The 130632-nt window shown below is 57.3% G+C and overlaps 44 protein-coding genes across 44 annotated transcripts in view; 25 read left to right on the top strand and 19 right to left on the bottom strand.

Annotated features, from left to right (window-relative positions):
- BKCO1_21000125 (uncharacterized protein) overlaps positions 1–166 on the bottom strand; it is a gene marked incomplete at both ends in the record, with an annotated part of 879 nt that extends 713 nt beyond the window's left edge. The window contains one exon of the mRNA XM_020272636.1: positions 1–166. This exon is cut by the window's left edge and continues 147 nt beyond it. Within this exon, the coding sequence (XP_020130968.1) occupies positions 1–166 (166 nt within the window).
- A 3182-nt stretch (positions 167–3348) lies between these two features.
- Positions 3349–4798, top strand: BKCO1_21000124 (f-box domain cyclin-like protein; the record flags this gene model as incomplete). The annotated part of the gene is made up of 3 exons (XM_020272635.1): positions 3349–3610; positions 3669–3915; positions 3994–4798. 3 exons carry the CDS (start codon positions 3349–3351, stop codon positions 4796–4798), a joined length of 1314 nt encoding a protein of 437 aa, XP_020130967.1.
- Positions 4799–7691: 2893 nt separating this feature from the next.
- On the bottom strand, positions 7692–10254 carry BKCO1_21000123 (chitin synthase activator; the record flags this gene model as incomplete). The annotated part of the gene is made up of 4 exons (XM_020272634.1): positions 7692–7703; positions 7758–9227; positions 9277–9396; positions 9451–10254. 4 exons carry the CDS (start codon positions 10252–10254, stop codon positions 7692–7694), a joined length of 2406 nt encoding a protein of 801 aa, XP_020131033.1.
- Positions 10255–12948: 2694 nt separating this feature from the next.
- On the top strand, positions 12949–13922 carry BKCO1_21000122 (histone chaperone asf1; the record flags this gene model as incomplete). The annotated part of the gene is made up of 4 exons (XM_020272633.1): positions 12949–13057; positions 13111–13150; positions 13207–13515; positions 13574–13922. The coding sequence occupies 4 exons, from the start codon at positions 12949–12951 to the stop codon at positions 13920–13922; spliced, it is 807 nt and encodes a 268-aa protein (XP_020131032.1).
- Positions 13923–14406: 484 nt separating this feature from the next.
- On the top strand, positions 14407–17618 carry BKCO1_21000121 (snare-dependent exocytosis protein; the record flags this gene model as incomplete). Its single annotated transcript, XM_020272632.1, has 4 exons — positions 14407–14493; positions 14549–14888; positions 14940–16519; positions 16566–17618. The coding sequence occupies 4 exons, from the start codon at positions 14407–14409 to the stop codon at positions 17616–17618; spliced, it is 3060 nt and encodes a 1019-aa protein (XP_020131031.1).
- Positions 17619–22047: 4429 nt separating this feature from the next.
- Positions 22048–23438, top strand: BKCO1_21000120 (nucleoside-diphosphate-sugar epimerase; the record flags this gene model as incomplete). Its single annotated transcript, XM_020272631.1, has 2 exons — positions 22048–22312; positions 22558–23438. The coding sequence occupies 2 exons, from the start codon at positions 22048–22050 to the stop codon at positions 23436–23438; spliced, it is 1146 nt and encodes a 381-aa protein (XP_020131030.1).
- A 248-nt stretch (positions 23439–23686) lies between these two features.
- Positions 23687–25453, bottom strand: BKCO1_21000119 (endosome-associated ubiquitin isopeptidase; the record flags this gene model as incomplete). Its single annotated transcript, XM_020272629.1, has 3 exons — positions 23687–23867; positions 23927–25275; positions 25325–25453. 3 exons carry the CDS (start codon positions 25451–25453, stop codon positions 23687–23689), a joined length of 1659 nt encoding a protein of 552 aa, XP_020130950.1.
- A 356-nt stretch (positions 25454–25809) lies between these two features.
- Positions 25810–27645, top strand: BKCO1_21000118 (s-adenosyl-l-methionine-dependent methyltransferase; the record flags this gene model as incomplete). The annotated part of the gene is made up of 2 exons (XM_020272628.1): positions 25810–25993; positions 26045–27645. The coding sequence occupies 2 exons, from the start codon at positions 25810–25812 to the stop codon at positions 27643–27645; spliced, it is 1785 nt and encodes a 594-aa protein (XP_020130951.1).
- Positions 27646–27991: 346 nt separating this feature from the next.
- Positions 27992–28580, bottom strand: BKCO1_21000117 (mitochondrial 54s ribosomal protein 36; the record flags this gene model as incomplete). Its single annotated transcript, XM_020272627.1, has 2 exons — positions 27992–28141; positions 28230–28580. 2 exons carry the CDS (start codon positions 28578–28580, stop codon positions 27992–27994), a joined length of 501 nt encoding a protein of 166 aa, XP_020130946.1.
- A 220-nt stretch (positions 28581–28800) lies between these two features.
- BKCO1_21000116 (putative oxidoreductase) lies at positions 28801–30035 on the top strand (the record flags this gene model as incomplete). Its single annotated transcript, XM_020272626.1, has 2 exons — positions 28801–28855; positions 28912–30035. 2 exons carry the CDS (start codon positions 28801–28803, stop codon positions 30033–30035), a joined length of 1179 nt encoding a protein of 392 aa, XP_020130947.1.
- Positions 30036–30646: 611 nt separating this feature from the next.
- BKCO1_21000115 (casein kinase substrate phosphoprotein pp28) lies at positions 30647–31290 on the bottom strand (the record flags this gene model as incomplete). The annotated part of the gene is made up of 2 exons (XM_020272625.1): positions 30647–31126; positions 31222–31290. The coding sequence occupies 2 exons, from the start codon at positions 31288–31290 to the stop codon at positions 30647–30649; spliced, it is 549 nt and encodes a 182-aa protein (XP_020130944.1).
- Positions 31291–31798: 508 nt separating this feature from the next.
- Positions 31799–34719, top strand: BKCO1_21000114 (transcription initiation factor tfiid subunit; the record flags this gene model as incomplete). The annotated part of the gene is made up of 3 exons (XM_020272624.1): positions 31799–31978; positions 32656–33653; positions 33702–34719. 3 exons carry the CDS (start codon positions 31799–31801, stop codon positions 34717–34719), a joined length of 2196 nt encoding a protein of 731 aa, XP_020130945.1.
- A 1571-nt stretch (positions 34720–36290) lies between these two features.
- Positions 36291–38301, top strand: BKCO1_21000113 (oligopeptide transporter; the record flags this gene model as incomplete). Its single annotated transcript, XM_020272623.1, has 4 exons — positions 36291–36549; positions 36609–36722; positions 36773–37165; positions 37223–38301. 4 exons carry the CDS (start codon positions 36291–36293, stop codon positions 38299–38301), a joined length of 1845 nt encoding a protein of 614 aa, XP_020130948.1.
- Positions 38302–38757: 456 nt separating this feature from the next.
- BKCO1_21000112 (initiation factor 2) lies at positions 38758–42319 on the top strand (the record flags this gene model as incomplete). Its single annotated transcript, XM_020272622.1, has 3 exons — positions 38758–38778; positions 38849–42080; positions 42168–42319. The coding sequence occupies 3 exons, from the start codon at positions 38758–38760 to the stop codon at positions 42317–42319; spliced, it is 3405 nt and encodes a 1134-aa protein (XP_020130949.1).
- An 854-nt stretch (positions 42320–43173) lies between these two features.
- On the bottom strand, positions 43174–44393 carry BKCO1_21000111 (uncharacterized protein; the record flags this gene model as incomplete). Its single annotated transcript, XM_020272621.1, has 4 exons — positions 43174–43322; positions 43377–43542; positions 43604–43906; positions 44028–44393. 4 exons carry the CDS (start codon positions 44391–44393, stop codon positions 43174–43176), a joined length of 984 nt encoding a protein of 327 aa, XP_020130920.1.
- Positions 44394–44685: 292 nt separating this feature from the next.
- On the top strand, positions 44686–47882 carry BKCO1_21000110 (mrna 3-end-processing protein rna14; the record flags this gene model as incomplete). Its single annotated transcript, XM_020272620.1, has 3 exons — positions 44686–45498; positions 45554–45985; positions 46041–47882. The coding sequence occupies 3 exons, from the start codon at positions 44686–44688 to the stop codon at positions 47880–47882; spliced, it is 3087 nt and encodes a 1028-aa protein (XP_020130921.1).
- Positions 47883–49472: 1590 nt separating this feature from the next.
- On the top strand, positions 49473–53561 carry BKCO1_21000109 (piwi domain-containing protein; the record flags this gene model as incomplete). Its single annotated transcript, XM_020272618.1, has 6 exons — positions 49473–49601; positions 49951–50226; positions 50722–50847; positions 50921–51225; positions 51282–51930; positions 51987–53561. 6 exons carry the CDS (start codon positions 49473–49475, stop codon positions 53559–53561), a joined length of 3060 nt encoding a protein of 1019 aa, XP_020131025.1.
- A 3552-nt stretch (positions 53562–57113) lies between these two features.
- On the bottom strand, positions 57114–62032 carry BKCO1_21000108 (sec7 domain protein; the record flags this gene model as incomplete). Its single annotated transcript, XM_020272617.1, has 3 exons — positions 57114–57413; positions 57464–59187; positions 59239–62032. The coding sequence occupies 3 exons, from the start codon at positions 62030–62032 to the stop codon at positions 57114–57116; spliced, it is 4818 nt and encodes a 1605-aa protein (XP_020131024.1).
- Positions 62033–65505: 3473 nt separating this feature from the next.
- On the bottom strand, positions 65506–66363 carry BKCO1_21000107 (mfs monocarboxylate transporter protein; the record flags this gene model as incomplete). Its single annotated transcript, XM_020272616.1, has 3 exons — positions 65506–66126; positions 66189–66256; positions 66315–66363. 3 exons carry the CDS (start codon positions 66361–66363, stop codon positions 65506–65508), a joined length of 738 nt encoding a protein of 245 aa, XP_020130943.1.
- Positions 66364–67066: 703 nt separating this feature from the next.
- BKCO1_21000106 (haloacid type ii) lies at positions 67067–67849 on the bottom strand (the record flags this gene model as incomplete). The annotated part of the gene is made up of 2 exons (XM_020272615.1): positions 67067–67629; positions 67684–67849. 2 exons carry the CDS (start codon positions 67847–67849, stop codon positions 67067–67069), a joined length of 729 nt encoding a protein of 242 aa, XP_020130942.1.
- A 297-nt stretch (positions 67850–68146) lies between these two features.
- On the top strand, positions 68147–68994 carry BKCO1_21000105 (uncharacterized protein; the record flags this gene model as incomplete). The annotated part of the gene is made up of 2 exons (XM_020272614.1): positions 68147–68359; positions 68431–68994. The coding sequence occupies 2 exons, from the start codon at positions 68147–68149 to the stop codon at positions 68992–68994; spliced, it is 777 nt and encodes a 258-aa protein (XP_020131019.1).
- A 1076-nt stretch (positions 68995–70070) lies between these two features.
- BKCO1_21000104 (pectin lyase) lies at positions 70071–71461 on the top strand (the record flags this gene model as incomplete). Its single annotated transcript, XM_020272613.1, has 5 exons — positions 70071–70273; positions 70326–70433; positions 70486–70720; positions 70801–71034; positions 71129–71461. 5 exons carry the CDS (start codon positions 70071–70073, stop codon positions 71459–71461), a joined length of 1113 nt encoding a protein of 370 aa, XP_020131018.1.
- Positions 71462–72869: 1408 nt separating this feature from the next.
- BKCO1_21000103 (beta gamma crystallin protein) lies at positions 72870–73343 on the top strand (the record flags this gene model as incomplete). The annotated part of the gene is made up of 1 exon (XM_020272612.1): positions 72870–73343. One exon carries the CDS (start codon positions 72870–72872, stop codon positions 73341–73343), a length of 474 nt encoding a protein of 157 aa, XP_020131021.1.
- A 243-nt stretch (positions 73344–73586) lies between these two features.
- On the bottom strand, positions 73587–73974 carry BKCO1_21000102 (structural toxin protein; the record flags this gene model as incomplete). The annotated part of the gene is made up of 2 exons (XM_020272611.1): positions 73587–73641; positions 73691–73974. The coding sequence occupies 2 exons, from the start codon at positions 73972–73974 to the stop codon at positions 73587–73589; spliced, it is 339 nt and encodes a 112-aa protein (XP_020131020.1).
- A 1096-nt stretch (positions 73975–75070) lies between these two features.
- On the top strand, positions 75071–75448 carry BKCO1_21000101 (chaperone heat shock protein; the record flags this gene model as incomplete). The annotated part of the gene is made up of 3 exons (XM_020272610.1): positions 75071–75104; positions 75158–75248; positions 75304–75448. The coding sequence occupies 3 exons, from the start codon at positions 75071–75073 to the stop codon at positions 75446–75448; spliced, it is 270 nt and encodes an 89-aa protein (XP_020131023.1).
- Positions 75449–76832: 1384 nt separating this feature from the next.
- On the top strand, positions 76833–77946 carry BKCO1_21000100 (membrane fusion mating protein fig1; the record flags this gene model as incomplete). The annotated part of the gene is made up of 4 exons (XM_020272609.1): positions 76833–76866; positions 76916–77116; positions 77175–77502; positions 77568–77946. 4 exons carry the CDS (start codon positions 76833–76835, stop codon positions 77944–77946), a joined length of 942 nt encoding a protein of 313 aa, XP_020131022.1.
- A 1050-nt stretch (positions 77947–78996) lies between these two features.
- Positions 78997–81845, bottom strand: BKCO1_2100099 (golgi complex component cog3; the record flags this gene model as incomplete). Its single annotated transcript, XM_020272759.1, has 4 exons — positions 78997–79899; positions 79996–81334; positions 81394–81674; positions 81735–81845. The coding sequence occupies 4 exons, from the start codon at positions 81843–81845 to the stop codon at positions 78997–78999; spliced, it is 2634 nt and encodes an 877-aa protein (XP_020130890.1).
- Positions 81846–82187: 342 nt separating this feature from the next.
- BKCO1_2100098 (rrna processing protein) lies at positions 82188–83978 on the top strand (the record flags this gene model as incomplete). The annotated part of the gene is made up of 1 exon (XM_020272758.1): positions 82188–83978. The coding sequence occupies one exon, from the start codon at positions 82188–82190 to the stop codon at positions 83976–83978; it is 1791 nt and encodes a 596-aa protein (XP_020130891.1).
- A 3318-nt stretch (positions 83979–87296) lies between these two features.
- Positions 87297–89034, bottom strand: BKCO1_2100097 (uncharacterized protein; the record flags this gene model as incomplete). The annotated part of the gene is made up of 4 exons (XM_020272757.1): positions 87297–87507; positions 87566–88148; positions 88204–88941; positions 89004–89034. 4 exons carry the CDS (start codon positions 89032–89034, stop codon positions 87297–87299), a joined length of 1563 nt encoding a protein of 520 aa, XP_020130894.1.
- A 720-nt stretch (positions 89035–89754) lies between these two features.
- On the top strand, positions 89755–90504 carry BKCO1_2100096 (mediator subunit med9; the record flags this gene model as incomplete). Its single annotated transcript, XM_020272756.1, has 1 exon — positions 89755–90504. The coding sequence occupies one exon, from the start codon at positions 89755–89757 to the stop codon at positions 90502–90504; it is 750 nt and encodes a 249-aa protein (XP_020130895.1).
- A 998-nt stretch (positions 90505–91502) lies between these two features.
- BKCO1_2100095 (pyruvate decarboxylase) lies at positions 91503–93373 on the bottom strand (the record flags this gene model as incomplete). The annotated part of the gene is made up of 3 exons (XM_020272755.1): positions 91503–93028; positions 93096–93231; positions 93284–93373. 3 exons carry the CDS (start codon positions 93371–93373, stop codon positions 91503–91505), a joined length of 1752 nt encoding a protein of 583 aa, XP_020130892.1.
- A 773-nt stretch (positions 93374–94146) lies between these two features.
- On the top strand, positions 94147–94611 carry BKCO1_2100094 (uncharacterized protein; the record flags this gene model as incomplete). The annotated part of the gene is made up of 1 exon (XM_020272754.1): positions 94147–94611. One exon carries the CDS (start codon positions 94147–94149, stop codon positions 94609–94611), a length of 465 nt encoding a protein of 154 aa, XP_020130893.1.
- A 1268-nt stretch (positions 94612–95879) lies between these two features.
- On the bottom strand, positions 95880–96879 carry BKCO1_2100093 (alpha-ketoglutarate-dependent-dichlorophenoxyacetate dioxygenase; the record flags this gene model as incomplete). Its single annotated transcript, XM_020272753.1, has 2 exons — positions 95880–96695; positions 96751–96879. 2 exons carry the CDS (start codon positions 96877–96879, stop codon positions 95880–95882), a joined length of 945 nt encoding a protein of 314 aa, XP_020130898.1.
- Positions 96880–97441: 562 nt separating this feature from the next.
- On the top strand, positions 97442–98866 carry BKCO1_2100092 (wlm domain-containing protein; the record flags this gene model as incomplete). Its single annotated transcript, XM_020272752.1, has 1 exon — positions 97442–98866. The coding sequence occupies one exon, from the start codon at positions 97442–97444 to the stop codon at positions 98864–98866; it is 1425 nt and encodes a 474-aa protein (XP_020130899.1).
- A 1704-nt stretch (positions 98867–100570) lies between these two features.
- Positions 100571–101285, bottom strand: BKCO1_2100091 (uncharacterized protein; the record flags this gene model as incomplete). Its single annotated transcript, XM_020272751.1, has 3 exons — positions 100571–100651; positions 100876–100981; positions 101134–101285. The coding sequence occupies 3 exons, from the start codon at positions 101283–101285 to the stop codon at positions 100571–100573; spliced, it is 339 nt and encodes a 112-aa protein (XP_020130896.1).
- Positions 101286–101971: 686 nt separating this feature from the next.
- BKCO1_2100090 (peroxisomal carrier protein) lies at positions 101972–103143 on the bottom strand (the record flags this gene model as incomplete). Its single annotated transcript, XM_020272750.1, has 3 exons — positions 101972–102366; positions 102422–102975; positions 103040–103143. The coding sequence occupies 3 exons, from the start codon at positions 103141–103143 to the stop codon at positions 101972–101974; spliced, it is 1053 nt and encodes a 350-aa protein (XP_020130897.1).
- A 723-nt stretch (positions 103144–103866) lies between these two features.
- Positions 103867–106662, top strand: BKCO1_2100089 (calpain-like protease ory; the record flags this gene model as incomplete). Its single annotated transcript, XM_020272748.1, has 1 exon — positions 103867–106662. The coding sequence occupies one exon, from the start codon at positions 103867–103869 to the stop codon at positions 106660–106662; it is 2796 nt and encodes a 931-aa protein (XP_020130978.1).
- A 951-nt stretch (positions 106663–107613) lies between these two features.
- On the top strand, positions 107614–109616 carry BKCO1_2100088 (oxysterol-binding protein; the record flags this gene model as incomplete). Its single annotated transcript, XM_020272747.1, has 8 exons — positions 107614–107762; positions 107978–108054; positions 108205–108244; positions 108299–108368; positions 108423–108482; positions 108541–108886; positions 108939–109204; positions 109266–109616. The coding sequence occupies 8 exons, from the start codon at positions 107614–107616 to the stop codon at positions 109614–109616; spliced, it is 1359 nt and encodes a 452-aa protein (XP_020130977.1).
- A 2007-nt stretch (positions 109617–111623) lies between these two features.
- Positions 111624–114318, bottom strand: BKCO1_2100087 (rna-binding protein; the record flags this gene model as incomplete). Its single annotated transcript, XM_020272746.1, has 4 exons — positions 111624–112300; positions 112355–113020; positions 113070–113249; positions 113301–114318. 4 exons carry the CDS (start codon positions 114316–114318, stop codon positions 111624–111626), a joined length of 2541 nt encoding a protein of 846 aa, XP_020130974.1.
- A 447-nt stretch (positions 114319–114765) lies between these two features.
- Positions 114766–115511, top strand: BKCO1_2100086 (peptidyl-trna hydrolase domain protein; the record flags this gene model as incomplete). The annotated part of the gene is made up of 3 exons (XM_020272745.1): positions 114766–115058; positions 115109–115369; positions 115421–115511. 3 exons carry the CDS (start codon positions 114766–114768, stop codon positions 115509–115511), a joined length of 645 nt encoding a protein of 214 aa, XP_020130973.1.
- A 78-nt stretch (positions 115512–115589) lies between these two features.
- Positions 115590–116974, bottom strand: BKCO1_2100085 (rrna processing protein utp6; the record flags this gene model as incomplete). The annotated part of the gene is made up of 2 exons (XM_020272744.1): positions 115590–116834; positions 116888–116974. 2 exons carry the CDS (start codon positions 116972–116974, stop codon positions 115590–115592), a joined length of 1332 nt encoding a protein of 443 aa, XP_020130976.1.
- A 399-nt stretch (positions 116975–117373) lies between these two features.
- Positions 117374–120809, top strand: BKCO1_2100084 (calcofluor white hypersensitive protein; the record flags this gene model as incomplete). The annotated part of the gene is made up of 11 exons (XM_020272743.1): positions 117374–117409; positions 117469–117514; positions 117572–117602; positions 117661–117797; positions 117851–118183; positions 118237–118363; positions 118453–118485; positions 118538–118622; positions 118675–118720; positions 118771–120730; positions 120797–120809. 11 exons carry the CDS (start codon positions 117374–117376, stop codon positions 120807–120809), a joined length of 2847 nt encoding a protein of 948 aa, XP_020130975.1.
- A 2535-nt stretch (positions 120810–123344) lies between these two features.
- Positions 123345–124439, bottom strand: BKCO1_2100083 (fha domain-containing protein snip1; the record flags this gene model as incomplete). The annotated part of the gene is made up of 1 exon (XM_020272742.1): positions 123345–124439. One exon carries the CDS (start codon positions 124437–124439, stop codon positions 123345–123347), a length of 1095 nt encoding a protein of 364 aa, XP_020130970.1.
- Positions 124440–125078: 639 nt separating this feature from the next.
- On the top strand, positions 125079–128965 carry BKCO1_2100082 (viral a-type inclusion protein; the record flags this gene model as incomplete). The annotated part of the gene is made up of 4 exons (XM_020272741.1): positions 125079–125234; positions 125446–126090; positions 126182–126398; positions 126450–128965. The coding sequence occupies 4 exons, from the start codon at positions 125079–125081 to the stop codon at positions 128963–128965; spliced, it is 3534 nt and encodes a 1177-aa protein (XP_020130969.1).
- Between the last annotated feature and the right edge of the window lie 1667 nt (positions 128966–130632).

Raw genomic sequence — 130632 nt, 5'->3', positions numbered from 1 at the left:
CCAGAGACTTGTGGCTTCCCGACGGTGGGTAGTTGGAGCTGGGGCTGGTCACAACCCAGGATCCCCATTGTGCTGTGACATTGGCCTGTCTAGTGTAAAGGTATGGGTGGGCGGAAGCAGCAGATGCGTATGCCGCAGTAGCAGCAACGAAAGTGGTGGTGCGCATGCTGGAAGCTTGGATGAAGACAACAAATTGATAGCGAAGAGAGTCGGCTGTGGATCGTGGGGGTTTATAGAGACTCTCAGGCGCGCTCAGCCGCTCTGGGGCCCTTTCCGACGCTCGCCACACCTTTTCTCCGATGCTGAAGATGCGGAGACCATCCCTGTTGCCAATAGTTCGGCGGAGAGCTGCAATTCCGCCACTATGTTAATTTGAGCATGACAAGCGAGCCGCCTTTCCCAGTCGGATCTGTAGAGACGACAAGATGGGGACAGCGTGGCGCTATAAGCACCCGTCTTCTACGTACCTGCATGCTCAATGGATTGAATCATGATTCCAGGCCTCTGGAGACGGCACGGCTGTGGCTGCCGATCCACCCCGTGTTTCTATTTCGAGCCTGCTTGATGATTCATATAGCAACGAGGGATATGAAACAGATGTAACAACCGTTCCAGACAGGTCATATTTGCAATGGAGCAGTTCTTTGCCCGATCTTTGACTGAGCTCGTGCGAAGCCAGTGCTTAGCTGTGATGAGAGGAAACCGGTCCGTCATGAGTACAATGGTGTTCGTGTTGCTGTATAGATTTGTTGGGGTGCTCTCGGGAGCGACGGAGAGCATCACGACTGTGGCTTGATGGCGTCTCGCGAGCGACGACTTAGCGTCGGAACCGGTAACGGGTCCCCTCGCCCGCCCTTGGTTACTGGTGCACCGTTTCAGCCGCGTCTAGACTTGTTGGGAGCTAACCAAATGATCCGACTTGACCTCCATTATTCCATTGCTTGCCTGTAGCCCGTGCTGCTTATATAGTCACTGCAGCAACCCTTCTTTTTTTTTTTTTGAACAGGCGACGGTTCGATCTGTCTAAATTTTTGTTATACCGTCACCCCTCCACCATTTCTTGGGGGTAGGCGGTCACTTGATACCGCATCGCAGTCTGCACTGCGCCCTAGCGCAGCTCGCCATCAATTTGTCACTGTACAGTTTTGCCACACCATACTGCTGACGAACATCATAATAGGGTCAAGTTCCTCATACATTCTCGAGTCCGTTTTGGAAAATGGAATTAGACACAAGGATGGTCTCTTAATTTACGCCTGCAGTCCTTTGGAGCCTTGCGGATCAATGCTTTTCATCGTCTATCATCTCCGTCCGTCTGTCCCTTTAGTATGCGTGGTCCACGTAAGTAGCTGTTGCAATAGATGATTTGAATCGATGGTATTGACTGTATGGATGGCATGGAGAATAGTGGTAGGCGAGCCGGTGAGGAGTTTGTACCCTGCTCGTATGACCAAGCCATCTACTGGACCTTGGACCATATGTCAACAGGAATACCTCAGGTTTCGCTGGCGGTGCCTCTGCTCGGGAAGCGAGGTGGTGGCGTGGGAGCGGACGCCAATCGGGGCGCCAATCGGGGCGTCCAGCTGTGCTGAGATGTGGCTGGCGCAGGGGTCTCCCATGGCAGGGGATGCATCCACGGCAGGCATTGGGGGCTGGGCTTTTGTCGCGATCAGTTTGCCTAATGCGACACGCTTATTGATTCGTCCAACTCTATGCAGACGGCGAGAATCTGGCGAAGCCTTTCGAGGATTGGCAATGAAACCCCTCCCCAGCGGGGCAGCGATAAGCTTGACAGTCGAAACCGTAGCTGATGGTATAAGTTGTAGCTCTTCAAGTTCCTGGTTTACTCTGAGGAGTGGGCGGGGATTGCGCGGCTGAGTTCTGGCTCTTGCCCTGCTCAGGTAGGCAACAGCTGAGGTTGAGATGAGAATTGATGCGAGGGCTAGACTACTGCACGTCACATGTAAGATGGCATGTCAGGCTAGTGTTTGCGGGGTAGTACCACTGCCACTGAATTCGGCTGCAGCGGGGTACCTTCTGATGTTTTGAGCGTAGCAGCCAACGTGCACACAGCCCGACTCGCCGTTTCAATCGTCATGTTCGCCGGTGCTGCGTGTAGACTCTCCCAGACGAGAGCAGATGCTACTCAATTATCCAGGCAGCCGACGGTTCGAGCACGGGAGATGGGCTGTTGCGAATTCGGCGGCAGCAGGACCGTTGCGAGGACGTGCTTGATGACGAGGAACGAGGGGCTGGTGGGGTGCGATGAGGCTGAAGAGGAGGGTCGAGGGGAGCGAGTCGGTCAGGTATCGGAGCTAGCGAAGCGGGCGGGCCGTGGCCCTAGCGCTGGGGGCTGCCGAGTTCCCGGGACTTGTACCTGGCACGCTATTTGCTATTTTCGATCCACCGCCCACTGATCCGCCTGCCATCGCAACGTCATGCAGGTACCGGTCTGTGCTATCGCATGATATCATCCCCAGCCCGTGGCCCGCCGCCGCCCGTCGCCTGCCCGCCGGCGCGTCGCAGCGGTGCCGAGCGGCGGCGAGCATCGCAGTGCCTATCGGGGGCTGGCCTGCCGCTGCTGTGCCGCCGGGCGCATGACCCTGGCCGGTGGCTTGAACCCTGCTTTCTTAAGCTCAACGTCGACCACTTCCCGCTCCAGCCCGTCGGCATGTGGCATCGCCGCAATGGGCACGCACTTCTGACAGGATCCGGGCGCGGCGCATCCAGTTTTCCGCCCAGTGGCCCAGTGGCCCAGCGTGCCAGAGGAGCGCCAGAGTGCGCAGCGCCGAGCCCGTCACGTGCGGCGCCTCTGCTCCACGGTCCACCGCGCAAGAGTGGAGCTGCCTTCAGCTCCGTCGACGGCCAAGCCACGGCGGCCAGCCCAGCGTCGCAGCGGCCGGCGGTCTGGGCAAGACCGGCGGCGGCGACACGGCGATCAGCGCGCGCGAAATTTGGCGGCTTGGCGGCAGGCCGGAACGTCAGGTCGCGAGGATTTGCAGCAACAACTTGATGCGGAGGCGGTGCGGAGAGAGCGGCGGCCTGTGGCCTGGCTGGCCCGCTCCCCACCCGACCACGGTGAGCAATAATCGCGCATTCTTGGGGCACGGATTGCGCCAGCCGAGGCGCAGCCTGGTACGCAATTCGCTTACTCCCAGAGATGCATAATCCGGAGCAGCCCGTGGAGCACGCGACACGATGGATCGCTCTCTGTGCTCTCTCGCACCGCCACTTCGACCACCACCAAGGGGGGCTCTCCTCGAGCCAGCCACGCCAGGACAAGCCCGCCAGGACAAGCCCGCCAGGACAAGCCCGCCACCCTAACACCACTCCTCCCCTCCATGCCACATGGGTCGGCCCGGTCCCGTCGCATGGCCGAGCGCGCGCTGGACGGCCGCGAAGCTGTGTCTCGCGCGCCTCCCGGACGAGGTGCTGATTCTCATCATCGAAAACTGCGACATCGACGCCCTGCTGCAGCTGCGCCTGACCAGCCGCGCCTTCCGCAGCCTGATCGCCACCTACGAGAGCACCATCGTGCAGGAGGTCGCCCGCACCACCTTCCCCGGCTGCAAGCTCATCCTGCGCCCGCCCGAGGACCATGATCTGCTGAGTGAGTATACCCCACCCTCGTCGCCACACCGCGCTTCGCCCTGACGCCCCCTCCCCAGAGTCGCCCTACACCCTGCACTGGCTCACCGGCCTGATCCCGCGACACCTGGCCGCCATCGTCGTCGACCGTCACCGCTACTGTGGCACCCCGCTGCCCGCTCTGGACGGCGTCCCGGCCGAGGACGAGATTGGCGACGAAATCCGCGCCCACATCGCCCACGGCTTCAGCATCCTCGAGACGCTGTCGCTGATCGCCCAGGATGTCGAAGACACGCCCGACTCCAAGATCGAGTCCAAACTGCCTCCGTAAGTTGCGACCCCACCCATTTTCGCGCTTTCCCTGTTCCTGGCCCCGCGACGTGTCGTGCTGACGAGCCCGCCCAGTGAACTCGTGGCCCGCGGCCCGCCAGCCCCACGCTGGCGAAAATACACGCCCAACCGCGTCTATCGCCAGACGAAGCGCGCCCTGTGGTCGTGGCGCCGCCCGCAGGAGAGCGCCGAGAAGAAGCGGCGCGCCGCGCTGCAGCGCCGCCAGGACCTGATCACCGCCCTGCAGTGCAACTTCATCCACAAGCGGATGACGCCCGACGAAGCAGCCGACTTCGACGCCATGTGGACCGTCCTGCGCATGGCCTTTCAGCACCACCGCTACTTCAACATCGGCGTGCCGCTGTTCGACTGGGGCAAGCCCGACCGCCGCGATGTCTTCTGGGGCAACTCGTGGGTCAATTGGTACGTCCTGCGCGCCGGCGCCTCCTTCTGGTGGCGCAACTACTGGCTCAAGAGCATCCGCGTCGCCGCCGCTGGCGGCTCCACCTCCACCGGCCATCTGCTGCTCGAAGACTTCACCAAGCCCAGCACCGGTAGCAAGAGGAAGCGATCCAAGGGCGGCGGCGGCGGCGGCGGCGGCGGCGAGCAACAGAAGGATACGCGCCCCACCGGCTGGGCCGAGATCAACCTGGCCTGGCACATCCGGACCCGCGAGCAGATCGAGATCGAGCGCGCCGGCGCCGAGGAGGTTTTCGCCACCATCCGCCAGCGCATGAAGGGAGCGCACGTCGTGCGCCTACCCACGTTCGACGAGTACCGCGCCATGGTGCGCAGCTTGAGGGGCGAGGGCAGCACCACCGCCAGCCAGGACAAGGACGACCCTCTCAAACGCTACTGCGCCACCATGACCGTGCTCTGAAATTTCTTGTCAATTGTTTCGTTGCTTCCAATCAACCTACCGGGAACACTTAATTTGCTAATCATAGTGAAAGGCCGCTCTCCAATTATCTTGTCATTGTTGTTGATAATACAGGGGTCTGAGGATCATATCTGTCAGCTGTAAATAAGCTCCCTGTTTTTTTCGCATCGTTTTTGGTTCTTCTGTTTTCCTTATTCTCATTGACGGCCGCCCGGAAAAGGTATGACCATAGACGATAGACATGCTTTCTACCGAAATTTGACAGGTTCGGAATATTTGTTCGACGTTTTTGCTTTCGACCGACCAGCAAGGCTCCACTGAGGGAGAGAAGATCAAACCGCTCTCGGGTGGCTTGAGGATTGGAAAAGTATTTTTGAGAGGTAATGACGGCTGAATCGAGACGTCGCAGGAGCAAGATTGGGAAATATGATCGACAGATTGGAAGCCCGATCGAGACGGATGGGGGAGCAGGGGCAGGGGTGCGCGAAATTGAGGCTGGGGAAACGGAAGCGAGGAGGCACATTTGGAACAGAACCGTGGGGAAAGGTGCTCTGGTCACAGAATGGCAGTTCGACGAGGCTCGTCCCGCTCTCAAAAGTGAGACAGCGTTGATTATCTACCAATTTCTTCGGCGAATCTACACTTCAAATACCTTTACGTTTGGGCATCAACGCCCATGCGATCCGCCCGAATAATCATGCGATGAATGGGCCGACTCTACACAGCTAGTATCGTCGGAAGATCAACTGTACGCGCGCAGGTCATGCGATTCATCATAACACCCTTGCGTTATAGCATCGGCGCCAGATCCTCAGAAAGAGAGGGGGCAAAAAGTGGATTCCACCTCTCGACGAGCCGCGCCGCTACAATGCGATCTCGTCTATCTGGCTATAAGCCCATCACGAACCCACATTGCCATTTACAATATCACACCCCGGCTACGTACTCCACCCACATCTCCACCAACGACGCGTGCTGCGCCACGCCATGCTGCGTCGTACATCTCCGGTGTCGGTAGCGCATGTCTCCACTCGCAATCACTTTTTTTTGGGTAATAGGAGGGAGGGTGGGTAGGCACTGGAAACACGCGAGAAAAAAAAAACATGCGCGCAATGGATGATTAAGCAAGGGCGACCGAAAGCGGCAATTGAAAGAAGACGGAGAAAGGTTGGTGCGACGACAATGGGAGTTGCAAAGGGATCAAAGCAAAGGCAAAAAATTATACGCTCTTCGACTCCTTCAAACTTGGTGAGGTAGCTGGAATTAGTGGGGCTCTTTTTTTCTATCTCTATCTCTCTGTCCCTCTTTGCGACTTGAAAACTATGTGGACTTGCTTCTGGAGGATGAAAGTGCATTGAGTTGCTAGGGTCCAATGTATCAGTGGATTGAAAGCTGCAGGTGGCTTGTAAGCGGTTTCCGAAAAAAAAAAAAAGTTTGCTCGATGAAGTGAGACGCTCAACTCTGGTGGGGGTTCGTATTAGTGAAGATTACTAAACACACACGAAGGTGCCACAGACATGTATGTAAAAGCTCGACACCGGCATACAAGTGATCATTTACGGGTTTACATTGCATGAATCGCAAAATAAAGTCCACCCCAACACACATAAATAGTGTGGTTCATTGCTCAATCACCCTCGCGTCGGTTTGGGGTGTACCACCGGGCCATGCCCTCTCTCACCCAACACCTTCTTTCTCAGAACAGGGCCGTGTGAGCCTTGGGGATATCTGTGATCTGTCGCCGCATCCTCGGAGGCGGCCGAGACGGCCTGCTGCGCTTCGTTCTGGCGCCCGTCTTGTCTAGACGTTGGGCTGGACTCTTCTGATCCGGTCATGTCTTGAGCTTCGTCCTTTGCCGACATCACGCCTTCGAAGGTCTATGTCTGCGTCAACCTCGGTACTTCACTATTGACAGGGCTTCGGAACAACGCACCTCTTCGTCTTTCGAAATGGCGTCGGTTGGAGCTTTACAAACCCCGGGGGAACACTTCGGAAGTCAATTACTGAGAGCCCGCGTTTCTCTGGAGGGGAGTCGTAGAAGTGGGTTACGGAGTGTGACGCGGCCTTTGCAAGTACTCAGATGGTGGATGACGTCATGCCAGGAGATGTCCACTGCATCTGTTCATGTTGCGTCCCTCGATCAGAAAATAGAACATGATTGAATCATAAAACCTGAGAACCATCGGGTCAGGTAGTGCGCCGGATAGCCAACATGGCCAATCGCCAACCTCGCCACCATATTCAAACCCAATAGAAACCGTAACCTGCTTTACACGGAACCGTCACGTTCACGACACACTAAGTTTCCCCCGTTTCTATCCGCATCAATCCACAAGTATACTTTCACCATCAAGTCAAGGGAGTCGGGGCACTTTTACCCCCTTTAAAATGGCATTGCCCTCGCTCAGTCTTACGAGGATGCGGTCCAACATATCCAATCAGCTCTATGCCAAGAAAGGTTCGCCTTCAAGCAGTCATTCGTGTCTTCATTAACTTTGGATGTATGGAAGCTCCGCTCTGAAGTCAGGTACAATTCATATCCATTCAAGGATAAAAGTCTTTTACAACCGTGCTGGTAAGGAAACGGTACCAAAAACCGGAAACATCAGGCCCCTCTCTTCCCCGTGAGAAAAAGTTGTACAAAGAACAAATCATATTGGTGCCCCAGGTGTAGGACAACAAAAACCCCTTCCTCTGCAGTACATTCGCGGCGCTATGCAAACAGTTCGAGAACGAGACGGATGAAACCAAAGCGCAACAAGAAGAAAAACAGCAAATCATCCCAAGAATCGAACAAGCCATCAAGAAGTAGTGCCCCCCTTCTCCATATATCCCTCCGGTAGTGTGTGGTATCAATGCAGCAATATATAACGGTTTTGGTGGTTTTTGTTATCTACATGACAATCTGCGGCGTCATTAGCATGTCAAACCCAACAAGGGGCCGGAAAGTGGAGCTTACGCAGTCCTGGTCGTTCTTGACCTTCGGCACACCCATCTCATCGAATGTCTTTGGTCCCTTGCCGGGTGGCGGCGCCGTTGCTGCAGGCTTGGGTGCAGCTTCCTTGGGAGGCTGGGGCTGCTGACTTTGCCTGGGCGGTGCAGAGTCGCTCTTCTGCGGAGCTGGTCTACCCGCGCTGCCTGGTCTACCGCCGCCACCGGAAGGCCGGGGAGCTGGGATCATCGGGGGGCCTGCAGCAGGCACTGTGGATGCAGTAGAAGCACGTTCATAACCAGCAGGCAACTGCATAGGCTTCTTCTGTTCGATAGGCGCCTGGAATCCGATATCCTGCACCGTGGGCTGCTTCTGCAGCTTGTGAGGCCCTTGCAACGAAGGCGGACGGCCAGCCGACGGGGGTGGAGGTGTGTAATGCTGCTCGGGATGATCGACACTTGGGCCTCCAGGCTGGCGGTAGCCGCCTGGTCCAGGAGGACCGGAAGAGACACGTGCACCTGGCCCACCGATGGGCTTCCGTCCTGGGTGAGGTCCAGTAGGGCTCATCGAGTCGACACTAGTGTGAGGACGAGGAGGTCCGTAGTTGTAACCTTGAGGCGGCAGTCTCCCCGCAGGGGCACCAGGAGCACCAGGGCCAGGTGGTATCATGTTGAAGGCGGAAGTCGGACGTGGTGCGCCAGGCATTGCTCCAAGGGTTGGCGGACCGTTGTCCATCGGGTAAGGCGCAGCAGAGGATGGTCGGTCGTAAGGAGCAATTGTCGGCGGCCTGTCTTCGAGAGGGTAAGGAGCAGTGGACGAGGCACGGACAGGCGGGCGTCCGTTAGTGGGCGACTGGATAGGCGACTGAGGCACCGAATCTGAGATGGTGGGCATAGGAGCAGCCTGCGAGTTCCTGAATCTGTCTGGTCTTTGGCCTTTCTTGGAACCGTATTGGGACCTGATCTTGTTGATGGCAACCTTCTCATGGTCCTTCTTCGAGAGCGTCCTGTTGACTTGGATGTTCTCCAGACGAGAAATGGCATCCTTGTTGCCGGACTTGGCGGCTCTCTCGTACCATTCCATGGCCTTCTCAAGGTTGACAGGCGTATGGACGCCGATCTCAAAGAAATACCCGAGAGCGAATTCAGCGGTCGCGAGGCCGGCCTCAGCCGCACGTTCGGCATACGTGTATGCCAACTCCTCGTTCTTCTGGAAAACACCTTCATAGCCGCAGAGGAACCACTTGCTGATGGCCATGTCTGCCTCCGGCTCACCTTGCCTCGCTGCTAACGCATTGTAGTGTAGAGAAAGTGCGGGGTTGAAGTCACAACCCAAGGTGCACAGCTCGTAAGCGGATCCCATCTTCAGCTGCGCCTTCGCGAAGCCGAGGAAAGCCGCCTTCTCGATGTTGATCTTGGCCGACTTTTCGTCATATGGAAGATAGATCTCCGGGACTGTGATCTGCGGAAGTTCGCGTGCCTGGAGCATCCCGAGAACCTACCGAGGATTAGCTTGCAGCTCTCAACCCCACGTCTGTGACACCTACGTAAGCACCCTGTGGTGCGTTTTCATCGGCGGTGCTGGCCGCATGCTTGATGAGCTGCAGACCCTTTGCGTAGTCCTGCGGCTGCCCGTTCTGCCCAAGCAACGTCATCATACCCAGTCTCTACACGGACGTCAGCGATACGAGAAGCCACCCCACCAGCGCAGAGGGACATACGTAGTTCGAGGCCGAATCCCCCGCATCGGCACCCCGCTTGTAGTGTACAAGCGCCTTGACCGGGTCGTTGGACTGTTCGAAGAGCATGCCTATGCGGTACTCTGCACGATAATATCCTTTGTCGGCAGCGCGCGAGTAGCTGCGAAAAGCCTCTTTCTTGTCAATGCGCATGCCAAACTTGCCGAACTCGAGCCACATGCCGCGCATGAACTCAGCACGCGGGTGGTGCTGGTCGGCGAGGAATTGGACAATGTTCATGGCGTCCACGCGCAGCTGGTGCTCGACGGCTGGTGTGGGCGGGCGGGCCTGGTCGACGTAGATGCGCTCAGCCTGCACCATGGAGGCATCGACCCAGGTAAGGGAGTCCTGCGCCCACGCCAGCTGCATCTCCGGGTCGTTGGAGTTGAGCACGCCCATGCGCGCCTGCTCCAGAATTTGTTCCTTCTCATCGTCGTTCGGCGGGATGTTCGGCGGCGGGTTTACGAGCTTGGGGAAATGCGAGAAGTTGGGGATGTCGGCGGTCGCCATGCCGTACTGCGAGTAGTCGCCGTGTCGGTACTGCGAGCCGTTGGAGCCGTTGGACAGCACGCTGCTGCCGCGGGGCGGGAAGGCGTTGCCGTTCGCTTCGAGTTCCATGTGGGCGACCTGGTTCTGGATCTGGTCGACGTCTTCTTGCATGACCCGCTGCGGGGCAGGCGAGACAAGTTCGGGCTCCGGGGGAAGGTAGTAGTCGTCGGTGCCGCCGGGAACGAAGGTGGCAGCAAGGCCAAAGTTATTGGCGTGGGGATGCGGCTGGTAGCTCATGCTTGGTTTAGGCGCGGGCGGGAAGCTGGGGGGCGCAATACTCCGGAAGTGGAGGGAAGCGGCGGCGCTTGAGGTGCTTGGTGCTCAGCCCGGCGGGAATTCTGGATCGGGTCGCAGTCAGCCTCCTCGGTCGTGGGAATGTGGCGGTATGCCCGTGCAGTCCGGCCTTGCGCGTGTGAAGGGCTGCAGTGAAGAGGAAGGCATGGAGGAGCGGAGTGGGAAGAGGGTGAGAAAAGCGCGGGCGTGCTGTCGACTGCGCTGGATGGCAACGCCGACGCTCTAGCGCGGCCAGTCCGGCGCAGCAGCCCCTCCAGAGAACTTACCACGAGCAAAACAGCAGGCAACGGCGGGAGCGCTGCGGCTGCGGCTGCGCGACGAAAATGGCACGCGGTGCAGGACAAGTCAATAATATGGACCGCGCTGACTGTCTCTGCCTGCGTGCACGGCCGCCGTCGCGGGCGGCGGCGATATATTAGCAAACGTCAGCTGGTAGGGAGCTGATCTTTCCGCGCGCGGCTGAGCAGCACAAAGCGCTCCATTCGCCGCAGTCAAGCTCTTGTTTCACGCTTACTTCCCGGCTCAGGTAAGCCTGCGCATGCTCGCAGCCCTGTTTCCTGCTTCTCCCGCAGCGGGCTGCGAAACAATTGGGCCGCCAGAGCAGGCCACGCCCAAACACCGCGGGCGAGTCCACAAGACACACACACACAAGGCTAGACGTCCTCACTGGCCCGCGCGGCTGCGACAGTGCCGATCCGGATCCAGCGCGCTCGCCTCTCCGTCAGTGCAGAGCTTCGAGAAGGCGGGCACCGGGCTGGCGAGCACCGCTGCCCGGTCGTTTCCCTGCCTGCTGCGACGCCCGGGCATGAGGCTGTGTACCCTCGACCCGAGCCCAACACGAACGCGACAATCTGCCTCGAGGCTGGGTGAGCTGTCCACTGACTCCGCGTGTTATTGGAGTCCAATAATGTCCTGGGCCGGCAAAATTTGCATTGGGCAAATTATTGCAATATTGGGAGGCGTTAAACCGGCTGCGTTAAAGGGGCTCCATCACCAACACCACAACGGCGCAGAGCCTGTGCTGCCGAACATCCGCGCGAGCGCCACGCAACAGGAAGGCAGCTTAGGCACCCTGCGCCTTAGGCTGTCCAAAGCACTCTTGCTTGCACATGCGCCTCCCGATCTACACCCGTCCCGCGCCTGATAGCCGTATCAACAAAACTGGACCCTGTTGCACTGCCGCACTCTCCACCGGCAGTGACGCTGCCCCGGCCTTCGGCGATGCCGTCACATCGTCGACCTAATATGATCTTGCGCCACATGCTACCTCGGGCTTCGGGCATACATTTACACCTCTACTTACCCACTAGACTGCCGCAGTATCACCCACTCTAATCGTCTTTGCCATGGGTGTTACTGCCTCGGAGCTCGGAGTATTGTTGTGGTTCGGGTTCCACTTTCGGATGTCGTTTTGCCTGCTTAACAGTTGTGAAAATGCCGATAGTATAAGATTTGAGACAAGGTGGAGAGAGCTGTGGAAGCATGACAATATCTCCTCCAGCGCGAAGTCAAGTTCACGGGGAGCACGTCAAGTTCGGCGCCGTCGGAAACGAAAGAGGAAGGTGGTCAGTGCTCTAAGAACGCAAGAGTCCAGACATATTCTAGTCTCGCGACTTCGAGACGTATCCGCCGGCTAACTATCTACGCAAAGGCTGCCGGTCGTAGACAGGATATGCTGTGCATCTGCAGTCATACTGTCGTGTTGCGACCAAAACAGGCCTTGGGTTAGCTAAACACCATTGACTGGGGACTCATACCGGACTAGCTCCCGTCGAATGGTGTGATGTTTGTTTGTCGTTGCCCGACATCGTGCAAGATGTGCGACGAAAGAGACAATCCGTGCCTATTCTTGGATCCCTGAATAGATGGGACACGCACATTCAGAGCAAGACAAGTAGTGATTCGGGACAGTGACTGCATCCCAAACACGGACCTTCAACTGATCCGTGCTACGACGATTTTGGGAGTCAGTAGGTTTTACATGTCCAGAGGTCAGCCATATACTACTGTTTGGCCGCTGCTTGAGCCTGATTTCGGCCCGACCTGTATCGTACCTTTTAAGGTACGGCCTATTAAACAGTCAATTGAGAGGGTTGAATCAATTCTTGAGACCAGTGGCAACTTTGCATGTAGACTCCCAAACATTCGTGGCTGAGCCTGTGAGCGCTTGCGAGAGAATGGGGTGGTCCGACCGCAACGCATGGACTAGAATCCGCTTTGACCACGAAGTCACGTGGAAATATTTTGCGGGGACGAGAGGATGTGATATTGAGCCTCAAATGGCCCTTTATCTGGAGGGCTTATTTTCTTTCGCTTCGTGGCTGCAGTTGGTTGTTTGCTGCCAGCCTATGGGAGATTGCGGACGGGCGCACTTAATTGCTGTGGCGCGTGATTACACGACTGGACGCGACCAGCTCAGAGACGCGTCGCGCCGCCCAGGATCGCTCCGTCCACCACCAGCCTGTGCCGCCGCCAGCTCTTCGGCCATAAACATTCGTGCGCTTCGTCCTTCACATCTTCTTCCTCACCCGACAACACTGCATTCCACTGCATCCACAATCACAACAGATTCAAAACCAGCAGCTTCTACAGTCCTCAGACCCATTTCTTTCAGCTCGTAGTTTCGCATCCATCAAGATGTCCGTCGTGTCTTTGCTGAACGTCGACGTCCGCAACAACCCCGCGCCCTTCACCGCGCCTTACGAGTTCGAGATCACCTTCGAGTGCGTCGAGCAGCTGAAGTCCGGTATGCACCTACCTGGAGCCCTTCAACGTGCGCCCTCGCTCACATTCTGACAGATTTGGAGTGGAAGCTCACCTACGTTGGCTCCGCGACTTCGTACGATGCCCGCCTCCACTGCTTCACGATGCGACCGCTAACATTACGGCTCGCAGTTCCGAGCATGACCAAGAGCTCGACTCCCTCCTCGTCGGCCCCATTCCTGTCGGCGTGAACAAGTTCGTCTTCGAGGCCGAGCCGCCGAACCTCTCGCGCATCCCGAACAACGAGATCCTCGGCGTCACTGTCATCCTCCTCACCTGCAGCTACGACGGTAGGGAGTTTGTGCGTGTGGGATACTATGTCAACAACGAGTACACGGACGAGGCTCTGATCGCCGAGCCGCCTGCAAAGCCCGTCATCGAGAAGGTCCGCCGCAACATCCTGGCCGAGAAGCCTAGGGTCACGCGCTTTGCTATCAAGTGGTGCGTCATGCTTATTTGCTGCTGCCTGGCCGCTTTCGTGTTGCTGATCTTCCACCAGGGACTCGGAGGAGAGTGCGCCCGCCGAATTCCCGCCCGACCAGCCCGACGCCGACCTGGCCAACGACGACGAGGAAGCCTACGCCGCGGACGAGGATCTCGAGGAGGAAGAGGAGCCCAAGGCCGATGGCGAGGACGAGGAGATGGGTGGAGCTGACGACACCACTGGCCCGGCCAAGGTCGACGACGACGACTCTGACGCCGGCTCTGAGGACATCGAGGGCGAGAGCAGCGAGGATGAAGAGGACGATGAAATGGAGGGTGGCGGCGATGACGACATGGAGATGGACGACGATTCGAAGAACAAGCAACAACATATGGCTGCACAAAACGATGTCATGGTCCACTAGACGAGCATTTGAGCTGCACGATCTGGAATATCCAAAGGCTTGGCTAGCCGCGGTACGACTTGGGTTTAGAAGTAAAAAGGGCGGTGGGGTTGGCGTGCGCAGTTTCTGCATGGCGCAGTGAGGTTTGACTTTTGGCATGAAATACCTCGCCATGGAACACGAGTTAGCACTGATAGATTATGACGTTCAAGACACAGACCATGGGCTGCGGCGTGGGTGATTCAACGAGCTCCAGTGGTGAAAGAGCTTTACAGCCAATTGTGCACTGCCAGTCGCACAAAGAAAATACACAATGTTTTTGGCCGTGTTTGCCGGCATGCCGATCAACCGCCTGGGCGACGCGAGGGCATGACGTTTCAGGGACCCCGCGTGCCCTGCGCCCCGCCAAGTGCACCTTGCACGCCATGGGCTCCAGCTCTGTTGGTCTCCAACTCGCCGGCCTTCGCAACCCAACCTTCCTGCGCACCTCGATGCACCGTCCACCATGGCTCACCTCCTGCGCGGCAAGCAGGCGGGCATCCAGAACGACCTCTCTGCAGGCCTCACCGCCGACCACTTTCAGATAGACGACGTATGCCGTCTCTTCCTGGCCCCGTACCTGCATGCCTGACTGACGCGTTGCGCAGATCCGTCGCTACGGCATTAACTCACAAGTCGCAAAAATCGCCTTCGACCCCGTCCAGTCGCTCCTCGCCGTCGGCACAAAAGACACGCAGTTCGGCCGCGGTCAGATCTACATTTTCGGTGAAGGCCGCGTGAGCGTCGTCTTCCAGCTGCCCACCAAAGCCTCGGTCGAGGAACTCCAGTTCTGCGCCGACAAGCTTGTCTGCTTGGATTCCAAACATGACCTCTCCATATTCTCGCTGGAGACCAAGAAGCTGGTGCGGTCCTACTCGCCGCCTGGCACTGTGACCGCCTTGCACACGGATCCATCCATCGATTATGCGATGCTGGGCATGCAAAACGGTTGGTTGCTTGCGGCAGCGTGATGTTGGCGGAATGCTGATGGTTATTTAGGCGACGTCCTCGTCTACGACCTCGACCGCGAATACCTGGCTCCTTTCAGGATACCATACTTCTGGAAAGAATACGACACCCGTGCTCGCATCTCCCCCGTTGTCACGCTTTCGTTCCACCCCCGCGACATTGGAAAACTGTTGATCGGGTACAGCAATGGCGCGGTCGTATACTCGTTCAAGCAGAATGCGCCTCAGAAGTTCTTCCATTACCATCTTCCACAGGGTGCACCTGGAGGAGACTCGGACCCAAACTGCGTTAGCATGGCGAGGAGCCCCAGGTTAACCCAGGCTTTATGGCATCCCACTGGAACCTTCATCTTGACCGGCCATGAGGATGGCAGCCTTGTCATATGGGACCCCCGGGATGGCAAAGACCCCAAAAACAGCCGCATCATCATGGCCAGGACTCTTCAAGACACGAACGTCAACTTACCTGGTGCTGGCGCCACCACTACTGGCCTCACTCCTGAGACCTTTGCCGTCAAGGTGCCAATCTTCCGTATTGCTTGGTGTGCGAACCAGGACCCGGATGACACGGGCATCTTGGTTGCAGGCGGTGCTCCTACAAATCTGCCCACGAAGGGCCTGAACTTCTTCGAGCTGGGCAGGACCCCCGTTTATCAGACGTCATCTTGGCAGATCCTTGCCGAACACTTCGAGAACCCCAAGCGACAGCGCATCCTCCCAACACCTCCCAATGCTGAAGTTGTTGATTTTTGTTTGATACCCCGCAGCTCGCCTCACTTTGCAGGCGCCCAAGACCCGATTGCCGTTCTTGCCCTGCTCTCCTCCGGAGAGATTATAACGTTGAGCTTCCCTAGTGGTCTACCTATCACGCCTACGAACCAGCTTCACCCCTCTTTGACTTTCATCCATCCGTTCATCAACCACTTTGCTCTTGCCCCCATCGAGCGGACGAGATGGCTCGGCATGACCGAGAGTCGGACCCATGGTCCGGCAATAATGCAAGGTGGCGTTGCGGCCAAGCACCCTCTCAAGCGTTTCGAGAATCGCAACGTCGTTCAAACCGCTCATGCAGATGGTACGATCCGGCTGTGGGACGCCGGCCACGGTGACGAAATCGAGAATGAAGCTGCTCTTCAAGCAGATTGCGCTCGTGCCGTGGGAAGACAAGAAGGCATCGAGGTTACGAAGTTGTCCTTAGCTGGTGCTACGGGTGAACTCGCTGTCGGCCTCCGCAGTGGCGAAGTCGTCGTGTTCCGCTGGGGAACGAATCCAAAGGTTGGCACAGAGCCGACTCCGCCAGATCCTAACACGCCAAAGGCGCTCACCAACATCGTTTCGCGACGTGATCCTGCTCTAAAGGAGGGTCTCCTTCCATTCACTCTCCTGGACGAGCAGAATGGACCTGTCACTACGCTGAAACTGGCTGACATCGGCTTTGTTGCTGCTGGTTTCGAGGGCGGAAGCCTGGCCGTGATAGATCTGAGAGGGCCTGCTCTCATCTACCAAGCCAGCATGCAGGAGTTCATCAAAGCAGACAAAAGGAAGAGCTTGCGGAGAAGCAGTGCGACAGCCACACCGAAGCTGGAGTACCCAACATCCATCGAGTTCAGTGTAAGTCGTAATCATCCCAAGATTAGATGTCTGCTAATGGCCGCAGGTCATGACGCTGGATGGTGAAGAGTTCTCTAGCGCGCTACTTCACGTCGGTACAAATTTAGGTCACCTCGCAACGTTTAGGATGCTTCCCGGGGCCGACGGCCGCTACAGATGCGAGTTCATAGGTGCAGTGATGCTCGATGACAAGGTTATTCGCATCGCTCCCATTTCAGCAGACTCCGGGGCCCCTGCTTTCGCCACGCAGCGAGCTTTTGCCGGACTGCGTGAAGGTATCAAGGTCAATGGTGTCCTTGTCGCCGTCACTCAATCTGGTGCTCGCGTGTTCAAGCCAGCAACAAACAAGGGCGCACATAAGTCCTGGGATGAGTTCCTCTGCGACAATGCCGCCATTACCCGCTATGAGGACCAGGGCTACGCGCTTGTCGGCCTCTTCGGAGATGGTTGCGCCAAGGCTTACAGTATCCCAGCCCTTAAGGAGATCGGTTCGACCAACATCTCGCACGTCATGGATGTCCGCCGCTTCGCAGACGCAACCATCACGGCTTCTGGTGATATTCTTGGCTGGGTTGGTCCCGCAGAGATGGCCCTCATCAACGTTTGGGGAATCGGCCAGTACCTCGTTCAAAAGAATGATGATGCGCTCTACAACCCCAACATGGTGATCCCGCCCCGCCCGACCATCAGCAACATGCAATGGATCAGCGGCTCGCAGCATGTCACACCCGAGGACATCGATCTGCTCATCGGCGGGCCGGACCGGCCCCCATCCAAGCGCGAGATCGCGGCCGCACGTGACGACCAGCGCCAACGCCTGGAGGAAGAGCGTGCCGCCAAGAGGAATGCGGCCGAGTCGTCTGCGGCAGCGGCGGCGGGTGGCGCCGGCGCGGCAGATGGGAGCGATGGTCAGGAAGGTTACTGGGCGTATCTATCGCGGCAGATGAACGAACGCACGGAGAAACTGAACATTATGGGCGACAATATGGAAAGGCTGCAGGACAACTCGGCAGGCTTCGCTTCGGATGTGCAGAAATTCGTGGCGAAGCAAAAGAGGGGGATGGTGATGGGGGCGGTGAAGAGTAAATTCGGTTTCTAAACGGGGGGGGCATTCTTGTCTTCGATGGGATCATCAAACCCCAGACTTCGGTGTTCTTGCTTTTCTTCATTTGCTTTTTCTGGGTTATACCTACGGGCCTCTGTTCGCTGGTCGTGTCAGTAGAGGCGCAAACGAAATTGATATGTGATCTTGACCATTATTACGTGTCTTCCTTTCAATTTTGTGATGAGTGAGGGCGGTCAGAATTGATACATTCATCTAATTTTTTTTTTTGGCGAAGAACTGCGCAACTTTTCATGTTCATAGAACTAAACTACAATGTAACCGCTGGTTTGTATATGTAGTTATATGCCTACGGACGAGGCTGTACTCATCATCGAGCTGAGGAGCAGGTTAAACGAGTAAATCGTATTTCTCAATAATATTGTGGGTTGATGATGATGGTTATTCCTTGTGCCGCGTGCCGCAGAGGCCATGCTCTTGATGAGGCCATTACATAGTACACCTGACGCACAAGTATCAGATAAGCTTTAGTTTTTCAATAATGGTTGAAGACGTTTCGCGAGTTCTGCAGAACAGAGGGCAAGAGCTTGCCCAGTCGCTTGAAAGGAAAGCTTGACCGCTATCTGATGGACGTTGAACGGAGAATGGTATGATCTGATAGAGTTTTGATTTGTTGTAGGCCCTCGCAAATATGGCAACTTTCGGAGCTGAGGTCATAAGGCTGATCAAGCGAATCCCAAGCTTTAGGGAACGACTTATAGGAGCACGAATGTGGCCTAGAGCGGTTGAAGCGGCGCATGACAGGAGAGGGATACCGTGATCCACCACATACAATATGTATGGTGGAATCGCCGGATTCGTGAAGGGTCTGAAGTCAGCGGCCATGCATGTTGTAGCGCCTCTGGTGGACCACTAAGAAACGACAAATGGTCAGCGCTTGGTACGTGGCGGGGCTGCGCCCCCAAGAGCGTACAGCCCCCAACGGGACAACGAATGACGTATGTACGTTTGTTGTGTAACCATCAACTCCGACCATGTCCCATATTTGCTATAGATAAACCAGACCCCCTTTACCTTTCATATCTTCAGCTACGGGGGTTGAGGCGCCGTATACGCTGTTCCATCTGTGCCGAGTCGTTCTCCATCATTATACAATTAACCCCCTCATCTTTGAATCCCTTGGAAGGTCTGTCTCTGATATACCCCTCGCAACTATTTGGCTCGACACCAAGCGTCGAGTGTTGTTCAGGATATCACAAATGGCGGAAAATGGTGAGCAAAGTCAACATGCGGGCCTCTGATTTCGGGGCTCATGCCTGCAGGTACCTCTCAAAGCGGCGACTCTCGATGGACCGTGGAGGCAATCACGAGCATCATTGCCATTGTTCTCATGATTTTGATCCCGCTTATTGCATTCATACATCGACGCCATCTCACAGGCTTGTTTACCCAATGGGTCAATCGTTTCACCGCTTGGGCCAACCTTCGCGGAGGTATCCATCTCCCTTCTCTTGCGCGGTCTACCGCGGGAGATGCAGCGTCTAATTTTTGTCCCTTAGCATTTCGTCCCCAGGATACCCTTCCGCTTTGGGTACCGCCTCCTCCTTTCTCAGATGATACTCCGTTTGTCTTGGGTCACCTGGAGAGGTATGAGTGGGGTGACGCTCTCCGGTTTCGACAACCTTTCAATAGAGAACCGCAAGCCACCATCAATTACCACGGCACAGGTTAGACCGGTACATCTGAGTTGTCGTTTGGATTGATCGTCTATTGGTTTGATTTCTCGACGTCGATACTTGGGTCGAAGGTTTATGGGGAAAAAAGGGAACTTCTGTGATGGCGGCATTGTAGGATCTTGTTATCAGCAAGCTGCATCGAGCATGATCTCCCAAGGTGGGAGGCAATGCATCAAGTCTGCCGGTCATCCATTTGTCGATGAATCCATGCATGAAGCATACATTGTCAGTATTTATGACTCTTGCTCCTTTTTTCGATGTGTCTCTTCCGCAACGCATGGGCAAACTCGCACGCTCGGATGCATTTCAAGCTCTACGCCCAAGAGTTCAGCCTCATACAACAACTTCTCCGCACTGCGGCTGCAAAAGAATTGAGACCACGCAAAGATTGCACCCTACTTACGCGGGGAGGCTCAAATTGTTGAAATATTCTGTACTCATACTCCAATCTCGAGCGAGGAAGGCCAGCCAGGTTAGTCCGGATGTCGCGGCATAGGCGTGAACTACCAGGAGAATCCGCCATGCGCCCGGCATTGCGCTCAGCTCCCGGATGACCTTGAGCATGGGAATTGTGCGGTTATTGCGTCATTGCAAAGTCTCTGCTTGGTGCGCAGGTCTGCATGTTAGGAACAGCCTGAGGCTGCCTTTGATCGAGGCTAATGGGCGGTCCCGACCTCCCCGGACGGCGAGCGTGGGGCAGCTACGTAAAATTCTGTGAGTCGCAAGGCGTTTTCGCATTCCGCTGAAGCAAGCGCGGCGGGGGTGGACGCAGACAGGGCAGGCCTCCAGGGCGTTCGCGATCCGCTGCGGCAGGAGTGAACGTCAGCAAGGCAGGCACCCAGGGTGTTTGGGGAACCCGTAGCGGGGCTGAGCGCGGACAGGGCAGGCACCAGCGTTGCAAAGCGGCCACTTCTTTTCCCGCGCTAGTCGACTAGCGCCGCAGTCCTCGACTACTTAAACCTCCCTTCCCCCTCCCTCTCCGAAAATTTCTTCTCCAGCTCTCTTTGCCTTTTGGCTTAGATCAAGTGTAGTATCTGTTCTTTTCAGTTTAATCTCTGAAACGTTCCTACGGGAACATCAAGATTAATCTTGTTTTTGGATTTGGGGTGGTGGCCTCTGAGCTTGCTCATGTCATTGCCCACTGTGTCGCCTGTATTTGCACTGTCTCGGGCTGATGCGAACTTGATCTTTTCGTTGAGTTTCCTGCCTTGCGCAGGATCTTGAGGAAGAGAAGCAGCTGGGTTTCGAATGAGTGATTGCACCCGCGTGAGCCCTGCTGGCTTGAGGTTTTAGTGCTTGCTGCGGTGTTGGGTCTCAGCCGGGTGCAAAGTTGAGTTGAGCAGTTCCCATCGCCTACCAGCCCATGTTCACCGCTGACCGCCGACCAGTGCGTGAAGTCTGACAGTCTGAATAAGTCGACGCTGGACTCCGCCTGCCCTGCAAGACTCGTCGCTCTATAATAGAGGACCGTTGGCGTTGGCGCTGGTGCTGGCGCTGGCGCGTGCTGGTGGCGAAAATTCCAGCACAACCAGACTGCGAGAATCCCGCGATGCGGACGCAGCACAAACGCTTCAAGCCGTCCTATAATTCCGAGATTTAGAGCTGCCTCATTTGCATGGCATCGCATCTTCTCAGTTCTGCAGCTACTGGCTGAGGGGGAAGGGTGAGGTTGATTGAGCCCGGGCGACTGGCTGTGCGAACCCAATGGAGAGGCTGATCTGACGGCCGACATGCTGTCGCTCTCAGCTCGAGTGCAGCTTTTAGCACCTTTGGCGAACGCATGCGATCATGTCAACCGGGACTTGATGGCCTGGAGCGTTAAGCTTTGGGTGTGTGTGTGTGTGCGCCACATCGCTGCTGCCTGGGCCTCCCATCCGGCCAACTTTCCTCGCCGCAAACGTCAGCGGCAGCCTTCGCTTCGAAAGATAACATGCCTCACAGACCCATTCCAAGCCTTTTCTCATCAAGTAGCCGTCGGACACTGAATGGCGAGGCTACGCCACCGCAACACGCGGCTTGGGGCTGGAAGCGAAGGCCTGGAGACTACGAACCGCGAGACAGACCTGCATTACACCATCAGCCCGGATAACGAGAACAGCCTTCATTTCCCTTCGAATATCCGCTCCACTTCCTCATCTTACTAGCAAAATTCGACGGATGAATCTTTGGCTTCCACCTCTTCGAGCGTGCCCCTCTAACGAGCTCAATGAGTGCCCTTCCCGAACGCCGGCTCGTCTCTGAGGACTCATGGTTCAGCATATAAATTCTACAGTGAGGGTACAACTGGGTGAGATAGTGGGTGGTTGAGGGATGATTTCGAGTCCTCTCGCAGTGCACAGTTTTGGGTTTTGTTGATAGAACGACCACACTGCATGCCCCTCAATTTGATAGCGGAGCCCAGATGATCGTGTTGGTTTCTGGTGCGTCAGATGCGGTGTGTAACGTCAGAAGGCAGTTCGCGAAATAAAATAAGTGGAGTTCCCGGTGGCGATGTGTGCCACGGTGCTGCCTTCCAAACCTGCCGCCAGGCTATATTTTAGGTGCGGGGTCGCAGCGGTCTATGACTACCTACAAAATGTACGTCTCCATGCACCACTCAGCGCAGACCTCAAATACCCCCATACCGACAATTCAAGACGCGACTTGATACTTCACCGGCTACCATGACGAAGATCTTCGCGTAAGTTCTTCACACTGCGGATCCGCCCCTCAGCTTAAGTTCCTGGAGCATGACATCATACCTCCTCCGCCCGATTGGTGTCCATGGCCAAACTGATCAGAACAACAGTCTCGGTGTAACGGGCTACATCGGTGGTGACGCCCTGCACGCCATCTCCAAAGCCCATCCGGAATTCGAATGGACATGCTTGGTCCGCAACTCCGACAAGGGGGCCTTGGTGGCGGCGCAGTACCCGAAGGTCAGACTCGTCTACGGAGACCTCGACAGCTCTGATCTCATCGCCGAAGAGGCCGCGAAGGCGGATATCGTGTGCAGTACGTCTTCTCTTTAGCTTTGGTCTACGAACGACTTCGATATTCTCCTTGCCATAATTCCCACATTCCACGAAGCACGGTACAGACGTGCGAACAACTCCTATCATTCCCCACCCAAACAGGACACAGTTTCATTCCTCCCCCCCTGACCGACACCCACGAGAAATCACAAAACCAAACTCTCAAAGCAAAAGAAAAAAGAAAAAAAAAGAGCCTCCAACTAACCCACACACGCACACCCGCAGACTGGGCCAACTGCGACCACGGCGGCGCCGCCAACGCCATCCTCGCCGGCCTCTCGCAGCGCAGCGCCGCCGACCAGCCCAGCCACTACATCCACACGTCGGGCACGGCCATCCTCCTGATCCAGGACCAGCAGCTGCGCGTCCACGGCGAGCCCAGCTCCAAGGTCTACGACGACGTCGCCTCGGTCGGCGAGCTGACGACGGCGCGCATGCCCGACGCGGCGTGGCACCGCGACGTGGACAAGATCGTGCTCGCGGCCGCCAACGCGCCGCAGCGCCCGCTCAAGACGGCCATCGTGTGCCCGCCGTGCATCTACGGCCTCGGCCGCGGGCCGGGCAACGCGCGCAGCGCCCAGCTGCCCGAGCTGACGCGCCGCACGCTGCAGCGCGGCAGGGGGTTCGTCGTCGGCGCGGGCAAGGCCCGCTGGTGCGGCGTGCACGTGCAGGACCTGTCGGCCGTCTTCCTCGCGCTCGTGGCCGACGCGGCCGCCGCCACCACCGCGAGCGAGGCGGCGGCGCTGACGACGACGACAAAGGCCACGTGGGGGCCCCAGGCGTACTACTTTGCCGAGAACGGCGAGTTCGAGTGGGGCGCCGTCGCGGGCTTGGTCGCCGACGAGTGCAAGCGGCGCGGGTTGATCGAGAGCGCCGAGCTGGATTGCCTCTCGCTGGACGACGTCGAGGCCATGGTGGGGAACCCCGTCATGGGCCCGCTTTGGGGCCAGAACAGCAGGTGCAAGGCGAGCAGGGCCAGGCGGGACCTCGGCTGGCGGCCGGTGATGCTGTCGCTGGAGGAGGACATTGCTCGGAATGTGGCTGTGGAGGCGGAGGCGTTGGGGCTGAAGAAAGGTCATGCGGAGGTGGCTGCCGGTAATGCTTGAGCGGTTGGGAGGTTTGGCAGGGCGAAATTTCATGATTAAGCTTGCGAGAAGGGGGGGCGGAGGAGGGAAGGAAAAAAAAAAAAGCAAAGCTAGACGCAATCTTTCGTGGGTATCTTCTGAATGGAACTACTTACACCAAGCTTGTTTGCGAGCTTGCATGAAGAAGGAAGGGCAACGTTCTCGCTGTTAACAACGTTGAATCGTCGACGAAAGGCTAAGCGCTTTGGCTGATTGCTTCGAACAAATGCTCAATGCCCCGGCCTCAAGTCCACCACCTGGAAGTCCAGCCCTGGCGCTTCAAACACATGGCCAGGCCGTTTGGCGTCGGTGTAAATGTTCGTTACCGCATGAGGATGGAAGATGCCCGGTGCATTGCAACTCAGGATTGCCTTCAAGCCCGGCGGGTCCGTAAGGCGGAATACGCCCCATCTGCCACAAACAGTCAGTAACGCGGCGCCTTGGGAATCGAGCAAAAGGTGGCGACATACGACGGATCTTTACTAGGCGCACAGACGATAGCTATGCTTTCGGGTAGCATGACCTGGTAGCCGCAATGGGTGTGCAGGTCTCTGCTGCTCATGAAACAAGTCTGAGAAGGATGCGTGTGTATCCAACCGAGGACCATGAGGTCCTCCGAGTCGCAGTAGTCGAATATGGCCGATTCGTTGATCGTCTCGCACGTATCTGATGTGCTTTCCTGGTCTGGGATGAGAAGCCTCGAAATGAAGAGTGCATTTGAGATGAGGGTGCCGCAAAGAATGCCGCATGTTTCCAGGTTCTGCCTGGTGTTCGATGACGCCCTGTGTAAAAACTCGGTGCGGAGCGTTGGAGGGATGAAGACTGTCCGCAGAGGTGTGCCGTTCTCAAGAAAGGCCGTCGGCTTGAAAGTGTAGTCTCCTGAGTCCAGTTCTTGATGCGGGGGTGGAGTCGCCGAGGCAGAACGAGATGGCGCGTTGGACACGTCGGAGTCCAGATGCTTCCCTGGCAATGGCGGAGGCGCAATGCCTTCCCGATCTATCGCAATCTTGCGTGGAATGCTTGGAGGCGACACGGGAGAGCGCAGAGGGTATTTATCAGGCAGTGGTGGAGCGCGCTCAGACGTCGGCGTCAACGGCCTCATACCTGATTCGGCGTAGGGCTCGTAGTTGCTCTTCTGTGGCACATGAGGATACTGGTATGCAGCGGCACGCGACGACGGGAGCTCCGGGTCAACAGAGCCTCTTCGCCGTGCGACTGCCTCTTGTCCACGGCGACCAACTTGGGTGATCAATTGACTGAGATCGTCGGGCTCTTCCTTTGCCCCATCGCTGGCCAGATCGTCCTCCCAGTTGTTCCACATGCCGCCTGTCCGGCGCTCTGCCTCCTCCTCGTCAGACACGCCGGCCTGGCGGACCTTCCTTTTGGCCAAGTCTCTCCGGCGAATTTCCTTCTGCGCGATTTTGACAGCGAGGTCGCGGTTCTCGCCCGCATCGAGCGCCTGCTTCCCCCCAAACAAAGAAGGGTCTGATGATTTTCTCGAGTGCAGGACGAGGTTGTCGAAGTCGCGGGCCAGCTGCGTAGGGCTAGCTACTGTTTGTCTCTGGACGGCGCCCCTCTTCTTCTCGGCATCTCTCTTGATCTCCTGGAACCTCTGGTGCCGTTTCTTTATCCTCGGCCTCAGCTCCTCCAGCTTGGGCAGATTCCGCTCGACGATCTTCCTGGCCTCCTGCAAAGCTTGCTTGTTGGCGGGGTCTTTGGCTTCCGGATGTTTCTGGAGCTTCTCCAGGATGAGCATGGCATGCCGGAAGAGGAGGAGGTAGGCTTGTTGGTCGTTGCCTTCGCGTTCATAGATTCGGGCCTATCGAGAAGCGTGAGCAGTGCGAAGCATGGAGAGGCGGGCGACGGACCTCTTTCTGGATGGTGTCGGCGCTGCGCAACCAGTAGCGGAGCGGGACCATTTGGTTGTAGTCAAAGTTGCCAGCCTGCTGAACAATGTCCTCGACACTCAGCGGCTCGGAGATCCTGAGGGAGGCCATGTTGGCGGTGGGCTGTGAGTGCAGAGCCGTGGGATGACTTGCTCGGCGCGCCCGGCGTGGTGGGATGGCGAAGCAAAAGCGGGCGCGGACGACTAGCGGGAAACGGGGCGCGTGGATTGCAGGTGCAGTCGGGGCTGAGACTCAGCAGACCTCATGGTACCTAACAAAGTGCCCAGCGCATTCTTCGGTGCCTGATGGCCCGGGCGACGTGCGTCACTGACGGTGCAGCCGGTAGTACCTAGCGTCAGAAGCCGCGGGCGGTGTGGCGGGCGGTGGGCATCTGGGCGTGGCCCCGGCGTCGATCTGCCTGCACGACCATGCCTTTACGCCGCCCGATACATCGTCTTTGAGGAGCCATGAGACCTTCGCTTGTCCTGCGCGGCACGAACTACAATCCGACCAAGGTTAACCTCAGACTGCGCAAGGCTTACCGGGGCTCGCGGACGCCCGTCCTGCCCCTCGCTCGCCGGCTGGCCGATGGCGACTCTCGCAAAGGCGCAGCTGCAGCGCGTACGGACATTGTGAACCCAGCTCTCTGCGGTATGTTGTGGTGCGCGCCTGCATTTGTCGACTAGCTGACACGCTTGCCAGATGACATCTTGTCCTACATAGGTCCGTCGCTCAGCCAGTACAAGAACTGTGACATCGTCGACGTATGTCCAGGCGCCGGCCTGTGGTCCTCCAAACTCCACGACTTCCTCAAACCGAGACGCCATGTGCTCCTCGAGCCCGATAAGTTCTACACGCCCTTTCTCAAGCCTCTACTTGAGGCGCCTGGATCCACGTACATCGACGGCCCCGCTGGCGACGAAGCCTTGTCGTCGATTGCCAACACTTTCCATCAAGGTCTACTGCCTGACCAGCACCCCTTTCCCAAGGGGGATCCTCGTCTGAACGAAACGAATACCTCGCTGCTCTTGCTCCTGAATCTCAGTGGCGTAAAAGCTTCTAGCATTAAAAAAACCTACTTTGCCACCCGTGAAGTGCTCAACGTCCTCACAGGTACCGCTTCGACAGGTAGCGGCCTAGGTCGATATGGACATGTGCGGATGCTGGTATGGGTTGGCGACTACTACAAGGAACGCATGTTGCCGAACGATTTGAATCTGCTAGACGCCCATAACCTCTCGATTTACCATCACACCCGAATACACTTAATAGCCGATCGCCCTGGTCCAAGGGCTGCGCGGGAAGACACGACCGTGGAACTCGCCAGTGCCGTTCGCGCCGCTGACAAAATGCGATTGGCTGGCATCGAAGTTCCGCCCCATCGCCAGAACCGTTACCACCAGATGGCCTTGTCCCTATTGAAAGATAGGGACGCTGAGGACGTTCAGGCGGAGTTGAGAGCGAAGATCATTCCGGACAAGTCTCCTCTCGAAGAATTGCACGAGCTGCAGGAGCTGTTCAAATCCAAGTCTCACTCATGGACAAATATTGGCCCTTGGCGGGAGCGGCTGGACCACCTGCAAAATGTCCTGGAAAAGTCTTTGATGGATAGACGACGGAACCATCTCAAGTTCATAGAAAAATGGGCTGTCGCCGACGAGGTCAGCCGTCTTGAGGTCATTATCGGAGATGAAAATCGGCCTGCGCAGGAGCGTTTAGAGGCGAAAACGCACTGGGAAAAGCTCAAGGCTGAACTGGACAAAAAAGACTTTCGGGGCAGAGTGCTGGAACAACTCCTGCCTCTCGTCATTGACCATCGCAGAGCTTTCTACCAAAATCCCTCACTCCTGGAGTGGGACAACCGACCTTTCGAGCCTCTTGCTACCAAGCAGAACGAGTTTTATCCCCAGCAGAGCTTGTGTCTTGCTGATTTCGATCCAAAGCCTCGGGTGCGCGAACAGGCTCTCAAGGATTTGGCCTATTGGCAGCGTCTCACCTCCAGCCTGTTCCAACGCTATGCTCACCCACTTGGGACTTCTCTGGACAAATTGCGTCTCGGCTCATCTGAAGCCATTCTTCCTGAGTTACGAGCAGTCCGCGATCCAATGCGAGGGGGCTCGTTGGATGTGAATGACGTAAGAGTCCGCAGTCTCACTCTGGAAATGCTTGACGAAGTTGTAGACGCTTGGAAAAATTGGACCTTTCGACCAGCAGACTTGGAGAAACAGTTCACTAAATCGAGACCCGATTTTAGCGACTATCTTGACGAGGGCACCCCTGAAGTGAGGAGCTTTTATCTATGAAGCTTTGGGGAACGTTCGTAATAGCTGGAACTCAGTTACGTATTTCTGCCGTGGGCGGAGCACACGCAGCTTGGTGCTCCACGAGGTCAATTGCTTCATGGAGTTCATACTTGTAAAACAATCCAATGTAGAAAAATAGCAATAGATGCTCGGAAGCTTAGGCAACGGAGCCCACATTCCCCCTTTGGCGCCCCGAATGCCCGAAATGTTTTGTGCAAAGCCCTTGTCTTTTCATACATGATTACACTAGCCCGTCGTATGTTGCGTCGTATGAACCTTGTGGATGCGAATCTAAACAGATTTGCATGTCCATCTTATCATCCGTATTCAGGTTGATGGCCCACGCTTACTTGGAGCCCTTCACATTCTTCCCGCTTACTGGTTTTCCTCGCTCGCCTGCGGCGTTTGTTTCCCGCGCCTTGCTGTATCCGCTGATCAAATCTAGCATATTATCTTCCGATCCTTGATGTGGTAGTTCTTCATCGCCTTGGCGAGGCTATGTTGAGAAGGTCTCGTCAGCTTTCACCATGAACACCCCTACGAGTATCTCGCCACCTCCAAAGGACCGGATAGTGAGTGCATACCTGCTCAGGATCCTCGGTTACCTCCGAATCCCAACCGCGCCCAAACTTGGCTCTGAAGGAGCGCAGCCGGCCGGCCTCATCCTCCTCGATGTTCAGCAGCTTCTGGCTACTCGGATTCCACAGCGGGTGGTTGCGGATGTCTTTGGTGCTGCGGTAGACGGGGGCAGGCGAGGTCGTGCGGTGCAGGTAGGTGCTGCCGTCGGAGAGGGTGATCAGCTGGGTGAAGGTGTACGGCCGCTTCGGTCGCCGCAAGAGCGTCGCGTGCCGGCATTGGGTCTTCGGGAGGAGGGCGGAAGCATTGCTGCTCAGGCGCAGTGCCGTGAGGGCCGGGGACGTGAGCGTGGGCGGCATCGCGTGCGTGGTGTATGGAGTTGGCGCGGTCAGCGGTGGTGGAGCTGCGGTAACTTTTGATCGCCGACGACCAGACGATTTTCCCCGTCGGAGCTCCGCGCATTTCTCCAACCTCCACGCCCTTCCCTGCGCTGCCTCCTACAACATTTCTCCAAACAGCCGCGCTTCCAGTGCCATGGACGTACCAGCTCTTTTTTCTGAAGAAAACTGAACCGACATCATGTTTGCCTCACGTATCGAACGGCGCTTCTACCAGATCTTCTTCCGCTTGAACCGTAGGCAGCCGTGGCGTTCCTCTGCATAGCGATTGACCTACTGACCCGTTGAATAGATGTGACAACCTTCTCGAACCACGCCGCGCGCAACCCCCGCCGCCTATTGTCTTCGTCTGCAGCGAGAAGAAGTCACCGTGATGACATTGCCACATTGTCTGACGAACCACGTATATCCTCTGAAGAAGTCGTCGATATTCCTGCCATCGGCGACAGTCAGGAGAAGCTATCTGAAGCCGAAGGACAGCTGTGGGAACCAGCGCGCCTGCGCTCCACCATCCGCAACATGTTCCGCAGCGTCGCACATCCAGTGGCAATAGTCACGGCGCTGGACGAGAGCAACGATGGAGGCAACAGCACCGACGTGTCGTACGGCGACTTGAGCAACGACCGGGAGCAGGAGATCAAAAAGCTGCGGGCAATGACCGTATCGTCACTCAACACCGTCTCTCTCGACCCGACGCCCGTCATCAGCTTCAACGTGCGCACCCCGTCATCGACCTGGGACGCGATCCGCACGCAGGGTCGCTTCCGCGTCACCCTGCTGAAGGCGACGGAGCGCGCTACTCAACTAGCCACGATGTTTGCCAAGGGCGATTCGAGCGAGGGCTATCGCGCCTTGCTGTCGCAAGGCGTCGAGGTCTACCTAAGCCGGCCCGGCGGCCGACTGCGACTGCTTGCTGAGACTGTGGAATGGGAGTCCAATGTGAACAATGTCGATCCGAACCCTGCGCCATATATTAGGAGCAACTCTGTGGCGGGCTGTATCCTCGCCGACGTGCTCCCGGAGAAGTGCGTGCAGGTAAACGATCACGTCATTGTTGTCGCAGAAGTCAACGAAGTACGTGGCGTTACGGGAGAGATGACACAAGCAGATGATATTGCACGGTCTCCCACACTTAGCTACTTCAATCATCATTATGTGAGGGTAGACCGGCCGTTGATGGCAGAAACGGCCTGGGAAAAGAGGAGCTTGGCGGTTCTGACTGCTCCAAGAGGCCCCCACGGATACAGAAAGTCACTCGACGAAGAACGGAAAGAGCTTGACGCTCAAGGTCGATTCCGGAAGGTCCTTACCGATGGCCACACGGGCGGCCTGGGAACTGTTCGCAAGGAAAGCACGGATAACCATGGTGAGGGCAAACATGATGGGGATGTCTGGTGGAGAAACGAGTTCTCTTGAAGGTTTGCGACGTATCAGAAGGGTCCGAGTAGCTTAAAAAGGTACATTGCCTATCTAATTGTGTATATAGTACGAATGCCTTTCTTGCTCAGGAGCACTGCATGCTTTTAAGACCATGAATAGAGCATTTTGTGAAGGCAATCATCGAGAATGATGTCCAGTATTGCTGCCAAGCCTAAGTTGCACGTTGGCATGCTAGAAACTGTCAAAGAGAAAGGAAAGAGAAAGAATACATGGTAAATTAGCAAAGATGCAAGCAAGCCTCGCTAATCCCTTTATGTAACATTAGATAAGAGTACTGGCGGCATAAAAGTCAGTTCTGCAGAGACGTTACTTGCTTCGTTAGAACATACCCCATCTTTCGCCTTATTCACTGTGACTAGGCATACTTACAACAGGCGCTGTGAATCTACATCAACGGGCGCGGTGCATTGTCGATATCTTGCAGCCCCAATTATATATATCCTGGGTATTCACAGTGCTCATATCGTCCACACGACCGGCGCATCGTGAGTGACCAAAAAGCCAACTCCGTCCAATGCCAACATATCCCAAATCGCCCCAATCATGCCGCCGGGGACGCGCCGTCCTCCTCGGTTTGCCCACGCGCCCTATTCCATACTCACGTCGGCGTCCTGCGCCCCGCTCTTCCTCCTCTCCTCCAGCCGCCTCCTCGCCTCGGCCACCAGCTCCCCCGCCTTGCCCACGCCCACGTCCCTCGTTCGAGCGTTCAGCCAGCCGACGTCCAACTCGCCCAAGCCGCCGTTCTTGACCTCGGCACCCGCGCCGCCGCCGCCGCCGTCGCGCTGCCGTCGCTGCTGTTGCTTCTGTGCCTGCTCGACTCTCTCGGCCTTCGCCGGTATCACGCCGGCGTCCTCGAGCGCGCCGATCTCGCGCGAGAGGTTGTTGGAGATCTCGCGGACGAGCGTGAAGTACGTCCGTGTGTGGGTTTGGTAGGCTTCTTTGCGGGCGGCGAGGGGGTCAGAGGTGGAGTTGGAGGAGGGATCGGGAGAAGGGTCGTCGGAGGCGAGTGGACGGTTGGTTAGCGCGTTGATGGCGTGGCTGGCAGCGGTGAGGAGCTTGGGGACGTCCTGTTGGAAAGCGCGGGGGAGGGCCGCAAGGTCAGTGATTTGGCACAAATCTCGCCGGATTCATTCTAAGTCAGGGGTCTGATAGGTGGTCGCACTTCTTTGATTTTGCTGAGCTCTTGGATGTGCTCGGCGGCGACGTCGTTGCTGTAGGCGTCTGCGGACATGTTTTGGACCGGAGTGGGGAGGTTAAAAGGGCGGCGTTGGAATGCTCGCGGTTTACTTGAGCTTGGCAAGGCGTGTGGGAAGCGGGGCTTGGGAAGGCGAGCTCCTGGCGGAGGATGGAGAAGTTGAGGCGCCGATCGGTGCGGTGGACTTGGTTTGAGGAAGGTGGAGGATCAACAGCCGGGATGGCTTGCATTAGCGAACGGCGGCGACCAGAGGGCAGGCCGCGCGCTAAATCTTATTCGGACTCCCAGCCTCCCAAGCCTGCCTGCGCGTTGCGACGTGTGCGACCTGCAAGAGAGCGTCTCCCTCACCAATCCCGCCCTCGTCCATCTCCACCGCATCACACTCCTTCACTCCAAGTGGACCCGTAATTCATGTCGGAGTAGCTCTGCCCTCTCGGTCTACTGGTTGCGAAGGGAGACGCAGCGCCGCGAAACGCGTGACGCCTGAGAAAAAAAGTCCCGACTGGTCGCCGGAAACCTCGAGTCGATCGGCCGCGACGACGACATGTCCGGCCCTCAGCCTGGCGGTGGGTCCGCACACTCACGCGGTGTGAGTGTGGGCAACGGCCCACCCACTGCGGGCATGGCAGGCCCCTCGCAGCCCATGGCGCCTCAGGGTGGCGTGCCTCCCGTTGGAGCCGCACCCGGCGGCACTGCGCAGTCGTCCCAGAACCTAAACCATATCGTAGGTGCCTCCCTCTTTTCTCTTTTTCTCTTGCTCTATTTCGAGTCAGCTGCCGCGGCCGGGAACTTTGGGGCCCGCTAGGACCTTGGTACTTCCCTAGAGCCATTCCGTTGCCGCTGCTTGGGAGCCCATGCATCAGACTGTGCCGCACATCATCTTGGCTCACCCACGGTGCTCGTGTACGGTGTTGAAAATACCAACGCCAGGATGATAAAGGTGCAGCGGCAGATTTCATCCACTGTCGCCGGCACACGAATTTCCGTTACTGGCTTCGCATGGACCCTGGTTGGGCGAGCTTGCATGCACAACCCCTTCGGGCTGGGCAGTCTCGACAGGTCGCGGCTTCCTCAATCTTCTCTTATCACCCCCAAAATCGCGTTTCAACTCGTGTGCCACCCTCACCTTTTCGCGACCGGACTTCTGGAAGTCACTGGTCGCTTCGCTTGATCCCGACCTCACTCGGACCAAGCAGCGTGTTGGGCCGCCCCGTTTCCCTACATCTTTGCCACCGCGTTTCCACCCTGCAGTCCATTCTCGGTGTTTCCTTGTTCCCGATGATGATGTCGACCCGGCAATCTCCAGACGCGAAAGCTGTCGCAAACGAGCTAATAGATAAAGTTCTACTTGCCAGCACATGTTGGACGAGCAACGCGCTAATCTCTCGTTTTTTCTCCTAGGTCTTAGAATACCTTAACAAGAAGGGCTACAACCGAACAGAGGCTATGCTTCGCAAGGAGTCTGCCAATCAGGATGCCGATGGCCGCCCCATTGTGACTCGCGCCGAAGACCGGGGTGGTGGTCAGTATGAAAAAGCTTTCGAATTGCTTCGCGCCTGGATCGAGGACAACCTTGAACTTTACAAGGTCGAGCTTCGGCGACTTCTCTGGCCCATCTTCGTCTATTCCTACCTCGAGATGCACAGAGAGTTCTACCAAAAGGACGCTAGTAGCTTCTTCACCAGATACAAGGACTCTTTCATCCAGGAACACGACCAAGATGTTCGTCAGTTGTCGACGATAAGCCTTCCGGAGCACGTTGCGGATAGCCACATCGCAAACATCTACAGAGGCAACAAATATCGCTTGACGTTGAGCAACATGGCATTCAACAGCCTCATCCAATACCTGGAGTCCAAGGAGAGGGAAGGAGGCTCTGTCATCATCAGTCTCATGAACAAGTTCATGAACATCATCACGCAGGATCGCACTGCGACCGGCAACGAGAGGAGCCTGGCTGCTATGATTGCTCGCGGTAGCGTGGAAGAAGACTTACCTGCCGAAGATGAGGGTATTCCTGGTCACAACCCTGGTTCAGCCAACACAGACCGAAATGCACCTCCGGTTCTCGCGAAGCTGCAACTAGGGGCTCTTCCCATGGAGCCAGATTTGATGGAGGATGTGCGAGCCGAGCTTCAGGAAGAAGACAGCAAGAACCCTCCACGGCCTGGCCAGAACTCCCTTATTGATGAGTTTGAACAACGCATCAAGCGGGAATCGTCCGAGGAGGCACCGACTCGTGAAACAGTGCCTTTGCCTCCTTCTCTAGCCCGTGACGTCCTGATGGAGGTCCAGAAGGTGAAGGAGAACCGTGACAGGTTTAAGATTGAAGGTCGCACCGGAGGCGTTGGCCCTGGCGTTAGTGTCTGCATGTTCACCTTCCACAACACATTTGACAGGTATGTCATCGATGCACCATGGTTTAACATGTGCTGATCTGGGTGTAGCATTAACTGCCTTGACTTCTCTGGCGACAACGAGTTCGTCGCCGCGGGTATGCAAGAGTCGTACGTCCGCGTATGGTCCTTGAACGGCAACGCACTCCCATCTGTGAACCCGAACGATAAGCCATCCGCTTCCAAGCGGCTGATCGGTCACTCGGGTCCAATCTACGCCGTTTCGTTTTCGCCATCCACTGCCAACCCTGCCTCCGGAGGGCCTTCGACTCGTTCCAAGTATCTCCTTTCCAGCTCGGCGGACAAGACCATCCGTCTGTGGTCCTTGGAGACTTGGACGTGCGTGACAGCGTACAAGTCACACAGCGGGCCTATCTGGGACGTCAAGTGGGGACCTTTCGGACACTATTTCCTTAGCGGATCTCTCGACCGCACGGCGCGTCTTTGGACGACAGACCACATTGCACCGCACCGACTGTACGTTGGTCACGACAACGACGTGGATTGTGTGGAATGGCACCCGAACGGTGCCTATGTGTTCACGGCCTCGAGCGACAAGACAGTGCGCATGTGGCACATCAACGGCAATCCGCTGCGGATGTTCACCGGCCACACGAGCAACATCACCGCACTTGCTTGCTCTCCGAGCGGCAAGAAGCTTGCCAGCGCCGATGACTCTGGAAACATCATCATCTGGGACATCGCGGCGGGGTTGCGCATCAAGCGTATGCGCGGCCATAGCAAGGGAGGGGTATGGTCGCTTTCCTGGAGCGTCGAATCTTCAGTCATCATATCGGGCGGTGCCGACGGCACTGTGCGCGTCTGGGATGTGCTCCAAGAGACACCGGAAACTCAGAGCGCCAATGGCAAAGTGATTGCGGAGGGCGGCTCGGGCACCAAGATCGATGGCGGTGGTTCCGGATCTGGCGGTGCGAACAAGAAGAAGGCGAAGGATGTGGTCATCACGGCAGATCAGATAAGCGCGTTTCCAACCAAAAAGAGCCCGGTGTACAAGGTGGAGTTTACGAGGATGAACCTCGTTTTGGCGGGCGGTGCGTACATGCCCTGAGGGAAGAGCTCCCTCCCTTGTTCGCACATCTTCACACATGGACGGCGCATATGGTGGCAAGGCTTTCTGAGACACTTGATTCGTGGGTTCAGGCTAGGTTGCAAGATATCCTGGGGGTGGAACGCAAAAACGGACACTGCAGGCCCGGGAGAACGGACGGCTTGCATCGGATCGTGGGGATTGCTTTAGCTGCAGAAATTCTAGCCGCACAAGTACAAGCCTCATGATGACTGGGCGTGCACTCAGTTCTGTGTTGGGTGCTAACTGCATGCAGAGCGCGGTGCGACATGGAGCTGGCCGACGGCAGCTCGAGGGACGCATGAGATGCGGGTTTAGCGGCAACCCAATACTAAATTGCCACGCTAACACGACGCGAGTCAACGTCGAAAGCGTGTTGTCACGAAACGTCGGAAGGTTCATTTCGGCGGCACGAGGCCAGCCACGAGAGCAGGTTCGGGTGACACTCTGATAGCGACCGCCGCGCCTCGATCCTCAGGCGATATTGTGACCGACGCGGCGCAGAGTCACGGCGGCGGAATCCCTCAGCGCTCTGGCGATATTCCTTCGGGGCGCTGGTGGTTGCGGCGGGCAGCAGGCGACAGGCGACAGGCGACAGGCGACAGGCGATAGCGGCAAATACGAGCGGGCGGTGGCCAATGGGCACGACGACATGGCGAGCTGCACGCAATGCTCACCCGGGGCGACGACGCGACGTCTGCCAGGTTGGAGCAGTGGCCCGACGACGTCGCTCCGCCCAGGCTTGGCCGCCAAGGACAACCGCGGCGCCCATTGGCCGGGGGCCCTTTATCACGCCAAACCGTCGCAGCCCGCGCCGCCACCTCCCACCCTCCTTGCTGCTCCCGGCAGGTCCAAGACCTTCTGGAAGACGACGTGCACAGGAAGGATGCCGGCCGCATGCCCCGTCCTGCCAGCCAAGCGCTGCGATATCTGACAGCGCGCCACCGGGGCTGCACCAGGAGCGGCGCGCGCAATACGGCCATCTCCGACCGCCTCGACCGCCTCGACGAGCACGCAATCGCGCGGTGAAAACCCTTCGCAAAAAGCGTCTCCGAGCGCTGGCACGTCTTCGCAGGTGCCGGCGAGGAAAGCTTGGCGCGCGGCCGCGGACTCGTACGCGGTCTTAGCTCTTGCTCGACCGGGATAAGCGGCGGCGCCCAGCCTCGTCTTCTCCGCCGCCCGCGGGAGCTTGGAGATACCGGCCTTGCTTATCGCGCGCCTCGCGTGTCGCTCCAGCGGGCGCGTGGCCTTGGCAGCCGTCTGGCCTCCATCTCGAATACGATGGCGCAAGGGTGCCGCTCCAAGATGCTGGGCGCCGGTGATTCGCAGCCACCTTCCCAGTTGGGCCATTGCCGTGTGCTGCGTCGCCAGAAGTTATAATACCTCGTCCATGGCCCGCGCACCCTTTGTTCGCCTCTGCGCGCAGCCTGTCTACTACTCCATCCCAAGCCCACTTGCTTCGAGGTTGCTCACGGCGCCGCCCGCCTCAGTCGCCCAGCCGCCCGCGCTTCGAGATCTTCTTCTCTCCACCACCCACCCGGGCAGCCGCAACCATGAGCAGGATCATCGAGGACGCCGAAATCGCGAAGAGCCATGAGCCTGCCGCCCCGACGCCGCTCGGCGAAAAGGAGATGGAGCTGATCGAGGCCCCGATTGACGGCGCCGAGTCCACCGCCGCCGACGACGAGAAGCCCACCGAAGAGGACCTCCGCACCCTCTTCCGCGTCTCAGGCAAGATCCCGTGGACCACGTACACCATCGCCTTCGTGGAGCTGTGCGAGCGTTTCTCGTACTATGGCACCACTATTGTCTGTATGTCATATCCCACCGGCCCCGATATTGTGCCGGAGTGGTAGCACTGACGGACCAAGACGTCAATTACATCCAGCAGCCCCTCCCGGCTGGCTCAAACACGGGTGCCGGCTTCGACGGCCAATCTGGTGCTTTGAACCGTGGCCAGCAGACTTCCACCGGCCTGACCACCTGTAAGTCCCACAGGCACGCTAGCATGTCCAAGGTTGCTCACTCGCCCTAGTCAACTCTTTCTGGTCCTACACTTGCCCACTGATCGGTGCCTACGTTGCCGATGAGTACCTCGGTCGTTTCAAGACCATCCAGTGGTCCATCTTCATCTCGCTCATTGGTCACTTGTTCCTCATCGTTTCCGCATCGCCTGCTGTCATCACCAAGCCGGACACCGCCATTGGCATCTTCGCCGTTGGTCTCGTCATCATGGGCTGCGGTACCGGCGGCTTCAAGTCCAACATCTCGCCACTGATTGCCGAACAAATCACCGACATCAAGCCAAAGGTCATCAGAGACAAGAAGACCGGCGAGCGCGTGCTCTCTGACCCGGCCATTACTGTTGCCCGCGTCTTCCTCTACTTCTACATGATGATCAACATTGGTTCTCTGGTCGGCCAAGTCTGTACGTGTCTCAATTCTTCACCCGTTTGCCATACAGAGTACTGATTTGCATGGATAGGCATGGTCTTCGCTGAGAAGTATGTCGGGTTCTGGCTGTCCTTCACCCTCCCCACCATCATGTTCTGTTTCTGCCCGATGGTCCTCTTCTGGTGCAAGAGCAAGTACAGGACCACTCCGCCCAACGGTTCGGTGGTCGCCAAGGCCTTCAGGCTTATTGGACTGGGTGCCAAGGGCCGCTTTTCTCTGAACCCCGTCCGCACTGTTACAAACTTCAAGAACGGCAACTTCTGGGAGAGTGTCAAGCCCAGCTCGCTCGGAGATTCCAAGCCCGCGTGGATGACCTTCGACGACGCATGGGTTGACGAGGTCCGTCGTGGCTTCAAGGCCTGCAAGGTGTTCCTTTTCTACCCTCTGTACTGGCTGGCGTACAACCAGATGACGAACAACCTGACCTCGCAAGCTGCTACCATGACGCTGAACGGCGCACCCAACGACATCATCAACAACCTGAACCCGCTCTCTCTCATCATCTTCATTCCGCTCGTCGACAACTTCCTGTACCCGGCTCTGCGCAGGATGGGCATCAACTTCACGCCTCTCAAGCGTGTCGCGGTCGGCTTCCTGATGGCCACGCTCGCCATGATTGCGGCAACAGTTACGCAGTACTACATTTACAAGCTGGGCGAATGCGGTGACCAGATGAACTCGTGCAAGGACGAGGAGGGCAACCAGATCGAGGCGCCGATCAACGTATGGGTGCAATCGCTGGCATACATTCTGATCGGTTTCTCGGAGATCTTCGCGTCCATCACGGGCCTGGAGTACGCCTTCACCAAGGCGCCGCACAACATGCGATCGCTCGTCACGTCCGTCTTCCTCTTCCAATCGGCAATTGGCTCCGCGCTCAACCAGGCTCTCGTGCCGCTGGCTCTGGACCCGCTCCTCGTCTGGAACTACGCCGTCTCGGCCATTCTGGCTGCCCTCGGCGGCATCTTCTTCTGGATCTGCTTCCGCAAGCTCGACAAGGAGGAGGACCACCTGAACATGTTGCCCGACAGTGTGTACAACGCCAACGACAGGCGTCATTCCATCATCGAGGCGGAAAAGGGCGAGGCGAAGCTTCAGGGATCCGAATAAGTCGAACATTACAGATATTGGGTTTTGGGGAAGGACGACGCAACATTGTGGGATGCAATGGCGTGGTTCACGTTTGATTGGTTGACTACTTTTGATACCTTGGGAGATACCAATTGCATTATTTGATTGGTTTTGTGACAAAAAAAAATTTAATCCTGCTTCTACAAACGATGTGACCTGGTACTAATCGCGTCGTGTCTCGACTGGACCGATGCGGGATTACCCAGTACAGCTGTTCTACGTGCCACGCCCATGCTGCTCAAGTATGTCGTGGCCGCAGCATAAATGGTCAAAGTTGCGTCGGACGAATCGTGTTCGCTGCATAACTCCGCCACATGACTCGGGACAAATGTGTCCGCGCCTGCGCCGCATCCACCGTCAGGTCTTGCTTGCCCTCCAACCGGAAAAGTATCTCATCCCATTGCCACTTCTCCCTTCTGCAAAACCGCGCCAATGATGCGGAGACAAGCCCTCAGAGTGAGTCAGCTCTTCACACCTCCACTTCCCCAAAATTCCATCACGTCTAATTGATTTGCGAAACCAAAAGGCGTCATCGTCGACGCACAACGTCTGCGTCTTCTGCGCAACGCGCCTCAACAACGCCAACTTCCTCGACGCCGCTCTCCACCCGCTGCCGCTCCCGGCCTCGTCCTCTTCCTCCCCCTTCGCCCCCGCCGCGGCTCGAAACCTCCTCCATCAACGCCGCGCCATCTCCTCGTCACGACCCTCGCAGAACTTCGGCTCCGGCGCCGCGGCGCAGCAACAGCAACAGCAACGCAACGATGTAGACCCCGAGCCTGATGCCGCACGAAACAGATTTAATGCTGCTCCTACGGTACCGCCTATGAAACAGCAGATGCTATTACGGCAGCAGCAGCAGCAGCAGAAACGCGACGATGTCGGCGCCGGACCTGATGCTGTGCGGAAGCAATTTAATGCTGCTCCTGCAATACCTCCTATGAAGCAGCAGATGCTATTGCGGCGGCAGCAGCAGCAGCAGCAGCCACAACAACCTCAATCAGCGGCGATCCATCCCGAAGCGGCGGCTCTGAACGCGTTGTTCTCACAAGAAGCCCCGGCGCCATCTCCCCAGCAGCAGCAGCAGCAACGAAGCGGAGGAGTTGTCAAGAGGATGAGCATTCCGAAATACCAGGCTCAGGTCGAGAAAGCGCGGCAGTTGAGGGAGCGCGAGAGGGAAGAGGACGTGAGAGGATTCGACATGTCCAAGGCGTCGGGGTGGACGCACATGCAGTCGAAGAGCAGGGATAATGGGCTGGATCAAAGGCGGCAAGAGACTCAGCAGCAGTACCCACAGCGGGTGAATATAGTGAGGAGAACATCAGGGAGACCGGATGGAGACAAGCGCTTTGTGCCGCTGAACCAGGGGCAGGACCAGGAGAAGCTTCTGGGCAGGTTCAACCGCTTTGGCGGCAGCGGCGGCGGTGGTGGTGCGGCACAAGAACAGCAGGCGGGACCACAGGGTTTCACGAGGTCGGCGCAGGCGCAGCCTGTCCGTCCTCCATCCACCAGAGGCTCTGAGAAGGACTTGATAAATACAATGTTCGCACCCGCCGCACCCGAACCGAAATCATTCTCGTTCCAGGACAGGTCTCAACCTCGTGCGAACCCACGATCTAGTTTTGAGCGCGACTATCGGATGGCTCAGCTTCCGAGATCGCCGGCGCAACCACCGCCGAGTGTTGAGCGCGATCCTTCAATGGCCCAGGTCGCGAGATCGCCAGCGGAAAGGCCGCCGGCTCCGTCTGAAGAATTCGAGGCAAAGCCGCCTCAAAAAACTGAGATGCAACCCCAAGAATCGGAACAGACGTATACCGCTTTACAGCAGGTTCGGGAACGCGAGCGTGCTGCGAGGTTCTCGAGGTTTGCCGCTGCCGAGGAAGAGGAAGCTCCGCGCAAACGGAAGGCTAAGGGTGGTCGCAATTTCTCAGTTCACGAAGAGGACGAGGTCGATATCAGCCGCCTCGAACGCAAGTCGAAGAAGAAGGAAAAGAAAAGGCAGCTTGCTACAGAAATGGCTCCTCCGACACCAATCTACCTTCCAGAGTATCTTAGCGTCGCCAATTTGGCGAACTTACTCAAGGTTCGCACGGAAAGCCTGGTCAACAAGATGATGGAGCTTGGATTTGAGGACATCATGAATGACGACATCTTGAACGCTGAGAACGCTGGATTGATCGCTATGGAATACAACTTCGAGCCCGTCGCCGCCGATCCCTCGGACGACCTCGACCTTTACCCCGCTCCAGAGCCAGAAGACAAGGCGATTTTGCCCCCTCGTCCGCCCGTTGTCACTATCATGGGGCACGTCGATCACGGAAAGACCACCCTTCTCGACTATTTACGGAAGTCCTCGGTCGCGGCAACCGAGTTCGGTGGCATCACTCAACACATTGGTGCATTCAGCGTTCCCCTCTCAAATGACAAAACCATCACTTTCCTCGACACCCCTGGTCACGCTGCTTTCCTCAGCATGCGTCAGCGTGGTGCGAACGTGACGGATATCGTCATTCTTGTCGTTGCCGCCGACGACAGTGTCAAGCCGCAAACTATCGAAGCCATCAAACACGCCAAGTCCGCTCGTGTTCCCATCATCGTTGCCATCAACAAGATTGATAAGGAAGGCGCCAACCCCGAGCAGGTCAAGCAGGACCTGGCTCGCCATGGTGTTGACGTCGAAGACTTCGGTGGAGACATCCAAGCCATTCCCGTCAGCGGCAAGACCGGCCAGGGCATGCAGGACCTCGAAGAAGCTGCCATCACGCTATCCGAAATTCTGGACCATCGCGCCGACCCCGAAGGCCCGGTCGAGGGCTGGGTCTTGGAAGTCTCGACCAAGAAGTCAGGCAAGGCCGCCACGGTGCTCGTCCGCCGCGGCACGCTCAAAGTCGGCTCTATCATCGTGGCTGGCCAGACGTTCGCTCGCGTCCGCTCGATCAGGAACGAGGCGGGCGTCGAAATCCCCACGGTTGGCCCCGGCATGCCTGCCGAGATCGACGGCTGGCGCGGTCAGCCTTCAGCCGGCGACGAGGTCCTCGAGGCACCCAACGAGCGGCGTGCCGCCGAGGTCGTCGAATACCGTGAGACCAACGCGGAGCGCATCCAGATGGCCAAAGACATGGAAGCAATCAACGAGGCGCGTCGTCTGGAGCACGAAAAACGCGAGCGCGAGCGCGAGCGCGAGCAGGCGATCGCCGCCGCAGCAGAAGCGGGCGCGGAGGACCCAGAAGCGGCCGTCGCCGCGGCAGAGCAACAAGAGCTCGAGTCGGCGAAGCTCGGCGGCGGGCCAAAGGTGATACCGTTCGTCGTCAAGGCGGACGTGTCCGGGTCGGTGGAGGCGGTGGTGGACTACGTCATGACGGTGGGCAACGGCGAGGTGCAGCCGCGGGTGCTCCGCACGGGCGTGGGCGCCGTCAGCGAGTCGGACGTGGACCTGGCGGCGACGGCGGGCGGGCACGTGGTCGTGTTCAACACGGCCGTGGACCAGCGGATGGCGTCCATGGCGGAGGCGAAGGGCGTGCGCCTGCTCGAGCAGAACGTCATCTACCGCCTCGTCGACGACGTCAAGGCGCTGCTGAGCGAGCACCTCGCACCGGCCGTCACGCACCGCGTCACGGGCGAGGCGAACGTCCTCGAAGTCTTCGAGATCAAGGTCGCCCGCAAGAAGACGTCGAACATTGCCGGCTGCAGGGTTACAAACGGCGTCGTCAATGCCAGGAGCAAGGTGCGCGTGTTCAGGAAGGACGAGAAGATTTATGATGGTATGTTGTCTTTTCCCCCCCTCCCGCTCTTGCGTTTGACAAAAGCCATGAGACTGACTGACGGTTTTTTTTTCTTCTTCATTACAGGCAAAATTTCCAGCCTCAAGCAGGTCAAGAAGGACATCACGGAGATGCAGAAGGGCAACGAGTGCGGTATGGCGTTTGAGAACTGGGGAGAGTTCAAGGCTGGCGATACGATTCAGTGCTACGAAGAGAAGTTCGAGAAGAGATTTTTGTAGACGACACTGAGGGGGGGATGTACGTGGGATATTCTCGGCTCAACATATATACCACTTGCGAAGTGGTTGTTTGTATGAGGAAGGCGTTGTACGATATGGTTGGTAGCATGTGCACATTTCACTAGAGGACATAACGACATGGGGTGAGAGGTGTTGTGTGAATAGATTTATTCTTTGCGCGGTGAAGCGATTAGAAATAGATACAGATATAAATGAAGTTTCGTCTGGCTTCTTGATTTACCGCTCGTCGCTATTGTTTATACAATGGCACACAGCACGCTCGACACTCAGCTGTCTCTTGTTGGGGGTACGGAGATTGTCAAAGACGTAGGGGAAAGGGCTAAGCTATTTGGTTGGCCTACATGCAGACCTCCCTTGGCTTGAGTTGATCGCGATGCAAAAGTCGGTTTCCATTTGATGCCCATCATGAAAGATCATGAATGTAGGATGTCATTGAAACAGTAAAATGTAGAGGCAATGGTGTCGAGTAAAAGCGGCCTGGTTACTGACTGAACACTCAACCCGAAGGAGCGAGTGAGGGATCGCCGTAGATTCGACAGAGATCACTACCAATAGTATACATAGTATCTTCCACGCAAATGCAGGACCAAGCTGCTGACTTTGTCTTTTAGACGATGGTTCACTTGGTTGTAAGAGGAGAGAGCAAGTGAAACCCCCACCGTTTTAGGCCTTGACGCCAGATACTATACAGGAAGCTTTCGCGACGAGTCAACTATAAATGTAAAACACGCAGAACCCAGAACGCCAACCCATGCCGAGCTTATATCGCTAGAATTACAACACGCAGACCGCATCCTTTCTTTTTGAGATCCCAATGAGTGTAAACAGGTAAATCATACGGACTTGCGCAACTTGGCCCCAGCCCATAAAACGGGTGCCAAATGCTTGGGCAGGTTGGCGCCGAACAAGCTGATGAACCAGAGTACGGTGAAAACAGCCACCGGGGTGAGGAGAAGCTCAGTGTGGTGAAGGAAAGGGAGGGCTGAACTATAATTAGCAAGGAAGACTTTGCGATTCTGCTCAAGTGGAGAAATACCGTTATAACCCAGGAAGGTGATGATGGTATAGTACCCAAAAGCAAGCAGGTACAACGAGTTACCAACAAGCGACGAAACCCAAAAGTCGCGGGCAATGAGAGGCATCAGGAGGAACTGAATGACGTAAAGAAAGAACCACACAGGGAAGAATGCGCGGATCGAGACCTGCGCAGCTGTGCGTTAGTCTGTGAGGGCATCTCCGACCGAGTCGTGTGGCCGGACTCACATCGAAGCAGTATCCAAACTCGAGCTGCTCTCCGTCGCCTGGCTGCACAAAGAGCCCTTGTCTCCGCCGCCCGGGCAAGCCGGGCACACCCGGACCCAACAGTCGTCCAACCAAGAAGTAGGCAGAGGTCGCGACAGCCAGAGACAAGCCAATGAAGTGCACGAAGACAAACACCAGCATTATGCGCAGCGTTTTGCCAAAGCCTTCGGCGTAGGCCAGACCCCAGGCGAGCGAGGTCAGGATCAGGAAGAAGGACAGCAGGTAGGTGAAGGCGGGATCAGGGCGGTGCCAGGTGTTCTTCGTCTCTAGTGCGCGCGTCAGCATCCGCTGCGAAGGCGAGGCGGCCGAGGAGTATTACGCTTCTGCACAGAACGTTAGCCGGGTGTCGGGCGCATGCGCGCGCAAGAGGCGCAGGCTGCCTTACGTGGTAGTATATGGAGCGGAACACCTTCTTGGGTGCTATTATGAGGCTCATCATCTCCCAGACAGCCGTCTCGAAGTCCATCTGCGGAAACTTGAACAGGCGCTTGAAGAAGCGCGGCATCTTGACGCCCTGGCGGCGGTTGCTGGGCACGGTGCCGCCGAAGTTGTTGGACGGGCCGCCATGGCGCGGCAGCGAGATCTGCGGGTTCATGGCTTGGGTCGGCTGAGCGCAGTGAAGGCCGCGGCGACGGGTGGAGGGCTCGGGGAGGGCGTGTGCCTGGAATGCCACGTCAAGTTCGGGCAGCTGAGGAGTGGTGCGCGCGGAGCGTGGTTGAGGTGACGATCGGCGCCAAGGAACGGGCGTCATTGCGCGAGCTGGCGCGCTGCAAAGTCCAACGGCCTCCGCTTCCGTACTCCAAACTCTCCTCCTCCAAGCAACAAAACCCGCACCACCGCAGCCACCCGCCCAGGACAAAGGCGCTTGCGCACCCCCACCCTGCGCCCGGCCGCCTGTCCCGCCCCAGCGCTGCCATCGCGTCCTTGCGCGTCCGACCCCAGCGCCGATCCCGCAACTGACAGTGCAGCTTTACAGCTGTCGCCGCCCCTCCGCTGCACCTGCAGCGACACCCACAGCCCGCCTAAGCCTGCCTACCGTCGCCATGGCGGACATGACCCCCGAGATGGCCTTTCTGCAGTCGCTGCAGTCCGATGCAGCCGCCGCCTTTGGCAATGGCAGCGAGCCGCAGCAGGGCGACGAGCCCCCACCCGACGACCCGCCCCAGGCTGCGCCCGCCGAAGATGATGACGAGGACGAGGATTACGATCCGTCCGCTCTGATGCCCGACACATCCGCATACGACCCGAGCGCCGCTCCCGCTCCGGCTGAGGCCGCTCAGCCCACGTCCACGCCGACGCCGTCGCAGCCCGCCTCGCAGGCCCCGTCACGCACCGCGTCGGCCGTGCCCGACCAGAAGACCCAGGCCAAGCCGCCGCGTACGATGGGTGGGTTTGTCGTAGATGACGAGGACGACGAGGACGAGTCCCCCGTCGCAAAAGCAGCTGGTGCTCAGGGAGTGAAGGTTTCTGCGCCGGGTTCTACGCATACGCCAGAGCGTTCTGTTTCTCAGACTCCAGTCAATGCACTTCCTTCATCATCATCAAATGTACCAATACATAAAGCTGCACAAGATCAGGGTGTTTCAGGTGTTTCCAATGGCGCTCAAAGCGCACTTCCTCCTGCTGATTCCGCTGCGTCTGTCAATCCCCAGTCCCAGACCCACGCGGCTGTGCAGCCGACCTCCAAGGCGCGTCTGCCGCAGGACCGCATTGGCATTCTTGAAGACAGGATTCAGGAGGATCCGCGCGGCGATCTGGACGCTTGGCTGAGCTTGATCAACGAATACAGGCGGCGTGACAAGCTCGAGGAGGCTCGTGCCGTCTATGGCCGCTTCTTCAAGGTCTTCCCGCACGCGGTAAGCCAAAACAGTCCACCGTACTACTACTTTTCGAGCTGATATATCCTCACAGGCGGAGCAATGGGTGGCGTTCGCGAACATGGAGTTGCAGGCTAACAACTTCTATGGCGTCGAGCGCATATTCGAGCAATCCCTTCTCACAGTGCCCCATGTTGAGCTGTGGTCTACTTATCTTACTTACATCCGGAGACGCAACAACCTCACAGCAGATGCAACCGGCGCCGCTCGCCAAACCGTCTCCCTGGCCTATGACTTCGTCCTTCAGAACGTGGGCATGGACAAGGACGCCGGCCAGCTCTGGCAGGATTACGTCGAGTTCATCGAATCCGGTCCGGGCAATGTGGGTGGAAGCACGTGGCAGGACCAGCAGAAGATGGATCTGTTGCGCAAGGCCTACCAGAAGGCTATTTGCGTCCCAACCGATGCAGTCACGGCACTCTGGAAGCAGTATGATCGCTTTGAAATGGGGCTGAACAAGGTCACCGTAAGCCACCCCGGGCTGAGAATGTTTGTTACCGATGACTAACGCGTTTCTAAAGGGCCGCAAGTTCCTTCAGGAAAAGTCCCCCGCCTACATGACTGCTCGTAGCTCGATCGTTGCATTGGAGAACATTACCAGGGATTTGAACAGGACGACCCTTGCGAAGCTGCCGCCTGCTCTTGGCTTTGATGGTGATCTCGAGTTCGTGAAGCAAGTCGACATCTGGAAGAAGTGGATTGCTTGGGAGAAGGAAGACCCATTGGTGCTGAAAGAGGAAGACGTCTCTGCATTCAAGTCCCGTGTAATCTTCGTTTACAAGCAGGCACTGATGGCTCTCCGCTTCTGGCCTGAAATGTGGTACGATGCAGCTGAGTTTGCTTTTCAGAACGATCTGGAATCAGAAGGCAATGATTTCCTCGCCAAGGGCTGTGAGGCCAACCCGGAGAGCTGCCTGCTTGCTTTCAGACGCGCTGACCGGATTGAAATAACGTCCGCAACCGAAGAGGGTGAAGACAGCCTCGTCCGCCGCGGCGAGCTCGTTCGCGAACCGTACCAGAAAACGTTGGATGCTCTGTACGCTTTGATCAACAAGACGAAGGCTCGCGAAACCGACATGGTCAGCCGCATCAAGGACATGTTTGCGCAGCAATCTGAAAACAACGAGGAAGAACAAGTCGATGACGATGACGATGACCAGGAGGGCAACAGCGCTTTCAAGGCCAAGGAAGCTGCTCTCCAAGCTCAGATTGAGGCGATACAGAAGGGCAATGCTGCACAGATCAAACTTCTCTCCAGGACAGTCTCGTTTGCATGGATCGCGCTGATCAGAGCTATGCGCCGCATTCAGGGCAAGGGTAAGCCTGGCGAGAGGATTGGCGGCTTCCGTCAGGTGTTCGCGGATGCTCGTAAGGCTGGTCGCATCACAAGCGATGTGTACGTTGCCAGCGCTCTGATCGAGCATCACTGCTACAACGATCCCGCTGCGACGAAGATCTTAGAGCGCGGCATGAAGTTGTTTCCTGAAGACGAGGAGTTCGCGTTGGAGTACCTCAAGCACCTCATTGCAAAGAACGACATCACCAACGCGAGAGCAGTCTTCAAGACGACGGTCAGCAGGCTCGCGCAAAAACCCGAGACACTCTCAAAGGCTAAACCTATATATGCCTTTTTCCATGAATACGAGTCGCACTACGGCGAGCTCAGTCAGATTCAAGAACTCGAGAGGCGCATGTCAGAGCTTTTCCCGGAGGATGCTCAACTTTTCCACTTCTCTCGCCGCTACTCCAAGCCCTCCTTCGACCCGACCGCCATGCGTCCTATCATCTCGCCTCTCACGCAAGCCAGACCGAAGCCTCCGCCGGGCATGGAGCAGCCAGCACAAGTCGCGCAGCCGGCGGCGCCTGTTCCACAGCAACAACCTCCCGCTCCTTCGGTACCTCCGTCGGTGATCGACTCTCCCCGTCCTCCTCCTGTCCAAGCGCGTGACTCACCCAAGCGTCCTTACGTTCCTGACGATTCAGACAACGACTCGGCAGTGCAGCCACGCAAGATTGCCCGCGGAGAGTCGCCACTCAAGGGAGCTGCCGGCCGGCGCCTTGCTGCACAACAGGGCCGCAATCTTGGCCGCGACGGTGCCAACAGCACACAAGCTGGAGGCGCCGGAGGTCAGCCTACGCCTCTACCCCGCGACCTTACGTTCATCCTCAGCATCATTCCGTCCGCCCACACGTACAACTCTGTGCGGTTCATTCCTGAGAGGGTCGTCGATGTGCTGCGCAACGTGCAGCTACCGCAGACGTGGCCGCCGCAACATAGGATCGAGCCTCTCCGTCAGATTCCTGGCGCCGGACACCCGATGGGCCAGATGCCGATGAACGGCCCCAACCCTTACTATCGCTAAAAGCTACACCATTGCCGTTCCACCTTCGAGTCGTTTCACTTTAGTTGACAGTCAAACGTGAAAGCGCTCATACATGGGCGCAAACTTGGGGGGAAATTTTCTCAACTAATGGGAACTGGAGATATGATGGGCAGCCGCACGTGTGGTACTACAGTGGGACGCGTCCGGCCACTCGGTCGGATACGTCATGGCGGGATGTGGTAATACTGCATGTACGCCCATGGCCATGTAGCTTCTGCATTACGTTCTACATGGGCACCTTTCCATTCCAACATAGCGCGGGTTATATCGGGCAGTCATTCAGTCTGGAAATCAGGATCCCTTTCTCTCTCTCTCTCTCTCTCTCTCTCTCTCTCTCTCTCTTCCTCTCCGTACGCTGAGTAATGATGGAAAATTTGAAGAAAGGCGGGGCTTATTCTCAAGAGCATGATGGCGTTTCTTCTGATTTCCCCTCCTCGTTTGGTAATTTGCGATGCACTATGAGTATGCGCGCTCTGGGGTTTCCCTATCTGCGGCCGACTGCTGCAATGACTTGAATGGGATGTGTACAATAAACAAAAAGACTAAATCAATGGCGTCTGGCTGAGAACCTTAGATTCCGAATGTCGACCGTGTGATGATGTCCAGTATCATGTACCTTCTTGCATCCGCAACTGCTTTCTCGAAGACCAGGGACTGTTCCATCGGCTACTGGATGCTTCCAAGGCTGCTTTTCTAGCCGAGGATGGCATTGCGGGAAGACACTTTGTCGGCGACGTCTGCATGTTGGTAGCTTTTCCTTGCAACTTGAGTATGCAAAGTACGAGGCCAACGGACTTATTCGATACCCCAAAAGGAGGAAAAGAAAGGATGCTACTGGCCGGTTCTCAACACAACGGTATCACTCGCGAGTTCCCGGGGAAAGCCTTGTGTCTACTAAACGTGAGGGACAGGGCTGGCGCCAAATTGCTTGTCGAGACTTCAAAGCTCAAACGGACTCGATTACCTCAACATTGTGATATTTCATGTCATAGATGTGGCCAAAAACTGCAACTACCCTATTTTCTAGTCGTCATTGGTTTGGCGTGGGTGTGCGTGCCGTTCGCATCGGCCGTCGAGGCGCGCCCATGTCGTCGCTTCGTCACGTGTCGTTGCAGAGGAAATGACGCGCTGCGCCGCCGCCGTAGATGCATACTGGTCGTGCGCACCCATCGGGGGCTGGCAGCATCACGGGCGCCGCCGCCTGGTCGTGTGCTGGGTGCGTCAGATTGGCGGGCGGCCGAGCAGCGCACAAGACATGACGTCTTCGCAGCGCCTTCCTCGAGCGGGAGCTTCGTTGGTGCTGTCCCGTGCCTTCCTATGTTGGTGTGTAGTGCCTCGTGCCCTCCTTTCTTGGATGCAGCAGCGCCCGCGGAACCCGTGGCATCGTCAGATCTTCCTGCTTAAGTCCTCCGCCTCTGCGCGCGACCAGCCAACATTCTTCCTCCTCCACCCAACCCCGACCTCAACATCGCCCTCGCTGCTCCGCCTCTCTTGAGCAAGCTCCCCGCCCCGCTACAAGCAAGACAAGGTAAAAGGTACGTGTCATCGCCCTCGCAAGAGGCGCAACCCATGTCTGCCCCTCCGAGTCTGCGAACAAGCAACCCCAGCTTCATGTCGCCTCGCGACAAGGCACTCGCATCCGTCAGCCATGTCACCTTGCCTCAGTCCTACAAGCTGTTCAAGTCAGCTGGGCGAATGGTAGCGGTGTTGTGTTGCGTCCGCTACAGCGCGCTCTCCATCATCGTTTGCATTTGCAATTCATCATCATCATTGACCTTCACTCCTTCACACCTTCACTTCACGTTGCATCGCGACAACAACCGTCCTCCTTTGTAGGACAACAGAAGCTGACGCCGCCGCAACAGCACTTACTCGAAGAGAGCGCTTGCGACATCAGACTCGCCCGCCCGCCCTCACAAAAACCAAAAAAAAAAAAAGAAGAAGATTAGGTGAGTGTTCGCCTTTGCTCTTCAGCTTGGTGCTCATCATCAAGCCTGAACATCATACCGTGTCATTGACCCGTGTCGCTGATGTATCCTTTCTGCAGAACTTCGCCATGGCTGGTGCTGGCAAGCGTCGTGCCAGGCTTCAGGCTGCTGCCTCGTCCTGCGGCGAGCCTTCATCGTCGGAGGACAAGACGAGCCAGTCGCCCGGTGTTCAGCGCAACAGTCCTGAGCACTTGTCTGAGAGCCGCTCTTCTCCTCAGTCACTGCCACGCTTCGACGGAAATGCCGATCCTCAGCGCCCTGGCGCCACTTTCGAAATCTCCTCACGCAACGTGCTGGACTCGCTTGGCGTGGCTGCCCACTACTCTTCTCAAGGTGTAAGTCAAAAGTCATTTTAAGTCATGTTATATCTCTATTGCTTCATCTCCGTTGTTCCGCGTCATGTTTTTCACCACCCATCAGCAATGCTGTTGTACCATGCAGCCACATGCAGGTGCAAGATCCCATCTTCACGCAGTCCAGTCACAAGACATGAGCAAGAAGCCCCATAGACGCCCATGTGTCCTCCCAACAAGCTGCGCAGTATCACAGCGCGGCCCTTGCGCCGGTTTCCATTCGCATGATCGAGGTTGAGCTGCATGTGCTCCCAACACTCACGGCTTGGACATGAAGGATAAAGGCGTCTTGGGCTTTCTTCCTCTTCATTTTCCTTTTCCTCATACGCAGCACCAGCGACTGGTTACAATCTGTTGTCATACCAATTGCTCAAGCACAATCAACATCCTTCTACATCACCACCATCTCCTTCACATTCGACTCTCAAGATGATCCCCTTCAAGCATGCGGACGTCAAGACTAACGATGAGGCGCAGCTTGTCGTGCCTGACTTCATCCCGCGTCGACCTGGCAAGCTCAACATGCAAGGCAAGGAGGTTCCTGTCAAGTTGAACTCGTTCAACGTCACCCAGGTGCCCACCAAGCCCGTCTACCAGTACGACGTAAGTACATTCTCCCAAGTTGGTGCTCATTCGTGACCCCTCTAGCAACTGCTGACAAACACATCCTTCACAGGTCAACATCGGCTCCGGCACCGAGAAGCGTGGCCTAGTCATGAATGTATGGGAGTCGAAGACCGTCAAGGCCAAGATCGGCAATGGCTGGCTGTTTGATGGTAACAAGATCGCCTGGTCGCTCCACAAGATGGATTCGATCACCCTTGAGGTCGATCTTGATGTTGAGCGTGGCCGTAACCCTCGTGAGGACCGCAAGGGCAAGAATAAGCACCGGTTCCACATGCGCTCCACCAAGATCCTCCGCTTCGATCTCCTTGGTGCCTATCTTGGCGGCAAGGCGGACTATGGCAACGAGATCACCGAGTGAGTACATTCCCAACCTTGCGACCTTCATGATTCATACTGACAGGCTTTTACAGGGCTATCATCTTCCTGGACCATCTCATGCGTGAGACTCCCTCTGGCAAGTTCACGAAGATCAAGAAGTCCTTCTTCGCCCGTGGTCAGGCTCGCCTTTCCCTCACCGGTGCCATCGAGGCCTTCAAGGGCGTCTTCTCGTCCATTAGAGTTGCCACCTCCCCTGCTAACAAGCCGTGCTTGACCGTTACCGTCGACGTGGCCAACGGCACCTTCTTCCAGGATGGTCGGCTTCATGAGGTTGTCATGCACATGCTGAACCTCTCGAATCCTCAAGCATTGATAAGTGCATACGCGAAGGCGCAAGACAATTGGGACAGGTCCATGCTGAAGACGAACCTCAAGCGTCTCAGCAAGGTCAGGGTCGTTGTGGGCCACCGCGGTGTCGACAGGGAGACCAAGGGTCTTCCGGTGTACACGATCGACAAGATCATGTCGCGTACGCCTCAGCAGCACAAGATCGAGATCCGTGACGGCGAGAGCCGTCAATGGATGACGGTTTCCGACTACTTCCGCCGCAAGTACAACATCACGGTCCTCGCTGGTCTGCCGCTGGTCAAGATGACCAAGAAGGACATCTACATGCCCTTGGAAGTCTGCAAGATCGAGCAGAACCAGAGGTACCCCTTCAAGCTTAACGAGAAACAGACCGTGAGTGACTCCCTTGCTGCTTTGCCATGGTGCCGGGGCTGACTGTTATTTTCTAGAGCAACATGATCAAGTTCGCTGTCACTCCTCCTAAGGAGCGTTGGGCGAGCATCGACCATGGCCTCGGCATGCTGAACTGGCCTTCGGATCCCGCACTTGCTCACTTTGGCCTCAAGATTGACCCCAAGCCTGTCGTTGTCAAGGCGCGCCAGCTCCAGCCTCCCCAGGTCACCTTTGGTGGTACTGGCAACCAGGCTCACGTTGCTCCCAACGAGGCTGGCAAGGGTCGCTGGATGCTGCTCGGCAAGAAGTTCCTGAGCAAGAACACGGTTCCCCTCAAGTCTTGGGGTGTCTGCGTCATCCAGGGCCGTGGCTCCGTTGATGCAGAGTCTGCGAAGCGCTTCTTCACGCGCTTTATCGAGGTCTACAAGAAGCATGGTGGCGAAGTCGTCAACTCCAAGTTTCAGCTCATGCAAGGCAACCTCCAGCAGGGCACCGAAATGGTTACGAACGTCTGGAATGCTACTGGCAACATGAACCAGTTCAGGCCTCAACTCCTCTTCTTCGTGGTTCCCGACCGCAACTCAGAGACGTACAACCGTATCAAGAAGATCTGCGAGTGCCGTCTTGGAGTCGTGACCCAGTTCCTCCAGTCGGCGCACGTCATGAAAAACCAGGACCAATACCACTCCAACGTCTGCATGAAGGTCAACGCTAAGCTTGGCGGCTTCACGTCGAGGGCTCAGGGTGCTCTTGCCAAGATCGCTCCGAGCAACGCGAAGATCAAGACCATGGCTATTGGTGCCGACGTTTCCCACCCTGCTCCTGGCGCTCTCAAGGACGGCTCCACCGGCTCTTTTGCCGCCATCACCATGTCGCTGGACTTGTCGCTGACGCGCTATGCCGCCCAGTGTGATACCAACGGCTTCCGCGTCGAGATGATTTCCACTCCAAACATAAACAACCTTCTTGGTCGCATGGTCACGCACTGGATGACTGGCGTTGGTGAGGGCAAACTTCCTGAGCGGATCATCTACTTCCGTGACGGTGTATCGGAGCCCCAATACCAGCATGTCTTGGACCAGGAGGTTCGCGACATCCGGAGCCTTCTCAGGCGCCTCAGCCCGAAGTCCATTCCCCAGCTGGTTGTGATCGTCGCTTCCAAGCGCCACCACGTCCGCTTCTTCCCCGAGGGTCGCAACGGTGATCGCAACGGTAACCCGAACCCTGGCACTCTGGTTGAGACGGGTGTTACGCACCCCTTCCAGTTCGACTTCTACCTTTGCGCCCACTCGGCTATCAAGGGTACTGCTCGCCCGGTCCACTACACGGTGCTGATGAACGAGGCCAAGATGAGCTCGGAGGAGATTCAGCAGATGATCTTCGAGCACAGCTTCCAGTACATTCGGTCCACGACTCCGGTCAGCCTCTTCCCTGCCGTCTACTACGCTCACTTGGCTTCTCAGCGTGCCCGTGGCCACGCCTCGGACGGAAACCCTTCGTCTGGCAAGAAGCAGACCACGGAGCCCAAGGAGACGGCTACTTCGACTTCGGAGAAGACTCCTACCGAGGTTGCTCCCATCACGCCCATGAACAACAATCAGGGCATCGACTTCTCGATGTGGTACATCTGAGAAGCCCTGCTCTTCAGAGCTTCGGCTGTTTCTTTGATTCCATAGCTTACTAGGGTCTGGTGACAAGAGTGCGAGGTCATGGGTTTTCCACAATGGCTTGACGGATCGGACTTATCTTAGCCTAATGGGGGCATTAGTTATGGCGTTGACTACAGTAGCTAGCTAGCTCAAAAATGCGATATAAAAGGGCTTCTCGCTATGATGTGCCTAGTTGCTCAAGTGAACCAACTTGTTGCTCGTCTTTGTGAGCCGAGTTCGCGACAATCAGTGCCAACTGACCTTCGACCACCACAGTCTTTCGGTGCGGCTTCGCGGCCAAGCGTTTCTCATGCAGCTGGAGACGGCATCAAAGAGTCGCGTTCTGCGAATCATGGTAGTATGGGCCGTCTTTCGCTACACAGCTAATCATGCTCTCATTCGATAAGCATCAGGAATCCAAAGAACTCCGCGTATTTCATTTTGTTATTATTCTAGGGCGGGATTGCTCTAGTGTTCCTTTTGCCAGCAGTGAGACACCCCTTTCCACCTCAGCGATCCCCCCCGCCGCTTCACGGAACGATTGGGTCGATCCAAGACGGTCGGGTCAAGTTTGCGTTGCGCATCAGCGGCCGTTGAGGCGTCAGGGCGCGGGAGGACGAAGAACGAAAAAAGGTCATTCTGGGTCCAGGTGATCAGTGTGTGGGTCACTATAAGGCGCGGAGCGGTATCGCTTTGCTTTGCTTGCTTTGCTTGCTTTGCTTGCTTTGCTTGCTTTGCTTGCTTTGCTTGCTTTGCTTGCTTGCTTGCTTGCTTGCTTGCTTGCTTGCTTTTTCTCTGCTGCTCATGCCTGATGATCTGCCGCTGATTCACTGGAGCAGTGCCCATATACGATGACCCACCCGTGTCGGCAGTACAGGGGCCATTGCTTTTGTTTTTTCGTTTTTTCGGCAACAACGCAGAAGTCCCGGACAACTCGCTAGTTGCAGGGAAATGCATGCAGAGCAAAATTTAGTAGGTGATGATGACTGGAGTGCTTCTGCGCCAATCCGGACATCGTGCTGGGGCGGCGAATAATGAGCGGTGACAAAGTGAACGTTTCAGGCCACCCTCCTGATATTGGTGTTCGGCTCCTTCCGCACAGGGTTGACAACGGAGGAGTAGGTTGTCGGGAACCGGCTGCACAGGGGTCCAACGAATCCGAAGCCTTTTTCATTGGGGTCCCCCGTCGTCGTCTTCGTCCGTCATGCCACTCGTACATACATACATGTAATGAGTGCATGGGCCACGGTCTGGAGTTGTGTTCACTTTTGAGCATACGATCTTTTCACCGGGCCAAGACGGTGTCTCAGAGAGAGAAGTGGGGATGGCAGTGAGCTAGACCGGGGGCCTTTGCGTGAGAAGATTAAGGCTGGAGCACGGGTGGGTCGATGATTGGCGGTGCAGACGGCACGGGCAGCCGAGAGTGATGAGGCGGCTGTGGTGGGTGCGGAAGCGCAAGCAGCGCTAGCCGGAAGAGGAAAGCGACCAGGTGCGCGGAGTACTCGCATTGGACGGTGGAGACACGAATGGAAGTCATTGTTTTATTATTGCTGTTGCGGCATTTTGTGTGCCTGTGAGTAAGTGACTCGTTCTGATTCAGGGTGGGCCGAGTGCCAACCGCGTAATGTCGAAACTGCGAGGATTGCGGAGGAGGCCGGAGTACATACTGTTTGCATCACTCAAAGATCACTCTCGCAAACCCCAGCTACTCGGCTCGCATCGCGGTGGCGTCTTTGTGCTCGATCGAATCTCTCAGATCTCGTTCGTGCAATATACGCCTCCACCGAGCCCATTGACGCAATGACCCGGTCTGAGCTCTTTTTTTTTTAATATATATACAGGCGACAGGCTATCGTAGCGCGTTCGTGAATGGAGCGACTGCTTTGAGCAAGATATGCTTGATTCCCACGATCTTGCATGGCGCATCCACAGGTCGCATCGGCCATGCTGGTCTTGCCGCAGCTGGAGAGACTGCTCAGCTTACCGACTCTCCTTTTCGTAATGTCAGCCAAACCAAATCGAGAAGGCCCTGTCTATTGCTTGTCACTCGCCAGCCGACGCAAATAGCACACCCCGCATCACACGGCACATGTCAGGAACGAACGGCGTACCTAAGCGATCGGCAATGCCGACGAACTACTAGTGACAACGGCCAGGCCAAGCCAACACCATCCATCCTCGTCAAGTCCATCAAGGTCTAGGTATCATCTCGCTTAAACCCACAGGCGGCCCTGCATCTCGAAGCCCCGAGCACCGAACCCGACAAACTTTAAACTTTCTTCATAGTGTGCGTTACGACCTTCCTCATCCGTGGTTAGCACCTACACTTGACCAGCGGCTAGCACGATGCGGTCCCACACTATTTAATCTGGAGCCGCCTCCGCATTTTCTCGTCGGCGTCATCCGGAGCGAGCTCCGTGATCTTCTCATTTAGCTATACGGTAGCCGAGACACCAGAAGAAATTTGGAAACCCACTTGATGAATGCGCTTCTTGCTGTCCATTCTCCGGCGTCACTTGACTTGCTTGGACGGTGAAAGTCTGAAAATGGTCTCAATTTGATAATGGTGGTAGGAAATGGGGTATCCATAATACTGGTCATTCTGTGCTGTACAAGACTGATTACGAAAGCGCTATGCTATTCCGCTGAAGGAACGACAAAGGATAGGAAAGGTTTTAGCCAAGGTTGAAAGTTAAAGAGAAGTTGTTCCGGGATCCAGTAAGAAAGGAGAACAGGCTTATTTTTGGTAGTGGTGGTCGACATCCCTTCCATCCACCGGTTCTATGTCTCCATCCAAAAAGCGAAAAGAAAGAAATTTTGACATTTCGGACTGACGTCCAGCCCACCCACCGACCAAATGCTACAAGGAAATGAAAACAGACTGTAAATTCGGCAACACAATAAGCCGCCCAGTCAGCTCGCATCCACCCGAGAATCCAACCCAGAGCGCCAAGCGGGGCAAAGAGGTACTAATGCATGTGCACAAAACCCAGAAGAGAAAAACAATGCCAGGACCGGAACCTCTCCACAGCACATGACGTGGAGTTAGCAGATCTGCCTGACAGCAGAATTGAAAAATAAAGAAATGGTGGAGATGACATCTCCCTACAAAGAAAATGTCGATCAAAGACAGAGGGTATTGTGAGAACGTGACGTGCAACTTGTGCACGAGAGTTGGTATCACCACGCTCAAAAAGAAGAGAATGAAAAAACATAACGTGCATGCCGCGCCGTAAGGTCGTAACCAATCGCTGCTAAGGATGCAGCTGAGTCGATCTAATCCGTGGTAGATCAAATCGAAGAAAGAAAAGAAAGTACAACTGTGAATTCGAAGAATTAAAACGTGGTAGGCCCCGTCTAGGAGTCGGGACAAAGAACAGTGTAGGCATCGCCATCGGGGTAGTTTGGAAGGCCGTCGTCGTCAGTACTGCGATCTTACCAGCCTCGACCGTCCTCGCCAATGCAAGCGCCGCTGTCGTCTTGGATGGTTCCAAGTCGCAAATCTCAAGGAGCTTCTAAAAAAGCATTTCCGAATTAGCGCTGTGGAGAATCGAAAGCACTCAGGAGGCTGCTATAGGATTGGGCGAGAGCAGTGGCGGACATGTCATCCTCGTCCTTTGCTGCCTCCTCGTCGCCCTGCTCTTCTTCCCTCTTCGCCTCCTCTTCGGCCTTCAGACGCTCCTCGCGCTCTTTGTAGATCCTGTCCCTCGTCTCATTGGCGTAGTCGAGCGCATCGATATAAGTCTTGAACTTGACTAGCTCACGCAAAAGGTAGGCCGACTTCTTTTCGAAGTTGGCCATGGCCTTCGCGGCATTCGGATGACGGGGAGAGAACTGGAAAAATCAGTATGCTTCATGTGACTAGAGACGAAGGATATACTCACAGCAATCATCAAGGGTGCCCTCAGCTCCTGGTGTCTCTGCATCTCCTCCTCGACGTTCTTAACATACGCCGACAGAGCCTTGTGCTGATCGACTTCCATGAGGTTGCTCGCCATCATGCTCTGAGTCGGTGGTTTATAATCAGAAAGGACGACCTTGTCACCGGGAAGCCGCGGCTTCATTGTGCCATGATCCATGGAGCTGCGAATAGAACTTTGGATGCTCTGCCGAGGCGCTCCAGCATTGCCGATTGTCGTCGGGGAGCTCTCTGGTCTGCCGATGAGTGCAGTATTGATAACGTTGTCACTCCAACCGTATTCGATGTTGCTGACGCCGCCAACAAGAGGTTCCTTCGACAGGCGCGCGGACCAGTAGTTTGCCGTCTGAACATATTCCTTCACAATGTCTGTGGTGCCGGCTTGGAAGAGGTGTACCGCACCAGTGGGTAGCGACAGCGCAAACACGTGCGGCCTGGTCTTGGAGTACCCCGGAGGTGGCAAGGTGCTAGCCATGGTTTGTCGAAGCAAGAAAGAGTGGAGTTCCTCTGCGTTGTCCGCCCAGTTACCACCGCCTACGACACCGCCCGCAGAAGGCCTTCTCTTCGCCTTCGACCTGGCAGCCTTGGCATTCATGTTGAAGGTGAAAATCTTCATGTATCCCTTCTCAATAACCGCAAAGACCTCATTCCAATGGCGGTCCTTGGACTTCTTGTCCATGGCCTCAAGGTGATGTTTGTGCTTCAGGATACCTTCCTTAGCCCACGGTGGGCCGTGAAGCTCAAGAGATTCATCTTCCAGGAGGGGAGCAGTACGGCCAGATTCCTCATAGCTTGCAATGGTGTGATTCTCCTCATTTCCCTCACGGATGATGGCCTGACTGAGCGCATTTGCAAATCCAATAGACTGCTGATAGTCAGGAGCAGCAAAGTGTGTTCCCAACGAGTCCACAGACATGGAGGTGCCGGTTTTGCCCATGGAATAAGTGCTCCACTTGCTCGAACCAGCTGGGCTGAAAACAGATTGATCGTCCAAGCTGGTCCGGCTTGATCCAATCGTCGAGTTCGGGTATAGCTTCGGCCTCGACCGAGTCTTCGAATTCCATCGAGCAGTTGCTGAACGGAACTCGCTATGACGGCCGCGGTAACTCGTGGTATCCGAAGGAGCTTTGCTGAGAACGGACGGTGTGCGCCTGAGTACCCCAGCAACCGAAAGATTGTTCGATGACTGTGCAGGAGTACTGTCGACGCCGTGCAATGGAAGCTTTTGGTGCTTGATCGAGCTGTAGAACTCTTTTAGGACGATTTCAACCTGGAACTCCCAATTCTTCATCGAGCCCTCAAATGGAGCCTTGACTAGGACAGTGCATGCATCACCAGCCCCAGCATCCGGATTCGTGGGGTTGCCGTCCGAGTCCGTGCGAAGACCCATGGCTGGCCGGATTGACAGGCGATTCTTTGACCTCTTGCTGGTAAGGTCCACGGACGGTCTCTGCCTATTCTCAAATGTTGGCGATACAGGCATGGAGGAATCATCCACGGGGGTTTGGCTCCGGGATTGGGTGTTGTGTGCGTTCTCCTCGGCTTCTTCCAACTCGGCATCAACAACGCTGCGAATAGTCGGTAGGGTATTCTTCACGAATTGACTCCGAGTCATCCTCGATTCGATATCCGCCATGTGGAGATCTGTGTTCAAGAGAAGCAATGAGTAGCAGATAGTGTGAACCGCGCCTATACCGATCGTTAGCATGGATGATGACCTGCAGGAATGGCAATGCATACCTGGCGACTTGAACCCGTGGTTTGGATTACATTCGCACCATCTATTAGCGAACGAATCCAGAACTCGGTCCACCTCTTGCGTCTCTCCTTTCAAAACCAGCCTGTTGCAAAGATCTCGCATGGCGAGCAGAATGCTGAATCCGGTCCACTCGTAAATTTCCATGTAAGCCTTCCGACAACGCGCACTGATGGCGGTATTCCCGCCAAGCCATGCTGCAGACCTGCCCTTCGCAAGGAAACTCTCGTCGCCATCGTAAATTTGCTGCGCCTTCTCACGGTCCTCGTCCGTTGGCTCTTCGCTGTTCGCGACAGGCGCTGTGCGTTCTACCTCTGCCGAGGTCCTGACATCGCCGCCCTCAACCTGCACAATAGGGAGGCTCGATGCGGATTGATAGGCGTCGCTGGGAGTGATGGGCGAGCGATCGGCAGGAGACTGCTGGTTTCCTAGCGAAGACTTGGCGCCTTCCAGGGGCAGGGAAAGGGAGGTTTGTTCGTCGAGTTTCTCTTCCGAAGACGTCGGTTCGAGCCAGACTCGGCTATTCTTGCCATTGATGTCACTGTCAACGGTCCCCCTTCTGGACGGTGTCGTAACGACCCAGCCGTCCTCATCATAGCCACTGCCTTCGGCGAACGCAGACGAATTCTGCGCCGCCGACGAGCTCGGGTGCGCATCTGTCCTCTTCTCTCCAACGTTTGCTCTCTGTCGAGCTCCCAGGCCCTCCTTCCCTGATGATGTGTTTTGAATGGCCGATGACGCCGTCGGGCTGGTGGCAGGTCTTCTGGACTGCTCAGGCACGGACATGGTTTGACCTTTTGATGTTGAGAGATTGCTGGTTTTGTCCTCTTGCTCGCTGCTGTCGGCGAGGAACGAAGAGTCGTCGTTCGCTCTACCAGCTGCCCCCTGTCCACGCTTCACCTTCAGTTTATACTTCGGGGTGTCCACGGTGCGGTTGTGCAAATCCTGAATATCGTCGACCGCAGGGGCCAGCCCGTCATCTGTTCCACGCGAGCCAGGTTTGACTGTTCGGATAGTCGCATCCCTGTGGGGCGTGTAATCAGGTGAAAACCCACCGTGGTGGTCGTCGCCGTCGTCGACGGGACTCTGCAGTTCCCTAGTGTCGTAGAACGCTTCGCGGGGAGTTGCAGCCTGCTGGTCACTCAGATAATCCTTCATCGCATGTCGTAAGCTGCTTGCCGCCGGGCTTGGTAGCACCGAGGTCCCAATATCACCTGCACGCTGGACTTGTACAGGCACCGGGGGTGGCAAGGGTTCTTCAGTCACAGACTTCTTTCGCCTGCGGAAAAAGGAAGAGTTTTTCTTGGTGAGTGTCCTTGGCTGCGGGGGCTCTGCGGGCTGTTTTTGCGGTGTTGACGTCGGGCCTGAGCGAGTCGGTGCCCGGGGTCCGATTTGCGGAGAGTTGTGCTGTGCAGGTGTCGTGGAGGGGCGTTTCGCCTGCTCTGGAGAGCGGACGTCGAGAGGTGCTAGCTGTGGCGTTGCGCGGGGTTCCTGGGGCGGCTGGCTCCTGCCGCCTCCGAACACACGACTGAAGAACCCACGGCGCTCCTTGGGTGGCTCTTTGGTTTGTGGCGTCGACGGCTTGCTTGGTGTCGTGTTATCGGCGAAGGCAGGGATTGGCGGGAGTTCTCGAATATTGACCGCGTTGACGAATTCGGTCGCCTGGGCCCGGATGCTCGCGTCTGGGCCCCGTGCCTTGCTGTTCCAGGGCCCCTTGCTTGACGACGAACGGATGCTGTTTCGCCTTGACGCCGGTGCCGGAACGGCGGGAATATGGACTGGCAGGGAGCCGAACGGCGACTGTTGAGGGGCATAGTCGTAGCCTGGTGACGACGGTGGAAGGTCTTCAAACCTACGCGGTCTGGTCGGGATGGTTGGCGTGGGCGCAGCATCGTAGGCCGGGAAGTCAAAGACATTCGGTCTGCCTCTGTTCAGGACGGAGTCGTACGCCGAGGTAGGCGACATCTCGTCACTGCCAAACGGCCGACCGTTATAGCCGTTATCGAAGCTGGCCGACCGGTTCGTATGCCTCGAGCCCGGAGGGAGAACCTGAGTGCTGTAGCCATAGTCCACACTGGATGAAGAGCTGCCTTTTCTGCCCTGTCCTCTTGAATGCTGCGCAACGCTGCCCTCGCCGTACAGCGGTTTCCGGGCAGTGTCGGAGCTCATCCTTGCCGACCCATAGCCCCTGGACCCCACAGTCTCGATTCTGTCCAGATCGGAGCGGAAGTTGCTGGTGCTGTTGCTACGGCGGCCACGGAGGTGGTGGTGCGGGTATCGGGAAGAGGGGTCACCGTGAGGGTCGTAGTCTGCGGGCGCATGGTTGTGCTGAGGGCCGCGGAAGTGCGGGGGCGGAGAGAAGCGCGAGACGGAGGACTGGAAGGGCTGGTCGTCGGCGTCGTCGTCGTCGTTGAAGCCGTTGTAGAGGCCGAAGTGCATGGCACCGCTCGTGCCGGGGTTGTGGAGGCTGTCGAGCGAGAGCAGCATGTTGTCGACGACCGACTCCCGCGTCACGTCCCTGAAGTGAAGGTCGTGCGAGTCGCGCGACGTGATTGACAGCTCGGTGGCTCCGCTGCGTCTTTTGTCTACCGGCGTGTCATCGTCGAAGAAGGTCGTCGCGTGGGCGGCGGAGCGGGTGTCCAGGGCGCGCATTGGAGCCTTGCCCTTGTGCTGGGTAGGCGTGCGCGGCGGGGACTCGTCACGCATAGCTCCTTGGGTGACTGCAGGCGCGGAATGATTCGAAGCTTGTAGCGGGAGGGATGGGTCGCGAGCTTCCATAGCGCGGCCTCATGGACGTCGCGCAAAAGGGTCTGGCGGCGAGCGCACAGGACTGCGCGCTGCAAGCGGCCAATGGGCTGGAGAATGCGCGCGGGAAATTGCAGTCTGGCCGGCGACGCGGTGCAACTGCTGCAGCGCTGGAGCTGAGGTGGACCTTGATGCCCCTGGAGCGCGATCCGCGTGGTGGAGCACTGGCCAGCGGGAAGGGTGAGCGTCAACAGCCGGCAGTGACGGCGGAGACCATGGCCTGCCCACGCGAGAGACTTGGGGGGCGTGGTGTAGCACGCTGCGGGGCTACCCAGCAGCACGGCGTTTTAAAAAAAAAAAAAAAAAAAAAACAAGCCCCTGGATGGTTGCGGCGAGCCGCCGCGGCGCCGACAGGAAGAGCCAGGAAGAGCAGGCGCCGGCCGAGCGCGCAGCAAATAAGGACAGCCGCGGCTATAGCAGGGCCCTGGCGCGCGAAAGCGGCGCCGTGTGCGCCCCCCTGCAGCAGCCACGGCCAGCTGGGGCACAGCGATTTGCGCGCTCCGCAAGCGCCGCCTGTCAAGGCCCGCGCCCTTGCGTCCACGTCGCCCCAGCCAGCAGTGCATCAAGAGCTCCGCAGCGGCTGGCCACGTTGGATCCTGGCGATCGCCCGCTAGAGTCTCACCAAGGGCGCTCCAGAGACCGGGTTGGCTGTGCCTGGCGGCGGCGCTGCCTGTCCGTTCGCCCGCTGAGACAGCCCCTGTCAGCGCTACCTGCCATCCCAGCGCCGCTCCGCGCTGGCACAAGCGATGGTGCACTCGTGCGCTCGGCGCATCCATGGCAACTTGACAGCGCGCACATCCACACCCTCGCGCGGCCAGAGGCTCCATGCGATCGCATCGCCGTGCGCCGCCCAGCCAGCACCGGTGCTGCATCCGCAAAGGCGCACGCGCATCCCCTCGCCCATGCCTACGCGAGCCCTCGTCCCGCGCTTTGAAACAGCGCCCGGGACAGACGCTGGCCTCTGCGCCGCTGATCCGCCTGCGAAACAACGCGTGCAACGCAAAACACCATCTTTCTCACAACACCTCCCAGACGTCTCTCAGCATCCTCGCACCCCGCCCGCGGCTGCCGCCGTTGAACCTTTCTCGCCCCACGTCCTGCCGAGACCACCCAAGGCCAGCACGGACTCGGGCCCCGCCTGGCCCGCTTCGTCATTGGTTTATCCTTATCTGTACTCTTCTTCCGCCGCTACCCCTCCCCCAATATTTGACCTGTCTTTGAAATCGAGTACTGCATCTCGACATCTCCGCCGTACTGGACGGCTGCTGCCAAACAGAGCTTCTCCCCATCTGTCAAAACACCCGTCGCTTCCCGCCAATAGCGTATACCTTACGCGCCCCAAGCAGCGGGATGCTTTCCAAAACACTGGCTTGACAGCTGGAGCCCGGGAACTAGTCATGCCCCGCTTCCCTGCTTCATCGAGTCTTTAAGCTTTTGCGCCATGCCCGCTTTGAGCATCCATACCATCAACGTGGCCGGCCTCCTCTCCGTGCTAGAAGACATGCCGATTCCCCAACCCAGCGATCCAATGAGGCAATCAGTTTGGATACAGGGGCTACGAAAACGGCGTGCCTTGAGACTCTTTCGACGTTGTTCCCATCTCAGCTGGCTTGAATGGGGAAAGCGTCCGCAGCATCAACTCCTTCGGCATATCCATCACGGATCCAGACTGGCAAGTCTCGTGGGAGAGTTTCAAGTGAAGCTGAATGCCGGCAATGTGTCGCCACTCTCCAGGAACCAACTCCGGTGCCGGGGCCCTCCGCTGTGCTGTTGCTGCCCTACCAACCCTGTCAAAGAAGTGAAAAAGCAGTATCACTTCCATATGCTCCGCCGATTGTTCTGCTGAATCACGCACCTTGGAATCCAAGTATTCTTAACAGTTAACTCTCTTGGCCTGTGGGCAAGAGGCTTTTGCGACAAAGTGTAGGAAAAGGTCCGTTGGGCACCTTCGCCTGCAAGCTACTCATTCATCGGCACCCATTGTACGAGGCGAACATGACTGGAGTTCAGCAAGCCTCACTATTTTTCTTTTGACAACATCCAACAGTAAATTGACTCATAACCTCACCGCTAAAGCTAGACTCCCCGTTGATGGGGCGGATATTGCACATATCGGTACCCAATCGTCTCTCGAGCCCGAATTTGCCCAGTCGAAGAAGTATCTTTGTCCACTTCTGTGACGTAAAACAGACTCGCGTATTTTCCATCTTCAGCTCCAGTGCTTCTTGATTATCTTACAACCAATCATTTTTCGATCTCGCTATTCTTTCACTGGTTCTTCCAGGGATTTTCCCTTTGTTCCATCGTCAAAAGCGCGACGCCATTCCCGACAAGCTTCAGTTTGAATGATGGCAGTCCTGCCTGAGGTACGGATCCGTGCGTAAGGTTACGACAGCACAGTGGGTTGCGAAAGAAATTCGACCTTCAGCGATCCTGGATGTGTAGGCAGTTGAAGCGTTTATTCTGACGCAGATGCAGGTTTGGACAACCTTTCTTCTGCGTACTTAAAGCAGTCATCTCGGATGTAGATGCGAGCACTGAAGCTGTACAAATGCAACCGGATGTAGGACTTCCCTACCCACATGAGATAGACGTCGGTGGGTCGATGTATCTAAAACCCACTGTGGCAATGTATTGCAATGTAGAAAAGAAAGCAATATGGTGCGTGCTCGCGAGATTTAGGCTCGGCGCCCATGACGTACGCCCGGCATCTTGTAAAAATAGACCATACTCCTGGAGTTTAACGCTGCCTACCTAGCAGGCATACGGAGTGCTGTCTGTTTCAGGGTTCCTTGTTATCAAGTGTGCAGTGTATCAAACTGGTCTGATGGAAGCTTGCATTCAGAAGAGAGAGCGGGCATCAAAGCACCCAACGTATAACTGCCAGCAATGCGGCGAACCCAGCCAGCATAATGTTGAAATTCGCCCGGCATGAAAAGCCGGTCAAACTAGTAGACCTTGGTGGCTGCCGGGAATCAGTGACTCTTACTCGCATGACCAGAGAATGCCAGAGACTACATCCAGATTCTCGCAGGGACTGCTTCTGATTAGTCGTAGCCCGCGAGCTATTCTCTACGTCACCCCTAACGTCAATATTTGGATACCAAAATATCCTCGCGACCGTTGCGCTCTAGGAAGTGTGGGAAATTGCAGGTACTATAACTTCAAGTTGGTTAGCAATGCTCAGTGGAGCAAAAGGCTCATACGGCATCGCTAGAACGGATAAGAGAAGGGGGCCTTGCTGTTGCTGCCGATAGTCACGCCAGCACATCCTCGAGCATCGTTGCCTGTACAGCACGAGTAAACATCCGAATTCACGGCGAAGCCGCAGTCTATGCAGCTTTCTATACGCAGAATCGTCATGTCGTACCGTCATCCAAACGACGTCCATTTCCAAGGCAGCGCTGTCTGGTTTGCCCTTCTCGGTGCCGACGGCAAGAGACGGCTCATTTCTTGCCCTTCTTCTTGTTGGCCAGCTTGTTCTTCTGCAGCTCCCTCTGGCGCTCCATGCGCGCAATCTGCTCCGCCTTTGCCTTATCGTGCTCCGCCTTCTCCTCGGCTTCGGCCTTCTTGCGCGCAGCGTCCTGCTCGCGGCGCTCGCGCACGAGCTTCAGCCTCTCGAGGTCTGCCTTGGCCTGGTCCGTCTTGCCCTCGGCGTGCAGCTTCTGGTAGCGCTCCTTCGCCTGTTGGGCCTCCAGCGCCTCGCGCTCGCGGCGCGACAGCTGGCTGACGGGCGTGTCCTTGCTCTTCGACGGCGCGGGCGCCGCCGACGACGATGCCGAGGGTGCGACGGCCTGCTTCGCGGCCTTGGCGGTGTGGTTGGGGTTTGCGGGCAGGCCGGCGCCTTCGTCCTCCTCGGACTCGGAGTCGGAGGGCGGCATGTCGCCCGGCTCGGCAGCCCTGGCCTTCTGCTTCGCGATCGCGGCCTCCTTGCGCGCCTTTGCTGCGGCGCGGCGCTCCTCGCGCGTCATGTCCTGCTTCTGGGGCTTGTCGTCATCTGACGAGGATTCCTCGGAGGAGGAGTCCTCTTCCCCCTCCGAAGACTCGTCCTTCTTGTCGGCGGGCTCCTGGTGCGGGAGTCAGTATATGCTGTGGGTTGAAACGTTGTCGGGAGGCTCGTGTAACGTACACCCCACATGCCCATTTGTTCGCCATCAGGGCCGAGAGGCGCAAGATTCTTGCTGAAGTGCTTGCCGCCTGCCACCGAGCAGTCAGAATCCGTGAAAATGTATAGCTGGTGTATGTGGGTGCGTACCGCCACGCTTGGGCTTCATGTACTTTCCGGCGCGTCCTCTGGAAGACATGGTTGCTGAAAGTGTGGATTTCTGGTGTGGATATTCGAAGATCGCCGACGGGGTGGCTTATGACTCGGACAGGGTGCGGGGTTTGAAGCGCTGCGAGGGTGTTTTGTGGACGTGTGGCGTCTTTTCAAATAGGGGTCCTGGGCAAAAGTGTGAGGGAAACCGTGTGTGGTGCGTTGACGTAGTGAGTGGTCGGCTGCGGAACAAATCAGGCGGGTGGTATTTGCGGGTGAGTGGAGGGGTCTTGTGGTGCTTTGGGCAGCGAGCGAAACAGCGCTCATTCTTTTGTCAACCGCCCCTCTGGCCCGCACAGGCCTAGCGCTAGGGCCCGAAATCCCTTCAAAACCTTTCGCTCTGCGGCCACGGTTGGTTTTCCTCTCCATACATAAAACTACAACCCTTCATATTCACTCTGAAATCCTCTACTCCGTGGGTACTTGGAGGGGAAAATGGAGGGAAGAGCGACGTCTCGTCAGCTTACCCCTGGGTTCTCTTGATTATCTGTGAGAGCTAAGGAAATATATTTGACGATACATTTCCACGCCGCTGGGCCCCCTTTGGAGAGCTGCGCTCAGATTCGGAGATGCCACCGATCTGACGTATCTTTGGGCGACCAGCGCTGGCAGAGGGCATGGGCATTGGTGCTAATATCACCTAACGCGGCGGACAGGACTGCAGGAACCCGTCCTCCCGAGTCTCTTGTCACCTAAGCCGACGCACGTTTTTCGAGGATGGCCGGGAGGTCTTCTAAGCTTTTCAGAACGACCGTCGGCTCCCCCGCCTGTCCAGCAACCAAAGCATCCTGCCATCCATTGCCAGCGCGGTCCACCCACGCCGCCTTCATCCCCACCGCCCTGGCTCCGACAACGTCGAACGGGTTGCCGCTTACCAGCCACAAGTCATCCATTTCAGTCGGCTTCTTACCAACCTTCTCAGCAAGATGCATGTAGACCTCGGGCGCAGGCTTGTATTTCTTGACCGGCTCGACAACCACAATGTCTGAGAATACGGAAGCGTGCGGAGCAAGGTCGGGCGAATGGTTGATACTGTTGGACACCATGGCTTGAGTTCCGTTGGAGAACACAACGGCTGTGACTGAGGCTTGGGATTTAAGGGACGTGAGGCATGGGGCGACGTCTAGGAAAATGGAAAGCGAGTCGTAGGCTTTCATCAGGGCTTCAACGTCGTTTTGCGCCAGCGAGACGTTTGACTCTTTGAGGGCGTGCTTCAAGGAGCGTTGAGTGATGGCTGAGAAGGGCTCATACTGATCTGGCATGGTGTGTCAGCCAAAGAGCATGGCGACAGCTGGGATCTCCGGCATACCCATGCTGTTGAGCCTCCAAGTATACTCCAGCTGGTATTTTCTCCATGTTGCAGCTATGTTCTGCGCCCGATCTTGCCCGAAATGCTCTGCAAGCTGCTTGGCGATGGACTCGGTCGACAAGAGGGTACCGTACGCGTCAAACGCGACAACCACTCTGCTAGGCATGACGAAAACCGACGGTGAGACGTATGGGTTTCGGATAAGCGTATGATGGGCGTGCGATGCAGTTTGTGTTGCTATGACCCTCCGATTTATGGTGTTCGAGGTGAATTGCTAATCAAGAGGTGCGGGGATAAGGTAATGTTGAACGCGGCTATGACGCAGCACGCTGGCCAATTCCCGAGCCACTTCGATTCCCCATGGAGCTGAACACAATAGACCCTCCAACCCTACTGAGGATCATGGCTAGAGCAGCAGCCTTCGACTCATTCTGCAGTGAAATTGAGCACGATACTTGCCAGCATGATCCCCGCTGACGAGGAATCCAACTTCTCCACCTTCCGCGACTGTCTCTCCGAGCCCGTCATCCGCAAGCTCGCCATCAAACCACCCGAGGCGTCGAAGCGCCGCGCAGCCAGGGGCCGCAAAAGCACGATTAAACCCGTCTATCCAAAAGAGGAGCAAGACGATGCGCGTCAGAGCAACGACGCCGAGGAGCTTGGGGAATTTATAGATGTAACACCCTCACACTACCTTCCATCTTCAATTGGCCTAGGTAGCTAACATCTCCGGGCACTCACCGCCAGTATCTCGCCTTCGAAATCTTCCCCGCCCTCCCCGCCGATCTCCGCACGCTCTCTTACTCCGCCACGCAGGCCGACCCCTCCCTCTCCTCCAAATACGCCGACCCGCTGCCTTCCTCCCTGCTCGACACCATCGCCGCCCCGCTCCCCGCCTCCGTCGCCGACTCGCTCGCCGCCTACAGCCTGCTGCCCGACGAGACATCGCTCCCGTCCTTCCTGGGCCCCGTCATCGCCGGCTACGCGGCCGCCGCGGCCGCCGCGCCGCCGGTGTGGGCGCAGACGCGGGCGACGGCGTGCGAGCTGTGCGAGCGCGACTGGGTGCCGCTGACGTACCACCACCTGATACCGCGCTCCGTGCACGCGAAGGCGGTGCGGCGCGGGTGGGCGGAGGCGTGGGAGCTGGGCAAGGTGGCGTGGCTGTGCCGGGCGTGCCACTCGTTTGTGCACTCGGTCGCGGGCAACGAGGAGCTGGCGCGCGAGTGGGCGAGCGTCGAGGCGCTGGCCGGGCGCGAGGACGTGCAGCGGTGGGCCCGGTGGGTGAGCAGGGTGAGGTGGAAGAGCAGGTAGGTGAAGATAGAGAGAGGGGGTGGGAGCGGGAGCGGGAGGGGAGAGGGAAGATAAGCTCGAGTGAATTGCGCCTGCCTCTTGTCTGTGGTTTGGACCGGAGAAGGGGCTTTTTTTGGGGCTGGGTGGCAGGGGTGGGTCGTTTCTTTCCCCTGGCCTATATCTTGACCCGATATCGCCGTCTATTGCGGTTGGTGTTGAGGATTGCTGGGGGCCAAGAACGGCAGCTATCCTCCTTCCAGCTGGACCTCCGCATTCTCGCAATCCGAGTCAGACTCACGAGACCTCAGGGGCCGGCACCGTTTACCTAACCTTCCGAAGTTTCGGAAACAGCGTCGGGTGTTATTGATGGCCGGTCATCGGGATAGGAAGCCGACGCAAATTGCCATCCAAGCGCCAATTCCGCAGCTAATAGGTCTAGCTCGCGGGGTCCCGTTACGCAACAGACGCCACCACGACGGTTACACATCTCCCAGTGGTGGCTTTCCAAGCGCAAGCGGTGTGCCAAACGGACGAGCCGATGGTGAAATTCCGCCGAGGAAACGGTCGGGAAGAGCTGTAGCATTGGAGGCCTTGCTTGGTTTTGCCAATATTACCCTCGCCTGCCACGCCCGGCGCGGCAATGATGTCCAAAAGCGTTGGCGGTTCGTTGCTGACTCGCCGGCGGACCCCAATCAGGAAGTTTGGAAGCTGGAGTCTTGGTGTCGTAAAGGGCGACGACTGGAGGGAAAATATTCGGTGACAATGCGAGCTCGGAACGACGGCATAGGGCAACGCACCCCAGGTTCTTGATAAGCTTATGTCTGACCGATTGGTGGGATCTTGGCGCGTCGTGGTCTGGAAGCAAAAGTAGCCCCGCATTTATCCAATAAGCTGGTCAAGCCCACTGATTGGTCCGGTGCGTGGCAGGTGCTCTGCCTATGTACTATACGCCGGGTTTCGGGAAGTCCTCCGAGCTTCAGTGTACCGCCCTATCCGTGAGAGCGTGGGTGGCATCTGTTGTCAATCTACGCCGAGTATAAATACATGTCGATACATTCCTAAAATTGCGAGTCTCATCAACCAGATCCACTCCCAAGATGCGTCCTTCAGTGTCTATCGCAATCTCTCTTTTGGCGTTTGCTCTGAGAGCATGTGCTGTTGGTGTGGTTGGCAGTCCAGAAGGCTTTGGTTCGGGCACCACGGGCGGAGGTAGCGCTACGCCAGCATATCCTTCGAGTACCACGGAGTTGGAGTCATGGTTGGAGGATGACGTTGCTAGAGTCATTGTACTCAACAAGGAGTACGTATCAGGGAAAGCCCATGATGATCTGATCCCAGCTAACCTTAGTCAGGTACAACTTCAAGGGTACCGAGGGAACCACTACGGCAACGGGCTGCAGACCCACCTCAAACACCTGCCCCGGAGCTGGCGGTCAGGATGCCATCAACGCTAATGGATGGTCCGGGCTCCGGATTTCCCCAGGCTTGACACTGTATACTGACGCCGTGCAGGTGCGGGAGTGCTCCTGCGGTCTCTGTGACCTACGACAACGCTGGAGTCACACCCATCAACCTGGGCTCGAACAAGTCCCTCATTGGCGTTGGATCCGCAGGTGTCATCCGTGGCAAGGGTCTTCGTATCGCCAACGGAGCCAAGAACATCATCATCCAGAACATCCATATCACAGAACTCAACCCTCAGTACATCTGGGGCGGTGACGCAATCACTCTTGATGGCTCTGATCTGGTTTGGGTCGATCACTGCAAGGCGAGTAAAACATCATATCCTCCACCTGGAGGATCATGTGCTGACATCGGGATTTACAGATCTCCCTCGTTGGCCGCCAGATGTTTGTGGCCGGCTACGAGGCATCCAACAGGGTCTCACTGACGAACAATGAGTTCGACGGCTCGACATCTTGGAGCGCAACGTGCGACGGGCACCACTATTGGACCATCTTGCTGCTCGGGTCCAGCGATCTAATCACCATGAAAGGCAACTACATCCACCACACGTCCGGCAGAGGTCCCAAGGTCGGAGGCAACACGCTCATCCATGCAGTAAGCCTTCTCTCCCCCCCCCCCCCTCCCACTTATGCGAAAATCCAGCACTCTCTCGAATCCATCCCACTCACGCATGTAAACGCACGCACAGGTAAACAACGAATGGTACGCCGTCTCCGGGCACGCGTTCGACATGGGCGAGTCGGGCGCCATGGCCGTGGCCGAGGGCAACGTCTTCCAGAACGTCGTCACGCCGCTGCTCTCGCCCGTCGAGGGCCGCATCTTCACGGCGCCCAGCACGAGCGCCAACGCCGTGTGCTCGACCTACCTCGGCCACACGTGCGTGGTCAACGCCTTCGGCAGCAGCGGCACCTTCACGAGTTCCTCCGACACCAGCTTCCTGTCCAACTTCAACGGGAAGACGGTTGCTAGCGCCAGCACGGCGGCGTACAAGGACAGCACCGCTGGTATTGGGAAGATCTGAGTACGAAAATAAGGGGGGAAGGGGGAAAGTTAACGGCTTGTTGACGAGAAGATTGCGGGGGTTTTCGGTGCTTTCACTCCTTTCTACCCCCCGCTCGAGATGCTACTCCTATTTTTCGACGTAAATATTATTACAGCCTGCAAAGTTTGGTATCCACGTTGGTTAAATATATACGACAAATACACATGTCTCCTGTGCGTGTTTGTCCCTCTCTTCACCACGTTGGCGAAGATGACAAGTCCAAGGAAGGACACATCGACATTGAGTCGGCATTCGTTCGGGCTCCGCTGCTCCATCCAGCATCCTGTAACGTTGTAGTGTCTGATTTCCCAGTTGCTCCGGGGCTGCGAAGCATTTGAGCGAATCTCTCTCACGTCACAGAATCAACATCGTCCTTGCAGATCCAGGATCTAGTGAATGATGAGTTGCTATCCAGGCTGTTGTAGGCTGGCTCCGAGCTGGAATCAGTGGACACACTGTTGTCGTAATCAACACTGTAGGTGATTGGTTCGGCTGACGGAGGGATAGTTTCAACAGCATCGAAAGGAGGAACTGATTGGGTGTTGGAAGTAGTGCAAAAGTCTGGGCCCCACGCGGCACCAATCTAAAGCTCCCATTGGTTGGTGAGTTCACTTCTATATTCCATTATGGCCTGTTTACAGGGCTACAAGCCATTATTTCCTCTACGCCGGCTGGCTGGTGTTGAGCGCTTAGGGACTAACCCCAAATAGGAAAACATATTGAGCCTACTCGATGATCATACGGGGAGCCCAGGGGTCACCTCCCAATCCTATCCAAAAAGGGACCGCAAACTACAAAACGACATCAATGATAGTCTTGCACCAGTAGCTGGCAATGTCCAATGCAACTTTCTTTACCGATTTTGCTCTTCATTTCAAAAAAATTGTCTCTGGCTTGGCACTAAACATCACAACTTAACCCAAGGCATTTTTGAATGGGTATACTAGGTCGCGGTGCGGCTTAAAGGACGACTGAGTTTATGGCTGAATACCCAGAAGATGAACCGACCCGCCAAAGCACATGTTTTCTTTGGGCTCCTATGCATTCTTTGTCTTGAATTGGCGCGTTCAGCACTCATGTTCTTTCAATGCTGTCCAAGCCTCCTTCCCAATGAGGTAGCGTCAAAGGAAAAAAGTCCTACCCGGGATGAATTTAGCCCTGTCTGTTCCCCAGACGTCTTTGTCCTACCGCCAATCGAATGGTTCTCAGACAAGCCAGACAAGTCCAAAAGTAAAAGGGCTCTCTCCGGGCGTCAGCCACCAGGCTGGACCGCCAGAAGCGCTTGTCTTTGAGAATGAATTGTATATGAGACACTGGAGTTGCTCCCAACAAACCACCTTCACCCAGCTAGTCCAACCACATACAATCATTATTCATAACACACAAAATGCAACTCACAACACTCATTTCGGCCACGCTCGTCGCCTGCTCCGGCTTCGCTGCTGCGGCCCCCAACGCAATTCCCAAGACCGATCTCACGCTTCCCACGGCAATTCCGGCGCTCGAAATCTCAACCGAGGCCGTGCAGGACGATGGCGACGTCGTCGACTTGGACGATGAGTCGTCCATCGAAAAGCGCGGCGACTGGGTGCGCACCGTCAGGTTCTGCGAGCACGCAAACGGCGGGGGTGCCTGCGACACCAAGGACTTCAGGCCCTCGACCGGCTGCTACAACGTCTATGGCTTCCTCAACAACAGGGTCAGCTCCATCTACTTGGCGCCTGGCACCGGGTGCACCGTCTACGCGGATGGCAACTGCGCCGGCAACTGGCTCAAGGTGTTCGACCCTGGTTACAAGAACCTCAAGGGCCAGAGCTCAATGAATGACAGGATAAGCTCCATGAGGTGCTCGGCCAGGTAGGTGTTCGATGTTCGAGGGAATCGGCGCGTACGAGTAGAGGATTCTGGCGTCTTTGACCGTGTTCAATTCGTGCATAAAATTGAGAGATTATAGAGTCGCTGCATAAAAGCAAGCACAATTTAAATTCGCCATCAGGATACAATGCCGGCCGTGAAGTCATTCGATACATTAGGCTGTCGTTTACAGCGAAGAAAGATGGCCATGGTAGCAAGGATCCGCATCTCACGCATGAGCCTGACGGGTTCAGAAGTCCTCCATCTTGTAGACCTCATAAGGAACTTCCTCGTAAGGATGGGCCCTTTGGCCGGTGTCAGCTCCGGTATCACACCATATTCAATAGCACTAACTTCTTCAGCGCCTCGACCGCCTTTCTCGTAACATCGTAGCCAACGCAGAGCGTCTCAAACTTGACCTCGTCGACTTCTTCAATAGCGCCGGGCTTGCCAATATGCGGGTTGGCGGAAGCGCCTGGCCGGAACTGGCCCTTGCCCGAGGTGGTGAAGCCGCACTCGGTGTAGTCGCCCGGGCCTGGATAGCGGCCGGCTCCGGTGGCGAAGATCGCGGTCTTGATGGCGGGCAGTGCGGCGGGCGGGGTGAAGAAAACAAGCTTGAAGCGTGTCGGCAGCGCCATTGCTGTCCTTTGCGAAACGACGGGATGGCAGAGCTAGGCTGGATGGAGGTTCGAGGTCGGATCAGCGTGCTGGCTGGCGGGGGAGTCGGGCGGGCGGACGAGCATGCGGATCTGGATCTGGGAGCGGGGTCGAGAGGGGGCCAGTGCTGCGAATTGCGGGCCTCCCCGATGTGCACAATCGAGATCCCGATCGCCTTTCGCCCATCGCATTCTGCTGCTGCGACTCGCGTTTCGCGTGCAGCGACGGCAATTGCATGCCCACCAGCCGTCTAGAGCCCATCGCTCTGCAGTGCCACTTCCTGACGCTGCACAGGCACATTCCTCGCGGCAACGACAAGACAAGTCAGGGTCGCACTCGCCACCGCCAGGATGCAGCATCCAGAGAACGCGTGGCATTATTGGAAGCAGCGGTGGCACCAATAGGGGAGGGGAGGGGGTTCGATTGCGGGGCAGGATGACGCTTGAAGGTTCAAACGCAGGCAGCTGATTGCGAGAGCAGGACGTCGGGCACGCACCAGGGGGCTAATGAACGGCGGGACCGGTCTGGAGGCAGCACGTGTGGTGGTGCGTCAAGCCACGGTAGCCACTGCGCGGTGGTGAGCGAAGTGTGAGCGAACCGGCTTTGGGGATCGCCGTGTCCGTGGCGGCGGGGGCCCGGAGCTTGATGACATTGACGTCACACTGACCTGGCTGAGCCACCGCGCTACCCCTCCAATCGTGCGTCTGCACCACCGGCGCTGGTCTTGTACCTGAAAGTCGTCCGGGGAATTTGTCCCGCTAATATGACGCGCCAACAACGTAGGTAGGTGCCCGCCTGACTGCCCCTCACGCCCCTCTGCCTTCGCGCTGGCGCTCGTGCGTGGTGCTGTCCATGAGAGGCGCAGCTACCTTGTTCGCCCACGCCACGCCGCCAAAGGACGCTTTCTGCATGCGGCACCTGCTACCGGTGGTAATGACGTAGCGGGAGCTAGACAAGCAGCATAAAAGAAGCTCTTCTACCCCGCTCCATCTCTCATCATCATCCACTCCTCACTCCAAACACACACTTCAACCTACAACTTCAACCACCAACAACCACCAACCACCAACCGCAATCATGACTGACGCCGGCCGCAAGGATTTCTCTACCAGTACGGTTGACTCTCCACACTGTCTCCGGACCTGCAGCTGACCCCTCTCACAGAGGCTAAGGAGGAGCTCACCCCCGACTCCACCAAGTCCACCCAGCAGAAGACCAAGGAGGCCTTCACTGACACCGGCGACAAGCTCGCTCGGTAAGCATTGTCCACAATCTTGGTCCTTTGGGCTGTCAACTAACAAATGTCACAGTGGTGCTCAGACCGATAGCTCCAAGTCGACCGGCCAGGAGCTCGGCGACAAGGTTGGCCGCAGCCACGACCGTCACGAGCACGGCAGCTCTGGCGAGAGCATTCTCGACAAGGCCAAGTCCGCCGTCGGCATGGACAAGAAATAAGCTGCTCTCCTAAAGACAGCGGCTACGGAACACGACTCAATGACGGAGATTTCTCTCTGGGATTCAGAATCCTGAACCAGTAGTCTTATGATACCACTTTATGCTCGAGAAATGAAATCGATTCAATAAACCTCTGCTCATCGATGCAATGTGATTGACCATGTCGTGACGGAATAACAAATTAGTGCTGTCCCTGACTGTTCTCGGTTTTAAATTGGCACATCTACCTAGCTAGAGCCGGAGGTACCAGTTCGTAGCACCCCACGTCTCCACGTCTAGAAGCCGAAGATGTACGTGGCGTCGATCCCAGGGTGCAACCCTGACTCGGCGAGGAAGCAGTCTGCGAAAGCGCAGCGGTCGCGGCAGTCGATGACACCTTTTCAAAGACCGGCCAACCCGACAACTGACGAGCACGCAGTATCTCTGGTTGTCGCGAATTCCCTAGCGAGGCTGCGGCGAGGATGCGAGGATGCGACGACGCGACGACGCGACGACGCGACGTTGGTAGTGGCTGGCAGCGTACGAATAGCATCACGTCGCGCTCGATTCAGGGTCGTGCTAAGCTGCGGGATCTGCTGCAGACCATCACGGTACCTGCAGTCGACGAACGCCGATCACCCATTGTTGTTCGTCGCGACTGAGGCTGGGCGCCACCGCCTGCGATTCTGCGTTCTAGGGCGCGGCACGCGTCACAGGGACGGCGGGAGACGGCGGGAGACGGCGGTCGGGCATTTTTTCACAGCTAAAAGGCGAGCGTGACGACAGGTTGGCAGACCAAGTATTTGGGCGAGGCTGCGGAGCACGGAGCAGGGTCCTTTGGGCGCCGGGATGCGCTGGCTGGCTGGCCCTCCGCGCGCACAGATTGGCGGGGCGCGGCGACGGTTCGCGGTTGCCAGGGCCGCCGTGTTTACCCTGCACTTGCGCACGGGCCGCCTAACTGAGCGGGAGGCTGGGGATCTCCAGAGCATGTGGCTGGGAACAACCTCCCCATTTTCCTGCACACCGCGCAGTCACATCACTACTAGCTGTGCGCCGCGTCCCAGAGAACTTCGCTCTCCACTTTCCACACCCTTCGCAGCAATCTTCCAGACCGCCCGCGTAGCCTCATCTGCGCCGTCCGCGCACTCAAGAGCAGCGCTGCCCAGACCCTGCTCGTCCCTGCTCGTCTCCACCGCGCCGCCAAACAAAGAGCCCCGCGCCTGTCCATTCCGCGACTCCTCTCCCAAGACACTCTGCCCACGCGTCCACACATTCCTCACACCTCGCCGGAGCACAACCACTCCGGTCTCGATTGGCAATCCGCCCCGCGCCGCCTTTGCTTCCTCGGGCCTGCGGGCACCGCTGGAGCACCATCTCGTCGTAGTGACCGACCTGCCCTCGATCCATGGCCAATTTGAAATTCGCCGTCACCATGCAAAGTAAGTCCAATGCCTGCCCCGCCCACGCGTAGCCTTTGATGCCGCCTAGATTTCCTGCAACGCTGCCAGGCTGCTCTCGACAAGCACGTCGATGCAGCCAAGGGCAAGCTGCGTCCGTGGAAGAATGACGCTGTCGCCGCCGCCAAATCTACCAAGAAATTTGCTAAGAGAGTCCTCAAAGGAATCCTGCCCTTCTTGGGCTATCATCACATTTTGATGATCCTCATCGCCATCGCTGTCATCCTTCTTTGTAAGTTGCTGTCTCGCAAGTGCCGTCTTCCATGACCTTGTTGACTGACGCAATCCAGCCCTCCTGCTCGCCGGTTGCTCCAGCACCTCGCCGCTTATTCCGGGAATCTTCCTCATCAGCCTATACTACAAGTCCTACACTCCTACCTACGACCCGTCTCAGGTCGACCCCGGTGTTACCGCTGCCATTGCCAACATTGTCGGCAACGCCGTCCTCGAGGTCCGCGTCGGCTACTTTGGCATTTGCGTCAATCCCAACGGCGGCGACTTCCTTTGCTCCAACAATGCTACCGCTCTTGCTGAGCAGATCAATGTCGATCAGGACCCGCTGAACCTCATTTGGGTTGCGAGCACCTTCAAGGACAGCATCGTCTTCCCCTACCTACTGTGAGCATCTATCTCTTGCCAGGAATTCCGAGAGAAAAAGACGCATACTGACATGGTAATCACAGCATCGTCGCCATCATCCTGGCCTTCGTCACCTTCATCCTGCTTGCCACCTTCCCGGGCTGGCACGAGGAGCAAGACGCCACCACCGGTTCCGATGTCGATGTCAAGCCGTTCCCTTCGCGCCCCGTCTCGCAGGTCGCTCTCGCTCTCATCTTCATCTCGTCCATCTTCGTGCTGGTGTCGGTCCTATGGCAGCACACGGCATCAGTCGCCGCCGCAACCGTGGCTCAGGATCTCGGCAACGGCAGCATCAGGTCGGGCGTCGGCACCGCTTCCATGGTCCTCGGCTGGTTCGGCTTCGTACTACTCATAATCGTCACGATTGGCTTGCTAGTCATGATCTTGAGCATCATCGTCCTGGACAAGCTTACCGACGGTTGAGCGCTCTTTTCGCGCAATTCTTGCAATAAGCCTTTTTTTCGTTTCAGGATGATGATGATGAAGTTTAGCATCGACCGGCAATGAGACCGTCGTCAACGATACCCCCATGTTGTCAGCGATAGCAACTGTCCCCGAGAAGCATCATTATGATTTCCCCCTTTTTCTGGTTTCTTTTCAGCGAACTTGCATGTCAAGCGATTGACGACTTCTTTCGACTGCTTGGCGGATCTTACACGCCCGCCTGAACTGTCGAGCTTATCACGAGATTCATTCTGGTTTGAACGGGAATACAGACGAAACGATGGAATGAATGTGAATAACGGGGAATGACGGGTTGGTATAACGATTGGGCTTCTTCTTCTTGGGCCGGGGATCTTCTCTTTACGGTTTTGTTTTTCATGAGCGGTTTCTCTTCTTCTACTCAACTTCTCGGGTTAATATTTTACAGCAGCATGCGGAGAGCATGGGAATCGGCATTTGCGAAGATGGAGAGTCTTCCCCCAGCATTTTCAATCCTCCCCACCTTGTTTTCTCTCTTCTTCTCTTCTTCATTTCCTATTTTCCTCTGTTCAACTTTGCATTGCAATCATCTCGCATAATGAGGGCGTTTAACTTTCGGGGAGGTGTAGGGTAAAGGGTCCAAACCAAAGTGGGAGAGATAGATTGGGTTCTTTTTGGCTTTTTCGTTTCTTGGATTCATTCAGGTTTACATACGGCATCGGGGGAGAGAGAGAGAGAGAGAGATACCACGGTGAACGAACGGAGGGAGCATAGCCAAGTAGCGAACGAAATACCTCTTTTGAAGAAGCAAAAGGGATGAATGAATACAAAAAAAAAAAATTATCAAATCACTGATCAGAAGGAAGATGATGATGAAAGAAGAGTGTGCCATTTTGATTGCTTGCTCGCTCGCTAGTATTAAACGTCGCTGCAGCTCCCTCCCTCATCCCTTCCTGCAGGTATCTTGGATAATCGGTCTTTCGTCTGTCTGTCCTGTTCTGGGCCACTCCTACAACGATAACAACGACAACGACAACAACTACTACTACGCTACGTACTGGTAACGCTCCCCTCTTCCTCATCATCGCCCACCCCTTGTTGCACCTCTTCCCCCTCCTCCGCACCCACGCCCGCATCCGCATTCGCACCCTCCAGCTGCGCCCCCAACCCAAACTGGCCGACCCTAAACACGCCCGCGCACCACTCGGCAAACACGCCCGGCTCCCACACCTCGTCCGCCCTCGCCTTGCCCTTGGCCGCCGCAGCCCCCTGCTTCTGTCCGCCGCCGCCGCCATCTTCCTCGGCGACCAGCCGTTCCCAAAAGGCCTCGTAGTTTGCGACGACCTGCTCGACGACGGCGACGACCAGCGTCTCGCGCGTGCGCAGGTCGTCGACGAAGGCGTCGAGCTTGCCGCGGAGGAACGCGACCTCGCGCTCGACCGAGGCGCGGACCTCTGCGACGGCGGCCAGTGCGGCTTTCTGCTCTCCGTCACCGATACCACCACCACCAAACTTCCCCTTTTTCGTCGTCGTCTTCGCGGCCTTGGACAGGGGCGCCGTGACGCGGCCGGCAAACGCGGACGTGAAGTCGTTGATGACGGTGCGCAGGCGGCCGTCGAGCTCGGCCTTGGCGTCGAGCATGTTCTCGACGACGCGGGGCAGGAGCGAGCCGGCGACGAGGCCGCGGACGAGGTTGGCCGGGTTGAAGAGGGCGCCGCGGTCGCGGAGCTCGTAAAAGGTCGACGTCACCGACGAGAAGTCGAGCGAGACGTCCTGCGCGACGAACTCGATGTCGAAGGCGACGATCTGCTGCTTGAGCAGGAGCAGGTGCTTGATGAGGAAGAGCTGCGAGTCCGTCGGCGAGTGGCGCGACGCGATTTGCGCCGCCGCCGCGTAGAGGGAGAGGGTGGTTTGGTGGACGATTTGGTGGGCGAGGTCGTCGAAGACGGTGGACTGCGTGTGGGGTGGGCGTGGTTAGCAAGGCTTGTTTGTGGTGGGGTGGGGTGTGTGTTGATGTGTGGGACTGGGACTTGAGGGGGATTGTCTTACGTTTACGAGGCGGTAGATTTTGCTGAGCAGCCAGATGGCTTTGCGGAGCGTGGGGTACCAGTCTCTGAATGCGGCTTCCGCGTTGAATGCCCAGCGCGAATCGCCGTCTTCATCCTCCAATCCCGCTGGGATCATCATCGGCCCGTTCGTGGTCTTCTTCCCTGATAGAACAGGCCCTGTCTGATCGGCCTCCGAGGGCTTTCGGTTACGTGAGTGGTAGTCTAGGTCCTCGGGCTTGGGCTTGTAGTACTCGATCTCGTCTCGAAGGATGGACAGAGTAAGGAAGACCAATCTTGTCTGAGCATCTTCTAACGCCGGGAGGATCAAATCGGCGAACTTGAGCCGGACTGACTCCACTGGCTCATATTCTTCCTCTTCCTCTTCCATGTATCGGGTCTGGATCAGGGTGCAGAGTTCGCAGAGTTTTACCAGTTGCGTCTCATGGATGGTGCGCGGCCGTAAATAGTCGTAGAATGGTTCCATGATGCTCTCCAGGAAATCGTACACGCCTCCCTCGCCCACAAACCACTCTTCCCACAGCCCGTATTCATCGAAGCAGATGCCGCGGATGTAGCTGATGCTACTCCTGGCGAACGTGACCAGGTCGTTCGCAGAGCTCGGTGCCAACGATATCTCCGCCATCTTCTTCGCGATCAAGGGGAGTATCAGTCTTCCTCGAGTTGCCGAGTAGCTTTGGTAGAGTTCGTTCATCAAGCTCTGGTACTCTGGTTCGGAATCGGGGTCTGCATCGGCTGGCAATACAGCTCTCTTCTGGATCTCCAGACCCAGCTCCTTCAGCTCTGCCGCACCGACACGGAATTTGGCATAAAGCAATGCGGACATTGTGGTATCGTTCAACTGGCGGTCGGCTATCCTCTTGGAGACGTCGGCGGCGATCTCGCGGAGGGTATTGGTGAAGTGGACTCGAATGAGAGAAAGCGCGCGCGTAAGCAGGAGTCGGTAGCGAGAACGGTATGTTGCCGACTCGCTGTGGTTTGGATGGGCCATCATGTAGTCTATACAGCTGTCCAGATTGAGCAGCATGTCGGTGAAGCCGTCGGCGCGGACGAAATTGGTTGCGCCGGGAGCATTGAGCCTCCTTGTGGTGGGCTCTAGGTAGGTGTAGTATTGGAGATTCTCGGAGATGTCGTCGGCGAGCTTCGTAACGCGCTTCTGGTCTGCTATCAAGCCCTCGCATTGGCTCTGGAAGGTGGTGGTCTGGGCAGATACGGACTTGAACGAGTCGGAGAGCGCGGACAGGAGATCGAGGGCGGAAGAGGTGCTTTCCAGCAGGGAATCAAGGTGTCGTTGGGACAGATGAAGTTGATCGCGATACAGCCTGGAATATCACAGCTCGTCAGCATAGACCGCCGCACATTGGACGCTGAATGAACGCACTGATACTCTTCGTGGCTTGCGTCCAGTAGCTCGTCGCTAATGCCATTGTACCAATCTCCGAAGTCCAGCTCGGTCCGCAGCTGATCCCTCGAGCGCTTCTTGAGCTTGAGCTTCTCCAGGTCTCGCTCTTTCTTTAGGTGCGCGCGCGCAACGTCGTAGAAGTCGCTGAACGACTTGGCGCGGCGGGCGACGGTGGCCTGCGGCGGCCCATTATCCAGCTCGGGCTCCTCGACTATGTCCGGAATGGCTTCTACGGGATCGACGTCAGCCTGGTTGCTCTCCTGTGGGCACAAGCATCAATACTACCATCGGCGCGGGCGCGTGGGAAGGGCGAGGCTTACATTGGGCTGCTTGAGAAGCGAAACGCGGCGGCGGTGGGCAGCGGCCCTGGGCTTCTCGGGCTCGCGGTGGTGCTCCGGGACAATGCCGCTGATCCAGGCATCCTCGTACATGGTGGAGGTGGCGTGGGGTGGTGCCTGGAGTCGCGATCTGAGCGGGCGCGTGCCGGAGCTCCTGGTGCTGCACACCTGGTCAGTTCGGGGCGGAAACCGGAGGCGGCGAGGCGGCGAGGCGGCGGGGCGGCGGGGCGGGATGCGGCGCCGAGGCTGCAGGGATGGCGTCCGCCGATGCGCCGAAGGATTGGTGACGTTCGCGACTGCCGCCGCTGCTCGACCGTCAGCTCTGCGCCTGTCCAGCCCTGCGGCTCGAAAAGCTCAAAGCTCGGTGCTGAGAGGCAGACGCTCTGCTGAGCCCGCGACACCATCTACCCCGCAAGCCTCGACTCCCGCGCCATCATGTTCCCTTCGCGCTGCTTGCGCCAATCCGCGCGCCGCATTAATAAGACAGCTGCCCGCCGCACCCAAAGAGCTTGTCCTGCGCGCTCTGGCACCGCCACCACCACCACTCCCGCCGCGCGCAGGCCTTTTCCGCGCTCAATTGCCATCCTCACCGCCATTGGCACCGCCGGTGCCATTTATCAGTATTCTGCTGGGAACCAGATCCACCGTAATGTCTATGCCGAAGCTCCCGAGGAGCCCCAGCTCGTCTTCGAGAAGCCCCGGAAGGAGGCCCGCTCGAAGGAGGAGAACAGAGACATAATCAGCTCGCAGCATCTACAGGTCAAGAGGAGCTGGGAGAATCCTGGTCTCTATGCCTGGGGCTCCAATGACGGCAAGGTCGTTGCGCCCGACAGCCAGGAAAGGCACATCAAGACCCCGCGCCGCCTGAGTTTTTTCGATGGCCTGCTGCTGCGCGACGTGAAGCTCGACCGTTTCGTTGGGGCTGCCATCAACGAAAAGGGCGACCTGCTGCAATGGGGAACCGCATATGACAAGGATTGCGTTGCGCCAGCAGTCACGCTGAAGGGAAAAAACCTGAAGTCGTTGACCCTGTCCAGGGACCGTGTAATTGCCCTGGCATCCAACGGCAAGGTTTATTCGGTCCCCGTATCAAAGGAAGAGCAGGAGACGGGCAAGAAGGCTTCCGAGAGCAGTTGGATTCCCTTCTGGAGCTCTACCGCGCCAGTCAGCTACCGCACAATCGAACCCGCGACCCTCAAGTCAGGCGAGAAGATCACCTCCGTTGCCGGTGGACTAGAGCACGTCCTTCTACTCACTTCCAAGGGCCGACTCTTTTCCTCCGCTTCCAGCGCTCTCGACTATCCTAGCAAGGGCCAACTTGGCATTCCCGGTCTGAGCTGGCAAACCCGCCCACAGGGGGCATACGACCTTCCTCATGAGATCACCACCCTCAATGGTTTTGACATTGTCAAGATTGCTGCCGGAGACTACCACAGCGTAGCCGCTGACAAGGAAGGTCGAGTCTTCAGCTTCGGTGACAACTCCTTCGGCCAACTGGGCGTCCGCTACGATTCAGAGGTCCCATTCGTCGACGCCCCGTCCCTGGTCCCCATCTCGAGCCTCTACCGCGGAACCGGTCTCGTCCCCAAGGTCACGGGCGTCGCCGCCGGCGGCAACAACAGCTACTTCACTATCGACGCGACGCGCGTGTCCAACCCAGGCGCCGACGACGCTCTCGCGCGACGCAACCTTGGCAACGTGACCGCCGATGCGTGGGCGTGCGGCCAGGGCATCTGGGGCGGCCTGGGCAATGGTCGGTGGACGCACGTGCAGGACACGCCCGTCAAGATCCCCGCCTTTTCCGGCCTGTTCGAGTTCGACGAGAAGACGAGCAAGGTCGTGCCCATCCGTCTCGCGCAGTTCGCCGTCGGCGCCAACCACGTCGCCGCCGTCATGGACAACATCGCCCATCTGACCGCCGGCACCGTCGGCACCAGCAGATCGAGTGATCGCGAGTCCGAGAATGAGACGAACTGGGGTGCCGACATTCTCTTCTTTGGCAACAATGAGCACTACCAGATCGGCACGGGTAGACGCAATAATGTGAGCACTCCCATCTACATCCAGCCGCTGGACCAGGTCGCGGAGAGGAAGATCAGGGGCAAGGAGGAGCATCGGTTCCAGATCACGCCGAAGAAGAAGGTCAAGCTGGACGGAAGATGGGTCGAGTTGCAGCAGAAGGTGGAGTGTGGCCGGGGCGTGACGGCCGTGTATTCTGGCGTGTAGAACCTGAACGAAGTGATTGTAAGCTATGCGATGCCATGTATCTGGGGCGTTTGGCGCGAGTTGGAGATGTTGAGACCAGGAAGAACTCTCCCTGCTCACATTGTTGTAAAAAAAAGGAAATGAAAATAGCCATGTCAATTGTTGAGGTAAATCAAGTCTCTCTACTGCCGCCTCCTTCCCCAAGAGAATGGATATCTCTCCGGAATCCAATGATTCCTCATGGAATATAGGAGTATCAATGAGGTAAAATATCGACTGAGCTCACCTCCCTCTACTATCGCGATGGTTACCGCACGTAGAGTTGCTATGAAGCAGTGTATACCTACACGGTATACACGGCAGGCGGGGGAACGCATGGTCCGTGCACCATCAGCGCGAAGTTTGGAAAACACAGCTTGGAGAGCAAAGTAAACAACCTTCTACAAGAGGGATTGAACTTTCTTCCTTCCATCCAAAGTCTCTTCGCAACGTGTTTGGTCACACCCACGGCCGTGATGCTTGAAACGACAGAGTTCTTTGTCACAACCGCCGTCAGAGGGGTTGAGTTCTACTTTGCCACCCTATCTTCAACTGACCAAGTTGCGATCCCCAATTGCAGCCCCGTGCTTTTGGGCCTTACGACTCGTTTTACGGTGCTTTCCCGGCTTGATGCCATTGCTAATGGCGTCAATTGCGCAGTGTTCTCCCCACACAGTCACTCAGCACCCTACCATGACTTTCTTTGAGAGTATATATACAAACCAATTTGCAGCATCTCTATAATGACCCGGGCGCTTGGTCTAGGGGTATGATTTTCGCTTCGCATCATTCAAAACGAGCCCATGTGAAAGGTCGTGGGTTCAATTCCCACAGCGTCCAGTCTTTTTGCCTTTTTGCGCACCCGTCCAGTATCTTTCTGCCGCTCAATTGCATCGCGGGCGTCAGAAGAGGCACGCGGAACGTTTTGGACTACACAAGGCCTTGCATTCAGGGTATCGGTATCGGTTCTTAGTCCTTGCTCGAGGAAGCTCGTGGTTGATGGGATGCACATAGAGCGGTAGAACTCAACGCTACGGCTGTTCGTTCATGTCAGGAAGAAATGTTAGCTTCCGCATCCATCGGGTGCGTATTAGAGATCTTCCGAAAAAGATAGTTGTACTGTACACAAGCGTCAGTCACGACGTCGCCTCAGATCCAAGCTCCTTGCGCCAGCCGTGCTTATTCCCTCAGTGAGACTTTAACGTACCTTGGCAAGAGGTCGTGGTAATGCATTCTGCCTCGTGTGCATCTGCTGAGCTTACCGGGTCGGCCTTACGAAAGATGGCCAGCACCGAGTACAATGAGAGTGTAGGGCCAGTTCTTGTGATCGAAGGGCCTTGATGATCCAAAACTTTGCTACATATTATTTGAGGAAAGAATGATTAAGAACTTATATAGTGGAAAGTCGAGCACGAGTCTCGACAAGGTGAACCTAAGCCTGGAACAATATCTCCGGAGAATTCTCAGAGCCGGGTTACCTATCATACAACGAATGAAAATGTTTCCTGTGCAGCGTCCACCTTGATACTTTCGGGGCCGGGGATGCGTCATCCAGAAGCACACACTTCATGGGAGCGCTGGTTTTCACTGGTCCATGTCGAATGTTGGGCGCCTCCTCGGCCTTCGGAGCGTCGCCATCTCTTCCCAACCTGCCATCTCTTGCATAGACGCTTCGAAAAGAGATTGATATGATGAGAGATAGGCGATCGCTTCGATGTCTTCCTCCGTGTACCTCATCAGACGTTTCTTACATGTGCTCCGTAGACCAAAAGTAAATTTACCCTTGTGCTCCTCCTTTCGGAAACCACCAATCAGAGAGACCATGTATGTGACGCAGCTTTTCAAGTACTTGTTGCGACTGCGGCAGAGTCCGATCAACGGGATGAATACCATAACCAAGAGAGAGGCAAGAGCAATCTTGCCTCTACAGACCAGCTGCCTAGCGGTTGGGTACCCTGCGTCGTGACTGACTGAGTGCCTAGACGAAGCGGTCAGAACTTGCAGAAGCGCACAACGGGAAGAGAAGTCACCCCACCATTTGGATGGACGTTTGAGTTCAGAGACATTTGCAGCCAATGTTGGCCCTTTTCGATGGCAAGCTGACAGTTCGAGAATCCACGATGTTTGAGCTTTTGAACGTAAGGTCGATGGGGTGGCGCGTCCTTTCTGCTGATCCGTAACTACACGCGAACTGCTCATAATATAACCGCCATACATCGTGATGGCTGTGGTGGAGGCTTACCCTCGCATAGGGTTTAATGAATGGCTGTGATGGAGACTTACCCTCGCATAGGGTTTAATGAACGGCTGAAATGGTCGATGACGTACCCACAAGGAAAGGCGTAAGCATGCACGGCAGGCAAGCCACTATTCGTATGTCTGCAACACTTCTTCATGTAGGTAATCATGGCCACACAAGAAAAGTGCGCAGGGAAGTTGGACGATCTGGACGCCACCATCCCTCTTGACGCCAATAAGGTCGCAGCGACGACAAAGCCAAAAAGAGATGCAGCTACCAGTCGCAGAGGCGCTGCCAGTAGCAGCCGAGCCAAGACAACACTGCATGATGGCCTCAAAACACCGGTGATGGGCTCCAATGAAAGACGGGGTACATGCCCATGTTTGGAGCCTGATACCACTACTGCAGAAGGAGGCGCAAGGCGTCTTCAGCCACGCTGCTGACGGATGGATGATTCCCGAGTGCAGTCGAGGAGTATCCTCTATTTGGCTAGCATTATAAGGGCCTCGTTACAGGGATCTGTAAGATCCGAGGGCAATTGGAAATTCCAAAGGGTGACTTCGCAAGGCGACGCATCCAGAAACAAGGCGCTGGGGTGTAAATTTCATGGGCTTTGATAGATCTCGTGAAGCACGCAGAAAATATCACGAGTACTCGATTCAACCAATCGGCTCAAGGTTCTGGCGGAGTTGTCCTACAACAACGTTAGCACATCCTCAAAGTGCGCAGCTAGACGTAAAATCGAGCACGTACATTACCAAAAGAACCGCAAGCATCATGACCATTTTGTCATACAGACACATTGTCTCATCAGTGTCATATATTTTCATTTCTGCCGTCTATCCAAGTTAAGAAAGGGGGAAATAAGAAGAAGAAAGAAGGTATCTCTCAAGAAACCCAAAAACCTACACCTCTACATCCCACGCGCCGCTCCATGCATCACCCGGCAATCCACAAGCAAGTCTACTCCACCTCTACCCAGTCCGACTGTGCTTTTTTCTTCATCCAACGCCTTCATCTCATTCATTCATCAACATACGCCTCCTGACTTTTAATAACATTTACGACTTGACCAGAAGACTGTGGCCGGTCATCTCCTCGGGCTGAGACAGACCCATGACGTCGAGGACGGTAGGGGCGACATCGCCGAGAACACCGTCAGTCTTCTTCAGGCTGTAGTTCTTGGGAGCGTTGGCCATGACGAACGGGACCTTGTTGACCGTGTGCGAGGTCTTGGGCTTGCCCTCCTCGTTAAGCATCTCCTCGGCGTTACTGGATCCTGGTCAGCAATTGCTTCGATGAACGCCTTGCAAAGTGGACATCATCTCACCCGTGATCAGCAGTGATGAAGAGAGTGTAGCCGCTCTTCTTGCACTGCTCGTAGATGACGCCGATGGCCTTGTCGGTCTCGGCGACACCCTTGATGGCGGCCTCGTAGACACCAGTGTGGCCAACCATGTCGGGTGGGGCGAAGTTGTTCATGATGAAGTCAAACTTGCCCTCCCGGATGCGCTCAGCCGTCTTCTCAGCAACGCTCATGGCGCTCATGGTGGGCTGCAGGTCGTAGGTGGCGACCCTAGGCGAGGGAATCATGTCGCGGAGCTCGTTCTCGAACTGCTTCTCGACACCACCGTTGAAGAAGAAGGTAACGTGAGCGTACTTCTCGGTCTCGGCGATGTGGCACTGGTGGGTGCCCTGCTTGCCAAGCCACTCGGCCAGAACGTTGCCCATCTTCTGAGGGGGGAAGGCAACGGGGAAGGTGTACTTGGGGTTGTACTGCGTCATGTTGGTGAGGGCGATGTTCTTGGGGTAAGGGAACTCGGGCAGCGGGGAGCGGTCGAAGTCACCCATCAGCTGAGTGATCTCGCGGACACGGTCGGAGCGGTAGTTGAAGAAGAAGAGGGTGTCATCGTCTGGCCTCCCGTTAGTCGTGCTAGCAAAAGGGTCTAGACGGTGAAGGATGCTTACCCTTGACCCTGCTCTCGTCGCCGCCGACAATGATGGGCTTCAGGAACTCATCGGTCTCGCCAGCCTCATATCTGGCCTTGACGGTAGCGAGCGGGTCCTCGCTCTTCTCGCCCTCGCCCTGGACAATGCCCTTTAGGGCAATCTCGAGTCTGTCCCACCTCTTGTCGCGGTCCATAGCGTAGTAACGGCCAACAACCGTGGCGATCTCACCCAGCCCAATCTCCTTGGTCTGCTTGAGGAGGTTCTCGAGGTGGCCGGCACCCGACTTGGGGTCGGTGTCACGGCCATCGCCAAAGAAGTGGATGAAGACCTTGGGAACGCCGACCTCCTTGGCGAGCTTGAGCAGCGCCAGCAGGTGGTTGATGTGGGAGTGCACACCGCCGTCGGAAACGAGGCCGAGGAGGTGCAGGCGGCCGTTGCCATTCTTGGCCCTCGCGAACGACTTCTGGATGTTCTCAACATCCTTGAGCTCGCCCTTCTTGATGGTCTGATCGATGCGCACGACGTCCTGCCAAACGACACGGCCAGCGCCGATGTTCAGGTGGCCGACCTCACTGTTGCCCATGAGACCCTCGGGCAGGCCGACGGCCAGCGACGAAGCCTCGATCTCAGTGTAGCCCTGGGTGACCTCGGAGCCCGGGCGCTTGAACTCGTCCATGACAGGGGTCTCGGCGGCGAGGATGGCATCGCCATTCTTGGGCGACTTGTCGCTGGCGATTCCCCAGCCGTCAATGACGACTTAAGGTGCGGCTATGTCAGTAGGGCTGAACACTCTGTTGTCCCGCAGGGGTCCGACTTACTGAGAACGGCCTTCTGGTCAACCTTAGCCATTTTTGTTGGATTTGCTCGGGTGGGGCTGGATGCAGCTGCGAGGAGTGAGGTATCAGCGAGCAAGCTTCGTGGGGCACTTCGGACGGGCAAGCCAACCTATTTAGGGCGCTTTGACACTCGGATAGCAAGGGGCGTGGTGTGCTGAGAGTCTCTCGATATCACGCAGTGGGGTGTTTTCTTTTCAACAGACACGGCGATCATCGGCGGGCGGGAGGGGCACGGCGGCCGCCTGGAAAGGGCCGACGTCACAAAAAGTCGCGGCCGCGCCCGATGGGAAGAACGCACCCACCCAACCACCCGTGCCACGCCCCCGAGACAGCCTCACCCCCGTGGCGCCGCCATTCGCCCTGTTCCGCTCGCTTCCAAGCGCCCCACCTGTGCTGATACTCCTCGGCGCGTCCCACCCTCCGTTCCCTGCGTGCTGCTGCTCGCCTCGACCCGCCCAGGCCCGCGCGTTCTTTTCGCGCATCGTTCGTTACTTACGGGGCCGCGCGCATCTCATCAGCTCACAGAGCGCCGCAAGCCAGCAAGCAAACGAGGCCAGCCAAAAGGCGTTCATCCCGAGCCAACCAACCAAAATACCCCGCTCCCATTGGGCCGGCCGCCGGAACCAACAACTAGTTACGACAGGACAGCTACATACCTACATTTTTTCGACACAACCCTACCCTTCCCGAAAAGAAGGTCACCCGTGCCGCATCCGCGCCTCCCCCGACAATCATGGCCGCAACAGGCACGCCTCGGCTGTCGTCCATCTCTACACCCGCAACACCCGCCAACCGCGGCCTGTCCGTCGCGCCCGCGCAGAACTCACAGCTCTCCTCGTCGTCCCAGCAGCAGCAGCAGCAGCAGCAACCGCCGCAGTCGGCGGCCGCGGCGGCAGCGGCAGCCCCGCCGCTCCCTCCGCCCGCGACCTTCGACGTGCTGCCCCACCTGCACGCGCTGCTGAACCGGCTGCTCATCCAAAAGCCCACGGACGCCGCGCAGCAGCAGCAGCAGGCGGGCGAGGAGGGAGCGGGGAAAGCGGCAGCAGCAGTAGCAGGCGGTGGCGGCGAGGAAGGGTTGAAGTCTGGTGGAGGAGGAGGAGGCGGCGGAGGATCTGTAAGTGCCGCCGTAGGAGGAAGTGCGGGTGCCGGCGCCGGCGCGAGCGCATCCTCCGACCCCGATGCCCAACCGCTTGAGATACACCAGCTGTCGGCGGCGGCGAGCGCGCTCAAGGTGCGGCTGCAGAAGGCGCGGCAGGCGTGCGGGCGCCTGGGCGACATGGACCGGACTGTGGAGGAGCAGCACGAGGAGATTGGGGAGCTGGAGGAGCGTGTGAGCAAGCTAAGAGCTGTGCTTGAAGACATGGGCGTCGGTGCGTCGGCGTCGTCGTCGACGACGGAGGCGCGGGCGCCGACGACCGCCGCCACCGCTGCTGGTGGGGACGGGAGCAACGAGATGGTGCTGAGGGACGTGAGGCCGGCTTAAAAAGGACACACGCTGCTGTTATTTGTGGTCACGCTGGACGATGACTTGGGTATGATAGCGTGAGATCCAAGGCTAATCGGTACGTTCAAATTCCCTCCAACCCGGTGTGTTATCCCTTACCCTGAGCATTATTGTATGCAAGTAGACCCTGTCCTCGCCAGAGCAATGCAGAGGGCTCGAAGCGTGCAAAAGCTCCATAAGGTGCAATGACTCGACGTGCGAGGCCAATGCGTTCCGCCAACGCAGCAAAGGACCCCGGGACTTAGCTACAACAAGAAAAACTCCGCGGCGCCGAAAGGTTAAGAATTGGTGGGATTCCACAGCTACCCACCCACCAAGCTTGCTTCCGAAGTTCGGGACGGAAGTGGCGGGACGTTTGGTTGACAACGGTGAGCGATGCGTCAGCGATCGCTAACATCGGCCTCAACGGGCGGATGGGATGAGATAACGAATTGCTTCTGCCGACAAGGCTAGAAGCATCTGAATTGGAGGCCATGCATGCTGGTGAGACGGACGGTCTCGCTATGTACCCACCACTATCAATGATGAGCAGAAATCGACGATCTGATTTTCTTAGAGCTTGATTCATGATCATGCCATCTTTCTATTTCGGGAATGCGCAAGCCCTACTTGATTCGTGGCAAATGGATCATCGGCATGGCCTGGCTCGTGTTTGGAATCTTCAGAAGTGATTGGAGCTGATTGATCATCCAGTTGAACTTCCGATATTCAATTGCAATTCTTCAAAGTTTTGAACACAGTGCACTAGGTTTGGAAGCTTCATATCAAGTACAAATTGCCATTTGATGTCCAAATTCTATTTACAACCCATTTTCCGGCTTTGGTAGCTTCTATATCAAATCCATGAAAATTATCGTGACCTCATGGCGGAGGAAAAGGATGCAAGTGGGAATAACAAAGAGAAGAGAAAAACAAAATCGCCCATGATACCAAACTCCCAGATGATCCGCTTTTCATAGTACAAGGAAAGAGGAAGTCTACGCAGCGTTGCGCTTCTCCGCGGCCTCAGCAGTGAGCATGAGAGCGGCAGGGGCGTCATCGCGGGGCATGTAGAGCTCAACGAAGCGGAGCTTCTTGCTCACGTTGAAGTCCTCGTTGGCGAAGAGCTGGTTGAGCTCCTCCTTGGTCTTCACCTGGTAGGTGGTGAACTGGTCGGGCCTACCACCGAAGGCGGCGGGCAGGTCCTTGTAGTTCCAGTTCTGGACGTCGTTGTACTCGGCATCCCAACCGTGAATGCAACGCTCAATGGTGTAGCCATTGTTGCAGATGACGAAGATGATGGGGTTGAGGTTCCTGCGGAGCATGGTGGAGACCTCCTGGGCGGTCAGCTGGAAGGAGCCGTCACCAGTGAAGAGGATGGTGCGCTCGCGACCAAGCTCCTTGGCGGCGAGAGCGGCACCCTGCAGACAGCCAGTGGCGTAGCCAATGGAGCCCCAGAGAACCTGAGAGATGGCAGTGACGCCCTTGGGGAAGCGCGTCTCCCAGATACCGAAGTTGGCGGTACCAGTCTCAGTGATGACGATATCGTTCTCACGCAGCCACTGGCCGACGCGGGGCCAGAGCCAGGCCTGGGTGATGACGGGGTCGGTGCTCTCGGCAATCTCCTTGGGGACAGTGTTGGTGGGGACGGGGCCGCCCTGGATGTTGAGCTGGGGCAGGCGAGCAGTGAGCTTGGTGAGGACGCCGTTCATGCGGACACCGGGGTATTCCGAGTACTTGACGGTAGCACCGTAGCTGTGGAGGTCGATGGTGTTGAGCTGCGAGGTGCGGTAGGTGAAGCCGGTGGTGTTGAAGTCAGACTTGACAGCACCAATGTTGATGATGAGATCGGCAGCGTCGATGCGCTCGCTGACACCGGCATTCGAGCCGTCACCGGCGTACACACCACCGTAGTTGGGGAGGGTCTCGTTAACAGCACTCTTGCCCATGGGAGCGACGAAGGTGGGAATGCCAGACTTCCTGATGAAGGCGTCGGTCTCCTCCAGGGCCCTGTGCCTGATGGCGCAAGCATCAACGAGGATGACGGGGTTCTTGGCGGCCTGGAGGTACTTGAGGACAACGTCGACGACGTAGTCCTCCTTCTCCTCGTGGTTGGGCGAGAAGGAGAGGTTCAGGGGAGTCTTCAGGCGCTCACCCTCGATCTTCTTGGTGACCATGTCGGAGGGCAGGGCGATGTAGACGGGACGCGAGAGGATGTAGCACTTCTTGATGGCATCGTCGATCAGGGTGGCAGCCTCGTGGGGGTCGTTGAGCATGGACACGGCGCAAGAGACCTTGCGGCTCATGTCGGCGAAGGTGTCGAAGTCGCCATTGCCCAGGGTGTGGTGGAGCAAAAGGTTGTTCTTCTGGGCAGCGGTGGTGGGGTAGCCGACAATGTGGACAATGGGGACGTATTCCGAGTAGGCGCCGGCAATGGCGTTGATGGCCGACAGCTCACCGACACCGAAGGTGGTGACGATGGCAGAGATGCCCTTGATTCTGGCGTAGCCGTCGGCGGCGTAGCCTGCAGAATGGTCAGCGCGGGGTTCCCGAAGCAGCCGGGCGGGCGAGGTGGGGCAGGCTGCACTCACCAGCATTGAGCTCGTTGCAGTTGCCAACCCAGTTGAGGCCGCAGTTGGGCAGGTAGTCGAGGGCAACCAGGTTGTAGTCGCCGGGAAGACCGTGGACGGAGCGGACGCCGACCTGGTGCAGACGGGTGAAGAGGTACTGTGGCTGGTGAGCTGGAGGGCTAGGAGCTTGGGGCAGGGAAAGGACTGACCTCAGCCACATCGACGGGCTGCTTGAGCTCCCGGGTGCGGATATCCGGGGTGCTCACGCCGGAAGGCAGAGGAGTGGTTGCGCCGCTCATGGTGATGGCAATGGGTGGTGTTTGTTGCGAAGGGATGTGAATTGTTGGTGGCTGACTGAGGAGCGCGGCAGCCGCAGCCTTTTGTACGAGCACGGCGACCAGGGTCCGCCATGACGAAATGGACCTCGTTCGACGAAGGCTCAACAGCGCAGCGGGTGCCCACGGGCGCGTCACTCGACATGGCATGAGCAGGACGGGTTTGACACGACGCACAGCTACTCCTGCGCAGCCGCCTCGCTCCCGCCGCCGCCTGAGTCGCGGTGGTGGGGCGCAGGCAGGTCGGAGCTCTGGGCTGGATGGAAAAGCTGGCCGGCATCGGCTGATCTCGCGCGAGCCAGCTCGCGCTACGCTTCGGGCCTGGTCGGGACATCTCGCGATGCCGCTGCCGTAGGGCTGAGCGCGTCTCCTTAATCGGGCCACCGCAGTGCCATCTCACCACCTGCGTCTCAAATTTTTTACACAAAGCGGGACCCTGGAAATATCCCTCAGCCCGCCTGTGGTTCGCATCTCACGCGCGGCATGCAGCTGCTTCCCGAGCGCGAGATAGCAGCGATAAGCAGCCTCGCCCTTGCCGTGCCCTCGGGTGCCAGCGTGCCAGCCCTGGCTGAGCCGTCGCCGCCGCCGCCGCCGCTGCTGCTGCCGCGAGCCGTCACGGCCGCTAGTGGCGCTTGGACGTCAACGCCACGCCGCCGCACGTCCTGCCCAGCATCGACCAGAGCCGCATCTCGAACTGTATTCCTTCCGACTTGTTCTCGAGAGCTATCGTTTCGCATATGGCCACCCCGGCACCGCCTGCTCCGAGCTCCCACAGCAAACCATGCTCGCACTGCGGCGTGCTCCGGGACGTTCTGGTCCGTTGCCAGATCGACGAGTCCCGCGCCTGGGTCTTCATCTGTCCCGGCAAGTGCTGGCGCCAGCTGAGCGGCGGTCGGGTTGACGGAGACGCTGGCCATCCTAATTACCGCTACGGCGGCATGTGGAAGAACAAGCACGATGCGGTGAGCGCCAAGAAAAGGACGAAGACGCAAGCTGAGCGTCAGCCCCAGGGATGGCGAAGCAGCGACAACGGCAATGCAGCACCGGACGGGGCAGCAGATAAGAAGTACACGCGTAACGACCGTGTGACGTGGGACGGCAGAGTCTGGGCGTGCAGAAAGACCCATTTCGCACGGGAGGCCAGCACTCCGGACCGGGAGGTTGGCCTCTGGAAAGACGAGGGACCGGTCAGCGCCGATTAAGGAGTGGCGGGTATCAGGGACGTTGAGCCGCATATCATGGAGCGTTCAACGTGCGGTCGACTGATCTGCGAGACCTGCAGTGAGTCTCGCCCCCGAGATCCTCCGAGTTTCGTTCTTTCGGTCCGCAGCAACATATCCACGGCCGTGTTGCCCCTCCTGAACCTCCTACATTCTATGAGCCGCTTGTAACCCGCTTGTAGCCGAAAGAGCTTACCAGATATATGTTTCGGGGGCGGGTGGGTGCAAGCTCTCGCGCTATGCCGGCCCGATCTATAAGAAGCGGGATCTGCTGCGAAAGCGGAGCATACTGCCGGAAACGGCTCTTCTTTTGGGTTCAAACAAGCTTCGACGGTTGGCTGTTCGGGTATCTTGGCGATCTTCCTGATCTTCGACCCCTGCGCGCTCTGGCGCCGGCTTCGGCATGCCATGTGACGGCAATCCCTACCACGCAGGGGAAATGTATCTCCGACTATCCTTAGTACCTACACCTGTCTTTTATGAAGTTTCAACGTTGCGTATGCTCAATTTTGATCCGGAGCTGAAGTTCCAATCTTGACCGTGCCTTCTCGGGATGCAAATTCGAAGACACGAAGTGTATGGGGCAAAATGCGGACACTAGATCATGGTGACTGCCCAGTTGCAGGCTGTGAAGCTTCCTAATCGACTACATGTTGCGTTGAATGTGAAGAACCTCATTGTGGGCGAGGGCGGTGATGGTGGGGGCCAGGGGGCTGAAGTGTTATGAGCTGATCATCACGAGACTCCCGGGGGAATACGGTTCGAGAACGGGCACGTTCCGACTTTGGACGAAATTTTCAATACTGGAGTACGAACGGGACCGAGGCCTCATCATTGGTCTATTGTTTTCTTACGCTCCAAGCATTGGCTACAGTGAGGCCACCGCTGTACCGATTTCACTTCACGAGCAATGTTTTGAAACAGTACTTACGGCCGTTCTATTTCCCTGAAGGGATATCTCGTGACCCTCACGGCAGGAAGCCAATGCTTGATCAAATTCCGGTCACACGTAGTTGAGACTTCCACTTGAATGATGCATAATGTGTACAATAATTCGCGCACAGATTGATGAAGAGAGAAATTAAATTTTTTTTTGAAAAAAAACATCCCTCCACACGACGATAGCTTCGACTCAATTTCAATGCCAGAGCGGATGAATGGAACCGCCGAACTTCGCCAAAGGACGCAGCGGAAAAGTAAAAATAGGGCAAGATAGTGATCCTATGCGGAAGGTCTTTCTCCCGTCAAGCTCAGGGGTATCCCTGCCTGAAATCCGTCTCTCCGTTCATTCCGTAGGCCTGAGAGCTGGAGTCGTGCACGGTAGCCCTCCTCATATCCCTCGCATACTTGCCCTCATAGTCGCCTCCCGTAGCTCTATGCATGACACACGTGTTATCCCACATGACCAAGTCGCCATCGTTCTCCCACTCCACCCTCAACACATACTTGGGCTGACAGGCATGCTCGTACAACTCTCGAACCAGCCGGTCAGACTCCTCCTTCTCCCAGCCTTCCAGGTGATGCACATGACTGGCGATGTACAGGTTCCACCGGCCGCTCGGCTCGTGCTTCTGCACCAGCCTGTGCCTGCCGAACGGGTAGCTCTCGGGATCCACATGGGCCAGCAGTTCGGGACAGGCCAGCTTCCGGCTGTGCATCAGCGAGTGGCACGCGACCGGGTCCGCCCTGACCAGCTCCTCCCTCGTCCGCTCGGGCAGGTCTGCGAACGCGGCGCGCGTGTCGGCAAACTCGGTGGCACCGCCGGAGCCGGGCGGCGGCAGGCGGGCGGCGCGCAGCAGCGAGTGGCCGGCGCGGCGGGCGTTGAAGCTGGAGTCGACGTGGAAGAGGGCGTTGCCCTTGTTCATGGCGTGCCGGTGCGAGTCGAGCGGCGCGACGCTGCCGTCGACCAGCACGTTGGACACGTCGAAGAGCTGGTCTGTCGAGAGTCGGTGCTGCTTGCCCAGCGTCGAGTAGGGGCGCACGTCGTCGAGCGCGCCGAAGCGCGAGGCGAAGGCAACGTGGCCGGCGTCGTCTAGGTCGGCTTTGCGGAAAACGAGGACGCCGTACTGGTAGTCTCGTAAGCCGGCGTGAACCTACGAAGTGAATGCTGAGATTAAATACTTTTGTGATGGCAGCTTGGACTTCAGCGAAGACGTCTTCTGGGATTGGCTGCGAGAAGTCGATGCCGCGAACTTCTGCGCCGAAAGTGGGATGCAGCTCAACTATATCCAAATGCTCCTTGTGAGGCATGGTGGTGTAGGTACTTTTGGGCGGAGAATGTGCTGAATGCCGTGGCAGACAGCAGCAATCGACCCGCAATATATAGCGCAAATGCACATAGATGCAAAAGCCGACGGATGCTTCCCCTCCCCCTCATCTCCCCGGAAAGCGACTGATAGCAGCTCTGTCAAGGGTTGCCTGAGTGGGGAAAGCCGAGCAGCCACAGCGGGCAACGACTTGCAACGACGTCATTGGCCGGCTAGGGTCACCGGGGGATAAGCGACCCCAGGGTCCTCTGCAAAGACGCTTCTCTGGGCCGCGCTTCCCTTCACGCTACAACCTCACTCGCCAAAATCTTCCAACTGACACCGTTCCGTCGCCTTGGACCTCACGACCACCCCACGCTTTTCACCCTACCCGGCTCCAAACGCCGACGCACCCCGCCTTCCACACGGGCACACCCACAGACCGGCTCCCGTTCAATCGCCGACCAAACACGTTCCACGAGCCACCACCCCCAACCGGAGCACTACGTACCACCCACCAATCACAGACACGCGCAGCAGGCCCTCCGCCCGCCCGCCATCCCGCCATGCCCCTCGGCTTCGAGCGGCTAAACGAGCGCGCCACGCGCCCCAACGCGCTGATCAACTTCATCAAGCCGCTGCCGGGCGGCGGCGCCGCGACGGCGGAGCGCCTGCTCAACCGGGTGGCGGCGCGGTGCTACCCGGTGATGCGGGCGCACCGCATCGCCGTCATGGCGCTCGAGGAGCACGCGCCCAACCCCGAGTTCGTCGGCCGCAACTTCAACGCCGGCGAGGTGATCCAGCTGGTGCTGCGGCGCGGGGACGGCCGCTGGCTCGGCGCGCGCCAGGTCGAGATGGTGTTGATGCACGAGCTGGCGCACTGCAAGCAGATGAACCACGGCCGGGGCTTTTGGACGGTGCGGGACGCGTATGTCGAGGAGCTGAGGGGGTTGTGGGCGAGAGGGTATACTGGGGAGGGGTTGTGGGGGCGAGGGAGAGAGTTGGAGGGCGGTGATGTGGTGGATGAGGACGAGCTGGTCGACATGGCGGGCGTGGAAAGCCTGTGCGGTGGCACGTATAGGAGTAGGGGGAGGAAGAGGAGGAGAGGTGGCAAAGAGAAGCCGCAGCTGAGCTACGCGGAAAGGCAACAGCGCAGGATTCAGAAGAAGTTCGGTGTTGGAGGTACAGCCTTGGGAGCAGATGACGCTGTCAAGTCGGAGCTGGAAGACGGCAAGAAGACGAAAGGCAAGGGCAAACCACGTGTGGCGAACAGCGCTAGAGGCAGGGAACTGCGAGCTGCCGCGGCGCTTGCGCGATTCGACCAGGTGAAGGACGATCAAAAGGAGGAGGCGGAAATGTCCGATACAGAATCCGAGGATGACTATGACGGAGTTGTTGGGCCTGCTGCTCTCGATGTCGATGGCAAGGAGATGAGAGACGGTAAGGGCAATGGTCTTATCAAGATTTGCGAAGACGAAGACGAAGACGATGCCAACGTCAAGCAAGAGATGGATGAGCTCAGAGCGCTACGCCAGGAAAAAATCACCAAGTTCACGAGGAAGCAAGCCCAACCTAAAGAGATTGCATCAGAGCTCATTGACTTATCGAAAGACAGCCCACCCCCGGCGAAATCGGATCGGAAGCCGACCAAGAGTAGCAGATCTGACATGAAGCATGATTCCAGCGCCAAAGCAGGCAGATTGCCAACGAGCCGTAACAATGGTCCCGAACCGTCTAACTCCAAAGCCAGCACGAAGAACAAGAAGTCGGCCGCTTCATCTCAGCCTTCCGCTAATATGGCATGTCTGATCTGCTCGTTAGTCAATGGTCCGGGTGCTTTGACCTGTACTGCTTGCGCCAACGTGCTCAACCCAAAAGCCGTGGCCGGTTCCTGGAAGTGTAAGAGCCTGACATGCCGTGGAGGAGCATACGTAAACGCTGGAGATTCTGCAAGGTGCGGCTTATGCGGAGCGGCAAAAGAACTGCAGTGAACTGGATTCAATTGACGAGGTATACCATGCCGCATACCCGTATTTGGAGGTCTACAGCTACAGGCATGTTTCTTGCGCGAATAGTTGCGCCTGCAACACGCACAGCCGGCGCAAGAATTGCTAGACCTCAACGTAATTCTGAAATATATTTGCTACACGCGCAGAAGGAACTCTTCCTGCATGTGTTAGCAGTGAAGCCATTGTCTTCTTGCTTGAATTCAGATAGTCAGTGGCACTTATGGAATGAATGGTCTGCGTCAAGGGGAAACGTTGTTCGTAGTCATGAGCACAAGCAGCCGCAATAACGGCTTGCACGGGAGCAAGGGTATTTTCACTTTGAACATGGGAAACTTCAAGTTGGTGGAATGAATTCATTTCCTTTTTGCAGTCTTTCATAAGACTTTCTAAGATTCTCGAACTCACAATCCTCTTCTTCTTACTGTGTTTCACTTACCTTCTTCGTCAGCGCAGTAGGCCATAGGCCCATAAGCCTGAAACTAATTGAGGTCCTACCAGTCCCACTCACAGCAGCCCTCCACAGGGCAGTGCCCACAGCCAGGGGTGGGGCACCCCCCATGGTCACCAGAGTTGATCGAGCTGCAATTACAGCAGACCCACGTAATCGGCTTCTCGCCGTTGGTCGTCGGGTAGAAGTCCCACTCACAGCAGCCCTCCATGCCGGGGCAGTGTCCGCAGCCAGTGGTGGGGCACTCCTCATGATCACCGCTGTTGGTTCTGCTGCACTGGCAGCAGGTCCAGGTCACGGGTCTGTTGTCCTGCGCCATTGTTGCTGGACGGAGGAAGTAAGAGTGCGTTGTGGGGGGTTGGGGACGTTGTCAGGTTACTGTAAGGCTTAGAGTGTTCGAGTTTGAGGATTCGAAGCACTTGTTTGGTGTGTGTGAGGTTGGAGTGAGGTTTCGTTCTGTATTTATATGTTTTCGGTGTGCGGTTGTTGGTAAACAATAAGACATTCATACGAGATACATTGCCTTTGTCGGAAGACATCTCAGCCCCACGAACAAGGAGAGGCTGGTTTTGGCTGTAGCGCTAATGGTCGGACAAAGGAGACAGAAAAAAAAAAGGGATGGCTTCAATGCGACGGCCACGGGCGGATAGATGCTAACTGCGGCATCTGCGAAGGAGAGAAGGTACAATACCTTTACCCACTCTTTAGCTCCAAAATCTGGCAAAAGAGTAGAAATGCACGTATAGCCAGCCTCCCGCTTAGAATTGATCATAATTCTAAAAACGGAAAATATAATCACTTCCGTTACAGCAGAGACCACTTTGTTGGGTTGTTCGACTTTGACATGCTAGTATGTTAGAATGGATTTGGGATTCACCAACTAGGAGAACTGCTTTGCGCCTACATGTTTGTTACATAGATGAAATGGACAACACGGGACAGAGCGATTCACATAGTTACATCATAGCGTTTCCGCCTTCGAAATTCTGCAAAGAAGAATTGAGTCCGCTATACTCGCTACATGTCGTCACTGAATGAGCAGAGAAAATAAGTTTGTGATATGCAGACAGAGCATTCGTTGCCCGTTGCCATCCCGCATCCATCCCCCTCAAAAGACCTTTCCCGATATCGCATGCCCTTCAAAATTCCAGTCTTGCACTCCTTGGTATCACACCCTCAATCGATCCCGCACTGATATTTTACCCCGTGGCCCGGTCCAAGCCATCGCGTCCATGAGCTTATTTCTTGAACGACTTCTCCACCTTGCTCTCCATGACTCGGACGTAGCTTTCTATCCTCTGTACGGCAGACTGCAGGGCCTACACCGTGGTGAAAACATGCGTCAGCGAATATTCCCCGTACGCCCATCGATTCCCCCGTCGGAAGGTTGCTCTCTGGCATTCGTTCGCCCCACCCGCCAAAATAGCCGAGGTATCCAATGCCCGGCCCGGCGGCTTCAACCCACAAGACCTCCGGTCGAGCAATGTCGCAGCCATTGGGAGGGAGGAGAGAGACAGAGAGAGGAGGAGTGGGGAAAACGTACGTAGATGTCCTCTTGAAGCAGCTGGTTCGCGACCTTGTACTCGTCCATGACATAGTAGTACATTCCGGCGCCGGCTGTGACGGAGCCCGTCAGGAAGCCGAAGATGCTGCAACACCGTTCACGTTAGCCAATTTGCGTCCATTGGGTCGATGTGTTCGTCGTGCTCGTAGGCGGCGGCGGCGGCGGCGGCGGCGGCAGCGTCGTCGGCACAAGCGGTGTGTGTGGCGTGTCGTGTGACATTTAGAAGTTGAGACTCACGTCGCTCTGAACGCGCCAACCGGCTTCTTCTGCGGCAGAGCAGCCGCTTGCGCGTCGAGCAGGCGCGCCGACGTCTGGAAGCTGCGGCGCGGAAGAGCGGGAGCGGTGGTGCGGAGGAGGGTGGAGGCGGCGCGGCGGGAGCAGAAGGCCATTGTTGCTGCTGCGGATCGGGCAGGTCGGTTGGCTGGGGGCGGTAGCTGGCGAGCGCGGAGCTTGTGGTGGTGGGCGGGTTGATGGAGGAGACGGGTGTGGTGGTTTGGCGAAGGCGCGCGTGGAGAGGGGCGTGCTGGTGGGCGGGTTGGGTGGACGGAGAGTGGGTTGCTAATTGCGCCTAGCTGGTTGGCTGGGTGGGAACGCACAGCTCTCGCTCGGCGAGTTGTTTGGATGTGGGGATGGCAGGCTGGTGGTTGCTGCGCTCTGGGGATGGGGGCAGGTGCTTCGGCCGGGCTAGTGACGATGGCATGAGCTGTCCAAGCTCCCTCCCTTAGCCCTTAGCCCTGCCGCGACGCGCTTGCGCTTTCGGCTACCGCTCGGATATTGCGCCCACGGACGTCATCCAGCGGCACAACCCACGGCCTCGCTGCTGCTTGTGTGAAGCTTTGAACAGTGTGCATGAATTCCTATATAGAGTATGTGTGTGCATTTCCACATTGCTTTGCGGTCGCAAGCTTGTCCCAAACATCCCGTACGCCGGCAAACCCAGTTTCCTCGCAAGAGGTGTGACCTCAAGTCCGAATCTTGCTCTAAATCAAAAGCTGACCTTCCAGAAGCGAGCAAATGGCAGACCCTACATCGCCGAAAGGGAATAAAACATACAAGTGCGAATGGCGCGTCGTGATCATTTCATAGTGACAGGGGCAACTTTCTTCACCTGCTCCGACACCCGAGGTGCCGCCTTGGCTGCTTTCTCGGCGAGCATTGCCGCCGCCTTCTTCAGCTGCTCTTCGCGGACCTTCCGGACATAGCGGAAAAGGACAATGAACATGAGCTCCACGCGCTCTTTGGTCATCATCAAGAAGCCCTGCACCAGCAGCCCCTTGAGGATCTGGGGCCCGATGCCCTTGAATAAGCCAAGCGGGCCTTCGTGCTCAACAATGAAAGCCATGACTTCGATAAACGTCTTGAAAGGCTTCCCTTGGCGTGCCGGTGGGGGCTTCGACTGAAGGCCGACCTTGGCAACGATCAGTGGCTGGGTTGCGATGGTAGCCAGCATTTTAGAAAGAGAGCCGAGCACTGTGAGGTCATGGTTAGTAGGGGTTACGGCAGCGAGCCTGGCGGCGAGACTCACAGAAGGACTCCCAGGGTTTCAGGTTGGCCTTTCCGGGGAAAAGAGCGTCCCTCAGCCTCTGGTAGGCTCCGTAGGTGATGGCTGGGTTCACCACCAGAACCAAGCTGGCCTTCAGTCCTCTCCAGAGGCCGGTCCATCCATCCTCACCCGCGATGATCTCACGTCCGGTGTCCATTAACCCCTTTCGCTCATTCTTTGCCTGGGTTTGCTGCCTCGTCGTGACCACGGCGACAGGAATGGTAAACATTTGTGCGACCGCGCCGGCAACGGCTCCCAAGCCAAGTTCAACGGCCGTTCCGGGAGTCTTGGGAACCTTCTGGCTGGAAAGATATAGAGTGCGCACGACCGTGTACCAGTAGAAGTAGGCGAAGTTGGTGGAGGCGACACCGAGCAGAGAGCCTGGCATGCCGTTATACAGTCCAGCGAGGCCGTCATCGTTCACGATCTTCGTAATGGCGTCCCAAGTCGAGGTGTAGTGCTGGCCGTCGGCAGGGTTGCTGGCACTATCGGCAGACTTGGTCTGCTTGACCTGTACCTGGAGCCGCGTCTTGACGCTGCGATGCGGTCAGTATGCGCGCCATGGTCCGACATGCGGCTCCGAAGTCGGGTCGAACTCACATGTCAAGCGGGTAGACGAGCGCGTTGGCAACCACCGCACCGGCGGAACCGGCGACAGCATAGCCCCACGGAGGGAGAGGAGCGACTTTTGACTGTCCTGCCATTTTCGCGGCCGGCGCACAGCGGTTTGGAGCTCGTGAGGGCAAGAGACCAACTCCCAGAGGGCAAACAACGGCGGCACAAGGACGGATGTGAAGGGGAGGTCAAGAGGCTAGGGACGCATACCAAGAAAAGGGGAGAAAAGTGGAAAAGGCGGACAATTTACAGTGGAAAGGCGCGAGAGGGTGGTGTAGGCCATTACGGCTTGTAGATCACGACGGCGGGCAGCCCGCACATGGAGCTCACGGCCGAAGACGACCGACTGCACCTCGGCTCCTGCCAACTTGCAACAGCCACGGGCCAGGCGCCGCACGAAAGCGGGACTAGCGCCATCAGATTAGATGGCTGGCGCTTGGCATGAGGCCGCCCGGCTGCTGCGCCACACCCAGTGCCTCGAGTCAGCCGCAGCGCCTCGGTTGGACATCAACACTCCCTTCTCCAGACGGCCCCTCATCCCGCTCTGGGCCTGTGTTGACCGTGCAATGGCTTGAGATCGCATCTGTGCATCGCCCGCGTCCGCTGCTCCTGCTGCTTTCCCACCACCATCGCCGCTTCCTCCGGGCGACAGGGCTGAAGCTGGAACCCAGGGTACCCGCGCAGGTCGGCAGGCACTTGGACCTCCTTCCCTAGCCGGCTCTGGGGTTGCTCGGCGCCCAATCATGCCAGATATTGCCCACCGCTCCTCCTCGGATCCGTCTTCGTTCTTCTGATCTCACTTCTCCACCACCATGGCCAGCCAACAGGCCCGCGTTGCAGCCATGACGGCTGAGATGGAGGCGCTCCAGGCGCGCATCGCAGGCGCTCCAACCCGCGACGAAGCTCTAGAGCTCGCCATCAAAGCTGCCGAGCTGTGCATGCGGGCCCTGAAGGTTGCCACTGACAAGCGCCAGAAAGCAGGCCTGAGTTCGCACTGCCAAACGCTCCTCACCGAAGCTGAGCGTATCAAAAAGTCGCCTGAATGGCCAGCAGCAACCCTTCCGAACATCTCATCGCTCAGTTTGGACTCCACTCCGTCACGTGCACCGCAATCCTCTAGGGCCATATCGCCCCTCACTCAAAAGCCCCCGAAAATCAAGCCGGAGCCCGTTTCCGATCGAGCGCTTCCTACGTCTGAGCAGATCTTACTGCTGAAAAGCTCCAAGATCAATGGTTCAACCTTTCCTCCGTGGAAAGACGGCCCTTCTGCGGCCGACTTCGTGCTGGGACCTGGCGAGGCCCTATTTGAGGACGACGTTGAACTCCGTCTTTCTCCAGCTCAGCTGAAGTTCTTTGATGGCTGGAAGCGTGCCAAGGATGCTTTGCCACCGCCAGCCTGGGCAGCTGCTGGCACTGCCGAGGACGGCCCCACGATGATCAAGGAGAATCGTAACGACATGGTGCAGGATGTCGCAACTGACTGCTCAGTCGTTGCCGGTCTTATCGCTGGCTCAGCCCGAGTTGAGCGTGGAAATGATCAGCTTCTTTCCAACTACCTTTGGCCCTATGACTATTCTGCCGGCGTGCCGCTTCTCTCTGAGAATGGCAAGTACGTCTTCCGTATGAACTTCAACGGCTGTTGGAGGAAGGTGGTTGTAGACGATCGGTTACCCGTGTCGAGAACCACCCGCATGCTACACGTCCTCGATCGTCAGAACCCTTCGCTGTTGTGGCCTGTACTTCTGGAAAAGGCCTATCTTAAGGTCCGCGGAGGATATGACTTCCCGGGCAGCAGCTCCTGCACTGACCTCTGGACCCTCTGCGGCTGGATTCCTGAGCAGATATTCCTTCCAGAGGCCGACATCATCCCCAACGAGCTATGGGCCAGGCTCTTCAAGTCTTTCGGATATGGCGATGTTCTGATGACCGTTGGTACTGGTAACATGAGCCGGCGGGCTGAGAGGGAGCTGGGACTCGAAAGTCAACACGACTACGCCGTCCTTGACCTGAAAGAGAAGAATGGTGAGAAAAAATTGCTCCTGAAGAATCCTTGGGCCGAAGGAACTGGATGGCGTAGTGCACGTCGGCCATCGTACACCGCTGAGGAAGATGCTCCGGAACCCTCGAGCGATTCGGACGAACAGAGTCTCTCGCCAGGTACTTTCTGGATCAGCCTCGAGCAAGTTTTCCAGAACTTTGAAAATGTGTACGTCAACTGGAACCCCGCTCTTTTCCGCTACCGGCAGGACATCCATTTCCATTGGGACTTGGCTTCTTCTCGCCACGTCCCAGGTTGTCTTGTCAACAATCCACAATTCTCGTTAAAGGTCCAGGTCGGGGAGCCAGTTTGGCTTCTACTGTCTCGACATTTCAAGGATACAGAGGTCGATAGTATGGACGGAGGCGGACCACCCCAACGGAGTGCAACGGCGACCCCTGATACCATCTCTGGTGCAGACAGTGGATACTATTCTCGTCTGTCGCCAGAGACGAGCCAGACGAGGTCGGAATCGCCCGCTCATGGTGACCTTGCCCGTGGCTATATCAGCCTCTACATATTCGATGAAGGCGGAAATCGTGTATACACGAGCCTGGATGCACTGGAGAGCGGTGCCTTTGTGAGCAGTCCGCAAATGCTCCTCAAGTGGAAGAACCCTTCCAAGTCGACGTACACGGTGGTCGTGGAGCAAATGGAGCTTGCGTCGGGGGCATACACTTTCACCCTGTCGGCCTTCTCTCCCAAGCGCGTGTATCTCGACCACGCGATAGAGAAACGCGACCACAGCACGAAGCTAAAGTCGAGGTGGAACAAAAGCACCGGCGGCGGAAACCTGCACAGCGCGGACTTCAGCAAGAACCCGCAGTTCAAGCTCAGTGTGCCGCAGGCGACATCTCTGGCTGTGCTCCTGCAGGTACCGGCCGAGTCAGTCAAGGTCAACGTCGTCGTGTTGTATGGGAAGGGGAAGAGAATGCACACGGTCAAACCCCGCGACGTAGTGGTCAGCTCTGGGCTCTACAGGAAACACTGCGCATATGCAGAGATGCAGAACGTGGACCCAGGCGTGTACACGATTGCATGCTCGACGTTTGAGAGTGGGCAGGAAGCAAGCTTTGAGCTCCGAGTGGACAGCGATGTCCGCTGCCAGTTGACACCAATCGCTCAAGAAGGAGCCGGGATGCTCTCGATGCAGCTGGCACAAGCGTGCTTCAACCCTGCAAGCAACCGGGTTGCAGCGCCGGTGATCCCGCGCAAACTCGTTCGCGTCAAGATTGTCGCGAAGTTCGTGCGGGCGTTTGGCTCCCACGACGCTCCCGGGCTCCAGGCACGGACGCGCAGCCCACTTCGGGTAACCCTGGAGATCGGACGCGGACCGGATCGCCGGATTCTGATCTCTAGCTCGGGCGGCGAGTACAGCGACGCGGAGGCTGGCGTCCGCACCGAGGAGGTGGACCTCAGGCCAGACATGTTGCGCCAGGGCGACATGTGGCTTGTCCTGGACAGGCTGAGCGGGCCGACGACGGGCTGCTCGGAATACTACTCGGTCGAGCTGTTTTGCGACAGCGCCAACGGAGTCGCGGTGGGCGTGTGGCGGGGCTGGGACGCGTGACGGCGGCGGTAGTGGGCATGGCGTCGGTTATAGCGGCATGGAGGGCTTACGTGCTTGGGTCCTCTTCCTGCTCTTCCTGGCGACTGGGCCGGCGGTGCCGAGAGTGCGAGGGCATGGCGTGCAAAAGTGATTTGGTAGATCGACAGAGGCGAATAGGGCTATGGGCGCGCGGTGGCGTTGGGGCAGATTAATCGAGCATGACAATGATTGCGACAATAAATAGCATCTCCATCTCGGGGAGATTGGGGGCTCGACTTCAAGCTTTATGGGGCCGCTTCCTAGTGTCCGGGGAGCTGGCACGCTGGCCGATCGGACAGAGGCAGCGGAGAAGGCAGCGGGACCGGTGAGGGCGCAGCGGCCGGGGTGGTGGAGCGCAGAGCGGGCGCGGGCACGCGGGCTGGACGACGCAGTGGGCGCTTGATTGGCCGCGGAACGGCGACAGCGGCATGGTGCGACGCAACGCCGGGCGCGAGATAAAGGGCGCCGGCGCGTGGCCTCTCGCTGCGACAGGAGAGACAGGAGAGACAGGACTCCAGGAGAGCAGTTCTGGTCGAATCCCCGGCGCTGCAAACGGGCTGCGAGTGCGAGCACATCCCTGTCCGGCCCGCAGGCGGAGCGTGACGTCGACGACCAAGGCCCCTCCGGGGTGCAGCAGCCCAGCAGATGCACACTATTCGAGCACGCCGAGCACGCCGCTGAGAGCCGCACCTCGTCACGACCGCCGCGCATCCTCCACCAGCCCCCGCGCACCTCCCACATCTCCCTTTCTTCTCCTCAATCTCGCTTCCGCCGCATTTAGACGCGCCACTCTACAAGAAACCCTCCCCCCTTCGCCCCAAAAGCCAGCAGGGCCCGCTGTTTTTCCCTTTTTCCCTTTTCCCCTCCGAGCTGCCGCTACTCAACAACTCTCAAGCCGCCACCGCCGACACACTCAACCCACCGCACACCACCATGGCCTCCTCGTCCTCGGGCCTCGACCCCACCACGCCCGCCAGCTCCGCCGAGCCCTCGCGCGCCACCACCCCCGCCTCCGCCGCCGTCGCTGAGAAAGCCCCCGATGACAGCTCCAAGCTGAAGACCTTCCTCGGCATACTGAGAAAGTGCGTATCCGCATCGCTCCCAACCCCAACACAAGGACGAGACGAAAGAGAGGACGGGCCGGCAGCGATGCGAGCGAGCTCTGCTGGAGAGGGAGCTCGCTCAATCCGCTCCCTCGCAGGGGGGCATGGGGAGGCGTCGGAGCGCGAGGCGCATGAACTTTTCGCCACCGACATCAGATATGGATGGGCTGACGGGTTCCGTTGCGCGTATGCAGGTTCATGGGCGTTTCCGACATCGCCGCTGTACGCTTCTCGCTGCCCGCGCAGCTGTTAGAACCGACACCGAACTTGGGTACGTTGGGGCGACCTCTTTCCTCGGAGCCTCAGTGGCTTTTTTTGTTTTTTCCTTGTTGAGGAACCACTTTGAGTGCCGGCGCATCGGAAACCTGCAAGGATAGATGGTGGAAGACCATAGAAAGATGGAGGTGCTGACGTTGTACAGAGTACTGGAATTACTTGGATCGACCCGAGACTTTCATTGCGTAAGTCTGGATTCTGAGCTTCATCCGGGGGATGGCGACTGATGGGTGCGACAGGATCGGTGACTCGGAAGATGCTCTCGGACGCATGCTTGGGACGCTTAGATTTTGGTTCACAAAGGACTTGGTACGACTCTGTGCGGCTGGACAATAAGGCATGAGGTGCTGACAGCGTCGGAAGAAATACGTGAAGGGCAAGCCCTGCAAACCTTACAACTCGGCCTTGGGCGAGTTTTTCAGGGTGAGTGGTCTGAAAACAACGACATTCTTTGCGCGGAAGGGCTGACCGTGGAATGAAGTGTAACTGGGAAATCGAGGACACCTCGCCCCCGCTCAAATCGGCCAAGGACAAGCCCACGCAGAGCAGCGCCTCAAGCACCGCATCCGCCGGAAAGACTGTCAAGGTCTCGTACCTGACCGAGCAGACCTCCCACCATCCCCCGGTCTCGGCATTCTGGGTCGACTGCCCGGAGAAGGGAATCACCGCCAAGGGTTATGATCAGCTCAGCGCAAAGTTCACCGGCACCAGCATAAGAGTGACGCCCGGTGCGCACAACCTGGGCATTTTCATCACACTGAGCAAGCGCGATGATGAGCAGTACCAGCTTACTCACCCCGCTGCCCACTTGGGTGGCCTGTTGAGAGGTATGCATATTGCAACTTTCTAGACTACTAAGCGCTAACAGGAAATGTATAGGATCCCTCAGCGTCACAGTCGCAGACGTCTGCTACATCACCTGCCCGAAGACGAAGATAAAAGTCATCCTGCACTATTTGGAGGAGGGCTGGCTGGGTAAGACGCAAAACAGAGTTGAAGGCGTCATCTTCACGTACGACCCAGAGAAGGACGACAAGACGAGGATCAGGGATGTTGCGGACAAGGACGTCCTGGCGCGCATTGAGGGCAGCTGGCATGACAAGATTTACTACTCGATTGGTAGCCAACCCGTCAGCAAGGCAGCGGTAAGTTTAGGAGTCCCATCAGCTTTTTCTCAACAAACTCTAACATGTTTAATTGGCACAGGAGAAGATACTCCTCATCGATGTCAGCCCGCTCTATCCCATCCCCAAGATCATTCCCCCGGAGGAGGTTCAGCTGCCGAATGAGTCCCGCAAGTTTTGGGGTGGCGTAACCGAAGCCATCACCACCAAGCAGTACGCCCTTGCCACGACCCGCAAGCAAGAGCTTGAGGAGCGCCAGCGTGAGAAGGCTGCCGAACGCAAGGAGAAGAACAGCGATTGGAAGCCTCGCTTCTTCTCGAACGCGACGGATGCCAACGGCAAGCCGGATCTGACCGAGGAAGGCCGCCAGGCGCTGGATGGATTGCACAAGAATGACTTCAAGCTGGAGGAAAGCAAGGAGTTGGGAGCATAGTGGTGGCGAGAGCAAGAAGAGAGGAGACATTTTCTGAAGGGAGTACTTCCATGACCGCTCGTACACGTTCTGGGATGGCCTCATTTTGGGATTGCTGCGGTGCTTTTGTTATTGCTTTTTGGGTTTGTCGTTAAACTCGGGGACTATCGCACGGTTTACATACAACATCTCGGTACAGGTAGGCAGGCAGGTAGGCTAAATGGGGAAGGGAAAACGGAAACTAGTGATGTTTTAAAAAGGAGACGTTGGGGAACACTCGCTCCTTGTTGAGGATTTTTGGTTTTATATCTTATCTTCTTTTCATATCGTCTGTTTTTATCTCTCCTTGTTATACTCGGGTTTCCATCCTTACAATTAGAGGTTGGTGGTGGTTTGCTTTTCGTCTCCTTCCCTCCGACACAGACCTCACCCTCTACACAGAGGTACCGAACGCTCACCGCGTAGTGATCTGGTTTACGGCGTTTGTATGGCGTACCATTCGCATCAGTGTCTGCATGTACCTTTCCTTGTCGAAAGTTAGTTAGCATAATGTTTTCGCGCATCTGTCGCTCACTCAAAGATGGTCCAGGGGCTAGCTAGGTTTGAGCTTTTTTCCCGCCCTCTCTTCTCAACAAGAAAAGATATCAAAAAATGCAAACGAGCAGCAGTACATGCACAAGGACATATCATCCATTGGGTAACATCTGCCATGTGCTGAAGCGGCTTCAGGATCGGCCCGGCGACGCTGTTGGATCTACGTTTCCGTCCTCCCCCTCCCCCCCCCTCCGAAGTGGCATGATCGTGCTCCACAAGTCCTTCCTGCTTTGCCCGCGGCGAAGCCCGCACGCCCAGTTGGTCCCCTTTTCTTTTCTCCTTTTCTCTGTACCGCCAGCGCACATGTGTGGGGTAGAGTGCTCGTGTTGGGTGATTAAATCCAATACGAGAGCTTCCAAGCGTCCCCCTCGGGGCAGCTTCGAGTACGAGAATGTGTGTGTTGACGGGCGACGGCCGGCAACGAAGAAGGGGAAAAAAAGATTTACATGCAGACGAACAAGACAAAAATTGCTTCGTCCAAGGGACGATAGATGGAGAAAGAGAAAGAAGAGATGTAACCACATAAAAAGAAAGAAACAACTCCCTCACCCTTTTCATCCCACGCGTACGAATAGCAGTGATATACACACCCACATCCCTACCCCCTCATATAGTAAGTTGTACAACTAGAAGACAAAACAGAGCGAGAGATATATTAATGAACAAGAACAATTAAAATCCGCTAGTGGTAAATGGAGAAGCGAAAATCGTTTCTGCAATTGTAGTTCTTTTGCCTCGATAGGATTTAGCACCGTCTCCGCATGACCGCCTTCGAGTTCGACGCCTGTTCGCTCAGGAGATGAGTGTCCAAGGAGGAAAGGGTAGGGGAAAAAAAGATCAGAGCGATTGAAGAAGAAGGGCCCGACTAAAACCTTCTTGTCCCCACCCCATCTGCTCAATTAACGAAAGGGGAAAAGAACCACACATATTCGAAGGGCCAACAGAAAGGGGGAAAGAAGAAAAAGAAGAAAGGAAAACTCCAGCTTGCTCGTAGTAGACACGCTCGCTTTTATACAAGGCGCACACACCACGCCACGCTCACGAGAGCAAAGGAAGATTTAATGACAAGAGAAAGGAAAGAGACAAAGCCATGTCGCAACAGTCATCGTTCAGTGAAGAGAGAAAAACCGAAAACCCCTCCCAGCTCGAAGACTAGTCATCACAGTTTCAAAAAAGAAAAAAAAAAGAGTAACCGTACCAAGTTGTTAGAACCACAGAAAAGACCACAACCATTTCCATCTACCAGTGAGATATCGAGAAGAAGGAAACGTCAACAACGACCCTTCTTGAAATTACCAAGAAGGACAGAAAGAAGAAAACAAAAAGCAACTTTCCCATCCGTTCGCTAATGTATTATCAAAGCAATAGTGGAGAATATCTTTCTTCCTAGTGTATGTACAATTGCAGTATTTTTGTGTTTTCTCTTGCTCATCATCAGCGCCGGTACTTGGCCAACTGCGCCATAATCTCCTGCATGTTTCCCGCTGGAGGCGGCACCGCACCGGGTTGTGGCTGCTGCTGCGATTGAGTGAAAGGAATCTGCTGCGATGTTGGTTGCTGGTGGCCCTGCTGCTGCGGCGGCATGAATCCCGCGAGGGCTGGGTTGCCCTGCAGGGGACCGAACGGGCTGACTGGGCCGCCGGGCTGCTGCCACGTTTGCTGCGGCGGGTACCCCGTGGGCTGCTGCTGCTGCTGCGTCGCGATGGCCGCAGGCGGCGGAGGTCCCGAGGCGCCGCCACCGCCGAAGAGGCGAGCGAGGTCAGGTGTCATACCAGTCGAGCCCGGGGTAAGGACTGTTGAAGGGGGTTGCTGCTGAGGAGCGGCCGGTTGCTGCTGTGAAATACCTGCCAGCAACTTCTGGAGTCCGTTGGAGTCGAGATTGTGAATGAGGCTGGAGAGGTCGGGTCCAGCTCCAGGAAGTGCGGCTGGTGGTGCGGCTGGTTGGACCGGCATGCCGTATGATGCTGCGGGCGCGGGAACGGATGGTATGCCGTACGATGGAGGAGGCATACCATAAGTCGTAGGATAGGTCGGTGTTGGAGCAGGCATGCTCTGTTCCTTGGCGCGGAGGATGAGTTGAGCGCAGACACGCACATCGAGATTGTCGTATTCTGTAGGGCTGTTAGAACCTGGCGTAGTATTGGACTAGCTTCTGCAGGACTCACCTTCGAACGTGACATTGGACTGGCCAGCACTCCGGTTGAAGACCTGCAAAGGAATGTGTCCGGTCTGCTGACAAAGGCGTGTCATGCGTGAAACGGCATGGACACCTTCCAGAATCTGACGTCGAACTACCGCTGCTTCGTTCAGGCGCGGGCTCAAGAGGAGCACGTCAGCGCGAACGCCATTTTCCTGAAAGGTCTGCTCCACCCAGGCAATGAAGTGTCTGTCTACTTCACCGGGCTGTAGAACGAGGATTTGCACGTCAGGCACCTCGTTAGGATGCCTCCGAGGAAGTGTCAACTCATCATCAGGATCATGGCGAGGAGTTGGACTTCTGTATCTCCCGCCGCGGCCGTAGGGCGACCTGGATCTGCTTCTTCTGCGACCATCATAGCGGTCACGGCTCCGGTCACGGCCACCGCGCCGGTAACCACGGGGCGATGGTGATCTTCCCGGACGGTAGTCGTCTCTGCTCCTCCGGAATTCATCTCTCCGGGGTGAAGCGCTACTTGCGCCTGTGTACCTGTCTACATTCCGAGGCGCACTTGCCGAGGCGCCGCGGGTGTAGTCAGGGGATCGTGACCTGCGCCGGGCGCCATTGCGGTCACTACGCTGAGTCTTGTCATCTTCCTTCCGGGTATTCCTTTGCGGCTTGGAGATCTCTAGGTCTTGGTCATGTCAGCATCTCCATCGACGGCACGGGCTGGTAAAACTCACGCATTTTCCTGCCTCGCACGACTTGTCCCTGCTCTGACTGAAGGGCCCGCAAACAGGCACCGGCATCCAAAAACTGAACAAACCCATACGCCTGCTTGATGGAGATCTGGGCGAGCTTGCCATGGCGGTGGAAGATGTGGAAGAGGTCGCGCTTGGTCACTTTCTCAGTTGGTAGGTTGCCTGCACGGTCAGGTCCTGCACCGTCCTTCACTGCTGGTCTGGAAAACCCACCAATAAACAGGCGCGAGTTGGAGGGAAACTTGTCCCATTGGCCTTCGGTCACGTAAACTCTTTCATCCTGCAGGAACGCGTCGTACAGCTTCTGCACGTCAGGGCCCCACGGCACATCGCTGTCGTCAACCTGGTCGCGGTCTGGGCGGCGGTCGACCGAGTCGCGCTGGCGGTAGCTGGGGGTGGCTGGGCTGGCGGTGCGCTGGGACATGGCCGAAACAGGGGTCTGCTGGTAGCCAGGCTGGGACAAGGGTGCGCCGGCGGCCCCCGGCGCCTGGCCCTGGGTCATCAACGGCGGCAGGCCGGGCTGGGCGCGGTACGAGGCGGCGGGGTTCTTCTGGCTGTGGGGGTGATAGGAGCGAATGTCATCTCCGGGCGTGTAGTTGGGATGCGTGGCGGGCTTCTCTTGAGGCGGAGGGCGAGGAGGGAGGTTGGGATTGCCGGGCAGCGCAGACGTCTGGACTGATGGAGCAGGCACTTGAGATGGGTTGGCTTGCGCCTGAGCATTCTGGTCGGCAGGAGCAGAGGCATTGGCTAGGTTATCCAGCAGGGCCTGGAAGTCAACGCCGCCGTCATTGCCGTTGGGCGGTGCATAGGGCTGGCTGGTGTAGGGCGGCTGGGCAGCGTCACTGGGCGCATCAGCGGGGACGGAGCTCGAATGTGCGAAGTTCTGGATTTTTGAGGTATCCTGATTATCCGCGCCCTCTCCATCCTCAAACGCCAGCGACCGCGCGTACTCGTCGTCCTGCTGCGGCGGCGGCTCGCGCAGCGGCTCTGCGGCGGGCTGGTCGGCGTACAGCGAGTCGGCCGACGAGTGTGTGCTCTGCTTGTCTTGCTGGTCGTGCTGGGCGTCATCGGGCGGGTAGTGGGTCGCCGTGTCATTGAAGACGGGATCCATCTGCTTCTCAAGCACGGGTATGTTGGCGGGCGCAGGATAGTGAATGGGCTTCGGTGAGACGGGCGTCAGCGTCTGGCCGCGAAATTCCTCAGGCTCTACAGGCGGGCTTCTGGTCGTCATCTAGGCAGAGCTACGCTTAGCGGGCAGCCGCGGAGGGGATGCAGGCCACGCTTCAACTCAAAGCATACGTGGAGAGCGGGCTGGCTGGCTGCGGGCGGTCGCGGGCGCGAGAGGCAACACTGGCGGCGCTACAGTCAGACGCTGGGCTGAGGGCACGACGCTGAGGCAGAGACCGGGGGCACGAAGGCGGTGTCTGTTGCGGCGGGCGGCCGTTCAGAGGGGTGGGCTGAGCAGCAGAAGGTGCGAGGCGGTAACGTGTGGTGGGGGAGGAATGGGAGAAGCAAAAGAATCGCTCGAGCGAGTTCGGGCAGCTCGGCCCGCGGCGACGCCCGCGCTCGAGCCTGAGGCCGCAACCAGCGTGTGACGTGCCGCCGCGACCAGCTTGCGGGCTCACTGCTCCAAACGGATCCAAACGCGCCCAGCAGCCAATCGCCCCTCCAACCCACCATGGCCCACGTCCGCGGCCCTGCCCTGCGCCTGCTGCGCCCCCTAGCCTTGCGGCAAGCACCTCTGCGTCCGGCGCCAGCAACCGCCGTGGTACCGGTGCCGCCCCCCGTGCTGCAGACTCTGCTGCACGCCCGCGAGCTGGCCTCCCGCCACCAGCCGGCCGCTGCGTCTGCCGACGAGCTGGCCGCCGCCCGCAAATGGCTGCAGCAGCTGGATCCGGAGACCATTCCCAAACACATTTGCGATGTCTCGTTTAGTAGATCGTCGGGGCCTGGCGGCCAAAACGTGAACAAGTACCGAAGTCTCGGCTTTCCTATCTAGGCAACTGCTGACACCCTTCCAGAATCAGCTCCAAGGCCACTCTGCGCGTCCCCCTTGATGCCCTGCTGCCAATGCTGCCGGCTCTCCTTCACCAAGAGATACGTTCCTCCCGCTACTATGCCGCCAACTCCAATGCCCTGGTCATCCAGTCAGATGACAGCAGAAAGCAGACTGACAACGTTCATGCCTGCTATCGCAAACTCCACCACTTGATTGTGGACGCTGGCAAAACCGCCGTGCCCGGCGAGACATCAGAAGAGCAAAAGGAGCGGGTCAGAAAACTGTATGTGCTTGCTTCACCTCCCGCTCGTCCTCGTGCTGACTTTTTGTCCAGAGAAAAAGCAAGCAATGAAGCCAGACTCAAGACGAAGAAGTTTAACAGCAGCAAGAAGAGTGCGCGGAAGGGAGGCAGTCCTGACTATTAAGGTGATCACAGTTCGTGCGACTGTTGCGCTCCAAGCTTGTGGCGTGAGCATCCTGCGGATGGTACACTGAGCATGTTCTCACACCTCCAACGATGCTTGAGCCTGAATCAGGCGCTCGCTGCCGGGCCACTGTCTCGACCAGCACTCGACTAGAACGCGCGCATCTTCCGTCCGTTTCGCCTGCTGCAACCCAGCGACGGCACTGACCAGCTGATCTTCACCCTGCAAAGAGCGGACGTATTGGCGAAGAGAGGCGGATAGAACCTGGCGTAGTGCGTCATCCAGGTCTTCCACGTGTAGAATAGGCAGAATCCACAAGATGGCCTTCTCGGCCAGCTGATGCTTCGTCTGTGGAGTTTGCTGTAGAGATGCCTTGATGCTCTGAAGAGCTTTGCCAAGAGCGCCAGGGAACTCGGCAGAGGTGGGTTCTAGACCGAACAATGGTAGCTTGAAGTTGCAAACCTGGCTTGGCAGGGCAGTCGGGTTCCTCTTGTTCAGCGTGTCCACAATGTACTGAAGCAGGGTCCTGGTACATGGCGTCCGGTTGAATTCAGCGAACATGTCGAAGAACTGCTCGGCCAGCCTGGGGTCGTTCTGGAATTGCTTCATCGCCTCATCGAAGATGGCCCGTGGGATAGCGCCCTGCAGTACGGGCGTGTTGGCGAGGTTCTGCAAAGCCACCTCGTCGACACCGTCATCCTTGGCCAAGCTGGGGTTGATGTCTTCTGCCGTGACGTCGGGAAGCGCAATCATGTCTGCGTCTGGGTCCTCGGCCACCTCTTCTGTCTTCTTCCGCTCTTGATCAAGACCCAGAATCTGCCTCCGAGCCGCGATCTTTGCGACATAAATCATCTCCAGTTTGGCGTACTCCAACCATAACTGCCTAGAGTTCTTGCAGAACCTCAGTCCGCGCTGCATGTACCCTCTTGCGCTCGTCATGTCGGCGTCGGCGTCCAAGGCTGTGCGAGCGCCCCACACCCATAGATCCGGCTTCGTCGGGTGCATGCGAAGCACCGATGTCAGGACCTCCTTCATCTTCTTGCCGGTGGATTTCTGCGAACGCAGATAGGTGAGGTACTGGAACCAGAGAGCAACATCGCCGTGGAACTTTCGTGTAGCGCGATCCAGGATGAACATGATACGGCGCTGGCCGCTGTGGCCGCCGGCCTTGACTCCCATGCGCTTCGCTCGCTTCTTCCGCAGCGACTCCAGATTCATCTCGTATTCGGCGTAGCGAGCAAAGTCGGAGGGGGACGAGGATCCGCGGCCGTTGAGAATGTGCTCGAACTCGCTCCTCTTCTTGGCAATGGCGGTGATTTCGTCCTGTGCCACGTCAGCGCACTGGATGCATTCAAGCGCCCGGCAGCGGCACATACCCTGGAGAACAGCTCCTTCCGTTCCAGCTCGCGCAGCTCGGGAACGGACTGCTCGAGATAGAAGCGGGCTTTGTCGGCGCCCGACATTTTGGGAGCGGTTCGTGAGATAGACGGGGAGCCGGGGCAGGGTCTGGAATGGCGCACGAGGCTGGGCTGGGCTGGCTTTGTGCTGTAGAGGATGCGGGACTGACGACTGCAACTGGAACTTTTTTGCGCACGGACCCGGGGCGGACGGAAGACGCGGACCCTTGCTTGCCCGGCGGCGGCGCGTCGACCGGCAGCCGACGGCCCTGCGCCTCGCTCATGCTGCATTACCTACCTACCCTCCCAGCCTCAGGAGACGCCTGGATAATCCACCTCTCCACGCCCGTTGGCGCTCCAGTCGGTCTCCAGCGGACCTCGTCCATTGTGTTCTCCACGCTCCTTTGCCCTTGCTTCCTTCTGTCGCGTTCCGCCTTGCATCGGATGGCCAGCTGTTAAGAAGCTATGGCGAAGTACAAGGACGGCGAAACCGTCGCTGCCGTGAGCCCCGCCGTTTCCATGCTGCGCGTCGCAGATGCTGATTCCGCATTCCCGCATAGTTCAATGGCAAGTGGGTGTCATGGACACACACTGTAGTCGCCTATGGTATGCCCGCGACTGCCCCCGCCGCCGGATAGGTGACAATGCTGACCCGACGCTCAGCGGCATTCCTGGGAGCTCTCATCGTCGGAGTGTAAGAGGAGCCTTTGCCGCCATGCGCGCGTTCATTCGGGCTGACGCATCGTGTACAGCGCTCTCCACTACCAAAAGATTGTGCAGAATGAGCACTACGGCTACCCGCAAGAATGGTTCCCGTCCGTCTCCGCCACCATTGGCGACCGCTACCCCGAGCGCAGCGTTTTCCAGCTCTTCATTGCCATGACTGCTGGTACGAGATTACAACTAGGATGTGCCTGCGCCGCTGCTAAGACGCCCAAACAGGTCCCCGCTTTGCGCTGGTCGCCCTCTGGTACGTCCTCACGGCGAAGCCCAACTCGACTTTGCCCAAGTTCATTGCCGGCGTTGGCATCTTCCGGACTTTGACCTGCGGCGGGTGGACCTACATCACATCTACCGATGACCATGACTGGCATGATATCTTTATGATTTCGTACCTGGTCGCGACCATTCCGTGGACATACGGCTGTTACGTTCTCAGCCCGCCGAACGTGAAGGCCATCAAATACCGCAAAATCTTCGCAACAAGCTTCTTTGCCACCATCGTCCCCTTGGTCTACTTCTTCATCCAACACAAGGTTCACAAGGTTGCTGGAGGTAAGTCGAGGCGTGCTGGAGTCGATTATGTGTCGGCTAATATACCATCACAGCTTACACAATCTACGCCTTTTTTGAGTGGAGCCTTGTCCTTCTTGATGTAGCTTTCGATGCCGTCACCGTGTACGACTTCTCGGCATTTGAAATTGCCATCAAGGACCTCAGAGGTGTCAGCAGAGGGTATGTTTCACGGCTTCCGAAGTAGATAGCTTCTAGGCAGGAGAACCAAGCCATTTCAAAGCCCAACTCTGATAATTATCCTCTTGCAGAAACTCGCAAGCCGAACGCATTGCGGAAAAGGAGTATGTCGTGCCCCGTTTCTATGGTAAAAGTCAACCTGGCTAAGCAGTGCAGGAAAAACCGTGAGATTGCTGATCTTTACGCCGCCGGTTTCCACTGGCCTGCTTTCTTTGATGCCGCCGCAGATGTCTACAACGGCGTAGGTTCTCTGATCGTCCTTGGATGAATTTGCATAACTGATCCTTGTGCAGTTCGTGTTCTGGACGATGCTGACCTCTCTCGGACTGCTTGTGTGGTGTAAGTCTCCCGGTACTGCGTATCGCTTGCACTTCTGCTAACCTCAGCAGACTTCCCGCTCTGGTACATGGGTATCTCTGGCTACGAAGTCATAGTCATGTGCACCGTCTCGCCCTTCCTGCTTGGGATCCGCCCTCTTCGGTCGTTGGTCATCCGGAACCTTCGCATCACGCACCTCCTTTCTCTCTCCGGCCTACTTTCCTACTTGATCACTGCCCCAGACAAGCGCTTGTTCGCCGTTGGCTTTGGTCTTTGGATGTCCTGCCTTTCTTGGGCGGCCACCTTCTACGCAGAACGCTCGCAGCCCCACCGCCTGGAGGCACGTATTTCGGCTTTTGCGCTTGGCCTCCTCATGTCCAGCGTCGCCAAGTTTGCCTTCTGGACCAACAACCCCATCTGGCCAATCATGCACGCGCCCAATGGTGGTTGGAACAAGCTTGGGATTGCTCTAGCTGTAGTGTCCGTTTTCCGTTCTACTCGGTTCACGGCTAGCGGCGGCGCAGATATTCCTGCTCCTGGTCCTCAGAAAGGCTCGCCGGTCTTGGCCGGCCTCGGTCTTGCCGGCCTTTTCTTTGCTATGCACTCTCTGCTTTCCGACACGAGCACCATGATTCTCTGGGTTTGGGAGGGATACCCAGTCCGTGGGCCACTCTCAGTTCCTCACGGTGCATACACTCTCTTCGCTATGGGGGCTGGCCTTACAATTGGTCTTTTCTACCCGAGGCTTTCCGGGAGCTGGGCTTTCTACGGCATTGGTGCTGTTGGCGCCGCTGTACTGACCGGCAACGGCAACTGGTTTGGGTACTATGGTGCCCTCACCTTGGCCGCCTACATCATGGCTGTTGCACCCGTTCTGATCTCTTCCGCAGCCCGCCACAGCCCGGCATCCACGTTTGGCCTCGGCTTTCTCCTCTACAACATCCTGGTCCTTGCCCATGTTTGGGTTGTTGCCTACGCTTTCGTTCCGGGTGGTCCCTTGATGCGTGAGCATACTGACTGGGTTATGACTGCGACAATGCTGTTCATTGGCGCCGGCGTCTTTGCCGCCGTTAGCACACCTAACGGGGCAGCTAGCGCCAAGACCCGCAAGCCCGCAAGCCCTACTTCCCGCAAGACGCGCTCCTACTACCTCTACGTGTTGCTTGCGCTCGAAGCGCTCGGTGCCTCTGTTGCATATCTGCGTTTCCCGTCATATGACTACACCCCCTACCACAAAAACGACAAGGTCATTACTGCCGGTATCTGGACGATTCATTTCACTCTTGACAACGACATGTGGTCTTCTGAGCGCCGCATGCGTGACCTGATCAAGGAAATGGAAGTCGACGTCATTGGCCTTCTTGAGAGCGATACTGAGCGCATCATCATGGGCAATCGCGACACGACTCAGTATATCGCCGAAGACCTTGGGATGTACGTCGACTATGGCCCAGGCCCCAACAAACATACGTGGGGGGCGGCGTTGTTGTCGAAATTCCCCATCCTCAACTCGACGCATCACCTGCTGCCATCGCCTGTCGGTGAGTTGGCTCCGGCCATCCACGCGACACTGGACTGCTACGGTGAGCTGGTCGACGTCTTCGTCTTCCACTCGGGCCAAGAAGAGGACCCGGAGGATCGCAGGCTCCAGAGCGAGTACCTGGCCAACCTCATGGGCTCGTCCCCTCGCCCCAGCATCCTGCTCAGCTATCTCGTCACCAAGCCCAAGGAGGGCAATTACAACACGTACGTCAGCGAGACTAGTGGTATGCGCGATATTGACCCGAGTGACTGGGACCGATGGTGCGAGTACATCCTCTACAAGAACCTCAAGCGTGCCGGCTACGCCAGAGTCAGCAGGAGCACCATCACCGACACGGAGCTTCAGGTCGGCAAGTTCGTCGTTGGCCAGCCGGAGGGCTCCGATGACATGATCCATGAAAACGATGTCCCGTACGGCCTTCGCTTCCCGACTTTGTTCAGAGGCGAGGGCGTGAGGGGTCATCATTACCATGTGTTTGATGAGCCTAGGTATGTCTAGAAGAAGGCCCACAGCCTAGAATTCTGAACAGTGCAGCTTACTGACGTACTCAACAGGTATTACGCCTAGACAAGAGACTCTTTTGACAAAAAGATGAGAGACAAGTGGTGGTTGGCGTTGAAGGTAGACGCGCAATAAATGCCTGCGAGCTGTACAGTGACAGTATTCCTTTGGTATCTCCTGGCTGGGCCACGCTGGTGCAACCTTCACATCAAATTTCAATATTTCACTTTATTCTTGCTGAATGTGTATATGATATTCCCAACCTAATCACTTGGTTCCAACCTCATCGGTCGGTAAAATGTTTAAACGAAGTGCGTCGGGACTATTTGTACTCCCTACTGTGTAAATTCTGGCCATCGTAGAGAGTAGTAGTAGCAGTAGTAAGAACTCTTGTTTAGGCGCCCGACGGCTTCGTATCTTTAAACGTCTTCAGTAGAGTCGGACCATTAGATGGTTCGTGAGTGCGAGGAAAGCCATACGCAGGAAGCTTAGCGGACGACTCGTCGTTATATAAGACGTTAAGATCGTCACTTGTCTTAGCGTAGGCAACCTTACTAAAGGTGGGATTTATAGATGGCTATCAAACCCGGCTATTTCCGTCTCTCGGTCGGCCGTCTTCTTCGGCGTGGTGGCAGTAGCGTTACGGTGCAGATCTTAGTTTCTGGGATAAGCAACGTTTCATGGTGTCGGTCGGACATCAGGTTTCGTCCTTCCGTGTATCCACTCGTGAGAATCCGCAGCAATATCTGGACGTCGATGTGACCTTCCAAGCCCATGCAAACACCTCTGAACGTAGGATCTGCCGCCCACCCACGTGAGATGCCTTATTTCCGGGGATATATTGGCTTGGCAAAGTCGCCTTCTTTCGCGAGTCAGGGCGACCCGCTGCGCTGGGAGAGTGAAACAAAAGAAAAAAGCCAAGTGAAGATCAGATGCACCAAAATGAAACCCGAGCGACAACTGCCGTCCGGTAGCGCGAATTGCTCGCCTCAGTCGCTCGCTCGCTCACCGCGACTGGCATGCAAACGGGAGAAAGGCCACTCATCTCCGTTGTGTGTACCACTAATCCCCACACCATGAAACGTGCAACGTCCATCGCCATATCGCGCGCATGCTCATCTGCCCCGCGAGGAAGCAACCACGCGACGTGTACGTAAGCGACGCGGACGGGACGGGGCGCCGGGAAGCGCACGTCCACCCACCGACACACCGTCTGCCGCAACGGCATCCCGCTTTGGGTTTGGCTCGACTGCTTAGCCATCAATAGCTCGTCGGTGGGAGAGAGGAGGCAGACCGCGAGGGAGAAGAAAGAAGGACCCAAGCAATATCCTTTTACCTTCTCCCAACAGGGATATGATAGTGTCGTCCTGATGCGCCGTGGTTGATCGTTGTCCCCCAACCCTCCAGCGACCTCGAGTGCGGGACACATGCATCGTTGTGCCCTTGTGCCCTCGGGCTTCCGAACAGATGTAGTCGAGGCCGGTGCGGATGGACATGGGAAACCCAGAATAGGATGCGGAAGGCCTGTGGCAATATTTTGTGGCGCATCGTCAAATGATACATGGTCGGCAAGCACGGCTCGAGCAGCTGGTGTCGAAATCTCATCCTATTAACTCGATCCGGAAAGGAGCTGTTCGGCACGCAAGCGCCCAACGCCTTTGAGCTGGCGCGGAAAGACGGTCCGCCCGTAGCGTTGGAACGAAAGCGGGGCGCCCTTTATACCTTCTGTGCACAGCTGCTCGTAGCTGTCTTTTGTCTCGCCGCGCAAACCGTCATGGGCCGTCGAGGAGCTCTTCAGAAAGAATCCAGGGCCGAGTCGCCATCACGACGCTCCCGAGTCCAGGTGCCGGCTGCAGCTGCGGCAGGCAAACGAAAGGGCTCGGGCCGACTGCTCGTACCCGTCGCCATGGCTCTGCCATGCACTCTAGCATCATCCGCTGCTGGCCGAGGCCCAGATGCCCCCCGAACAGGCAAGGGAGCGAGCCGCGGGACGAGCCAAAACGAGTAAAACGGGGCATCGACTAACTGAATTCTCGCCGCGCCCCCGTTCTCCACCACATCATCCACATGGCAGCGCGCGGAGGTACGTCCGTCCGGCTGGGTAGCGCTCACTTCACCTGTTGGTGCCACAGCTTCCCCACCCACCTCGGCCCTTGCCGCCTCTTGCTTTTTGTTCCCGGACCCAGTTTTCCATCGCCGCCTAGAGACAGACCCCTCCTAGCCCGGATAAAGAAGGCTCACCAAGCTTGTCGTGAGGCCCCAAAAGTCTAAAACCCGCTGCAGCCCGAGGGATCGAGAGATGCAGCCACGCACCTCTGCCGGATCGAGCTCGACTAAGTCGACCTTCGAACGTCTGGTTCAAAGGGCCGAATCTTGAGTGCGGCCGAAGCTGTGGCTGTGAGGTGGTGATTGGCGATGTTTTGGTCCCGCCGTTGGTGGTGTTGAGGCTGATTGGGCCGGTGGCGTCGCGGCCGACCTTGCATGTCTGGTACATTCAAACGGCCATCGAGGACATGCCTCCGGTCTTAAAACATTACTCAACCTATCGAGTAAACTGCCTAGACTTCGTTCAAGCAGTTCGGGCCCACAAAGTACGTGCCACTATGCCCCTGCAAGCATCAGGACGTACTCCCGCTCGCTTAACCCAAATTTAATGACATCTTTGTCCATGGCCTCTACAAACCGCGTCGGCTCGATTTGTTTCCCGTTCAGAAATGTCCCGTTGCTGCTCTCCAAGTCGATGAGGTAGGGTCGGACCTTCGCATCCTTGTCGCCGTACTCGTTGACCCGGATGGTGTGGCGGAACTGCAACGCAGCATGTTGCTTGCTGGTGCTCGGATGTTCAACGAGCATGTCTGCGACTGCAGCCTCGCGCCCTATCAGCCAGCAGCTACGGCTTCCCAGCTCGACCGTCTGGAGGCAGTCCTGGCCCTTGAAGACGAACAGCCGCCAGTCGTCGCGCGCAGGCGGCTTCCGTGCATCGGGCGGCTCGTTGTACTTCAAGACGATATCGGTGCCGGCAACGTTGACCGTGTTGGCCTCGCGAGCGAGCAGGCCGGTCTGCTTGAAGTTTGGCTTCTGCTTCTCTACAGCAGGCTCGCCCGCTTCGCCCGGACCATCGCCGCTGCCTTTGTAGGCAGCTTCCTGTGAGGGAAGCGGTTTCGCGGAGCGCTTGTGGGGCAGCTCCGGGCTCGCCGATGGCTTGCGGCGCTTGGGAGAGCGCGAGCGCGAGCGATGGTCGTGGCGGTCGTGCCTGCTGCGACGCGAATGGCGGGGCGACGCGTCGCGGTCCTTGCGTCGCTCAGAGCGGTGGTGGTGATGGCGGCGCGGGCTGGTCGAACGATCGTCGTAGCGGCGCTTCCTCTCGTACCGGTCCCGAGCGGCGTCCTTGCTGCGGCTCCTGTGCCTGTGCTTGCTCCGGCTCCTGCTTTTGCTCTGACGTCGTCCTTCTCGGCTGCGGTCCCTCCCGCGCTTGCGTGCTGCCCGCTCGTCGTCTGACCGCGCGGGCGAGTCATCGTCGCGATGGCGGCGCGAGCGGTGGTGCTTCTCGCGCGAGTCGGTGGGGCTGCGCGACGCCCGTTTTCGGCGGTGCCTGTCGCGGTCGCCGTGGTTGCGCCTCGAGCCTGTGTCCTCATCGTCGGAGAGCGAGTGCCGGCGGGCACGCGGCCGCGGCGGCGACACCGAGTCGGCGGGCATTGTGGCGGGTGACGGGGCCCGGCACGACCAAGGAGCTGGGCTGGGCGGATTGGAGGCGGGGGCTGGCGGGGGCTGGCGGGGGGAGGTCAGGCGTTGGTGGGCAGGTGGTTCATGGAGAAGGGCCGGCGCGTCGTTCCTGCACATCTGCAGAGCTTGAGTGTGGAGAGCACCTGCCCCCGGCCGGGCTGCAGCTGGGCTGGCCGCCAAGACAACGACACAACGTCATCCGCCTTCTGCCGCGCCAACCGCAGCGTCGTCGTCGTCGACAGCGCGCGTGCATCCTTGGTGCAATCGGCGCGCCAGAAAGGCTCGCGCCGCGCTCTGCGGCCCTGGCCCACGGTTTCATCGGCACCTGGATCGCGTCGTCCCGTTTCAGCGTGACGCGCCCCCCTCACCATGCGCCCTTGCAGCCGTCGCAAGTCTGCCCGGGAGCACTGCGCCGACTACGCTCCAAGTTCGAGCCGCCGTTGGCTTCATGCGCCGCAGCTCCTGCGCTGCCCCAAATGGCTCCATTTCCCACGAGCATTCCCCGCGGCGACCCCATTCCTCTGGTTCCCAAGGCGCCCACGGCGACTCCTCGCCATGTCCTCTGTTTTCCTTCTGTGATTTCTGTTCTCTTCCCCATGTCTCTAATTCGCCATGGCCTCCAAATTCTTTCTCTGGACCAAGACCGACCGCCATAATGCCGCGGGGGCGTGTCGGTCATATCGCGTGGACGGCTTAATCTCAGTGGACCAGTACCCGGCCGGCCAGTGGGACTCGCCCTCAGACTTGGCTGGCTCCAAGAAGCGGAAGGTCAGCCTGCCCGTTTTCCTTGCTCCTGCTGCCGCAGCGTGCGTCAAGTCCGCCGGGCCCTCCAAACGAGCACCCCGGCATGAACGCCTTGCGCCAGTGGCTGCACAGCCCGTGCTTGCCGTGGGGCTCCCGCGCTGGATTCTTGAAGACTGCTTCAGGCCCTCTGTTTCCAATAAGAAGCCGCCCAGCAGCACGACTAACAGATCTGTAGAAGAAACATCGTCCAAAACCTCTCCCCTTGTCCACGTGCGGTTCCCACAGCGACTTCGATGCCTCAGCAATCGCTCCGGCTTCCGCCCTGCACGAGACCACCATGACCTCCGGCGCTCTCGTCTCCAATGTCGCTACCGCGAATGACAGGCCTCGTTCTCCGGCATTGGACAACCCACTGCCTTCTCCCACCTTGGGGAGACCGCGCTCGCACACTGCTCCTCCGACTCCGACCATTGCCGAGTTGCCAGGGTCAATACTGCTGGAGAACCAGGGCTTCCCCAGCGCGGTCGAAAATGCGGTGGCTGGCCAGGAGGGCGATCTTGCGGCAAAAAGGCAGGCATTTGCTTCGGCTCTCCAAGTGCCAGCCCCTACTAAAGCGACCCAGCACAAGAAGAGCCTAAGCTTGAACACTGCCACGTCGAGATGGGCCCCGGATGCGGCTGCAGGCTCGAGCAGAGCGCCACATCCTCTGTTCCACCGGCCAAGCGTCGCCTCTAGATCCAGTAGCCACGCAAGCTCGCAAAGGAAGCGGGGTGACCGCAGCGACAACAGTTCTGTGCTGCGGTCCCCCATCACCGAAGTCACAGAAGCCTCGAGTGCAGTCGCTTTCGCTGGCTCTGAGAGCAGCAACGTTTCCGCGAAGGTATATCACACGCATCCTTGCATATCCGCCGTCCAATTGCGGCAGCGCATTATCCCTGTTCCTTGTCATATGCCTGTGCTGACAGCTATAGCAGCAGCCAATGCGGCAGCCGCAAGTTTCAGAACCCGGACAACTCAAAGCTGCTGTTGTCACCCAGGATAAGCAGATTGCGCTCCTCAAATCTCAGTTCCAGCACCTGCGCATTTCCCATGAGGCCCATGCGTCTACCTTGGCCGAAGCTCACCGTCGGGAGATGGATGCGATGAGAGCTTATGTGCACTATCTTGAAGAGTCTCGCGATTGCAAGCGTATGTTTTGAATCTGGAACGCTTTGTTTACATCATACTGACAGGTTTCAGCACCACATCCACACCTCACCATCCCTGCGAGAGGTCTTCGGGGGGCCAGCCCGCAGATATCGCCAACTTTTGATCAAGGCAAGGAAGCCTCTTTTCCAGGTCTAGAAGTTACTCGGACAAAGTCGGATGACTCGAGCACCATGAAGCGGACTGTCAACGATCGCCTTGGCAATGAGGCCTCGATAACGTCGGGCGAAGGTCAAGAAAGGATCAACGATCTGAACAGGAGGCTCGACCTGGCAACCAGACAGATAGCAGCCATGAAGGATCAAATGGAGCAGCTGGTGGCTCGCAAGGACGCCTACAAGGACCGTGCTGCTGATCTCGAGGTCAGGGTCAACAACAACCACGAAATGTTGATCGATCTCCGCGAATCAGAATACAAGCTAGAGATGGAGAGGCGCCTCATGCATGAACGTTACAGAGAGCTCAGATCTGAGCTAGACGCTCTGCGGACTCAGCCTGAGCAGTCCCGCATCGGCGATTTAGAGAAAAGCCTCGCAGACGAACGTCTGCGCGCGGAACTGCTCTCAACACAACTGGAGACAATGCAGCTGCGCACTCCCTTACCGAACACTATCACCGAACTTACTAAAACCATCGATGACCTGAAGAGACAGCTGAAGGAAAAAGACGAACAGATTTACGAGTTGCAGCATGTCAACCAAGCGCTCAAGCTCGATCTTGAAGAGATGGACACCCAGCAAGCCAGGTTGGCCGCAGGTCATGACGAGGCGCTTGCACAAGAGTCTCGGGAGCGCAAGGCAGTCAAGGAACAGATCAAGCAGTTGGATCATGAAAACGCAGAGCTAAAGGAAATTGTTGAAGCTCAAGGGGAGGATCTTGTCACCGTTCAGGATGAATATGAGCATTTGAGAAAGCTCCTACACTCTGAGATGCGAAGTCAGGCACGACAAGCTATCTCCAGGAGCCTCATCCCCGGAACTCCCTCCAGCGCTGATGGGTATCTGGAGCTCGTGGCGGCGGAGACGCGGAGGCGCGTCAAAGCTCTGATTGCCAAGGAGAATGGGAAGTCTTCTCAACACCCCTTGAATGATCCTAAAGAACATATCAGGCAACTGGAGCAGGAGATTGAGCATCACGTCAACGAACTGGTCCGCTGCAAGCGGGACAACAGAGGTTACAGGAAAGACATCAAGCGGGCGAATACAAAGCTTGACAAGATGCGGAACAGTATGTGTAGCGCCGGCAATGTGGAGCCAAACCATCTCCAGAGACATCTCTTACTACAACGTCCTATCACTCCCACAACAGACAACGACGAGAAGTCAAACATGGATGGCCTCGGTATCTCAGCTGCCTTGCCATCGCCTGCAAACACGGCACCTCCCTCTCAGCCCACGTCTACAGTCAGCGGTACCATCTCAGACGTATCTTTCCCGCCAGTCCCCTCCATGATACCCGGCCGCTCCCGCTCCAACACAAACAAGCAACTCCCACCCTACCCCTCCCTACCAGAGCAGATTCCGGAAAACGCTTCCGAAGCCTCCGTTCCGGCAAGCGATCCATCCGCCAGCAACCCACCACCGCCGCCATCGTCAACATATTCCCAAGATCAGCCGCCACCGTCATATACTTCAAGACCCAGAACGCCTCGAACCCCAATATCGTACAAGCTCACCCCGACCATCAATGATCGCACTCCCACTACCACCGATCGTACGGCTTCTGTCAGCTCCATCTTACCCAACCCGGCGGTTTCTCCCGCCATGATCCGAAGACCTCCCACGCAGCGCTACTACTCGTCCGAACACAACAACAACATCACAGCCGGGCCCCCACCGCCGGCGGTGGCAGCAGCAGCAGCAGCCCCACGTGACGGTACGCATCGCTCGCTATCGGAAAACATCGCTTCCAACTACGCTGCCGCCGTCGGCCCCAGCATCGGTGGTGGTGGTGGTGGTGGTGGTGGTGGTGAAGAACAGCCCCGACCGAAGACGTCGTCATCCTCGCCGAAGAGCGTACGACGTCGCCGACGCCAGCAGCAACAGCAAGATCCCGCCGCCACAAGGGCGGAAGAAGCCGCCGCCGACGACGGAGAGGACGACTCCACGCTGACGGCGCTCCCGCAACGCCCGCCCAGCGGCTGGAAGGCGGAGCGCAAGTCGCAAGAGGAGAAGCTGGGCCTCATCCGCAGCAACAGCCAGACGATCGGGGGCGTCGGCATCGAGGGCATCGCCGGCAGGGCGCTGAAGCGGGCGGCGACGAGCGGCGCGAACGGCGTGAGCGGTGCGGGCGGCGGCGGGGGCGATGGCGCGGGGAGGAAGAAGGGCGGTAGTAATGCTGCTGGTGGGCTGGGCGCGCAGGGCGTGGTCAGTCGGTTTAATCATCATTCTTCTTCTTCTTCTTCTTCTGCGATGAAGAAGGGAGGTTTGAGGGGCAGAGCGGGGACGACGGGGGGGATTGTTTGTGAGGGTGAGGAGAGGAGGAGTTGGCGGAGGGGAGGGGAGGTGGTCGTGCCGGTTGTGTTGGAGGGCGCGGGGCGGCGAGTTTGAGGGGGTACCTAGGTGGTGGTGGTGGTTTGATGTTGCGGATGTATGGGAGGATTGGGATTGGATGCATGTATGCATGCATGCATGTACGCATGGCTTTCTTTTTTGACGACACTCCGGTTTGCGGGATACTTCAAAGTTGATCTGGAAGGACACGGACCCGTGGACAGCCACCCTGGACTTTTGAGTTCATGTATTGAAAATGATACCATATGTTATTTGAAGCCACGCAAAGAAGTCGAAGATAAAGGGATGTTTGAAAATCAACGGCCTCTACCCGAAGTTGATGAAAGCGCTCATGATGGTATCACTTGCCGTGCACTGAGATCGATTCAGCACCTTAAAGAATACGAAGGGCTCGGGCGATAAACCTTCTTACTATTACCAACCCTCTACTAATGGTGTTGGTTTACTGCTAAGGGTTTCGGGCTAGATTAGAAATGCAGATACTATTTCTTGCTGCACGCTCGAGCTTTCAGACGAGATTATAATCGCAAAACGTTACCTTTCATATCCCCGCCATAAAATTGGCTCTCTTTCATGCGAACGAAGAAGCGGAATTATTGACTGGGCGGAGTGCATTCGTTCACCGGTGGCTCCACCAGCGGTCGGGTGTTGACGGCGAAACTGGACTCCCATGTGTAGGAGACACGCTTTTGTTGCTGTTGAACGAAGCTAATCGCAGAAAGCTCAACCGGTGATGTCGCAGGGTTACACGCAATCAGCCCCTTCCAGCCCTTTCCCTCATGCAAGCCCCTCGACCCGGAAGCAGTGGCGACGATACTTTCGAACTTTAGACGCATGTGAAAGCCGCTGCCGACAAAGGGGGGGTCGAAAGTATGAAAAGTGGACTGCGCGCGACTTCTCTCCAGGCGACGTCACAGAAATGCGGGCACCGATGGCCGGCGCAGTGTTTGCATCTGACAAGAAGAAGTGCAGACGTGGATGGGTATGAGCGGGAGATCAACAGTGTCCCGCATCCAGGTAGGGTGCACGGCCATGTTATTACTGTCAGCTCGGCCATCGCATGACTTGCAGGCGCAAGCGATGCTGACTGCACGCAGAATCCTTGCCTCCCTTCAGTGAACCAGACTTGACCACTTGATCTCGCTCGAAGTCCAACCCAGCAAGCGACCATAATGCCAAACCAGCAGACCATCAGATCGAGTAGCTGATAGCAAGGAACTGATATCATTCCTTTCGCCTGGGCGGCTGGGCCAATAGGGTCCAATCGAAGATAGCCGTACTTGGTTCGTCACTCTTGGCTACGCCAGATCACACGAGGTTGCGTACCAGGCGGAAACATCAGGTATGGCAGGTCGCGATCGCGGCGGATGGAGGAACAAGTCGATTCAGGGTCCTGGTAAGACCATTTTCAACAAGAGGCCGGATTATTGTCGACAAGATGCCACAGCCAAACTACGATGCTGACACTACTAGTCTCGTGGCGACCACTAGTAAGCCCAGCCCCGTCGCAGCTCGACTGGGTCCATCCTCGTGGCTGCGCCGTATCGAACAGCTTATCTCCAGGCACAAACACGTGCCGAAGACGCCTCATGTTTCAAGAACATGATGAACGGTATTTGCCACTGGCATCATCATCCGTGGTACCTAGGCGTCATGATGGTTGGCGATGAGAGAGAGCGCGGCAGGAATCGGGGCCAAGCGAT

This window comes from Diplodia corticola (genome assembly GCF_001883845.1).
Source record: "Diplodia corticola strain CBS 112549 chromosome Unknown scaffold21, whole genome shotgun sequence".
NCBI lineage: Eukaryota > Fungi > Ascomycota > Dothideomycetes > Botryosphaeriales > Botryosphaeriaceae > Diplodia > Diplodia corticola.
This window is presented reverse-complemented; position numbering and strand designations above follow the sequence as displayed.